This window comes from Gouania willdenowi, chromosome 9 (genome assembly GCF_900634775.1).
Source record: "Gouania willdenowi chromosome 9, fGouWil2.1, whole genome shotgun sequence".
Lineage (NCBI taxonomy): Eukaryota > Metazoa > Chordata > Actinopteri > Blenniiformes > Gobiesocidae > Gouania > Gouania willdenowi.
This window is the reverse complement of record NC_041052.1, coordinates 24,545,793-24,689,971: the sequence shown is the minus strand read 5'-3', so window position 1 is coordinate 24,689,971 and position 144,179 is coordinate 24,545,793. Positions and strand designations below refer to the sequence as shown.

Below are 144,179 nucleotides of genomic sequence, written 5' to 3'. Positions count from 1 at the left end.
TATACCTAACAAATCAAATAAGCAGACACAGTAGACCCCAAATGATAAATAATATTAAATCAATCAATAAATCTTGAACATTATTTGTATTGCTTTAAATCAGCAGTAAATGTCATCTTTAACTAACTACAATAAATTGTTTGATTTCTAAATGTAAAACATCTTCTGATTATAGCTATACTGTTAGATATAAACTTTTGAAATCTATGTTTTGACCTATATCATTTGTTTATGTCTTTATTTTTGATGAGCTCATGTTTGACCCTGACAATCACACATGTCTTAAGTATCATAACAAAAGAAGACACATGTCCCAGCAATGCGCCAGCCAACAACAACATACAACGATAAAAACGCTGAGAAAACTAAGTTCAAGGCCCAGGAGTGAGCCGACCGTGAGGCCCACAGGTGTGTTTTAGATGAGTGTATGTTCTCCTATTGATTTGATATGACTTGTTGATTCATTTCTGTTAATCTCTAATAAATTGATTGTATGCAATCTCAGGTACTGAACATGAGAGTATCTCATAACTCTAACAGCACTATCCTACAAAATGTCATCATCATTGTTAATGTCCAATTTACTGATTTCAGCTCTCATGGGTCTCCTCATATTTTTTGTATAGTTTACATTACCGTAAAAAGTAAATTTATATAATTTTTTATTTTTTTTTTAAAACACACGTTAAATAGTGTATTTGTTATTCATGAGGTTTTATTTGTATTTTGGAGCCTGTGTGATATGAACAATTTAGTCTACACATTAAAATGTATTCCACTCTTTGCTCTGTTTTCTTTTACTCATTTACTTCACCTCCACTTGTACTGAATATTTCTGTCCTGTCGTGTCTCTCCTTCCTTCCTGTTCAGTGCACAGTGCTGTAGCCCCTCCTCTCTCCTCTCTGAAATGCAGAGGCACAAACATGTGGCTAAAAAACTACAACTTATCAGCTCCCAATCAGGAGCTGACTCCCACTGTTAGTTTCTCAGCTTCTTAGGTGCACAACATACATTTTTACTTGTTTGTTTTGGTTGTGCATGTGTGCCTGCACACCACTCCTGAATATCACCTGAAATCTTTGTTTTCCAGAAGAAGAAAACACACTTTGGAAATACAGCACACATCATTGTCACTAATCATTGTCAAAAAACATTTACTCTATTATTGACATGAGATCAGTTTGAAGGTCTGTCTGTAAGTAAAGGCAGGCAGACGCTGTGTGATTTTTTTCAATCGTTGTGCTCAGCTCCAGCTCAAACTGTGCGACTCAATTGCAGAGTCAGAATGTGTATACGGACCGACACTGACATAGGGCTGGGCAAAAAAATCGATTTAATCGATTTATCAAATTTGTAGATAAAAACGGTTTTTATTTTGCAAATTTGAGTTTAAAATAGACATGGGCAGTGCGGTCCCTCAATTCAGCAGCGAACCTACGGTGCTGGCGCATGCGCAGTGTGAGAGTTTGAAGTAAGTCGGTCCGTGGCACTGCTTCATTAGTGAGCCCCTCACGAGGGGCGACCAGGGGGGTATTTCATCAGTGTTCTCAGTAGAACCAGGCTTATGGTTTAAACCTGGTTCAGATAAGCTGTCCCTGACCGTGCTGGCTTTTCCCATTCCATCAAACTTCTCTCAGCTTGGAGCTCACCAGCTGAGCCAATCAGCTGACAGTGTTTAGCTTAAGTGTACGTCCTCGTAAGACCCATAAGATTGATAACAGATTTTGCGATGAATAAGCAGCCAATAAAAAACCAATGCTGTGACCAACAGGACGTGACGTCATCTGTTACCGAGCAGTGAGAATCAAAGACTGACATGTAAAAAAGGATCAACACGTTTAAGGAGTTTCTGTGGTTTGAACATTTTAAAAGTAGTAAAGGGTGAAAGAAGGTGTTGTTTAGTCAATTTATCATAGCAAACAGGTGAAGCATGTGATCACACAATGATCGTGTGCATTTGATAACTTTTTTAACACCTTTCAGCATTTAATAAAAGAGATGTTGTAACTCAAAATTAAATAATATGCCATTTATGAGACGTGTGAGTGTTTGATGAATAGTTTGTTGAACTCAGCACTAAATGAACGGAGGAAGCAGCTCAGCCGTGCTGCTGGATGTCACATCCAACACTGTAGAGTAGACGCTTCAGGTACAGCTGAGCTGTGCACGGGAGGTGCGTGCACTGCGCGGATATCCCGAAAAACGATAGCGTATTTTTGTCATTGGGGAGACTTAGTGCTCTGACCTGTGACTGTCCCTGGAGACCCTCCCTCTCTGTATATCCACAGCTTTCTCATTATTAATCTCTGATCAATAAATGGACAAATTTATACCGTAAACGTATACCTTGCGATGGATACGCATGTATCCTTATATATTATTACTGAAGGTTTAAACACATGGAGACTGTGATATCTCATTAAAATACGGAACACATTAAACATGTAATAAAACAATAATTCTTAAAGATGCACCAAAATGAAAATTTGTGGCCGAAGCCGAATAAAATATAAAGGCTTGGCCGAATACCGAATAATACCCAATACCAAATATTGAATGCGGTTTTTCACAATTTTTTTTTAATAGAATACCTAGGATACATTTTAAGACTTTTTTTTTTTAAAGAAAGTAAATGTTTATGGAATATTCTGACATTTTTAAAATATTCCAGTAGCCTTTGCTTTTCAAAAAAAGTGCATTAAAGAGGAGGTATAATGGAAAAAATCACTTTCTAACGATTTTGCTAGTGATATACTGTACATCCTGTTGTGTCATCATGTCATCAGAACCAATACATAACATTCATTAAGCTTCATTCAGAGGGCCAAAGCTTCCTCCATCCCTTGTTAGTCCTCATTTTGTAAAAAGTCAGCTTTAAACGGGTGAGTTGGATATTGCCCACGTTGGCAGGTGACGTCACCTAACACGCCTCCTAGAATGTGAGCTCCTCCCTCTCCAACTATCTAACAGCAAAGACAACACTGCTGTTTAATATAGAATTTATATTATACTTTATTGCCATATATGTAAATGCAAACTGCACTACTGGACATCCAAACTGCACTACTTTTTCTGCTGCCGATCGTATTGGGAGTCACTGCTTGGAGCCACGAACCCATTTTTTACACACATCAGCTGTTCGCACTCCGTGCTAATGCTACACCAGCCTATGCAGCGACAGGTAATGTAAGGAGGAAACGATGGGGATGTTTACGGATTAGTGGCTCACAGCGCTAACAATGGCCTCGGTTGTGGAACCAGAGCAGCAGCAGCCGTCCAGGCTTCCAACTTTTACGCGGTGACGGAGAGCGGTAAGCGGAAAGCAGAGAGTCTAGCTGTGTTTGTGTGCGGAAAGGAGGAGCTGCTGCTCAACGTGCACACTTTTCTGACTCAAAATCACTGCACGTTGTTTTATTGCGTCATTGCGTCACACGCTACTATTCGGCCTTGCTTTTAACTCACTAAACCGAAGGCCGAATGTGGCTTTTTTGCAATATTCGGCTAAATATATTTTGTGGCCGAGTATTTGGTGCATCCCTAATAATTCTATCATCATTTGAATGGATTTAAAATCATATTTAAACATTTACCATGATATTCTGTTTAATTTCCTTTTAAAATACCATATTAAAACGGTATATTAAAAAAAGTATAACAGAAGTGTTTTTGACTCCTTTTTTCTTTTGTAGATCTTTATTGAGTGTTTTAAAGCATCACTAAACGACTTATTTAATAATGATGACATGGCCTTTAGCCAAGCCTGCTGCTTAAACCTGGTCGGGAGCAGGTTTGACCCACAGACTGTGTTTCTATGGTAACCAAGGCGTTGATGAAACCTCTGTTCCAGTTAGAACCTGTCCTGGCTTAACGGAGCCGGACTCTCAGAGATTGGTTTGATAAAATACCCCTCTGGATTTCAAGCATATTTTATTTCCTTATGACCATTGCGATTGCTTATCGGGAGCTGGTTGTGAGGTGTTAATCGCTTCTCGTGACCCCATGTATACTACACCATGTATACTACACGATGCACAACACACGATTTAGCAGAGATTTGGCCCGATCCCCAAAATAGATGCGCAAGTCAAAAATTGGCTCAAAATGGGCCAAAAATCGCACAGTGTATGCCCTCCTTTAGTCGTTTTTTAATGACATTCTCTTCTCTCAATCTCAGTTCAGAATAGAATAGACTTTTATTGTCATTACACAGTTATGCACTGAAATTTGGTCCTCAAGTCTAATCAGTGTACAAAAATAAATCTAAAATAGATATAGGAGATATTTACAGAAGATGAGATAAAATAAAAAAAATAAAATAAAACTTAAGTGAAATATGTACAGCACAGGTATAAAATCTTAGAGCTATTCACACAAAAATAGAGATAGATAAGATGAAAAAGAACTTAAAGATAAAATCGCTATGTAAGTAATCTGTATGTCAATAGGCCTGTGGGGGGTTAATTTGTCATTGTCTCTGATTTGGTTCGTACCCCTCTTATTTCCATCTTTCAGTCTTTCTATCTACCTTGGTAACATGAGTTTATATGTGATGAGCATAATATGGGTTTGGTTGTGTGTCACTGTGTGGCATATTTAATGCATGTGTGTACCTTAGTGAACTCGTTGGATGCATGCTTGTCTGCTAAAGTCTGAGGCTGGGCAAGCTGCCTCACAATGTCCTGTTGCCCGACCGACAATGGAGATGCAATTGATGCTATGCACTACTGGTTCAACGTGTTGATAGAACAGCAGGCTGATACGTTTGACTAATAGGCAAACACTGCATGCAGGTAGTCCTTTTGAAAGCTGAAGTGGATCATTGCAATTTGTTTGGCATGATGCAAATATTCAACCTGTACCTGTGGCTAGTAGTGAATGTTTTGTGTCAACTGGTATCTACTGGCTTTTAGCACATTATTAGATGTTAATGCTGAATCCAGATTAGGATTCAATACACCAGCTTCACTGACTTGCCAGTTCCTTCAACAATTTATTGTGTTGTATATTTTGTTTTTGTTTTTTGTTTTTTCATTTTTGCCAACAATTCCAATACACTTATGGCACTTTGCTTTGAATTTCAGTGCAAACCCTGCCAAAGCATCTATATTAATAAATTGCTATGCACTGTGCATGCTGACACTATTAGGGCAGATTAGACATCATACAGCTTTTGGACAGCTTCTATAGGTCTCCTTTGACCATTTCACTCACACTGACCTGTGCAAACATGGACCACAAGAGCTGCAGTTATAGACATTCATAGAATCAGTGCCCTCCATAATTAGGCCCTAATAAAACTTTGCTGAAATAATTAAGTTGGCTCATTTTTCACATTTATGGCTAACCAACGTTGGGAATGTACTGTTTATATTCATGTTAGAGCTATGATTACGCTATAATCCGTGGTATTAACTTTTCCTTTCAGTGGATAATGCCATTGCTTATGTGAGTGTATAAATGTAAATGTGCATCGTTGTGTGTTTGAGCAACATTAAGTTGCTCTCTTTTCATCCGTGGAATAACCATAAGGTAGATGTTATAATGACTACTTACGTTCACCCTCCAGCAATGTTCCTAACGACTGATGAGGTTTGTAATTGGCTCACTCAGTTGTTAACATACTCAACCGGCTTGGTGATAATCACAAGTGATGTGATAAAGACCAAAAGTAACAATTACCTTATGCCACCTATAATTGTTGGATGTTTAGAACATCTTTTTGTTTTTTGCTGTTGATGCTATTAGCTCATGCCAGTACCAAAAAAGTGGTGCATGCAAAATTCTATGTAACTTTTGTTCTTAAAGTGACAACTAAAATCATATGGTAATTCCTTTGAAAATATTGCATTATCTTTTAAATTCATCACAAGACATTTCACACACGATACAATACGTTTTCTTGATGGGCCGTTGTCTTACATGACCAATATTTTAACAAAGATCCCGCACTGATCCAATCAAACACTAGGTTTTCATCTCTTTTATGCTCAATGTGTGGCAAACACTCAAGCCATTTTAGATCAAATTCTTAATTCAATTAATTTCAAGCTTTCTTTTTTTTTTTGCTTTACTTTAATGTTTTTTCAACTGTTTTAATCTTTATGTATTTTAATTTACTGTATCTGTTACTATCTTGTTATAGTTTGTCATCCTATACTTGTTATTCACCCATAACTGTGATCTGCTCAGTAATACGGCTGGATGTTGATGTGTATTTACTATTTGGATTTTTTTTATTTTAGTTGGCTATTGTGTTTATTGTGTTCGCCAAATTTGCTCCCCTGAAAAAAATAAGGAGAAACATAAATTATGGCATGAAGCTAAGTCATAAATTATGACACTTTTTATAATGTGATACCTATGACAGTATGTTTGTGATTTGATATTATAGAATTAAATTCTTGATATTTACCAAGTACGGTACCTCGTAAACCAAAAGTCATGACAAGCTGCACTAAAAACTTTGGAGTTCCACCAGGAGTAAATGGTTGATGATTGAAAGTGGGGCATGACTCTGTCACTTTCAGAAGCAGACGATCAGGAATATTTAATGATTCTATTTAGTGGACCTCTAATGAGGCAATATTTTCTAACAGCTTCATTAATCATTAAAGTCAAATTTATTCCTTTTGAACTTGAAATACACGGTAAATGTACTTTGTGGGACGATTAAAGTTTTTACCTACTCAGCCATCAGCCATCATCAACCATCATAAAATCATGTATTAATGGAAAGGCCACTACACATAACCTTTGTATGATGCACGTAACCTTTGTATGATAATCGCAGTGTACTTTTCCCATAAGATTTTCTTTTAGTCCCCTTTAATGTAATAAAATAAGTAATAAGTGTTATTACAAGGGGTTAATGGAAGTAAAGCATTAAATATGGTATACCAAGTGTTAGAGTCCAATCACTCTTTTTAATAGCCTTGTAGCGGCCAGAAAATCAAGTATTCATGAAGATTGAGGAAGATGATCCAGTGAACTTCAATTTAATTGGTGCAAATTAAAACAATCCATCTTATGCGGCTGTCTATCTATCGGCTATCATCACTTCAGTGCTCGTCTTGCACCTTGATTACAATTATCTTTTAATATCAAAACTTGTCAGCAATTTCTCTCCCTTCTGATTTACATCCCAACCAAACAGAGTGTCATTCGAAGCAGATAATTCATGTTTTAGCGTGATGCAGAGTAAGCCTCCGTTGGGCAGACGCAAGATGAATTGAAACCATCACCTCACTTCAGCTTTGCACTATGACATATGGCAAACATTCTCACTGACGTGGAGGCTGCAGTGCTTCCTATCATAAAAAAGAGTATGTTTGCACCCAGTGGCAATCATTAGCATTGTTGTCTCTATGTCTGGGTATTGAATCTTGCAGGTGATCTTGAACTTGTCTATCTCTGCTTTCACCTGTGATTGACATTCATCCTTCTTTCTACCATAGGTACTCCAATATGTTCTCAGAAGTAGATATTACCTGTGCTGCAAAATGGGTATACAGCCATTTAAATCATCACTTAACTAACATGAATTTCTTTTAGGGTGGGGATAAGAGACCACACCTATAGCTGGAGGGTTGTGGTCTCATTGCCAAAAAATGGGCACCAAAGGAACTATGGCTGGCTGATCCTAGAGAGAGGGTGGTTTCTGTGCTTTAGCCAATAAAAAAGACTGGGATGGTAGTTAAACTTGCATTCAATGACAATAATATTAATTTTAAAAAATAAATAAATAAACTAATTTATTGGCTAATGCAGGGGTCTGCTACTTGCTGCTCTTGAGCTTCATGTGGCTCTTTGACTCTTTCTCAATGGCTCACTACAACTATATAAAAATGTGTTATTGCATCTGTTTCTAAATGAGTATAGTATTAATCAAGTTTAAAACCTATCTTTACTCCGTTTTCCAAATTGAACCTTTGTTTTGCGTTATTGCCTGTACAATCATACTTGCAAATCAAATAATCATGTTAGATAGTGCTAGTAGTCCTAAAATGTCAAGGAGGTAAGTTTTGTTCCATTTATAAGAGATGGAGGCAGCAATTTAGTGTGGTGTTTTTACAGGAGGTAAATGGTAATGGTAAATGGACTTGATTTATATAGCGCATTATACCTACACTGAAGTAGTAGCTTATTTACCCATTCACTCACCAATGAGACTGAGCTGTCATGCAAGGCGCTAGTCGACCACTGGGAGCAACTTAGGGTTCAGTGTCTTGCCAAAGGACACTTCGACCCATAGACAGGTAAAGACTGGATGGAACCCCCAACCTTTCGATCAGAAGACGACCCCTCTACCACCTGAGTACGGTCAGTTTTAACTAGACAGACTGTTTCTCTCACAAAAAATGCAGTGAGGATGCACAAGCCAGAGTCAGTATAACCCCTGAAAATCACTATAACCCCTCTGAGTCAGTATAACCCTCAGTATAACCCCTCGGAGTCAAGATGACCCAATAGAATCAGTATAATCCCTCGGAGTCAGTATAACCCCTAGGGTCTATATGAACTTTATTGATCGTGACTTGCAGCAGACACTCAAAAATCTTCTGATTCAAAGGAACTGTCCCACTATGTTTGAATGCTCACTTTAAAAAAAAACAAAAAAAAAACATTGTTTTGTATGGCTATCTCAGATGAGGAATAGAGTTGATAGGAAGGTGTGGATAGTGTGACATGCAATTTAATTTTGTTTTACTGAAAATGAATAGAAGGGGCACAACTAAATGTAAGATGTTTAAAGCCCTATGAAACATGAAGCTTTCTAATGAAATCACTGAAAACTAAGTGTATACATATCTGAAAACTAAATAAAATGACAGCTTGTTAAGCAACAGCCAGGGTTTGGGTCTACTATAATAGTAATTACATAATTGATAATTAATTACAATGATAGTGTAAGTATAATTGTAATTGTAATTTTAAAAAAAAGTATTATTAGGTTATTTATTTCAGGCTCAGTAATTGTGATTAATTGTGATTGAACTTTAGTACTTGAGAGCGCAATTGTAATCGACTTTCTGAGGATAAAAAAAATTGGAATTTATTTGTAATTGGAAAAAATGCTGGTAATTGTAATCGTAATTTAATTGTAATTGAACATGGGTAATTGAAAATGTAATTGTAACTGAAAAATGTAATTGACCCCAACCCTGGCAACAGTTAGTATTGTAAAGCACTGAACATTCTGTTACCTTGCAAAAGGTTATCATCATCATCGTCATCATTATCACTGTCCTTATGACAATTTTAAAAACAATAGAAGATGTGGATGTATAAGGTCTACTTCTTTCTTCCTGCTTTAGCTCACGATTATTTGTTTCAAATGCTTGCACTACTTTCTGGTTTCTTTCTGCTATTAGCATGGTTCATCAAAATGTAATTATTACAGCCTGTTCTGCACCACGTTGCTCTGTGTTTGTCAGCTGTCGGTCAGCTGACTTGTTGCCCACGCTTCTGTTGTGGTTTAGGGTCAGTCTGGTGTATTTGGAGGTCAAAAAACACCAAAGTTATAGAGCTTCTTTGACAATTTGTTGTAAAGTTGAAGTTGAAAACAATGGCTTATACTCTGCGCTACAGTTTTATTCTGTTAGTGATGGGAATTTTGGATGTCATTTAGAGTCTGCTCTTTTTGCCCCCAAGTGACCGCTGAGGGCTTACAATAATCATTTCTAAATTATCTGTGAAAAATATATATATGTTCAGAAAAAACACATATCAAGTATTTATTATTCAGAGTGCTACATTAAAAAAAAAATAATAAGATGCATGAGCACCAGTTAATATCACTGATGAACTGTCTATGGCATTAAAATGTGTCCAAAGTTGACTCCATTTTCTTTCACTCATTTCCCTCACTTTTACACCACTGATGTTTAAATATCTCATTCCGTTTATGTTGCCCTCCCTCTCTCCTTTTCGGTTTGCAGCACACAGTGCTGTGTGTGTGTCTGTAGCCCCTCTTCTTTCCACTCCGAGACCCAGACAGAGCCCCACACATGTGGCTAATAATGTAAAACAAATCAGCTCCCAATCAGGAGCCGACTCCCATGGTTTATTTGTACTTATCCCCAAATCTTGGGTGCACAAAAGCTTGTTACTACAATTAAAATGTGCATGTGCACCACTTGTATGCACCCCGTACTATAGCCCACAAACCGTCACAAAAACTGGGAGAAACAAACACGGAAAGCACAAAATAATGATAATAATTAAAGCTGAAAGCAGCGATGAACGGGCCCTCGCAACCACACGCATGTCGGGAAGTAGTGCACGTTGAGGTGTGTTGCATGTTGGGGTGTGGCAGAAATTTTAAAGTGTTGAGACGTAGCTGACCATTTTCAAGGATTATATCACAAACTTTCCTGCAATGTTCTGTGCAAATATAATGCCTATGATTTCCTTTTACCAATGGGTGGCGCTATGACTATCAGTGACGGTGGGGTTAAACCATAACTCATTTCTTTGGCATACACATGAAATCTGCTATAATTAATTAGCATCTACTCAGCTCTACAAACTCTTAAGAACTTCCGTAAGCGTAGCTCATCATCCAAGTGAACAGGCTGCTGAAAGGAATATTCCAATCTATAAAGATTCAACTCTATTGTCAAGATTGTTTTAAAATACAACCAAATAAACATGTATGTTTAAAATAAAAATATGAATGCATGAAGTACTTTAACAGTGCAGTGTTGGATGCAAGTATGTACACGTATCTCTATAAAAGCAAGGAATCTGTGTCTCTGTGTGTGTGTGTGTGTGTGTGTGTGTGTATGTGTGTGTGTGTGTGTGTGTGTGTGTGTGTGTGTGTGTGTCTGTGTGTGTGCGTGTGCATGTGTGCGTGCGCGTGCGTGTGCGTGTGTGTGTGTTCCTCAAATAATATCTCATGATGATGTCAAAATTCTACATCATTACTGTAGAGAGTGATAATGTCACAATTTTGCAGAAGTTCCACAGTGATGATGTCATCAATGCCAGCTGGGAGCAAATACAATTTTCAAGGGGGCGCTATTGAGTCATTTTGCCATCCACATATTTAGTCCTAATATGCGTTCACATTTTTGAATGTGTTTAGGCCATCAAAAATGCAATCACTTTTTTGTAATATCATAACAATAATAATAATAATAATAATAATAATAATAATAATAATAATAATAATAATAATAATAATAATAATAATAATAATAACGAGGGGCATTACAATAGGGTCCTACATACCGTTGTGCTTGGGCTCTAGTAATAGTTATCAGGTAGTAGAATAAAACATGATCATTAACAAAAACAAAACCCTCAATGATAAATAAAAACTTGAAAAGTAAATACAAACCATCACATTGGCACATGAAAAAAGTCTAATATTATAAATAAAATGCATTTAAACTTATTTAGAAATACAAAAAATTTTCAATGAACAAAAGAAAAAGAAAAACAGCACCTGAATATTGAACAAACATGTTTTAAACCTCTGTGTAAGGGAAAACAAAGCAAACTTTTGAGGGATTGTAGCTATATGAATGACTAAATATCTATAAGGTCCAAGTAAAAGTGAGAGTGGTATTGAAGTCTTAATTAAAATATAATCTGCATCCACCATAATTCCTTTTCTAAAAGTACCAGCAACAGACTCGTTACAGCAATACAGTATATTAAGGTCAGGAGTTTCTGCATATACAATTACTGGACTATACAGTTAATGAGTCATGCATGAGCAATAATCAACAAGACGGCAAGGAAAACACTAAACAAATATGTTTCATATGCGTGATCAATGGGAAGAAAACCTTTATTCTCTAATACTTTATTGCCAATAATTATTCACTTACCGGGGTAATGGGTGCATTATGCTCTTAGAATTTCTCATAAACAAGACAATTAAAAAGCTACTTAGGGGAACTGAAAAACGTTTTTAAAAGCAAAGAGCAGATTGGGAGAATACAAATCCTGTATATGTTTAAAATCAATTATTGTATGCAGCACCAGTCAGGGGAAGAGTAGGTAGTCCAAAACCACAAGAGGGAAACTCTGCATCCAATTCAATCTCAGACGCTCATTAAGATGTATATACAGTAAATCTATTTACCAATCAACTGAGAAGACACAAGTGTAAAAATAAACACATTTCATAAAGTATTTTGTGAATTTATTTTAAAAATGTAATCCTTATTGAAACTATAATATTATATTCACGATTCACTTGATTGATCGAGGTGTTTCTCAGAAATGCAATTTGCTGGAATTGAAACAGTTAATTCTTCACTCTCCTCATTTGACAGAGAATTATTTGTGTTTTAATTTTATATTTTTGCCATTGTGCTTGTGCTTGGGCAACTGTGAGTCACTAAATTTTGAGTGAAAGTTTTAAACTAGAAAAAAAAAAAAAAACACAACCATATGAGAACTACTACTAATAATAAGGAAACGTGTGCTGCTGGAAGGAGGACAGATTGGTGTTATAGAAGGCTGTCATGTTTGTTCCAGGGCAGCTGTTGCAAATGGTGGGTATTACCTCCTTCAGTAAGACTCAGAATATGTGTATATAAAATTATTATTATTATTATTATTATTATTATTATTATTATTATTATAAATACTGTAACTCCATTGGTAGATATAGTTTCAGTTGTTTTTTTTTTAATAAAAACCTATCTGTGCTTTGGGCCATTGTTCAACCATTTCCTTTATGCCCCAAATAAAGGTGGATGTTCTCCATCCATCAGGTGACTACATGGAGAGCTGACCTGTCATAAATTCACTCTGTGGAGATGATGACAGGACCGGAGCCAACCTTCATGAAAAAAATAAAAAAAATGGCATAAGGTTCTCATCCCATTGCACCCTTCCCCCTCCTCGAACCCTTTTCAAACCCCATGTCACCCTGACGCTCACCACTGCTGCCCCCTTGCTCCCCATCTTCCTGCCTATCCCTCTCTTTCTGCAACTTCCAGGCCTCCTATTGTCTCTCTCTCTCGCTCTCCCCCACTCTCTCTCACCCCCTTTTCTCTCCATGGGTAAGCAGGTAATCATGAGCTGTCACAGAAAGGTGACCCATTAATGTGATGGATACGGTGTGAAAAACAAATGGTGTGAAACGTGTGGATTGCTGTCCTTACTGCACCTTGGCCTTTTGTTCTGTCATATCAATATCCACACAGGGCCTCATTACACCGCTGCACTACACAATGAGTGGAGCACCAGGGTCAAGACTGCACCACGCTCCCTTTGACTGGCTCCGACTGGGCTTTTCTGCTCAACCTCACCCCAAAGGACTCCAAGGTAAACAGGAAGAGGTCCAGCCTCAGAGCCAAAGACAGGACACGTCACACTCGACTAAATAACTAACTCCAACAGGCTCTGCATGCGTCATGCTGTCCAAATTATATGTTAAGAAGAAAACGTGACCATTTTTAAAAAGACAAAATATAAATCTTGTGGTTGAATCATCGTGACTTTGAGTGGCACTGCCTACCAGTCAAAAGAGTTTGGTTCCTATCCTGGCTGTGTTCTTTTTGGGCAGCTCATTTTTTTTTTTGGGTGTGTGGAGGTTATTTTGTGGTTCCCTGGTCACAGAAAACATCAATCTGACTTCCTATATTCCTAAATCTTGAGTTTAATTTTTAATTTGAAAAGGAAATGTTGTTCCTAAAGGAAGCTCGTGCATCACTTAAATGGCTTACAGGTTACAAGCTAACTTTGTGTTTTATAACTGCGAGGTCAAACACCCTCTCTTGATGGGCTACTCCTTGTCTTATAGAGGGATTTATTTTTGTCTTCTTTCCTGCAAACTTTCAGAATCCTTGGCAATAGATCACATTTTACCATGACAATCGGAGCTCACATAGCGATAATTGAAACTCTACATTGCCCGACTGTGTGTGAACAGCGGCAAAAGAATCAATAGGTAAGACTTATATTAATGTGTATGGACTTCTAAATTGCTTCAGGCATACTGTAAGATGGGCACTTAGACTTTCAAAGAGCCATACCGCCAGTCAAGGTCAGGAGGGGAAGGAGTGAGGAGCGATCACAGGCCTGGTCTAACCCTGCACTGTCCATTACACTTTTTAATGCCGACTAGTCAGGCACTCGTCTAAGTGCAAGGCCAATTCCTCTGCCAGGACCTGTGAGCTACCAACCAAGAGCTAATTACCAATTAAATATATCATGGTTCACAATCAATTTGTTTTACGAGCAGCCTTCAGACTTATAATCCCTGAATACTGTATCGGCAGCTTCGATTCTTGTAGTCTTGACATTCACTGCACGCATAAGTCTCTGATTATCAATTATGAAATAAGTATCAGACTTGAGACTGTATCCAACTCCATGTGAAGGATTAGATTGATGGGTACAAAGAAAAGCCTTTAAAACCCCTGCATTTTGGAAAAAAGATGGATAACAGTGTTCCAAGAAGTGAAACAATGTGCCACTGGATTTTTAGCATTTTACCCCCCTTATCCCATTATGATTGCCAGGAAACCTCAGGGCGACAAAGACCATGGAGATACTTATGGAGTGGCACAAAACCCAATTTCCTCATGGCCCTTGTTTGGCTCCTGGGTGCTTAAAGCCTTTTCTGTTGCCCTTCACTGTATGAAAAGTGCTATCTAAATAAAGAGTGAATACTAAATCTGAAAGAAATGCTTCAGTATGGGTTCTGTGAGGTCATATCACCATAATGACCTCTTGCTGTTGGCTGTTTTTTTTATAGGTTTAAAATAATACTCCCCCTTGTCCTTCAATGGACAGCTTCCTACCAATCAAATCCCCTTTTTGTTTTCATACTTTTCTGTAACTGGATTTGTTTCCCAGTAGAGATAACTTCTCATTATTACGGCAGTCCTAGACTACCATCCAGATCCAGTCTAGTCCAGCTACCAGAAAAGTAAAAGATTTAAACAAGTTGGCTTTAAACTAAAGAATATTCACTTAACCCGATGCACCTTTTGGTTTCATGTTGGGTGTTCAAAAAGTTGTTTGTACATACTTGACATGTAAACTAGAACAATAGATGTCAATACATCTAAGGTCGACAGCAACCTCAGAGACTCTATTAAGGACAGTTGTTACGGGCCACACACTAATCTAGTATGACAAACTGAACGTGTCCTGTTATTTGCAGACCCGGTGATGAATCGAGGGCTGTAGTCCCCCATGCTGTCATGTCAAAATGGAGCTGAAACAGATTGAGAGGAAGCACGAACCAGATTGATGTCTGGGGCTTCTAACTCTCTCCTCTAAAAGCACAGGGTCTGTCCATAACCCCCCTTCTGCTAGCCTTTGATTTAAAAAAATTAAATTTAATCAGGATGCTGAATTCTGCTGATTTTTATTTATTATTTTTTTTCCAGCTTAGATTTTTCAAGAATGATTATTATTCAAAGGTGTAGCTATACCCCACAGCCCCGGAAAATGGAGCAAGCGGGTAGATGGATAGATTTGGATTCTTGAATTTTAATTTTTTTTTGTTTAAGCATACTATTGCTATACTAACATTTTTGCTAGCACATGTAAAATAACAGCCTAAAAAGACAAGTAGAAAAAAAGGTAGGTGATGTGGAATTTTTAATGCAATACACAAACCTTCATGCAACTGTAACCACATAAAATCTGATTGTGTCTGTGTTTAAGCCCAGCAATGTACCAGTGATCTGTTCAGGGTGTTTAATGAGCCCAGAGGCAGCTGGAATAGGATCCAGTACCCCATACGTTTAAATGAGTGGACATATGGATGCAAATGGTAATGTATAAACAGAAATAAAGAGTCTATGGAGAAAATAAGCGTATGAAACAATATACAAGTGAAATAATATAACATGTATTATGATGCATCAAGGAAAAAAAAAGAAAAAACATATCCACAAAAAACAAATAATACATTTCTTTGTAAGAAACATAATTTTTTTCCCAAGAGTTTAAAAATCATGTTGTAACAATCATTTTTTTTTTCATTGTAATAAAATTGAACTCAATGGAAAGTGCTTTGATAATGCAGTAGTTCTGTTTTAGTATATTAGACACCCAAAACCAAAAACCACTACGGACATGAGCTTTGGGCCAGTAACAACTCCTTTTGAATCTTGCACCATTAGGTAAGTACCTTAACTGATGCAAAGCCAAAATTTGGAGATAAGGAATTCAATATTATTGTTGTTATCTGAAAAATCCTTTACAAATGATCAAACAATTGTTGAAATAATGTACATTCCAAGAGTTTGAAACTAGTGTGAGGTATTGATAAGGAAAAAAAACAAGTAAAAAACCCTCAAATGTTTAGTACGAGCAATAGAAAATATGCTGTATTTAGTGTAAAGGTTTTCATGGAATGCACTACATTCATTTCCTTACTATTGGTTCCTGACTGTAAATGGTTTGAGAGTCCCTGATCTAATGTATGTTCATTAAAGCTATTTCAAAATGGATTGAAAGCTTTAATCCAGAAACTTTCTGATTTAAAGTGGATGGATTTTTATGATAGAGGAAGTAAGCAATCGACGATCATCAAAATGAGGTTCACTTGTTTTCTTTTTGAATCTACACTCAACATATCCCAACCAACACGCACACTGCAGTCCCACCTCCACCACCACCATATCTGTCTACGATGACCGCATCCCCACTGTAATGTACCTGTATGTGTGTGAAGGACATCCCGACCGGCAGGGCTATCACAGACACAATCTCACAGCACTTTAATAACTTTGAGAGCGGTCAGCACCCCTCGCTTTAATAACACTCCCTGTCAGCTCACCCCACACTGCGCAAAATTGTCTCGTTGGAATTCTTTATGGTGGAGGCCAAAGAACTCTGGTGATGGGAATGGAATATAGCCACGCTCAAACTGCTTCTACCTCTAAATGGCTTTCCAAGAGTATGTTTTTATCTCTGGCTCAAAACAAACTGGAGAGAAGACAGGCACTTTCTTTATGATGCAGCAATAAGCTTTGAAAATCTGCACTGACTTTGAAAAAAAGACAACTTTTTCTGAAAAAAAGTGAGGCAAAAGTGCACACACTAACAGGATAGAAATGTCAAAGCTGGCCCTGTTGAATACACCCCGACCCGCACCAAAGATTACTACAGAAGTCTAGCTGAAATCCATCATGGACAATGGCACAAGCTCGACAGGCATGTTTCAGAGTTACATTTTTTTTTTTTCACCAGTGTCAAAATAAACAGTCATTTTAGAAAAAGCAAAATAGTGCAATTGCAAAAGTAATACAAATTCAACAAGTCTTAATATTGATAACTGATCACCTACTAAAGTCCTCATGTGTGCCAAAAAAATGGACACAATAAAAGTATCTAAGGCGAAATGAAGCAGATTTAACTAAAAAGGTAAGTTTTTATTTTATTAATTGAAAATGAGTATGCTTGAACAAGGATTAGTGTAAAAACATTTATCTGAACACTTTTTATACTTAAAGGCTTGCATTATGCTGTCATTGTTATGACATGACACCTGTCATTAGCATGAATAAGGTGTCATGAAGGCTGTCATTAAGGGTTGTTCATCACCCTAATCCTTCGTTACGCTAACCCCAAACTCTAACCCTACCTAACTCCACTAGATTCCTCTACCCAACCCAAATAATGCCAACATAGCTCCAAAGGTGTCATGATTTAGCGAACAACACATTGACAGCCTTCATGACACCTTATTCATGCTAATGACAGCGTAATGTCAGCCTTCTGTATAAATCTTCAAGTAAAGTGTTACCAAAAAATGCACTAGATTAAATCTACTCCCGATCTGTTTATATAAATATACACTATATGAAGTGTGTTAAAACCTTAAAGGCACATTGTGGACTTTTTGACCTAAAGAGTTGACCCATATGAGTTATTTGAAATGATTTCTCAGACCAATAAACATTGCTTGACAGTATCAGTGCGCCGAGCGGGACTTCCCTCTTGAAATGCCACACATGTAAGTTTGGAGAGACTGACCGTCTTTGGCCAGGTCATGTGACCTGGAGAATGTATCACTTTACGGCAATCACGTGACCACAGGCTTGGATATACTGACTGGGCTAAGGATTTTGCTACTAATTTTCTGCCTGTTTGACTTCTGGTCATGGCCGAGGCAAGCAAAAAGTTTAAAACTGCTTCTGAGGAGGCTTAAAAGACACCACCGAGACCTGGCCACCGCCGCCGCCGCCCCGCCCACGCCGGGTCGTCTGTCCCCCATCCGCGCTGCCCACCAGCGAAGGGGGCCTACGACGGCTGCGAGACCAGGGAGTGGGGGGGGGGGGGGAGCACCACCGATGCGGCGAGGAGGGCCAAGCACCGGGCCTCTGGGGTCGGGGAGAGGAGGGCGGCGGCGGTGGCTGCTCCTCGCACCCCAGCCCGACCGAATGCTGGCCAGACTGACTGACTGGTTGTTCATTTTTGTGACAGTGCTGCGGCGCTTGTGGCCACTAGGAGCGCTTGACGTGAAAGTTACAGGTCTAGCGCCCCTAGTGGCCAAAAGCTACACAGTGGGCCTTTAAAGAGACAAAGGCTTTTTAAATAGATATATTATATTATTATATATTATATTATTTTATCAAATAATTAAATAAAACATTTCAATCTTCAATCCTTATCTATATATATATATATATATATTAAAGAATATAGTTGTTGAAACATCCTGGAGAGACTGTAGACAATTTTCTTACAAATAGTAATTGATCAAAATAACAAATCTATTCACTTTTCTTCCTTGAAGATGGAACCTCAAATAATCTTGATTTTACTAATCCTGTCACTACGATTCAATCCAGCAGTCAACATACAGATGTTCCATAGCTTGTGTTCTTATCATTATGCAAATATTTTTATAATCTGTTAAGGGAGATCACAGCTAGCAGCTCCACCAAGGCTGCATGTTTATCTCCAGAATACATAATAAAGGGAAATTCAAGCTGAGCTTGTGAAGTGTAAATCGCCTGGTATAGCACACAGTGTGCTACGGCTGTGTTTCAGAGCTAATGATGGGCTCAGGCTGTGTTTATGTGATGTGTCTGCGATTATGTCTGTACTGCAGCAGTGGTGCTGAGGTACTGGTCATCACTGCCTAGCGCTTCTGATTAACATAATCAGCTAACATTAGTTATTCATGTGATGTGCAGAAGCGCTCCGGGGTCAAATCTTTGCCCTGTCTAATAACCTATGTTAAATATTAAAGAAGTACATGGGCTGCCTGATTTACATGCTTCTTATCGAGCCTTTGGACGCACAAATCACTTTAGGCTTGTGGTCCATTACTTTTACGTCTTGTACGTAGAATAAACACATTGATAGTGTGGCTAATGCATTGCTTTGAAGATCTGAGTACAACAACACACCCGCCAAATATACAAAAGCTTTGAAAAAATAGTGATGATCTACCATGAAACTAGCCAATGTTCGCCATCTTCGTGCGTGCCTGTGTGTGCATGTGTAAAGTATGAGAGTCCACTTTTTTCCACTCGGCTACATCCGACTGTCTGACAATAACGACCCCACCGGGCATGCATGAACTGACTTGCTGCATCTCTGTGCCTCCCATTTCTTGATTAGGAACAATAAGAAAGGCCAGCCACGCGTTGAGATGTCGATGCTGGGTGAACCATGCACTGGTTGATGCAGAGCCCTATGGGCTACCAAGAAAAGGGGACCGGCCACAAACCCTTAGGAAGTCATTAGGAAACTAGTGACCTCACTGGTGCAGAGCTCAAAAAAGGCTGCCCACTGGCATGATGTCATACATTACATGTCAGCCTTCATTAGAGTAGCACAAAATGAAGTGTACCAAACTGTGAAAACAACACGGCGTACCTGGGTCCATTTATTTAAACAAAGTACAGTGTGTGGCAAAAATGTGGTAAATACAAATTATATATATTTCTTAACTTTTTTGGATGTGTTTCAAGTGTGAAAAATAACAAGCATGCTTGGGCTTGCTCATTATTGCATGGCTGTAGATGTAAAATAATTGTCTATTTTGAGCCAAGAATAACAGTCCTGTAGGTTGAAATTCTAAAATGGCCTTCAAAATAAGGCTTCATGATTCACAAAAACCGCTCACATAGAGAAACTGCATTAGGATGTACTTTACAAGTTTATTTAACATAATTGCAAACTTGCAGAATCATTGGTTTATCCTTACCAATAAAAAAATAACCAAATACAAATATCTCCTCAAACAATTACCTTGTAACGTCCGCATTAAAAAAAAAAAGTAGTGTGTGCACCTATTGATGTGTGATAGGCTGCTGGGGAAGTGAATGACACACGGATTAAACAATTTAACTTTTGTTTCACATGGTCAACAATACACCTATGCAGTGGGTGTCATTAGACATTTTTACCACAATGCCATTTGATCATATACACAGGGTTTAACAATAAAAGCAAGACATTATATGAAGCAGACCAGACCACAGAGGGCTTTATGTTTAACTGGCTTTAAAATAATGTGTGAATTATTATTAGTGAGTAAGTGAGTTACATCAGTGAAATTAAACAGAAAAAAGGTTTAACCGGCAGTTGCTATTGTAAGTCCCCCTCAGAGCAGCGACTCTCAACTGGTGAGTCGGGACCCAAAAGTGGGTCGCTGACCTATAATAGGTGGGTCGCGGACAGCTGGTCAAAAATAAATAGCCTACTTAATGTCTCTCATGTTCGACTTGTCTTTTATTTTGAAAGAAACTTTTCTTTCGACAGGCATGCTGTGAAATGCGTGTTGCACAAGACACACCCACTCATGAATATGCATAGGTAAGCCGCAAATCAGCCTATTATCCAAACCAAAATGGCGGCTCTCAAACGCATGTTTGTTGATCAGCATGACCTGTCACTTTAAAGAAATTGTGCATTGTGGGAAGTAGAGGTGTAACAGGTCTGTTTACATTGTGGGAAGTGTAGTATTTCTGTTGATTGTTGGCATTCATGTGTAACCTCTCTCTTATGGCATGTTCACACCAAACACGTCCAAAGCGTCAACAGCGTCAGGTGTACATACACAACGCGCTCTCTTCCCAACTTGTTTGGACGCGCGTTCATAGCGTCTTTAATGCTGGTGACAAACGTCTGACTCAATGTGACGCCCGAAACTCGTTTGGTGTGAACACAGCATTAGTGATAGCGGTGCAGTATCCAGGTTGTATGTTACAAAAAGATTAAATATCACCTTTCTCACCAACTACCTGCTTCTTGTACGCGTCCTTGCGCCAACTCAGCATGTAGAATTAGCCTAACAGATAGAACTATTGTTACCAACAGAAACAAGACACAGCTGTGTGGTTAGGTGTTGGAAGTGCAAAAAAAATTCTGGTGTGGGTGCAGTTAGTACCATGACAGTCACACATAGTATCTCCTGTAACTTGCAGAAACATAATCGTGCTCTGAACAAGTACGATTACTAGCTGCATTGAAGGAATTTCTGTGAAGGAATTCTGTCGGACCGCGTCTAGTTTCAGACAGAATTTTGGCCTCGTGCCCATTAGTTTAGCCCACAGATCCCTCTCATAGCGGCTTGACCTAAAGCGGTCGTGACATATTACCGAATTTTGTCCGAACAGTAAGATTTTAAGTGTCTCGTACCGATATTATGGAGCCAACGTCTGGCGAATTCTGACTTAAAGTGGTTATTTGGCTTAGCGACAGAAAGGAAATGTTTCAATGGGGTTTTTCTTTTGTTGTTATAGCAAACATTGGCTTTACACTATTCCATTTGTCAGAAACTGTAGATAAACGGAACACAGCGAGCAGGAATCAACAAACATGCGTCATATCCTGACCAAAATGGCAGCTCTCCATAGTTTATGCCCAAGGGTATCTGTGCTCGGCAAGTTGGCCTTCCGGATGACATTAATCGAACTAAAATAATTTTAAAAGTTAATCAATTGATGAAATTTATATAAGGTAAAAACGTATTGGATTTAAGCTTGACAGACTTTATATGGGTGCGTTTTAAAAGTGCTTTTAATACTAAAGACGCTACCACCAACTCTGTCGGCTGTCTGTGACGTTACGTGGCGCACGCCAGCAGACAAACACAGCAGAGAAGCCGGTGAAGAAGAATCCACCTTTGGGGTCCAGTGTGTGGAAACACTTAGGCTTTTGCACAGATGGAGATATTCAAAAAGAGTCACTCACTGTGACAACCAGGCCCTTCTGGCAGCGTTCACTGCAGAAGCAGCAGTGGTGGTATGCGGTTAGCATTAGCTCTGCAGAAGCCTAAAACAAAGTTAAAATGAAAATTAGCAGGTTCATTGCTCATTTAACCTTAACAGTACTTGATTGCACTTCATTTTTTAAATTAATATTGTATTATTTTTATTGAAAACGTATTGAGTATTGAAAATGATAGCAGAACAGGTTAACATTCTGTTAGTTTAATGTGTTGGTTGGACTTCATTCAAAAAAATGTGAACAAATTTCCCAATAAAGATTGTTTACTTGTTTGTTTATATCCATAATAAATTTATAGACAATTCCCCCACAAGAAACATCAGGAATCTACTTCACCTGTATTGTTCAGTATCCAGGTATTTATTTCAGTCACACTGGATGAATTATTATTTTGGCTGAAAGGTTACTGATTTCAAGTCACTGAATTGTTTTGGATGGAATTGTTCTAAAATAATCAATATCGTTCTTGAATCAAACTTTTCTTGTATATATTTCAACTTTCACATGTATTATGTTCAAACGTTCATATATATATTGGAAAAAAGAAAAATAATAATACAGTTTCAGTATGTTTGTGTGGTTTGGTTTTTGTATACTTAAATTACATTAAACAGTTCTACAATAATAAATTAAAATACAAAAGGGACAGTAAATTTTACTGATGGATGGACTGCTTTCATGTGTCTGTGCAGGTTTCTTTTGGAGCTTGTTTGATACGAAATGTGCCGTTTGTGTCCAATATATTGCAGAAATGGCGTGTAGTACGGTACAGACATACGGTTTTAAAGCCTCTTCTTGTGGTTTCAACAATATATCCTGGTCTTTTAAAACATAGCAGAGCACAGCTGCTTCTCTGTGGCAGGCGCCATGTTTTTTGACACTGTTTGACATTGTTTGGTGCAGGAGATACGACGTTCTTTCTGTACGGCTCTGATTGGCTCTGTTTTTTTCCAGCCAAGGAAATGAGAAGAAACAGCCACATTACCAGACCCACTTTCTTACAAAAAGTATGGAAGTGGGTGTGGCTTATCACCAGGTTCCTTATGTGCATCCCAATGGAAACAGGAACTTTATGTTAACTATTACAGTTGTAGATTTCCATTTCATTATGAGGAGTCTGAAATGTATAGAAAGCAGTTTCAGAAACTTCCAATTATACTACTTGCTTTGGACTCTGGGAGAACATGCAAACTGCACAGAAAGGTCCCGAGAAGGTTTCCCAACTTTGAATTGCATGCAAGCCTTTTTTTTTCTTTTTTACAGTGTGGCATTATGTATTCCACAACTCTCATGGGCAACCGAGGTTTAATTTTGGGTTATATATTGTCACGTTTGGTGGACCTCATTTTAATTGGCTTGGTAATTTCCACATAGACTTAGATGGTTTTATTTTGAACAATACTGGTTCCTTTTGGTGTCATCACTGCTGAGGTTCTGGCTCTTTTCAGACGGTCAATGCCTGAATGCCTGGGCGCGTATTGAGAAAGTGCCTTGCCCAATTTGCACTTAACCACTCTCAACTTAGTTGATTTAATTCCCTTAGGAACAACAGGGTTGATATATTTGGTTACTGTGACTGTTTATGTTGGAAGTTGTTCAATTGCGGTTTATTTAAGGTAAGTACATTTTCTTTTGGGTAAATTTTCATTAGGTCAGTGTTGGCTTGAGTTGGTCTACAATTTCGTCAGGTTCATGTGTTTTCCTGTTGTTCGGTTCACACTGTTGTGTGTCCTCCCATCAATCGCATCATCTGTGTATATATGGGTTTGGATAGCTTTTTCTGTTTCTAATAAGATGCTGAGTACCCTACGTGTACTATTTAAGGTGTGTCATGTCACCAAATGGTTGTTCTGGGTTTTCTTCCCTTCCCCAATTTCATACTTTGTCAACCTGCCCATCAAACTGCATTGTTTGAGCTCAGTATAAGTTTTGCTGTTTTTATGTCAGTTTTTCCACATTATTTTGCAGTATTGTTTTTGTGTTCAGTTTTTTTTTTCTTTCACACGTGCCATCGGATTCGCCTACCAATATTTCTGGTTGGTCTTTAATAACACAACTTTCTACTCCACAACAGCCCCAATTGGACTCTTCCCCCTCCTACCACCCACCCAACTTTTTACCAAACTTTAAAAAAGCTCACAGCGTAGGTAGAGATTATAATTTTTTGTAGGGAAAAAAGCTTGAAAAAGTAGTAGAAACATACAAACATACATACACATACATTGTAGCAGACGTTTTGTGAATACAGAAAAACTGTCTGTAAGAAGGTTAGGTGTAGGAGGTTTTGACTAATTTGCAAGAGTTGGAGGCAGCAGTCAGGAGTAGAGTTTTAAGAGCATGTCCATTTTAACACCTGTCGTGAATTTTAATTGAAAGCTCTCAAAAAATCATATATAATGCCAGAGGTTTAGTGGGGTAATTTTCTTTAAAGGTCTTTGTAGAGCAGCCAGGAGTACAAATAACCCATCCAACCTGCAGACATGGTGGCCACTAGATACTCACTTCAAATGCTGGTAGTGACGTCGGGTTGTTGTATTTCGCTGGGCCGGGGGCTCCGCAACACACATTTCTCTAAATCACTTCAATGTCCTCAGAGACTCGTCGACTGGTAAGTCTATGCTCTTCTCCTAATACCATACCTTAAATAGTGAGGGTTTTCAGGAAGATGTTCTCTGCACTCATTCACAGAGAGGACATGGGGTGGCATACACAAGAAGGGACTATGACCCATTAACTGACACAGAGACTGGGAAAAACACAAACAGCAAAACCAACAAATAAATCAGGAACTAGAATAAAACATCATCTGAAACAAAACATAACCCTCACTGAGCTCCAAATGATCTCACAACCATAAAACTACCATTACTATAGGTCGGGGGAAAAATAGGTTGCCACCGAACCAAATGAAGATGTAAAAAAAAAAAACCCACAGAAATAAGAATCGACAGATCCCAGGTTATGGCAGAAACTTTGATTGAATTCAACAAGTAATGAATTACTTGTAGAAGAAAGAATAAACCTCTATTATAGTTTTATTACTTACGGTGATAACTCACAATTGCATTGGTGAATTGGTATGTGAACAAACAGTAAGAAAGCTGTTTATATTGAAGGAAAAACACAGTATAGATTTAAAACTCTGAATCTGTAGTGAATCTACAGTTGTCAAGACTATGGTAGTCATTTGTTTTCATGTAGTGTTCAGGGAACATGGCACAGAAGCACAAAGTCTCACAGCGCTCGTACGGCATCAGCTCACTCACTCCAAACACAAATGTGGTGGCAAGCTCGATGCATTTGGCAGAGACCAATGTCCAGTGGTTACTGGATGAATGGCCCTCAATATTGCACTGAGTGAGAGCACTCCCACATCGAGGCTGGACTGCTGTTTAAATCAAGCGGGCGGTCACACTCGATGTGTACATCACCACTGATGCATGGTGAGCAATGAGACGCCTGTACAAGGCCACTGCCGGCCCATTGCAAGGCAGGGCTGCTGAGGCCCCTGGGCTGCCTAATCAAATCTGAAACCATCACATTCACTTGGCTCTCAGGCAAGGATGGATAAAAAAAAGGAAGAAAGACGACATCGCCAATCATATCCCTCCCCCACTGAACTTAAATACCACTATTAGGGATGCATTACAAAGGAAATATGCAAGTAAGGGAAGTATACCATTTGATTTCATTTGATTGGTTTCCTATCAAATCAAGTTTGTGGTTAAAACAAGGTTACACACACTACAAGCTGCTGGCACAAAAAAGCCTTGTGATGCTCTCTACAGTATCTGTATCATCAACCATATGCAGCTCATAACCACAATCTCTCCTCAATCGCTAACTTTCCAGTCCTATGAAATTGATGTGTTTATTTAGCGTGTCCAAGCCAAGGCAGAGCCGTAATAGCCTTGTCTACCAGGCAAAGATGAAATCCCGTTGCTTCACCATCAATGTAGGATAATGGTTTTCTTTTGATGGAGATTTGGGCCATCTAAACATAATTAGGCAAGCGTGAACAATGATCTCCATGAAGTGCAGAGTACTAATTAAAACAGTTCAGCATTACAGCATCTCAAACGTGACAATAAAAATAACAAGAGGACCCAAATGCTTTGCCCGCTGAGCTTGCAAAAGAATACACTGGATCAAATATGCAAAAGCCAACCAATCAATCAGGATGTAAATATACCTAAGGAGTAAAACACAAGATAATTAAAATATTATTTCCATAAGAAATAGTTTTTTTTAACTTTATATTATTACTTCTTTTTATATTCTTCACATTCATGAAGGAAATAATTAGGGACACACTCAGGGATGCGTTTTGAGCTTGAATAAGAGAAAGTGTTTCAATGCATTTTTAAATCATTGAAGTCAAGCAAGGCCTGGTGGGTCTGTCCTGCTATCTGCGGGCCGATGGGTGGGTCCGGGCGCCCGTGGCTCACGTGACGGTGGGGGGCGTCGCCCCATGGCTTGCGCTGTCCGCTGGGCGGCGGGGCCTGGGCTGCTGTCCTTGTGCTGTCTGGGGCTGTGCGGTCCTGCTGGATGGTGGCTGGTTGGGGGCTTGTCCTGCTGGACCATGCTTAACATAATCTGACTTTGCAGGTAGAAGTGTACTCATCATTTTAAAGTATTGCAGGATTATTTATCTTTTTAACCTAATAATACGGTTTCAGCACCAGCACTTCATTAAAACATCCCGTCTAAAAGAACTTGGATGCTCAGAGGATCCTACTGATGACAAAGGCTTTTCAAATAAATGCATGTGGGTGTGATCCAAATAGCTGCTCTCTTGAGAGGGACATAACTCTCTAAAAAAATGCAAGGCTAGAGAAAAATGGATTTCTTCCTTAAGATGAGGCTTTATATCTCTTCTTTAAATCCCTGCAGCACTGTGTGCATTTGATTACACTCTGAGAAAGAGAAAATCTTTGCATCTTTATAAAATATTCATCAGTGTGGATGGGTGAGGCAGGGATCTGTGGATGGTTGCTTGGTGATGGAGGAAATCTTTGGAAGTTCAAGTGGGTAGAAACAGAATCTGGTGTCTTTAGTGTAAAAGTAGGTCAGGGACTTTCCTTTCCGAACATTAAAAAAAACAACACGTTAGAGCTTCTATTGTGGCTGGTCCGAAGTATTTAATGAACCTCTTATTCTTTGGTCTTTAATAAATGGTGTGCCTCTGGTAAATGAGCTGATCAAGTGATTTACTGTTGTGGGATGGCTTTTGTTAAAGCATCTTTCAGCCCTTTCACACTGACAAAAGATTGATTCAAGATATGATCATGATTCAATTACAGCTGGATCCTTTATTACCCACTTGGCAGTCTCTGATGGCTGGTTTGATTTTGGTCAGGGCTTTCTTTATATCTTTTAACTACTTGCTTTACTTGACTCTTTTGGATTGTAGAATGTGTCCTGTGGTGTACATTTATACATTTTTAATCTAAAGGGAGTGTTTATTGGATAAATGGGCAGGCAATTAGTAGTTAGCTATTCTAGTATCAAGTAGTGGTGCCATATTATGCATCCGTCCATCCATCCAACATTATTCCCATCCATCAATGGTTGGCACTGCCAATTCAGGATACAAATTGGGGAACACAAAGGTTAACACACACACACACACACACACACACACACACACACACACACACACACACAGAGAGAGAGAGAGAGAGAGAGAGCATGCAAGATCTGGATTTGTTAACACAATTTTCTATCTAAGAAGAAGTCTTTAATTAAAACATCTATCCATCCATTATGCTGACCCGCTTGTTCCTGTTTTTTAGGGTCGCATGGGGTCTGCCAGTGCCCATCTCTGGCTCACACTGAGCGCAAGGCTAGGGTACACCCTGGACAGAGCCAGTCCACATATAAAACATGTAAGAGCATTTGTTGTCTTAAAAAGATTTTTTGAGCAAATAAGCAAAATATGACAATAAATTAGCAAATGCTTTTGATGCATTTGTATAGTTCTCAGGATGAGGATAAAAATAAGAGTTCCAGTAATGTTTGGGTCTTACAATATACCAGAAGGTGTCACTGTTCATGCTGTGCATCCACATGTGATCCCTGAAAGTTGAAACCACCACTTAGCATGCCTAACATAACAGGACTAAATGGATCCAGACACTATCCTGTGCTCTATCAGTGATCAAAACGTGTTTGTGAAATCTACCTGAATGCATCCGTTGGCATGTTTTTATGAGCTACTTTAAATAAACAATTGCATTCCTATTGAAACATTAGTGCGTTCTACTTAGTTTTTCAATAAACCAAAAAGCAAATGGATGATGTGAAACTAAACCTCATGAAGCAGCATAAAGCTTTGGAATTAACAGAGTAGGAAACACACACATGTATACACACATCGTACGACATTATTTCTTAGGGGCCACATTCAGCAGCCAAGTTTATTTTAACTGAGCCATTAAATCTTGTCAATACTTATAAAAGCAGCTCGATGCACCAATTGCCAGTAATGCTGCCTCTAAATTTGAAGGTCCTGGGGTCAAGCTAGTTGTTACCAAGTGTATAAACTAAGCATGCATGGGTTTCCCTTATGTTCTGTGTAGGCAGGTGCTGCTTTTGGGACCGTTTAAAAATAAACTAAAGTATTTGACAAGAAGGAACATAGAAATAAATTAAAAAAAACATTTTTGTAAGTCACAATTTGTACACACATCACACACACACACACACACAGACACACACACACACACACACACATACACACACACACACACACACACACACACACACACACACACACACACACACACACACACACACACACACACACACACACACACACACACACACACACACACAAACGTACACAGATAGATTGAGTGGAGGGGCTTGTCAAAAGAGTATTACCCCTTGCTTGGTATCTTCAAAACTGACTGGATGACAAACATGTCTGTCAGCGCTGTGCCAATCTAGTTTAGGACCTCTCGTGATGGGGCGCACACCCAATGACAGAAGCAGGTCATTTCCGCTCCCTGGCATCATAAATCCACCGTCTGGCCCCTGTCCGGCTGCTGATGCTGCAGAACACCATACACAGTGGACCTGTCGGAGCACCATGAGCTACTGCGCTGTCACCACGGCACACAAAAATACACACACAATTCTTGCAATGTGTTGGAGTTGATAGAGCCAGCACACTGTCCCTTCTGCTTTCATATGGCACCCCAGGTAAATTAAAGAAATATACATGGTTGGTCTTTTTTTATTTTGTTATGGCTTACAGAGCATCTTTAAAATGTGTTACCACATCAAGTATAAAAGCAAAGCTGCCATGCTCTGGTTCAACTGTCCTTTGTGCAGAAAGTGACAGCCCATATTCATGCCTGCAGTAAAGACAGCACTTAATATACGAAAGCATTGCAAAAATACAGTGCACGCAAGTCAGTTGGGAGATGAGGGATACTGCACGTAATATATTCATGTTTGCTTAAATCAGGCTCAAGGTTAAAACAACACTTTTTTTTTTCCTTGGCGTCACATCTCTTTGGCAGAACGCAGACTTTGGATGTGCCAAACATGACACCTCCACTCAGTAATACAAGAGAAATAAAGGATGAATGATAAATAAGTCTGCATTTTCTCAACCTCCTGCCAGATACCCCACCCTTGTCGTCTCCTCTTCTCCTCCACTGAAATGCAAATAGGTCATTGAGCTTCATCCCCTTTTGCCCTAACATGCAAAGACAGTCTTTAAATTTGTATTTTAAGCTCGAGGAGCTAAAAAAAAAAAAAGAACTCCAAAAACAAAACAAAGAAAGCAGAGGTAACTTTTTCTTTTGGCATGTAAAGGTAGTCATTTTCACCTATATAAGGCTAAAGCTCAAAATATGTGCTTGAGGGAAGTCATGACCGCTTTCAGGAAGCCACAACCGGGGTTGAGTAGAATGCTAAATGCCATACATCCTCAAGGTTATCTCTGAAGACAGAGCCCTTTTCGAATCTGCTCCTGCTTTTTTTCTTGAATGCATGCATCAAGGCAGCTAAACGGGGTGAGTAAAAAATGAAGGTGACTCCTTGAAGGAGTCAAATGCTTTCTGCGTTTTGGATGTGGGGTGTGGATCTGAGGAAGCAGATGCAGTCACCCTGTGTGTGCTATTGAGAGTAGACAGAGGTACAGTAAGCCAGAGGCTGATACCAAGCACTTAAATGTGAAAAGTGTCATTTCCATCCCCAAGTCCCTGAATATTGAAATTAGGTCATCAGTGCAGCCGAGGCCAATTTTCACCCCCATATATCATGGCTGCCCCTGCACCCAAGGTCTCATTACACCATACATGGTCAATAAGCCATTAACATGCAGCAGACAATGTGTAATGTTCACACAAAGGCAATGTGTCTACTGTACAGTAACAAGAGTAAGTCACTGTTTGATGGTTTCATATTTCAGATCTACAATAAAAAAACATTTGATAACACCGGGTGTTCAAACCAACAAACATGTTTTCAAGTGTTGGCGAGTGCTTGTGTTATGGTGGTCGCTTAGCAAAAGAACACAAATCTTTTGAATTGTAGAGTATTTTTTTCCAGCATCAGTTTGCCACTGTGATATTCATTTGTTGGAAGCTGTGCTGCATAAACAAACAACGCCCAAGGCTACTGCTGGCTGGTTAAACAACCACAGGCTGTTTTCTCTTTTCTCCACCGTAGCACATTGTAAATTCCTTGTTGGGCCACAACATGCTCTGCAATGTTTGTCCCACAAATGCTTGTGCTGACACTTTCACCTTATATTTACTGTTTGATCATACTTTGATTGAAACTAATGCAATAGTCATGTTTTTACATTGACCACAAGCTCCCCTTTGTTTTCTTCAGTCTTCCTACATTTCTTCTTCTTGCTTCTATATGCTGCAATAAAATGAAAGCATCCACATTTTTTCTCCAAACCAAAGGCAGATTGAGGCTCCTGGCTGCCTCTGCTCTAACAAATAGGGCAAATCATTGTCACAATCCATGTTTCTTTCTCCTTTAACATGGTTACATGACTGAGCAGGGACATTTATGGACTACCGCATCCAGTGCTGGCAGATTAAAGCCAAATCAAGCCAAACTGGATGAAAGCTCCTCAGTGACTATACTTACAACACATTGTGGAGCAGAAAAGCCAACGTTTTGTCCACGGTAAAACAAAGCTTTATTTCTTTTTCTCACTCCAATTTAATCTGTTTTCCTCAAGGTTTTTTTGTCTGAATACTGTCTTCCTGCTTGTGGAAATGGGGTTTGTATTGATGAGCGGTCCAATATTGATTTCCCATCATTCCTGGTGTGGACATTTTCTGGTCTATTATACTACAGTCGCAGCATATTCCCCTAGCAGCCGTAAAGTGGATATATGGACAACCTGACCTTGGCAATATGGAGATAATGAAATATCCTTAATGACCCTTCCTGAAAGATTTTACAGGCTGGACTATAGACTACCAACCCATGTGCAATAATAGTTAGCAGATGAGGATTTTAGAGGCCTAGCTAAATGTAAAGCTCACTTTACAGAGACTTGTCTATTTTACTAGGTTAATGTAACCATTAGGAGCCTCAGTTATATGATAGTAGCATGTGTGCTCACAGCAGTCATTGTCGGTCGTTACTCACGGATTTAGCAGGAGAATAAGCAAAGGGAGGAACCACCTGGTCAAAGTAACACTGATAGGGCTTTGTTTGTTTTTTATACCAGAGTTTCAATAAATCAACAAACAAAAAAAATGCATTTAGATGGCATTTGTTTTGTTCTTGTGTGGAAATCTCAACCTTTTGTGAACTAAAACTAACTATTATTAGTAATAGTAATGTTCAGTTTGATTTTTGATTGTCATAGATGAACTTGGACTTTGTTTCTGAATAAGGTCCTGATGATGACTGTAGTGTTACAGCATCTTGAATTAGTTTCAGTCAGACTCCGTCATTGATCAAGCTCTCTGCCAGTTCTGGTTCATGAGGACCTTAAACACCAACAATCAAACCCCCCCTCCTTTGGTTACACTTCTGCCATACTGCATTTGCCCATCAGCTAGCGTAATTTTATTTTAGTTTTTTTGATTGATTTGATAAAAATTTGTATTGAAAAAAACTTTTTGACTAATTTGTATGTGGAATTTTTTTAAAAGCAGGTGATTGTGATTTCCTTTACTGAAAAAGTCTAACAATATGCATAACTATTTCTTCTTTTAAAATTCTTCTTGAAGTTATTTTCAAAAATACATTTTCGAAAACAGATCATTCATGAAGAAGAGCGGAAAAATATACTGTATTTTGGTTATAACAAAGTGTGTTATAGTGTTTTCGTAGAATTGTCTAAAACTGCCGCCAAAGAAAGAAAGGAAAAAGGAAAGTCTAAACTCCAGTAGTGCTGTAGGTATTTAGGTGTCAGAGTTGGTTTGGCATCAGCAGGTGAAAAAGGGAGATCATTATTCACATGTCACGCTGACAGTTGTTTCAGAGATTCGTGCCGATAGCAGCTGATAATCATCCCCAGAGCGAAGCAACAATGAACTTGCCCTACCACTCCACTGTCTTCAGAACACTTCAAACATGCTCCACTTCAAACACAAAAGCAGCCGTCTCCTTTGATGTCATTGTCAAAAAATGAGTTTTGTTCCATCACATTTAAACCCCACCCCCACTGCTGAAACCTAGACGGAGACGTGCAAGAAACAGATTTTGAACATGAAAAGAGCAGCTGTGTTTTCCGATACAATGCTCTTTCCACGGACTGCCAGGATAGGAAATAGTGAGAGCTTTGCATTGCCGGTAACCTTTGTGGTTTTAGATGAAGCTGCCTGCTTTATTACAGTGTTTACAGATTATATTGTACATAATTTATATGACATTTCCTCTTCTTTTGGGAATTGAGCACAAAAATGCATTCTGGGCCAAATTGTATTTAAAACATCTAGTATTACATCTTCAGCCAGCCAGTTCATTGTACGAGTCTTCTTCTAAGCAGGACTTGGTTGCAGAGGCATCTGGCAGAGCATGTCTGCTTGTGATGAAATCTCACTACAGACGCGGCTGCTTCATAATGACTATAATCACAGCAGATAAGCAACTAGTGCATAGGAAGGGTGGAGATCAGAGGGTGAAAGAAATAGAAGGAGAGAAAAAGTAATTGAATCTTTTGGAGGCACATTTAGATGAAAGCCGTTGGCTGTGTGGGAGATGCTTTTCACTGAATGACATTTAGATTACAGAGGTGCCCTGTTCACCATCACGGTCAATACCTCCTTCTTCACAATAGCACCCCGAAGTCTCTGCAACAGTGAGTGCACACCGAAAAGAGAAAGTATCTCAAAATTGGTGGTGTTATTATTCTTCTATTTGTGAGTATTTTTTAGCTTAAAGAAACATTACTTGAAGAATATTATCTGTTGTGATCATCATCGATGATCATAATTACCGTCACTTTTATTATCATGATGCACCGTAAGCAAAACAGCTGGTGCATTCAAACAACGATAATTTCTCCCTGCAGTAGATGGTCATTTTATCAAAGTGTGAGCTCAGGGTTCTGCCTCATCCAGCAGCTCCTAACCGTTTCATCTGTGCTATTGACACAGAGTAGCATATCCCTAATATTAGAGAGATCACATATTGCCCCGATGACACACTTCAAATGTATCTCAGATTAATGATATATCACGGTAAGGCATCTACAAAAACCATTAGTAAGCCTGACACTTTGACGTCAGATTTTTAAAAAATTCTAAGTAATCTTTTTGATTTATGAACGTGTGTCCAGGTTCATCGGGAGTGATTCTAGATTTATCACATCCTGGTTAGAATTATTAATGATTTTCAATTTGTAAATCTGATGCTGCCACGTTCAGTGGGGCTCTGCAGAATCACCAAAGGCTGATCCCACAGTCCGAGCTTCGCTTCTAAACCATAATTACTTTATCAAAATATTGCTACCTGTGACTTACATTTCACTTATTTTCCACTTTTGCTGCACCTTTCCCGTCGCCTTCATTTCTCTCTCCTCACGTATAAACACCATAAACATTTTTCAAAACGACTTCCAACCCGCAGTGCAGCCGCAGCCTATGTTACTGCTTGGCTAATCTCCTGAAGTTAGATGCCGCGCTATTAGTTCCAAGCTCCTGACACATGCACTTTTAAGAACCTAATATGTCAACATGTCAGATGGGATGTACCCCAACGACGGCTGTACATTGCAATCTTTCTCACTGTTGATGAGAAGCACAGCTAAGATCATCATCACTTTCCAAAGATAGCCAGCTATGTGTTGATGTTGACTTTTTTTGCTTTGATGTCACGTCAATGCAATACTACAACTCTTTTATGTACCACGTACTGTGCATGCTCGCTATGACTGGATGCCATTCAATGCGAGGTGTCCTATGTGGCATATGCCTACCCAGACATGAAAAGAATTGTCACTTTGCAAGCAAGCACAATGAACAAATAGCAAGATGTGCGAGCATGACACCTTTTGCTCCAACTCTCATTTCCTTTTAAAGTACTGTGAACAAACTGGACTCTATTGAAGGTTCTTACTATCAGTTGCTTAAATAGTTGCAGGACAGCAATTTGACTTACAATATCTGAAGCAACTGGTCCATTGCTATGACGACGTGTTTGGTGCCAAATCCAAAAGAAATTAATGGAAATTTCTAAATGTTGATTACACATCAACTGTTATTTTGCTGTCATGAATATTCATGACTCATTTTTATTTGTTCAGTTGTGTCTTTTAGTAGTTTCCTCTGTTGTTTACAACACACGGCATCAGGCTGATAGATTAAAAGGCTAATGATTAAACATAATACTGTATGATTGCATAGAATGAAATGTAATTACGTAACACTTCAAACGTAAAAGTCTTAAAGCTAAATTAGACATAGAAAACTTCGCTTTGTATATAGATGATCAAAGGAGACTGACATAAAGAGTCTTATGTCTGGCAGAGTAGGTTACCAGTCCATCAGAAGTATCCCTGACTGCAGTCTGCAGTTCGAGGCGGAACTCAACGCTGCTCAACATCGGCATGTTATAGGCTTTCAGTCCACAGTTTTGGCAGAGCTCAATGCGGCTGCTATTGTGCTGTGTGATTCTTACAAAGTTAAAAATAATCAACCTCAAAATAAATAAATCATGCCATATAAATAATTGTATATGTTACATAATTCTATAGGCATACAAAATAGATATGGGTTAGGATTAGGGTTAGGGTTAGAGTAAGACTGAACGCAATTGGTTTATTTGGAAATATCAAGTTGAGATATTCAGTTGGTTTGATGGGAGGTTTTTACTGATCTGTTGTTCTCCCAATAATTATTGTGTGACCAATGTGTCTTTTGCACCTGGGGCATCAACAGGAACACCTCTGATGGAGCAATAACTCACTGGTCACTAACTAACAGAAAAATACAGAAATAATTAACAGCTTCTATGGCCTTGATCAGAGTTAAGTAACAAAAACTGCTCCAAGCTCCAAAAACAACTTTACATCTTAACTTTTTAGTGAGAGGATGAATGAAGGAAGCTAGAAGTGACATGTACTGTGTGGGCTTATTGGCACTTGTGGGTGGATTTTTGCTAGGCTTGGCTTTGTGCACAGCAAAGCCACTTAACACATTTGCTATATGTTAAATTTCTCACTCAGCCCTCTCCAAGTAAATATCATAACTTTCTGTTTTTCCTAAACAAATCTAGTCAGCTCTCAGAACACCTCCTATTATTCATATAATTTGTCACAGTTTTGCTTTTTATACCTTACATGTGCTGGAGAACAAAATGTATCTCCTACACTAAAAGGCTTACGTTTTATAGCCATTTGTTCTGTTGCTATGGTGACCATGTGTTTGTTTGTTTTTTTTTTCCAAATCTTTGGAAAGTGAAAATGTATTTATTTATTTATTACTGCACTTAGAGGCATGTTGCCCAATGTAACAAAAGCTTTTTTGGGGGTTTGATATGCAGTACAAAAATCTATTTTTCAACAAAAGACACCGTAGCACTAAGAATAAGAAAGACACATAGTTTTTGATGATGAAGTTATTAAGATTACGTGTGTTTTTTTTATAATTTATTTGGAGTTGGAGCTTCAACTTTATTTGTATAGTGCAATTTACAACAAAGTCATCCCAATGCCCTTATCAAAATGTAAAACTCACAATAAGAAAGAAAAAACCCAACAAGATCCACATGAACAAGCATTTAGCGACAGTGGGAAGAAACAGCTCCCTTTTGACAGGAAGAAATCTCCAACAGAACCAGGTTCAGAGGTGGCAGCCATCTGCTGCGACTGGTTGGAGTTAGTGGACAGAAGGACCAACAGAACAAGACAGAGAGATGGAACATCAGAGTGTCCCAGACTAGTTGAGCTGTGAACCACAGATCAGGAACTACCATCATTAGTGTCACGACACCTGAAACAAAGAAGAGAGAGAAGGGTGAGGAGAAGACACTGACTGCAGAAAAACATGATACATTATTATCAAGTCAGCCTGCCTTGGCCATGGGCCTCACTCCCAGTGGCCTAGTCAATACTTGTTATAAAAGTGACAAATCTGTGTCCATTTATTGGTAAGCGACTCCAAGGTCTGTAAATGCTACCGTTCACAGACGAGCCCATGTCCGTTCTAGTGGTTAGGTTACGTTATGATTCACTCCTGTTTATGCAGACTGTAAATCATAACCAGTTACATCAGAATTTGAATCTCTACCTGTTTATTGAACCAGAAAATGCGACCGTTTACAGACAACCCCATGTTTGCTCTAGCGATCAGATTATGTTATGATTCAGTACACCATACATACCTCTGTTGGGCAATTAACTATGATTGTTCAAGGTCTACAAGAGCAAAATTTGGCAAAAGGAATCACAAAGGCATTGTAGTTACATCTGATGTTATGAAATTACAATCTCAAATATTTACTCTTTGTGTAAAATTGTCTAATAAGCTGCAATCGATATGGATAGCTATGTCTAGAAAATATCAACTAAAGTAGGAGCACACAACTCTGGTTTGATTCTTTTTGGATTTATTGGGTGAGCATCATTCATCCATCCATCCATCCATCCATCCATCCATCCATCCATCCATCGAATTCTGAGTGCTAGACAGTTTGTTTACCTCCCATATTCATAATAGGGTGTATTTAGGGACTGATATAGGCCAATATAAATGTATCGTACTAATGCACAAGCAGAAATCTCAGACCAATTAAGGAGAACATGCTAGCTCCAAAAGTTTTTGTCCCCTCTGTTCTGACCTAGAAAAGGCAAATTTGTATTTATAGCTTCTTATAAGTACAAATTATGTTTGAGCCTTTAGGGTGTGCCCCAAGACGTGATGGTAAACATTTTAGTAACCCTTTGCACTGCAGGATTAATGGGTATAGACAATGTGAAAAGATAAAATCTTCTTTTATACCTAACATAGAGAGTAACATTATAGATTTAACATAGTAAATAGGGTTAGGCACAGCGATCCTAATGGCTTTTACTGTGAACCAGACTTAAAGGACACATATTAAGCTAAATTGACTTTTCTGTGCTTTAAACATCATCAAAGTGCTGTTTTTTTCATTGATTCCCTCAATTGTTAGTTAGAGGGTGATTTGCTCCTTTCTTACAGCAGGGCGAGCCCAAACACCTCTCTCCAATTTGATGACGCGTTCCCACTTTAAAGACGAATTTGACGCGGCACTACGCTGGAGAAGCCGCGCCTCCAGGAAGCTCTCTGCCGTGATTGACATGTAAACAGACATGCCCACTAAGGTGGGTATTTCAGCGTCCTTCGCACAGTGCTATGTATGTATTTTCTACAGTCTATGCATGTACCGGTGAACGTCCCGCCCCCACGCTCTGTCTCATGTTTATGAAGCAGCATGAGCTCGGCTACGAAAGGGTGGGAGGAGGACGGGCCGTCCTCTGGCCCTACGTCACCGTGCGGGGAGGAGGAAGTCACTGTCCCGTCTATAGACACGCCCACTCATGAATATGCATAAGTAGGCCGCAAATCAACCCGTTTGTGTAGAGTTGCTCAGAAAGTGACTTTTCAGAGGCCAAAAATCTGGAAAGCAGGAGAGTTTGGGAAAATAAACCTCAAATACTATGTTTTTAGAACAAATGAAGATAGGTGAAAAAAAGCATGACATGGGACTTTTAAGGTTTTTGCATGTTGGCTACCCACCCCAGAGAGCAAATTTTCCACGTTTGTAATGTGACAGCAACTAACATACTGGGACCAAGATGAATGAAAAACAGTCCATCCATCCCATATAACCTGTTCATTGTTGCAGGAAGTTGGAGCCAATCCTAACTGCCAGAAAGTAGTTTCTCTGGGTCATATTCAAGATGTTGATAATTTTTTGGCTGAACATGAATGAAGCTCTAGAACTCTAGAAAAAAAAGTGTCAAGTGGCAAACTTCTTAGTAAGAAGCCTCCTGTTGAATTAGAAATAGATTCTTATCAAATACTTTGAAAGACGAACCTGTTCTACCAACTAATTCTTTATCTCTGCACTTAGTTTTTTCATTCACAGTCTAAAAGTTAAAACCAGTTTCTAGACTAAAAAAAAAAATTGTTAATTCGTTTTGACTGTTTTGCAGTTTGTTTGCCAAATGGTGAAACAGTTCTGTAGAGTGTTTGTGCTTTTTGGTAAAGAGCCCAGGGGAAATGTGTGGAATTAATTAACGGACATGAAGGGTTGGCAGCAAAAGATTTTCAATGAAATGACACAGACACCTCAACATTATGCATCTCTAGTTACAAATAGTTATATGCTGCTAATTATGCTTTGTTTTAAGAAGTCTATTTCATATTTTACACACAGTATCATCTTACATTTGCACCAATGTATCATGTACTGTTTCAGGTTCAACATCCGTGAGTGTAAGGTCAATTCCCAGCTGTCTATATTCAAACAGCAGATCGCCGCTACATGTGGCCCAGTATTAACCCATGTGTGGCCTGTAGGCTGAACTTTTGATTGAGTTTGATTGAGAACTTTAAACACAACACCTGATGTAGCCGAGCAGTGCTTCACTCCCATGCTGTGAATCTGAAAAAATCTGTCTCTAGTCTTTGAAAATATGGAAAAAGTAAAACTGAACAAGAGAGTGCGCAAGCCTCCGCAAAAAAATATCCTCTGTGCCAGATATTGGAAGTTATTGGGACCAGTGGTCCTGAAATTTTAAAGGCTTGTAAGAAATGTATATCCCAATTAATAATGATACACTTGGTCGAAATGTATGACCAAGCCCATTTTATAGAAAAATCGCAATAAAATTCGCAATTCAGATTTGATCCAGATGAAACTTGGTGGGGTCCCCTGCAAAATGTAATGGAATCTTCCATGGTGTAAGGTCTATCTTTGGTTAAAATTTTCTCAAAATCCGATAAACAAATAAATAAAAGGTGGTGAAAATATTACCTCCTTTGCGAAGGTAACAATTCCCAGTAGACTGCTTATATTGATTGAGCTGGATCATACATGATGACACACCTTAATTGTGAATTGTGCAATAATATTTCCAGATTATAGCACAGGAGGATATCTGACATAGCCTGTGACTCGGGGCCAAAAGGTTTTGTCCACTTATTGGTGGGATCAGAGTGAAAATCCCCTAGCCCTGTCCCTGCCAGTCTCTACGGTCCTGACAGGCTTTGACAAAGGGAGCTGCTAGCTAACAGACCTGACAAGAAGTGCCTATGACAACCATACAAAACGGAGATGACTTATGATGAAGTATTGTGGTCACAGAGGCACGGCAGAAAGTACCAGGACTTAATTTGTGTCAGACTTGCTATGATTGAAATGAATTCCTGCAGTTGAGTTGAAATTATTACCAAGGTTTTAAAATATACACGGTGAAGATACAGCATGAAGATCCAAACGACACAGTCCATTTCTTAATTGTCAAACTGCATATTAAATGTATCCATCTTTTCCCTCAAATGTGAATTATTTATTTGCTCACATGTACTTTTCTGTATCTTAAATAGCTCAGTAGTCATAGCTTTGACCACAGTTTTCAAGATCATTTTGTTCTCTAAGCTGGTTCTCAGGCAGGAAAGGCTGATCATTTCATCCATACAGTAAATGACCTTTGATTGGGAATGTCAATAGAAGGATCTGGTTACCTACTTTGAGAGAGCGAAAGAGAGAGCAGGAGGAACTTAATTGCTCCCAGTGAGTGCAGTCAGAGGACTTGATTAGACCTTGAACCACTTCTCATGTTTTTCATTTGTGTGGTGACGACCTTACTCCTGACTGAAATCAGCTCGGGATCTCTCCATGTCTGCGGCTCTCTGGAGATTCATGCCCCACTGACTAACTGACTGCTGACTTCATTGTAGGAATTTAAAGAAAACTTGGCTCTAAAGAAAAAAGCTTCGTGCTCACATTATTTCTTTAGAAAAACACATTTTATTCTGTTTCCTATCACTTTCTTCCTTGGGTTACTATAACAGCAAACAGAAAACGTTTAAAGATCCCTTTGAATAACACAATCACAACTTCAAGTACATGCTATTTTATATTCATTTTCAAAAAAAACAAAACACAAATGTCTATACTTTCTGTAAAAGTCTGTTAAAAACAGGTTTGGCTGATGTATCCATTCAATAGTTTGTCTTCTTTTCAAATCCAAACAAAAATGTGAGAAAAAACAGATATCCCAATTACAACGCCCAACTGACCCACCTGCGATTAGTAAGATGAATTAGTCAAGTCCATGTTAGTGACAATGGCTACAGAGGGAAAATGATCCTGGTGCCTCATAGACCCGAGCTCCCAGACACCACCAGGAAGCAGACAGGGGCCACTCAGACCCCAGGGACCGGGAGAGAGAAAGAGAGAAATCAGCAAGATAAACACATTTACCAAGGCTGTGATTGTGTGGAAGAGTGATACGCGTTTACTTCTTGTGCAATGAAATAAATTATCCAGCACAGTGATGAGTAGTGGTCACAAGGGTTACGTGTTGACCTCTGATGTGACCTATTGAAGCAAATTAAAGCTTAATCCAGAAACCAAGTCTGAAGCAGTGGTTTTCAAATGGTTTTGGGACCCACAATCACATTGTGCCTGATGGGAGCTGGAATAGATACCAGCAGAGGCCTTGAAATCCTGGAAAAGAATAAAAAAGATAAATACATGGACCAATAAATGTGAGGTACTTTTAGATAACAATATAAAGGCTTAGTTACTGCTCTGTTGCATTAATACACACCTTTAAAAATAGAAGCACAGAGGTTTCTCCTTAATTTATCAATACATGGCAAAAATGCAATGACCACCTTTAATTGTGACCATAATTCTACTCCAATCCATAAATTGAGAATGAATCCATCAGAAAATCCCAACAGGCAAAATTATATATCATATAATAATATTTTATGTTTATTATATAACTATTTAACCATGACCATAATTGTAATAAAATGTTGAGAAAAAAACAGGGGCTTATGATTTTGTCCCACCATTGAGAATACCTCTTCGAAGTCGTGGTTGGTCGTAGTCGCAAATAATTTCACCAAGCATTGAATTTTTAACCACTAACAGTGAGCATGAGCTGGGTTATGGTCACCACCCCTGCGATGCCTAAATAATCTTTAAAGCAAAGTTGCAGGAGAAATGTATATACTGACATTTTATGAACATTTTATATTTACCACGTAAAACCAAAATATATATTTTAAAGTGTGTTTCCCTTAGAAACCCCCAACTGCCAAATGGCCACAACAACAAAACGTCCCCAATAAACGTATGTTTGGCTCATGTTGCCAGACCCTCTCTGATGTATTTAATGTCTTACCCTTCCTTTTCCTTTATTATATTATTTATTTGATACCACATTGTTGTGCAGACGCTGTTGTCAGATTGCTTTCTGTTTGTGGTCAGTAATTGCGTAAGGCAAGCTGGTTTGTGTCAAAGTAACATCCACATGAATGTCAGGACTCACCATTTTTTCCCACATTGCTCAGAGAATCATGCTGCTTCCAATCAGCTTCCCAAAGTGTATCATGCTGGCATCTTTTCCCCGGGCCAGCTACATGCACATAACTGTGTGTTTACATCATGTGAATCATCAGACCTTTCACTTTCTGCTCCATGGCTCACTTTTAATACCCGTATGTACCCAGTGCAGTTGCAAACCAATGTGTAGCCTTGTGTGGAGCACTTAAGATTGCATTACTCTGTGCTGCTGTGAGATCAGACCTCATGAATTAACTTTTACGCCCTAATCACCTCTTTGGAGCATATTGACCACGGGATGCTTTACTTAACTAAAGTCCTGCTGTTTGGAGATGATCTGAAAGCTTAGTGTTTTTTTAACCCACACACATCCAGTTATTTGTGACTTTTTCTTGCTGTTCACTTGGCCAATTCACTTCCCATTTGATAGTTGATATTTTTTAAGAAGGGCATAAAAGATCGCTCTCTTAACACCATACAGTATTTCCTAACCTAGACATCTATAGTATTATTAATGTATTTGGTAGATATGTTTTTAGACTTAAACTGCTAGATTGCTATCATCAGACAGTTCACAACTGGTCAAAAAAGAGGATACCACACAATTTGGAGACAACAAACCGTCTCTTATGGGCAAATAACCATAAAAGGGCCTCAAAAAGATAACAGTAAAAAACTATAGGTTATTTACATAACCCCGATTCTCTGAGTAATATGAACAAGATGTCTCACTGCAATATATACGCTTCCGCATCATTCCTCAGAAGCCCAATATTAGTACAACAATCCTGATTGGCTGGTAAAATGCATTAATTTGCGACAGGTTGTCCCACCTAATATAAGTAAAGTAGGCGGATGATACTACGCCATTCAAAAAACCAATCCTCTTCTCACTCGCCCAGCAAGATGAGTTGTCTGGTGAGACATCTCATTCATATTACTCTGAGAACCGGGGTTATGTAAATAACCAATTGTTATATTTCATAATAATCGTTTTGATGTCTCACTATGGGATGTGGCAGCCCCCGAATTGCAGACAAGCTTATCATGCGTACACCAGCCCGGGCAAGCACTGCTCCGATCAGGACAGGAGAACCTCCCATGCCTTGCACAGAGCGGAAATATCCAGCCTATAGAACCGGACAAAAGTGAGGGGCGAGGACCAGTACGCTGCGGCACAAATCTCCTGAACAGACACTCCCCTGAACAGGGCCCAGGATGTGGCCAAAACCCGAGTTGAATGTGCACGCAAGCGTACCGGACACAACAAATGAGGCCGCTGCTCACCCTGTGAGGCAGAAAAGGCCGTGAGGTCAATAGGAGGACTAGAGCCCAACACCTTTGACACAAAGGTCGGGTTGGGCTACAGCACCATCCTCACATCGCCCGAGAAGAAATGAGCGCACAATGGGTGCACTGAGAGTGCATGCATGTCACTAACCCGTTTAGCTGATGCCAAAGCCAGTAATAACACTGTTTAAGTCCCTCCAGAACCACAAGCCCGGCTTGGCTTGTACCATAAAAGTGGCACAGTGGCGGCAGGGGCCGGGGGCGTCAAGGGTATGTAGGGGGGTGTAACCACTAAGCTAGCATGGAGAGCAAGGAGCACTGGTCGACCTGGTGTGGTCAAGAGCAAAAAGCATCCAACAGCAGCGTCTGGCGACAGAATTCAAAAGAGGGTCCACCTGTGGACGGTTAAGCTGCTGTAGACACAAGATAGCTCTGAGTGAGAAGAGATTTTTGAATGGCGTAGTAACATCAGCCCACTCTACTTATAGTAGGTTGGACTAGCTGCCGCGGATCAATACATTTCACTAGCCAATCAGGATTGGCGTAATGAGATTGGGCTTCTGGGGATTGAAACGGAGGCATATATCCCATAGTGAGACATCAAAATGTTATGAAAGAGATCACAATTTTTTCTTCCTTCTTCAATAAAACATGTTATTGTAAGTGGGAGGATGACTTCATTCCTCTAAGGGAAACTTAACTTTAAATAATTGTTTGTTTTTTGTAACTTGAGACATGTTTTTCATTGATTACTTCCAACTACGTAATTACTATATCCTCCTATACAATGATGTGAAAAACAAGTTGTACTTGCATTTAATCTCTTCTGCTGTTAATGTAGCCATTAAATAATTGCACCCACATTATTTCTTCTCGTAGATTATCTGAATATAATGTAATTTAAGATGTATTAGAAAGAACATTCTCATGGACACAAGAAATAACAATGTCTTTATCACATTTTAGCTCGCCTGTCATGTGGGGTTGTTTTTGGCCCTGGTTGGGTCCCTTTTTATTTCAGTCTGTATTTTGTTTCTCTTCTAGTTTTAATCTTGTTTAGTGTTTAGTTTATTCTTTAAACATCACTGGGTTAAGTTGTCTTGTGAGTGTATTTTCTTGGACACATAAATATTGAATAATGTTTAATAATGTCATGCTCGTCGCATTACAAGTGATAGAATATCTGATGGCATGTTAAATATGTGATTGTGCCAGTGGGCAGGTTTTCTGAGGTCTGCATCAGTGAAGTCACGTCTCCAAATGACTTCCTTCAGGGTTTGACGACAGCTTTCTTGTACAAAGTGCTGAATTATTCTCTATACAGTGCGGAATCTACAACCTGTTTCACATCCATGGATTTATATAATTTCATAAGCAATTATAGTTTAACAGATATACTACACTTACAATTGCATTTTGCAGATGCTTTTGTCCATAGAGGTGTACAGTACAACACAAGCAGTTAATATATTGTCTGCACCATTATACAGATAAATTCTTTAAAAATCATACAATGTGATTTCTTGGATTTTTTACAGACCTCTCATCTTTTTAAATGAAACAACTTGCACAATCAGTGACTGCCAAATACTTTTTGGCCCCACTGTATATATACTATATACAGTAATACATAACACAATAGAGACTAGAATTGTGACTCAATATTTTTGTCACACATAAGGGATGTTTTTACATCAAAAAGGTTTAATTGAAACTAAACATACATTAACTAACCAAAAATAAATAAATAAATAAAGGAAGACAATTTCAATGGAACATTATTATTTTGTATCATTTGGTATAGATTTACAAATAGCTTAATTTAAAGAAATGAAGTACGGAATCTTGGCATCTTAAATGCATTTTGTTGTATATTTAGAGTGTTTAGAAGTACAGAAAAGTTCAAATTAGTCTCTTCAGGTGCTCCGTTGATATCTTTATATTCTGTTTTGGTCATATTTTTCAATCTGTTTCAATTTTTCTATTCTCTATTACGTTTTTTGAACAATAACGTCACAGTATTTGCAGCAGAACTGCCAAATTAAAACATCGACTCCAGGCCCAACACTTTGAGCAATCCGCCATTTTTATTTCTCGCTTTTATTTTGTAGTCCAAGCTCAAGGATGCCGAAGTTACGAGAGGATAAGTCAAAATGTTCGGTTGTTGGATGTAGTAACCCACACGCTTCATTACACCGTCTCCCAGCATCAGAACCTTTTAGAAGTGCCTGGTTGAGTTTTATTTTTCACGGAAATGTACCCACATCTGTGGGTAAGGTCATTTTTGTGTGCGCCAAGCACTTCAAGGATGACTGCTTCTGCAACCTCCACCAGTATAAAGAAGGATTTGCCGAAAGACTTTGTCTGATTGAGGGTTCAATTCCCTCTATCTTTGGAGACGACGAACAGAGCACTTCGGTAAGCTGTAAATAACGCTAAAATGTGTGATGATAAGACGTCCCTGTCATTGTTTTGTTAGCATTAGCAGTTGCACCGTCTTCATATGTTAGCGCTGTGTGCTCGTTTTAGATCCTTGATGATATGGCCTACGTGGTTTAATTTAAGTCTAAACTTTTCATTAGTCATTTCATTTTGCCGTTTTTGTCTCCGAAAAGACTGTATGAAAATGCATTTCATGACGTTAGCTTGGCGCTAGCGTTAGCTCTGCGCTTGTGTTAGCTCACTTGTTAGGGTTCTGCAGGTTCATCATCTTCATTTTCATCTCGCTCCGCTGGGTCCGACTCTGGCTGGAACATGTAAGGCTGGATGAACAAGTCTTCTGTTGTTGACATTTTGTAAATAACGTGTGAATAAACATTTTCTGCACAGCTACATAGTCGTATCTCTTCTATCAAACTACAAAAATGGCCGAACAGGGTGGAGTTGAACCTGAAGAGGGGGCGGGGTATGAAGTGTTCATTTGCATTTAAAGAGACCGCACCAAAACGAGTTACTCTTAGAAGCACATCAGAAAAGGGGTAGAAAAGGGGCCTGTGGAGCTATAATAATTAGGAATTCAGACCCAAGCAGTGCAGTTCCGCTTTATATAGACCACAACTGTATGATTTATATGTAAAAAAGGAAGGACTTAAATGCATTATATGCCTCCTTTAATAGCGTATAAAGATGCACATGTAGATATTTAGTTGTTTCCCAAACACCAAAGTTTGTACAATTGATGCGACCAATCTATCTTTGAATCCCTTTTACTGTATTGTTGCTCCCTTACTCACTATTCAGGCTTGATTGATACTGGTTGATAAAGCCCGACTTCTATGGGAATAAAAGTCAATTTTCCTGTGTTTGCCAGATAAAGCTCTGGTAGCTGTACCAACATGTCCACAGTATAAGCCCCTCACATCTGTATTTGTTCTGCTCTGAATCATAGGTGGCCCAAAGCTGTCTTGATAAATAGCTACTCCAGGCAAGTATGGTGTATGCTCTCTGACACTATAGGTCACATAACCTTGTTGTCGGGACGAAGACTAATGCAATGTGAAGTGTCAAGTTATTATACTGAAACTAGACTGTGGAGCGGAACCTGAGCCACTGTGGTGATAGCAAGTAGGTGAAACAAGGCAAGGTGAATGTAAAAAGGTCATAAAGGGAGGAGATGGTGAGCAAATGAGAGGATATGGGAGGGAAAGTATTCCATACTAAGTGGGTCCTGTTCCAGGTGAAAGGGGGCGCGGAGGCTCCTGCTCGACAACGTAAATCATAATTGGCTGCTCCAAGCTGGGCCGATGCAAAACACAATGCTGACTTACTAGTCGTGCATGATGCCAGTGAGGAAATGTGTTTGTTTATTTCAGGAGAACTAAATAATGCAGTAATAATCCTCCTCACCTTGTCTCCCGAGCAAATGCCTCAGCACCTGTCAAGTCTTTGCAGTGTGCTGTCTATTGAGAGAGTTGCAAGAAGAAAACACGGTATTATTACAAAGCCAAGTAAACTAAAGTAATTGTCAGCAGATGGCAAAAACAAGCCACAGCTGTTAATACAGTGTGAAACATAAGATATGAAATATAAATGTAGCAGCGAGGGACTAAGAACAAACTGCATCAGACCAAGAGCTAATGACTTCTCATTACACTGCGTAGCCCATAGCCACACGGCACAAGACAATACATTGAGGAAGGAGGATGTGCTGCAAGATTAGTTGTTTTGAGTATTTGCCCAAAAAGGAAACGGTTAGATGAAAGATGGAAATGATGAAAATATTATTTTTGCCAATTTACAGTTCATTAATTTGATATACATGTGCGTGTTTACTGCAACTGAAGTAAAAATTACAAGCTTCTTGTTTCAAACCTGTGACACGGTCTGAGTGTACCTTGTACTGAGATCGATTATGAGCATGCGCACTACCAGAAAATGAATTTATGCTACTTCTGCTTAGCTTTTTTCTACTTTCGCCGTGCTGAGATTAAAAACGTAATTTCAAAGCTAAGGTTCAAAGCTAATGTTATTTGACGAGTGCTGAATGGCTCCTTTTCTTGGCTAAAAATGTGAACTGCTCCATATACGAGGCAGGTGAGGTTCCAACGCTACAAAGAAAGGATAGACAGGTTAATATTCATGGTGAAGGGCACGCCATCATCAGACACCGACAAGAAAAAAAAAAAACTTATGTGTTTTAGAATGTATTCTATGCTGTTCTTTTAATGTTACAAGCATTATGTTTGGATTGGAAGAAAATAAATAAATAAATGTTTTAGAATATATTCTATGCAGTTTTATTATTTTGTGTTTGTACAAAAGACATATGTTTTATAATGTATTCTATGCCGTTTTTTATTATTACATGTATTGAGTTTGCATAAAAAAATAGTTTTATACTGTATTCTATGCATTTTTTATTATGATATGTATTTTGTTTGGATAAAAATAAAGCACATGTTGAAAATCCTTTTTAGAATTTATTCTTCCCTTTACTAATTTCCCATGGCAAGCTTAGTATGGCATTCTGAGTGACAATCTCAGTCAACAACTTGAGTAAGTAATAGTATGTCATGCAGCAATCTTTATACAAATAGGAATAGTTTATTCTCCAAAAAAACATGATTATAATAAAACTCCATATGAAAATAAATAATTCATTTTTCAAAAAAAAACATGAATATAATTTACATTGCCGTAAATAACAGTTAACCTAATGTAACTTTATTTTTTTAATCAGTATAATCCAGCACGGGTCCGTAACTGCTACGTACTGAGATTGTAAGAGAATCTCAGCACGGAGGTAAACTCAGATCGTGACACCGGAATGTGTGTTAGGTGTGCTCATTTACTGTATGTGCTTATCAGTGACGTGCCAGGACCACAAAGTCAATCCTTCCATTCACTGTAGAAAATACGAACAATTTTATGACTTTACCATTGCTGAAGGTCTAGTAGCTCAGGTGTTGGTCTCCCATCTACTAAAAGTCTTTTTTCCTCAAAAGAAAGTTTCTCTATCGTCTCTCGTGCTGTCATCCTGTCTGTAGTGTTATCCCGCCCACTCGCTAGAGCGAGAGAGAACAAAGCAACTGTAGCAGCCACATGGGATCAATTCACTAATCCTCTGTGAACTTAGGTATAGCATTTAGCATAGCGAGGTTAAGTCCAAAGGCAGTGTAGAGAGCTGCCTTTTTACGTAAATGGTTTTCATCTTGGGGAACTAACTGCGCATGCGCAAACACCTAAAGACATGCTATGGGGCCAGAGGCAGAGCAGTCTTGTGCTTTTGGGAGAGGGTGTGGCCTCCTCCTACCTTACAGCAGAGTGAGACTGCAGCTGTTCCAGGAAATAACGCTGTGTAGTAATTTGGGCTAAAAAACGCACAAAATGCGGACACTTTCAAACTTATAGGTATTGTAGGCTATCAGAAATGGAAAAATAAATTATTTGTAATTATATTTTAATTAAAACAAATAATCAAAATATAAATTACCCTGACTGCACGTCACTGGTGTTTATCCATTGTATTGTATTATTTGTCCCTGTCCCATTGGTGTGTCAATGTAAGTGTGAATAGGTAAATGAGCTGATATCCATGGATCTTTCCGACTCTAATTAATAGTGTTGGGAACATTACTTTAAAAAAGTAATTAGTTATAGTTAAAAATAAAAGTAACTCATTACCAAGGAAAGTAACTATTTGCGCTACTGTTTAAAAAAAAAGTTGCTCTATGTCAAAGAATTTAGATTTTTTAGATGCGTGTCATTGTGAGGTGCTTCATTAAATTTGAGTTGCTTACAACGGATGTCGACAAAGTCTTCACTCCTTGATATAATGTACACTTCACATGCACGTTCTTGTTTTTTACCACAATTAATTTAAAGTAGTGTTTGTATCGCCACCTTAAAAATGTCAACTTTTCATCAGACTCACCATCTCTGCTGCTTCATCAAATCTGTAGTGTGTGTGTGTGTGTGTGTGTGTGTGTGTGTGTGTGTGTGTGTGCGTGCGTGCGTGCGTGCGTGCGTGCGTGCGTGTGTGTGTGTGTGTGTGTGAGAGTGGCGCGTGTGCTGGGACATGTGTAAAAACACTGGCTCTGATTGGATTGGCTACCATGGAACATGACGCCGCCTTAGCCAATCATCATCGCTCACCTTGTTTTTAACTCACCTCCTCACTACAGCTGAGTAAGAAGCTGGGGTGCCTTCGATAACAATTTATTCAATCAATGCATGTAACGCACCGCATTTAACGTTCAGCATAGAAAATATTTAGTTAGATTACCCTGTTACTGAAAAACAAACGCCGTTACCTAACGCCGTTATTTTAAATGCCGTTATTTTAAATGCTGTTATTCCAAACACTGCTAATTAATGTAACAGTTGTGACAGTGAAAGGAATATCAGAGTAGCCTACCAAAGGTAAGCCTGCTCTCAGACCAGGATAGTCCAGAACTCAGCTTGAATGAGCGGAGAAACGATTATCTTTGTAACACTTTAATTTGGCTATAGGTTTGCATTTAGACTGTGACTTTTCAAAGCTCCAAAAGGCAGCTGAACAATGAAAAGCATGTGTAAAAGTATATTTGTATGTACAGTATATACTGTATGTACCATTTGTTCCATACTTTTTTGTAAATTGACACCAATCATAATGCACAGAAATGTGTAAAGAATCCTTAGAATATTTCATTCTATTTCTAACTGTTTAGTTTTTTTTTTCAATCTGAATAAAGTACATTCACAAAATAGATTTGTTAGCCTGTTTTATCCTACCAGTTTTGTATTTTAATGAACTGCGTGAGTCTAATCTGTACCATTTATGAAACAGTCAAAACATCTATAAAGCTCGCAAGGTTGGTATTTTTCTACACAAAAAAGCTGAATTGGTAGAAGTTGTCCAAATAATATCAGCTTATTACCACAGAGACACTAAACTCAACAAAGTTAGACTGCTCAGAGGTACAGTATTTATGATATATTAAAGCATGATGCAATGATTGCCACAGTCTCCAAAATGATGATTTTGATATTGTTATTTATCTGTGGTTATTGTAGATGCGTTAGAGCTTTCAAGCCCTTTTTTGTTAATTATTTGAGAGTTAAACTTCATCGCTAGAACATCACAGGCTTTGTAGGAACAAACAACAATGCTGAAGCACAAGGTTCATCCAGGGATCTCTCCATACACTGCTCCGAAAACTTGAAGAAGCTTTTGATAATCATGCAGTGATCCCTTCTTTTGAAGCATCCAACCTCCAGCTTGTGAAAACGTTGCAAATTATATCCAACAGAGCATTTCATGTTGAGGAAGAGTGGAATAAATACATTCATCACAGTCTTCTTGTCACAAATATGTTGTCACTTTATATGGACTTGTCACTTAATATCTGTTTTCAAGCTTGCAAATGGTGTTTGTCAGTTTTCTGAGGTTCCACTGTAACCTTAAAAAAGACAAAATGCTCTTTATCTGTTATACTGGATTGTTAACAACAGGCTTATTCCTGGATGTCAGGATGTATATCCAACAATCACAGACACTATGTGCTTGCTTATGGTACATGTTTGAATTTTAGAGCCAAATACAGCTCATGGACAGGTTTCAGTGTATTTGCTCAATTCTATTATAATCAAACTCTGGCAACACGACTTGTTTTAAATCAACATGCGATCAATTTTCCAATGTGTGGTACGTTCACTTTGGTTCACTTTCATTTGTCCTGAAGAGCCTGTTGGCCTTATGAATGGTGCAAACTTGTAGAAATTACAGAAACTATTTGCATTTAAAACAATACATTTCTTTCAGGTTACAAACTAGATAAGGACAAAACAGCTTAACATTCTAAATATTATTATTATTATTATTATTATTATTATTATTATTATTATTATTATTATTATTATTATTATTATTATTATTATTATTAATAATAATAATAATAATAATAATACTTTAGGTCTTTTTAAAAACCAAAAAGAACACAATATGAATGAAGCCACAAAGGGCTGAATCTAGTCAAAAGCGGATGCACAAAGGATGAACAAAAGAATATAAACCCCAATTTCCACTGGATGCGGTTCCGCTGCGTTACGTCACTGCCGCGCCATCAGAGCTGATAGGTTTCCACTTTAGTCTATGTGTTAATTTCCACCGGGTCCTCTGCGGTGCGTGTCTGCTCCTTCCCAGCTGTGGTAGTCCAGTGCCCACCACCAGATATACGCAGGGCTTTTATTTCTGGCGAACACCGGAGCACAACACATCAATCAGCACAGAGCAAATTAAGCTAAACAGGAAATTAAGCACGTACTCCTCAATAAAATATCCGGTTACTTTTCAAAATAAAACACTTCAGATTATATTTCAAGTAACTTCAACACCAAAATGTCATAATGTGTGAAAACAAAATCACATTCACTATATTGATTCCTCTCATACTGTAACTACACTGTAAACTGCAGCAACTTTGATTTAGTTCATGTTTCACTGGTGCAGTTTTATCTTCTCTGTTGGCTTTTGCTAAAAAATGTGGCTATGATAAATCCAGAGAGTCCAACCTTCTTGTACTCCTTCGTTAGGATCACTGACCTGTATATCTGTTTATTGTTGCGTTTATAACACAAACCTGTAACTGCATTCTCGTGTGATTATGTAAATATTGTGAGAACTCCTCTGTCCTCGAGATGTCACAGTCGTCCAACCGGAGTGCACCATTGCGCACTCAAAATGCAACCGGTGGGGATTACCGGACAGTGGACAGCGGGGCAATAACAAATCGGTGCCATGGCGCAGCGGAGACTTATCTAGTTGAAACCCCCAGTAAGACAATCGGTAGTCACCACAATCATTTTAAGTTAGCCCATTTGGGCATTTTGTGACTTTGAATGAAACTGAACTGTGCATGTGTCACATACGCAGCAAATATTTCCTTCAAATTTTTTTTCATCAAAGTTTTTCCCAACAACCTTTTTGTATTTAGCAAAAAGTATACTAATACTAAGTGCAACCAAAACATTTTTTTTGGTTACTAAAATAAATTCAACTGATAAAGATTGCTTACCAGCAATAAGCCTACAAATTAACATTAACCAAAGCACTACAATAATAAACAATAAAATACCAAAGGTCCAGTTAATGTCACTGATGGATGGACTGCTCTCATGTGTCTGTGCAGGTTGTTTGTGGAGCCTGCGTGACATAAAATGTTTAGATGGCTCTGTCTACTCTGTGCTCTCAAACTGTCCATGACATTTAAATATGTCCAAACTGTATATCATTTTGGTTTTTTGTCATTTTGGTTCTACATACGCACCTCTGTACCACTTAAGTGTATCCATACAAGTCATCCTAAACTCAAAGCATGTGTTGGCTGAAAGGGTTTTATGAGCTGCAGATGCGCTTTTGTGGTTCTAAGACAGCACCAGAGTCTTAGAAAGATTATGTGAGTTGCAGATTGGACTGACATGATATAACCATTAGAGTGCTGCTTGAGCATTGTGATCTTCTCTTGAATATTCATTTATTTGTTTACTGTTCACTTTTCATAATGTACAAAGTCTCAGAATTTTGCGGGGGTCTATTCCAGAACACTTTCATCACAGGGCAAGATAGGCCAACACATATAGAGACAAGCATACACAATCATTTACTCCTACAAGCAACTCAGATTCCAATAAACAAAGGAAACCAAAGACCCTGAAATACCCATGCAAGCATTTAGAGAACAAGTAAACCTAGGACTGTAAAGCAATAATGCTAATTGCTACTCTAAGTTGGGCTTTGTTGCTTAAACTCCCAGTCGATCTAATAAAAACAAAATACATTCCCAGAAGTAACACTTCTGTTAACCACCACAAACATTTTCTATGCTGTGACAGTCTCCATCTCTGCCCGTTTTCAAGTATTTTGTAAAAACCCACCTTTTTTCTTCTGCATATGGTTTTTAAATTACAGTGATTTTATGTACACTGTTTATATTTTGTTTAATTTAAAATGTTTGTCTTATAGTGGATGTCCTTTATATGTCTGTTGTCACCTTGTACAGCATTTTGTCCCCCTCTTTCTGGGTTTTTAAGTGCTTTATAAATAAAGTTGGATTGGATAGTTTTGGGGTTTGAATGATGCCCATTCATGTTAGTTGTAAAAATAGCTTAAAAGACTGTTTTCACAATGGTATAGTCCCAGACATGGGCCAAATGGGTGGAAATGCTCAAGGAAAAATGAGCTGCATTATTTGCCTAACCCCCAATTTCCACTGGATGCGTAAAGCTGCATAGCGTCTCCGTGCTCCGCTGTCCGTCAATCGCCATTGGCTCCATCTGTAATACGTACTGTTGCGGCTCTGCCGGACAGGAGATCACGCAATATAACGAGTTGTAGTCTCTATAAAGAGAGCCATAAAACCACATGAACAGTTCTTTGTGTCCTTTGAGAGGAGCAGAAGGCAATCGACTCGGTCCTGCCCTGTAAATATTCCGCTTTTGTGGAGATTATTGTCATTCAACTACGGATTAACGCAATATTTATACGATATGTGAAATACAATCCACTGCCGCCCTGTCCAGGGTGTATCCCCGCCTAGCGCCCAAAAAAAGTTGGGTATAGGCATCAGCAGACCCCCGCTGTCCTGAAAAGAAGCAGGAAATTGGCACATTGACTAAAATGGAAACGTATCGGCTCTGTTGCCGACGCAGAGGATTGGGGGTCAATCCCAGTACCCAAAGTGTCCTTGGGCAAGACACTAAACCCTAAGTTGCTCCCAATGGTTGACTAGTGCCTTGTATGGCAGCTCTCTCCCATTGGTGTGTGAATGTGTGAATGAGCTGAAATTGTGAAGCGCTTTGGGACTGCCTCGGTGGTTATAAAAGCTCTGTATAAATCAAGTCCATTCACCATTTAGGATTCACCAGTGTGAACGTGCCCTGAGCAAACCTAGAACCAATCCTTCAGACGTTTCTTGTTGCAAACCTTGCTATTCAGCTGGCTGGTGCTGTTCAGAGCCAATCAGAGGTTGTAAAAATGATCAGTTGGATTTTGATGCACTAGTGAAACTTCTCAAAATCTCAACAGATTGGTTCAAGCAACATACTTAATGCGAGTGATTTGTTGTGTGGTGTGGTCTTTGTGCAGATATTTATGACCCTAAAAAGATGTTTGGATGAAAACGTTCATTAAAGTAGAACTAAGTAAATTTTTCACCCTTATAAATCCTTCTCATAATCCATGTGAGGGTTATACAGGTGTTTATGGAGTGATTGGGGGGTCTTTCATCTCCCCCTGCTGTCTCTGGCCAGAAAACCGCACTTGCAACTTTCCTGCCTCCAACCCAGTGGCAAGACGTACTGCTTTACGGCAGTCCAATACAAACTAATGCTAGATTATGACGAGCCTCGTGGCTGCACACGATTGTCTACAAATTCACATTTCTCAAACTTATATCATGGTGGAGCCGACAAAAAAAGGCACAGAAGACCTTTGTTCAAGGAACGGAGCAACTCCATGCAGTGACAGCTCAGCAGCAACACACAGCAATCACGTACCGTCATCACGGCAACAGACACATACGCACACACTCGCAACCCAGCGCTCCATCAGGCAGCACACACACAAATATCCATCCGTCTATCCATCCATCCATTTGTAGAGCTGCTTTGTCAGCACACAAACAAACATCACTCACATTTCCACACTCCCTTCCGTATTACTCCCACATCATTCATTCATTTTACTTGTCTCTCTTCCTCATTCTGTTCACATGGTCACATGGGACTATATGTGTGAAAGCACCCTTAGTGTCACTGTTGTAATTAGGATTTTTCAGTGATCGGTTGGTTCAGTGATCGGTCTTGGGAGAGCAAAGGTGCGCATGTAGCTGTGGGGTGGGTCAGGCGGAGGGGGGTGCAGAGTGTTTACGACAGTGACATAATCAAAAGGGAGCGTTAGGGGGAGCGCTAAGCGCAAGTTACTTAGTTCTGCTTTAATACATAACACGTGGCCCGTAGCAGACGAAAGCAAGATTAGAACCAGGTGAAGTATTGTATTTCATATGGAATAATGAAATGAAATTAAACATTGTTATGTATTTCTGAATTGTCCACTACTGACTGATGGACAGACAACTGTAAAATTAATTATATGCAAACATGGAGTAGTGATGAGGAGCAGGTGTGTGTAGATGCTCGTAGAAACTTAGCAGAATATTGAGGTGTTTAGCGAGTGGAGTCACACAAAAAAACTGTGACAATGAATAACTCCACGCGCAGGTTAGTGTTTCCCTTTGCATTTTTACTCCACTGTTTTTGCTGAAAATCATAGTAATATTGTTAAATGTGAGTTATAGCATATCAAAAACTGAGCATCTTTTGTAACTAAAAGGGGTTTTCTTTCCAGTTGGAGCTTTGAAAACTGAAGTCTAAACACAACCCGAGAGAAGACAAGTCCTAGTCTGAGTGCCAACTCTCCATGTCTAAAAACAGCTTTACAGTAATGGGACTCAGAGGTTTGTGTACATCAGGGTTGGGGTCAATTACATTTTTCAATTACAATTATATCTTCAATTATGAGTATGGTGTCATTTTTTCCAATTACATTTAAAATCAAAATTATAATTTTTCTCCTGAAAGTCAATTACAATCAAATTCTAATTTACTGGAGTTATAATGCAATTAATCACAATTAATGAGCCTTTCATAAACAACCAAATAAAATATAACCTTCCTCTTGTGTTAGCTTTCTGTTAGCATCTCTTATGCTAACGGGTCAGTTTTGAACAATGTCTTAAACCAGCTGTAAAATACACTGAAAAATATGATCTATCATACAGTTTGCTTCTCATCTCTTGGGTTTCCTTGTTAAGCTTCATTTTCCATGAAAATATTGATTAACGTTATTGTTGTGGGCATCTGAGCCTTTTTTTCTGTCAGTATTTCTCAATTTCTCAAATTTTTGTTTAATAGTAAAATGATTGTTAAAGCTGATATCCAAAGTTTCTGAGAAATCTATGTTTATGTATGATTCTTTTTGAAATGTGAAAAAATACCTAACTGGCCTTTTACTATGGTCTACTGCTGGTCATTCATATACATTAATGCATATAAATCCCGCCTTCGTCCTATAGACCCCTATACAAATGAAAACGATCGTCGAGTGTGACTTCCTGTTTTTGAGACTGTCAATCAAAGTGGTTGAGGAACTGTGCACGGAAACAAGGCCGCGCGTCACAGCAGCAAACAGATAAATATGATTTTGGCTCTTACCTGACCCATAGACCTATATCAATTCAATTATGATTACAACAGCAACAGATTTATTCACTTACAATTACAATTATGTCATAATTGTAATGAATTATGAATTACAACCTGGTGTACATGTATAACTTTTTAAGCTTGACTTAAGTATTATAGTAAGTCCAAACTGCTCCCATCTTTTCTTCAAATACATTTAAGCAGTATTTCCCAGTATTGTTTAGAAAGTTGAATAAGAAAAGTTCCAAACCTGTGTATATTTACCTTAGACTGTGAAGCTGTATAAGTACATGTTAGGAATAGGGAAAATAATACTCAGTTGGTTCTCTTTTTTAAGTATTTTGTGACTTCTTGTCAGTAGATATGAGAAGCACAAAGGCGACTGTCTTGTTGACACGTGTCTCCTCGGATGCAAAGGAAACATCTGTCTGCTGTCACAAACCTTCACGTGTCTAGCTATGATACGCTACCATCAGTTCAGAGATTACATTTTATCACGATAAAGACAAGCCCCTGCACCAAAATAGGTGAATGGGTAGGAAGCGAAATTGAAAATTATCTTCTGAAGATGTAGGAAGAGGTGGGATCAAATGTTAATTAACTCCACTGTTTGGAGTTCAAAGGCCATCCCGGACTCATCTCTTAATAGAAGTCAATGCTGGCAAAGACATCAGTGCAGGCGGTCTATGGTCCATTATAGCTCAGCTCAGTAAATCAAGTGGCTGCACAGACTTTAGTGTTTATGAGCATATCCTGAGCCTTCTCTAACGAAGAAATTCTATTACAGTGGGGCGATAATTAGCAGGATATTTTTACATCCAAATTCAGCGTAATGGTGTAAATCTTTTTACAACTTAATATTGGTAGCTGTTTAATACTCACAATCTTTCTTAGTATATTAATGTTTTAAAAATCCATGATAATACTCAAAAGGTTTATTATATATGACAATTTTGATGGGATGAAGTATAAAATATGCTAAATTTTTCTAAAAAGCAAAACCTACATTTCCAATTGGCCCCAATCTAATTTGCAAGTGAATCTAATTACCTGGACTGTTTACAATTGCAGCTTGAATACATGAAAGCCATATTAATATTTATCCTACAGCATTTTCTAAATATATTTGACTCTACTCTAAACATTCATTCCTATCTTTCTGAAATAATGTATTTCAAAATGACATTAAGTAATACTGACTCCACTAAGCATTGTTATCCACACATTGCTTCTTGTTATTTAATATTTCCCATTTAACAATGTCATCTTATAAGTTTTACTAAAAACATCTCAACTGTTTCATTTAGCATTAGCGTGACATAAGTATTGCTTTAATGAAACAAACATTCTCTCCACTGAAATTGAGAAAAACGCTAATAATATAATGGCTCCGTGAACCAAGCAACCATATCCTGTTCTGTTGGTCTTTCTGTCCACTAACCCCAACCAGTCAAAGCAGATGGCTGCCCCCTCTGAACCTGGTTCTGCTGGTGATTTCTCCCTGTTAAAAGGGAGCTTTTTTCTTCCCGCTGTCACTAAATGCTTGTTCAGGTGGATCTTGTTGGGTTTTTCCTTTCTTATTATGAACTTTATATTTTGTTAAGCACATTGAGATGACTCTGTTGTAATTTGCTCTACACAAATAAAGTTGAATTGAATAAGCAATAAATCAAACTGTGACAAAATTGCATTTAATATCTAATTTAATATGAACTCTACCTTTATATTATAAATGATATCTTTCTCTAATTGAATTGGCACTGGCTTGGTGCATATTGCTAATATAATTCTGGATTTCCATATTTAATGATGCATGCTCTTTATGTTGGATTCTACTTTGAAAATGTCGTCTTTAATGAACCCAAGAAAGAAAAAAGGGTCTAATAGGCGTATCTTTACATTTAAAAGGTTTGGATTACAAAAATTCAATAAATTAGGGCTTGCTCAAGCAAATATAATGTTTATGGTTAAAGTAAGATAAAGCAAATAGATGAATCTCTAAAACAAAGCAGAAACCTGAACCCTGCGCTGAATGTCATATCCTAAAAGCATATCAAAGTACATTTAATAACAAAATTGTAGTCCAAAAGTAATCTTAGTCTAACATGCAGTTTTATGTGCAGTTTTGTTATTTATAGTTCCTGTAATTGAATCTTAGTAGCATGCAGAATGGATTTTGAGCCCCTATAAAAGCCACTGCTGATATAGCTGTTGCTATGAATTCTCCCACTTGAGCAGCAGTAGGAGTAAAACATCAGGAGAACGATCTGATTCCCAGAGAAAGGTGTTCAATGAAGTTGTGCACTGGTTGAGTGGACAAATCTGCTCTCCTGGGGAAAACCGTCTGTGGCTTGTGCCTAAATTAAACTTGTGTAATGCTGTTACATCTCTTTCCTCCTTCTTGTCTGCCTGCCCTCATGTTGAAAGAAGTTTTCCCGCAATGGCACACTTTAAAATCACTGCTAATTGTCCATGGTGGTATTCCCTGTTTGCTTCATTGCACACACCCAGCATCCCACTTCCCTGTTTGCGCTGTCAAAACCCAACATGGCTCCCTGACTGAGGGAGACTATGGCCCTGTGCTTAGACTAAAGGGGAAAAAAGGGATGAGGAACTCTGCGAAGACAACGAGAATTAATGGATGTCAATTTCCATGTGGAATTGGTAACCAATGATCCATTAAGCCAGCCTTTCCACGACAGACAGACAAAATAGGCTGAATTAGAAGTGCCTGACATTTCAGTTAATTGCACTAACCATGTCAGCTCCATATTAGCTGCAAACCAGGTTCTGTCCTTGCCTCTGTACGTAGCATTCAAAATGACGGGAAATATAAGCACAATTTAAATCGTGGATTTGAGGCAATTTTACTCTAAACTTTGCAGAAAGATTTAAGTTTGAAATTTAAATCTAAATGTAGGACTTTCTGGTGGAATTTTAAAGATACATCTGAGCAAGTGATGGTGTTACATTCAGAATTGGCTAAAGGCTCAAACATACTCGAGCGTACATCCGTGAAGTGGAGTCTGCGTGCAGTCCGCCAGACCTGCAAAGCTTAGATTTTACAGCCGCTTAGAGTTCGCGGCATAATTGGTGTCGCACAAAAAACTGCTCGACATTGTATCTACCCGCATTATATGTTGCCAACGCCAACCTGCATTTCACCCACCTGAAAAAAACAAAGCAGTAGAGATGAACACGAGCTTAGAGGAGAGACTGGCAGAAGAGCTATGAAAATACCAACACCCTAAAAACACATCAAGGACTACATAGAAGTGCTGAGAATTGTGGGAAATGTAGGATTTTAATGGAAACTACTACAAGGCGGTGGACCCGGACAGTCCGTGCGGAGACCGTTGTACACGGAGTCCGCCCGAGTATGTTTGAGCCTTTAAGGTGTAACTGTGTAGAAATTTTCTAAATACGTCATGCCAACACAATCTCAAAGAAAAATGTGACTGTCATTGAAATTACTATTGCAACAACACATCATCAGTAGGGTAAAACTAACCTCTCTCACAAAGATCTAATCCCAGCTCACGTTCATTTTTGTTCTGTGGGACATGACTTTCAAACAATTACATTTCATTAGAACATTTATTCAGGGTTATGGTTATGGTTAGGTTATAAATCGCATTGTCATACATCGGTTTGCAATTTGTTCTTTGCAGCTCCACACAAATTTGTGCCAAGCAGCACGAAAACAAATGTGTTCCCTGCAGCTAGAAAAATATGAGGAAAAACGATATGCAGTCTTTTTTGTGACAGTTTCACAAACTGTGTGAGACAAGGCTGGCCATGCCGTGGACCTTCTTTAGCTTCCTGATTTAGTAGTCTTCAGCCATCTAATAATCGTTAATATCGTAATAATCGTTGATTAATCGATTTGTAGCACCCTGAATCATAATCAAATGAAATTGCAAGATTCCTTAGATGGAACACTCCTTGCGGTGGTGTTCCATAGTAAAAGCTAATTCAGCAATTTCACAAGGACAAACATGGTGGCACGGTGTGCATCAGTTGTGTTCGCTGAGTGCCTGAGTTGGGCGTAACTGTATTCACTTTTAGAGCTATAATCAGTTCAAAAAATTAGACCCAACCTGGCCCGAGTCCGACAAAATACGGTTAACCCGTTCAAACCCGAATGAAGCATATCTCTCTTTAAGCCCGACATTATTCAAATCCATGTAAAATGATCAGAGGCGAGTTTCTTTATTTACTATAGCCAAACGTTCTGCATACAACTATAAACATGACGAGCAGCTTCATGTGCCACTACACGCTACATACCAGTTTTTTTCTGCCATAAAGCATTGCTGTAACACCCAACCCTGGACCTGCCCTCGACAATTGTGCATAAGTGCCAGAGGCTTGTGTAGGGCCGAGCTCTACACAAGCCTGTGGTAAAATGATAGAAATTTGAAATTTAACGTACTACTCTTTTTGCTGTGTAGTGGAAACAGCCCTGTTTGTGTCACGCTGAGTGCAGCGTGGGGTGTTGGTGTAAGCGCTTGGAGTCTGTGCACATTTTTCTGTCTTGGCGTGGCCTGGCATAAACCTATATGCAGGTGACCACTAGCATTGTGTCTTAAATCTTGCAGGCTCCGGTGCAGATGGCAAATACCTTCTTCCATGGGGCAATATCCAATCAGGCGCTGTGATCAAAACATAGCACAAAGTTGAGCTTTACGTCATTGAAATAGGGTATGTGTATATGTATCGCTGGTCAGTATATTACGTTTTAGAAACATTGACATATTTTTAGATTAAAGGTAAGTGGGTTTACAAGTTTGGGAGAAACAGAAGCCAAGCCTAACGCTGAGAGAAAAATATTTTACAGAAGGAAACCCTAACCGTAATAAGCTTATTGAGAACAATATTATTATTTTTTTTTTTTAAATCTCAGGTCAAAATGAGGCTTTATTTTTAATATCTTTATTTTTTGATTTCTTTAATATGTTTATTTTTTTATTGTTATTTTTCATGATATGTAAAATGATAGATGATACGTTATAGGGTTAAGGTTGAAGTAATAAAAGTGTAGATTTGACTTAGAACTGGTTTTGTTTTTTAGTTGTTTGTAATTTCTCTACTATAAATCTATTTACAGATCGATAGATATATCTATATATAAATGTAACCCATGTTTTGTCCCATATTTGTGTGACAGGGCAGTATCCATATGACGTTAAGGGGAGTACCAACACATTCTTTCCACTTAAAGCACTGCTGATAACTAAGATAAACTTTCCATGAATAGACAAAAACCAAGACTCAGTTCAAATTTGCTGACAAAATTAACGCTAGCTACATACTGCATATATACAGTACCTTACACCAGAATAACTGGCCCCACTGATGGGAGCAGCCACATTGAAAGCGGTAAAAACTCTCTCTCCCTTCCAACGGTGACTGTTTTCTTCGTTTGTGGGTCAAAATGTAGGCAGGTGCAATAAGACAGGCTACTGGGGGCTCCCTTTAATGGTGGTTCCTCATTGGTCCTTCCACAACCAGCAACAGCATGTATACTTATCTAGTTTTGAATTATCTTTATTTTATTATTTGTATACTTAATTTTACCAGCATCAAACTTTGTAAAAAACACTGTTTTGAATTTTACTGCATGAAAAGACAATAAAGATGAATTATTAATGGTTTTAGTAAAGGGACCTGGGTCTCATGAAAAAAAAGAAAAAGCATCACACATTTTCTATATTATTTCCATGATGCTAAAAAATGTTAGAAGTCTCATCTGTATTCATATAAAAAAAAGCACCAAGCACTCTTTGCTGTCATGAAAGCAAAAGGTTTATTCATGTTTGAAATTACACAACTACCACAAGGAAGACTTTTCAGTCTAGGGTGTAGTCTGGTTAGAAAGTAACACTAAACATTTTTATTACATCAGAATCACTGCCACAAATCATTTGTCATGACTTTTCAGTTTCAGAATCACATACAATAGAAAAAAGAGAAAACAAGTCTTGAACCCTGTTGAACAGAGCTGGAAATGTACAGTTCTGAATACTGAAACCTCTATGCATTACAGTTTTTATAGTCTTTTTTTCCCCACTTTTTGCATGATTAAGAAACAAGATGAGCAACATTCAAAATGTTTTTTTTTTCTTTAAGTATTTACAACAGTTTTACTGTTTGTTGTTAATATATCAACAATGCTCCTCACACCCCATCACAAAAGTGTCATCCTCATTCTTCGTTCCCATCTATCTTCCACTGTATTAATATCGCCTTTGTTTTCTCCTTTTTTGTCATTTTTCGTTGCTGTACAACAACATTATTTTATTAAAAGATTAAAATATACATTAGATTACATAAAGAATGGAGAGTTTACAGTGTTACAAGTTGTAATCAAAATACAACCTGGAAATAATCAAATGCTGGGCCAAATAAACTGTGATGCTGTTTAGAGGTAGAATGTGAACACTCTAAGCTACAGAAATTTGGGAAATTGTTTTGCATGGATGAGGTAATAAAGCTGATGTTTGATGGTTGGGATGTATAATTACTCCTCTGCTATATTATGTACAACATTTCTTATGTAATGGGCCCTGCTTGATGGTATGAAGACAAGATGATATTGTAGGGGATCTGTTGATTTCCATAAGCAGTACAAAAAAAAAAAATAATGCATACATATGTACACCGCAAACATCGAATTATGAAATATGGAGTGGTGTCATGTTATAGTCAAGCAATCAATTATACGTCTTTACGTTTCCGAGTTTGAATAAGCATTTCCTTGGACTAATGTACACAGCTGTAAGGCAAGAATAAATCTTAAAAGTAACTACAAAGCTGCCATTGAGCTGTCAGCAGCAGCATTGTGGAGTGGCCGGACAAGACTGGGAGCACATTACAGTCAAAGAAACAGCTGCTTTATTCTATGTATTGTCAGAGCTGAAGGAGAAGCTAATTATCAAAATGGGAAGTAGTAATTAAACCAAGAATCCGACAAATGGCTGTTTAAAATGTCACTAAAGAATGCACGTTTGTCATTTTGTGTTTTGAGTTCAAAGTCTATAATTACTCAGAAAGTTTTGTTAACAACATCCGAGGGTTAATTTTATTTGTAAATACGTGTTTACCCCAAGCAAACAATATAAAAGCATAGTGATTACAGTTGATTTATGAGGACAGAAAGTAAACACACAGCGATCAGGAAACACTTGGTGTTCATAATGGAGGATGTAGCTTGCACGTGTGTGGCATGGTCAAGGAAAATTGTAACCAATCTGGTATAAAAAGTCCTTTTTTTTTTTCAATATCCTCTGTGGTCGGTCAGCCAGTTAAAAAGTCAATGCCCAGCTTAAGGCGAAGATGCATTTACAGCGGATCAATTCGAGGTATCAGAGTGCACACTTCCAGGTCCTTCTGTTGGAGATATTGCAGAAGACGGAGTCGTTGCATCTTGCCACCCCCCATTAGCCTGGAACAGAGACGAGAAAGGGGAGATTACAATCACATACGCTGCAACATGAGCCTGATTCACTGTGGATGCTCCAAAAATGGAAAGCAAAGGGAGAATAGCTTATGGTTGCACTAACGTGTCAGCTGCTATTAATATGTTGCAGATACAGTGATGTTCTTTGATTACTCCAGTCTCAGCAATACAGTGGCATCAGCAAAGAGACTCTCAAAAACAAATTTGTCTCATGTCCCAACCAATAGGAGCCATTCGTGAAATCAGTGTCTAAGCAGATTTCAGCGATGACCGACAGCTTGTCGCTACATATTCTCCTGTCAGTCAAGAGGAGGGAGGGCTCGGGTGGCGTGAGGTGGAGAGAAATGAGTGAAAGTGACAAGGCAGGGCTTCTCCAAGAGAGCCACTCTTAGCCAGCCAGGCTTTGCTTTGCTCCAGGCGTGACCTAGCCTTTACTCTATCCATCTACGTCACCACCAACAAAGCTAAAGGTTAGTCTCTGCAAATACATCTATAAGGCAAAATTCTGGGTTGCAACAAAAAAAAATAAAATAAATAAAGATTTTAAAAAGCTTCAACACAGTCCATTTTCAGCACATTACACATCCCTATTACTCTGTTGTTCCAAGTCTCTCTTTTCGTGTGTGTTCATAGATTTTCCAGGGCTGTCAGTTATTATTTTCCTGGGGATCATAGTGAGTGAGTGAGTGAGTGAGCAGGCACAGGTCTGCACTGCACGTGGAAGTGAGAAAGCTTGTGAGAAAGTGAAAAACACTTGATCCTGCGTGGAGCTGACGTGTCTAAAGAGCTTATAGCGTAAAAAGCTCCAGCAAAGCTAAAGTGACACAGGCAGCATTGAACGCTTTAAACAGCCAGTGCCATTAGTTTACTAAAAGGAAGCCTATTTTTTAGTCATCTCCAAAATGTTGATGATGAGGCTTTAAATAACACGAGACAGTATGTTTTCACCCAACACATATAGCGACACAAAAAGAACCAAAATGTCTACAGTGAAGAGAGCAGTCTGATTGTATTTCTCTCTCTCTCTCGCACACGCACACGCACGCGCACGCGCACGCACACGCACACGCACACGCACACACACACACGCACACACACATCATCTTCTCTCATCAACTAAATTAATCTTTACTCAGATAGCTTCAGATTACGCTCAGCTTTCCAAAAAGGCGCCATATCAACCCTCATCAGGAAAGACGGAGTTTACGTCTGCGAGAGGCTGCAGGCGATCGCGTGTTTGGATTTTATCAGAACGATAAGGCTTCTGAACATTCAGTGAAACATTTCAACAGCTACAATTCAGCATTGCTCAAGTCTTTTATATTTCTATATGTATTAAAATGTGGGTTTAGACTATAATTTGTGGCTAAATTTATGTTTGGGGCATTTAGTGGGATTGGGTGGAACAATATATTAAATGAGCCAATTAGAAGTAATCTCTATATAGGTAGGAAGTTAACAGCAATATAAATCTCCATTAAAAAAATATATGTTTGTGTCAAATATTACCATTAATTTGAAGTCCACGTCTGTGCATTATGTTTGTAGAGTAAAAATCCAGCCTGTGTGTACTTACGTTTAGGCCATGTGAACTGTACATCAGGTTATCTCCCAGAGCATCATTGTATCCTGCCGTCTGACTGATAACATGGCGCAGGGTATCCACCTGATGTGACAAACAAGGTTGACAGTCATGGTAAGCTTGGAATCTACAACCCTTTTCCAATGGTCATGCTGTAACTAGCTAAGTAGCATGAAATCAAACAAAGGGACTCCAGAGACAGAACAGATAAGGACCAGCTGAATTATTCAAATAAAAAAAAAGCATGAGCATGCTTATTATAAAAGGAGGCCGGGAATATAATTTAAATATAGCCTTAGGATAAAAAAAAAAGAAGAAAACTAAGACATTTCAGAAAATCCTTGTTTTATCAAAGCTGCTATCCACAATATGTTATTATTAGATAAATCCATAGTGTAGGCCTCATTGATCAATGAATCATAGATCATTTGTCACTCCTCCGTAAACCTTCAGTTTGTTGACATTTTCGCGCATTGCATTGTGGGATGTGGACAGGTACACAGAAGTGTTTTTACTTCATTATGATATTCGGGTAATACTGGGAACAATGTAGAACAAAAATGATGTCATCCTAGTCGGAAATAACTTCTATGTATCACTTTACAGGACTCCACATCCCACAATGCAACAGATTATTTACTTTGGAGATGAAAACAAACTTTCTTGCCACAAATTCCACCTTTTTCCCCTTTCTTTTCAGAGTGAATGATGGACGATTCATTGATCTATGAGGCATACACTATGATTTTATCTAATAAAAATAATATATATCGTGTTGAGCAGCTTTAAGTCAAAAAACTACTGATTACATTTTTATTTGTGAATGATGGATAGTGTGTCTGTTACATCACTGGATTGAATTTACAAAATGAAAGACATCAACAACAAACAATAAGAAGATGAGACAGGAAGACAGAGAGTACAGAACAACGGAGAAAAAAAAACACTCCCAAAAACCCAATACAAACCCAAGAGCTCAAGTCAAAGCCAAATGCATTCACAACATGTTCGCCATAGTAGCTCAGAGTTTTGATTTGTGGCATGATAGCAGTAGGGTGGGATTATATTTTGGCTGGCAAAATATTCCATCCAAAGCAAAGAGTCACTAAACACTTAAGACAATGGGAATTCACTCTGTATTTAGAGCTGCTCCTGCACGGCCAATGTGTTGGTCTGATTTTCAAATGTTTGGTTTGATGTGCTTTGGACTGCACTGTGGATGGCTCAGTTCACAGGCAAGACAAGGACAGCTCTCTGCACTGGTGGTCAGGAACTGTCCCTGATTGTTGATCCTACCTGTGACTGTACATTGGCTCCGACTTGTGCCCCTTGGTAAGAATCCCCATTCAGACTCTGCATGCTCAAGAACATGTCCCCAGAGTTTGGGAGGTTAAAAGAACCTGAAGAACCTGGAGAGGGAAGATGTAAGTAGCTGAATACGTGAGAGGGCTATAGAGGGGAAACCACAAACACACGCACACACACACACACACACACACACATAAATGACGGTGACGCACAGCCCGCACACGAGTCTGCATGAACAGACCCCAGTCAGGCAGAAAGACTCCCATAAAGCAAGCAACTATGAGGGTGAAGAAGGGAAAACAAGGAATCAAACATAAAAGGGCACTATGCAGCGGGAACGAGGACCTTATCACGAATGACCACAAATGGAATGAAATGGCACAAGGGAGATCGTATCTCTAAATGTGGATGAATGCTTAAGCTCCCAATTGTTCCACATCACCTATTTCCAATCTAAAGTTGGTAGGGAGGCATCACATGGTACATGACAAGGACAAGAAGAAGCTTATGAAAAGACCAGTACCAGTAAACATGTTGCTTAAAAGAGTGTTTTTGCTCTCTGCAGAATCCAGCTGAAACTCTTCATCTTTCATCTGGAATCCTAGGTGCAAGAAAAAGGGACCACTTCATAAGCTCTCCACATCCTGACGCAGGTCAACCCAATCCACCCAGTACATTACTCATTCAACTCCATCACTGTCTAATATTTACTACTAACTACAAGAATGCATTTTTGACACAATGCTATCGGTTCAGGTTAGACGCTCCCAGCAAGAACGTTTCAAATTATTTTTGCGCAAACATTCAGCAAGTCTACATACCATTACATTACAAATGACAAGAAGTTGTCAGAAAGTCAGGGGAAAACAAATCCCATGGCATCATTGTGAATATGCTTTTTTTTTTTTTTTTCATTTTCTATTTTGCCAAAAATACATTTGTTCTCGGTTCACAAGTCAGGAACGCTCTTTTTATGCATGAGTTTTCCTGGCATCAACTGTCTTACAGACAGGAGACACTGTGATCCCCAAGCTGGGAGCAGAGCCTGTCACTCTTGCCTGTGTGAATGGTGCATGAGAGAGTGAGGCAGGCAGGCAGCAGGTTAAGGGCTGAGGTAGAGGGCAAATTGTCTTTATTTATTTATTCTTGGTGCAGAAGTGCCTACCGGAGTTAGGTGTTGTGGGGGAGTTGGCTTGGCTGTTCTGCACTGCAGCGGCTACAGCATGTGCCGCGTTTACAGCAGTCTTGGCGGCATACAGGTTGGCTTCTTCCTGAAACTTGCCAATATTTTTCTTGTATCGGATCCTTTTGTTGCCAAACCAGTTGGATACCTGCGTGAAAGAGCATAAGGAGGAGGAGCAGAGGAGTCAGACGTCAAGCAGCCACAGCACCGTGCACTGAGCAGTGTGATTGTTTCAAGATGTCACTTTTGGGTCCATCAAGTACCCAATTCCCAATCCCTGCAGTAATGTCCGTCGGGTACACAAGCTAATTAAGCCGTAATCAGGAGCCACTTGTGTCTTCTCATGGATGGGAGCATGTCATGCTCTCAGATCTGTCTCCTGACAAAACTAACACACAAGGGGCTCCTATCTTACGCACACGGAAGTCAATTCATTATACATTTTGGTCTTATTAGCGCTACGCATCTATAAGGAAAAATTATGGATGTTTTTCCTCTTCACGAAATGTCCACTGAGTCAGTATCACTCAGATGCTGAAGGCGGACATGTTTTATTTTAATGAACGATTGTGATATTAAAGCTAAAAACACACTTATTGTGAGCAGGACTTTGTGATTCCTGATAGATAAATACATGGAAAACTACATAAATACAGATAAAGAATGAGTGGAAGCCAGGATTGGGGTCAATTACATTTTTCAATAACAATTATGTCTTCAATAATCCGTGTTCAATTACAAACCAATTATGATTATGGTGGCGTGCATTTTTTCCAGTTACAACTAAAATAATTATTTTTCCATTGAAAGTCATTTACAAGTACATTCTCAATTACTAAAGTTCAAATTCAATTAATCACAATTACTGAGCCTGAAAAAAAGAATTCCATAAAATGTAGCCTTCCTCTTATATTAGCTTTCTGTTAGCATCTCTTATGATAATGGGTCAGTTTGACCCATGTCTTCAATCAATTTAAATACACTAAAAAAAATAAATATTATCTTTCATCCAATTGGTTTTTCTTTTGTTGGTTTCCTTGTTAAGCTCAATTATTATTTTTTTTTTTTAAAGATGAATTGATACTAAACTCAAGAGAACTGAAATGTAGCGGGATATCTTGATATGAAACATATTTGAATGATTGTTAACTACATATGTGTAAGCCATAGAACTCCAGCATGGTTCCCCAGTTTTGCTTTGTTAATTAAATTGTAGTATTTATAGAATTCCCATGCCAACTATAATTACAAAGTAATTTTAATGAATTATCTATTACGCAATTACAATTATAATTGACACCAACCCTGGCGGAAGCAGCTCTACGCCTGCTTCTAGGCCTTCACAATAAGAGCCTCATCATAGGCACCAAAATTGCAATCAACAAATAACTCTTATGTACATTTATAGCTTATATTCAATTCAAATCACTTAATAATTATAATTAGAACAAGCTTTCAGTTTTATTAGCCACTCGCTAACTGCTAGCTCTTCCGAACTATTTATAATTCCTGCAGAAACAGATGGAAAACAAACCTAGCATTGAAATTTTGTTATCACATTCTCAAAAAAACTAAACAAACAACAGCATCAGCACTTAATCACTGTTGCTTCCTTTTTGACATTCGTGTGTGCATGCAACTGTTTTCTATACTTCCCCAGTACATGAGACAAACAATGCCCTGCCAAAACATTCCACAGTAAACAGATTGTAATGGTTAGTGTTCACTGTTGTGTAAAATATTTGACAAATGTTAAGTGATACCCATACGCAAAGCGATGCTGGAAATTTGGTGGATTTTAATTCAAAATGATGAAATCCAACATTAAGGGTTGGAAAATCCTGTGAACCTTATGTGGGAATGCTGGCGCTGCAATAACAGTGGAATAGTAATGAGATGATGCTTGTTTTTAATGGTCCTATAAATTAGAGTGTCTTGTCGCGGTGCTGCCGCCCCCTCTCAGGCCCTGCAGCCCACAGTTGGACCAGCCAAAGAGCAGCTGCCCCTAATGACGCTTTATTTAATTTCCACCCATGTGCTTAAATTTTAATATCCCCAGCATGCAGCTCGGCGATGCTGTTGCGTAAAAAACTGACTGGATGTGCAGGACATCAGATCATTGCTATCCCGTACGTCTCTGTGCTCTAAATCTTTAATATCTAGGCAATTAAAATTAATGACCATTCAGGCGAGGCCCACTGTTGGCAGGGTTTCCTTGACATCAATTGTTTGATGGGTTTACCTAGAGGTTAAACTAACAAGCAAGGTTTAATTGGAAGCAATGAAAGCCCTGGCCATCATCCTTTTTACTTAACCTGCTTATTTTGGATTGGAGAGCCAAAGACAATGCAAGATTCTCAATCTTTTAGACAGCGTGGCCACAAACTGCTGAAAATGAGGGGAAATGCTTTTTAAAGCTCACCAGTTTATATAATTAAACAAATGTATCATTGAAAAAACAGATCTACAAAATGTCAGTTGTGTCGAGTCGTGCTATTTGCACACAGAGATATATCTTAAGTGCAGGAAAGACATACTAAACACTGTATTATGTATTAATTACAGGTAAATTATTATGTTATGTTTGCTTTCACTGCTATGAGGCTGTAGCTCAAATTTGCATCAAAATAATCTGCAATTCTAAAAATGTATTTAATACAACACAAATTCTGAAAGTTAATTTCCACACTTGAAAAATTTTTGAATAACATTAAACAATATATTTGTATATGTTACATTTATTCGGATCTACAAACTGCCCTATTTTCAATCTTAGTGCAAAAAGAAATTGAAAATAGGATAATTAATTAGTTAATTTTAAAACATTAAACAAGCAGGTTTTCTTTAAAAACGCAGACAAAGCTAGATAATGACAGGTTTTTACTGACTTTGTTCAGTGCACAATGTTGGGGTCATCTGACGTTTTGTGATTCATAAAAATGCACAAAAATCTAAATGTGTTTATGTGGGGGGGGGGGTGCTAAGCAGCATCACATGCATTTTTAAATGATTTGTGTGCAAAACGACACAGGGTATTTCAATGCGGATGATGTATCGAGCAAATCTGTAGAGAGCTATTGGCATAACATTCACCACGGAGGGTGTTGACTTAATGAACTGATTGTGCAAACAAGAGAGAAGTGCAAGAGTTTAGAAGCACTTGATGAATGACTGAGCCGAACCCTCTGTGTGACCACAGTTAGATGTTTGTGACTCTGAGAGCGATGGCCACAGTGAAGGATAACTCACTTATGGTGCGCCCAGCATTATGGCAAGCCTCTGACTTTTTTTTCCTCACCTAAAATGAGCTAAAGCACTAAGAACAAGTCGATAAGAGTGTCTGCCTCGGCCTCTGTTTGCCAAAGAGCGTGCCTCTAATGGGTACTGAGATGAGTTCAAGTGAACTTCTAAAAGCCTTCTAATGTCTGCATGGACTGATTTGCTCTCATGGGGACTGGCACAGTGACCTGTTCTGGAACACAAGCAGACAATGGAGCATGGCTCTTTTTGTAAAAACACACAGTGATCAAAACACACAGTTAAGAGGAGTTTGTAGGAGGGCAGCCTGAGGGATGGCATTGCCAGCTTTATAACCTGGTTGAACACCTTAAGTGCAATCCCAGGTGATTGACAGATCACTGTATGTTGCACTGAGATGTGCAACGAGAATAAGGGGAAAGCCTCTTGCACAGTTTGCAATACGTTATAGCTAAACTATGAAATTCTTAGTCAAAATGTTATACTCGGCAATGCTTGAGCTTTATCATATAATTCAATTGACCAGATATTTAGTAGCTGTGAAAGAAAACACAAAAATAGTGCGGTAGACAAAAGTATGCATACATGTGACACATTTGTACACACAGGATATGGTAGTTGTATGGGTACAGTGTAAACATTTAAAAGATTGAACTTAGGCTGTGGACAGAGAGATGTAACTTTAAGAAATTCTCATCCACTCATTGTAAAATCAACTTTAATATTGTTTTACAACATCAGTGTTGATCCAGTGGTGTGTGTGTGTGTGTGTGTGTGGTGGGGAGAAGGGGGCGTTCTGTGCAGTGGAAAACTGTGACACTTTACATACATAAACAGAGGAGGTACAAAAAAAAACTGAAAACATTGTATCAGGAGAAGTCATGACATACCTGTGATACTGTGATGGTGCTTCCCACCCCCTGAAGGCAAAAAAGAATGGGCTTTTACAGTATCTTACTCTTCACGACTACACTCAAAAAAACCCCTCAACACCCCCTCCCCACACAGAAAAAACACTGCAGATTATTGTATAGATTCATGTTTCTCTGATATCGTGTCATGAGAAAAAGCATAAACAATAGAGGATAAAAAATCTAGATAGATCTGACAAACATTGCAGAAAAAAGGAGAACAGGATAACAGTACTTTTGATGTGGAGGTAAAGTATGAGAGAAATGGTCTTCAGGTTTACCAAATGAGGAAGGATTATATATATATATGTATATAAATACACATTATGTGGGTAAGTCACAAGTTTAGGTGTTAAAAAAACAGAAACAGAAATAACAAACGCCTGCAAGGATACCAATGAATACAATTAACCAGTGTTTAGATGTACAAGGTTTTTAGAGCTCTTCTTAAAGTAATGGATCAAATTGTATTTCATATCCTATCTTAGGACCTGAGAAACTGACCTGCAACAAAGAAAAACACACATGGTGGATGGGGACTTTCTTAGCGCCAGGCAGCTAAGAAAGGAGAACATAGTGCTTTGATTGAGGCTAAGATGATACAGGCCTCTCCTCCCTGTGGCCCTGCTCTGACTGACTGTTACCAGCCTTGACTGAAGCATCATTAGGCAGTCACAATGTCAAGGTTAGCCGAGGACATTGTGTCTTGGTGGTGTGACCTACAGTAACAATCCCTCTAGGCTATCCCATCTTGATTACCCACCAGCTACTGTTAGATGAGCTCTACCAACCTGGGAAACAGTGATGCTGCACTTCTTGGCCAGCTCTTCTTTAGCCTCCTCGCTGGGGTAAGGGTTGCTGAGGTGCGAGTAGAAATATTCGTTCAAAATCTCTGTTGCTTGCTTGCTGAAGTTTCTCCTTTTCCGCCTGAGTGGGGAGTAAAACGAGAGAAAGGCCAAGCGATCCTTTTAGTGAGGCCAGAATTTGCTCAACCATTTGAACTACTCAAAATGTAACAATCAATCTCACACATAAATGGTGAAAATAATGAGGGATGGGCTCCAAGGACAGAAGATTATTTAGTGTGGCTTTAAGAGTCTAGTCAACAAGAAAAGAAATGGCATGGACACATACACAAGCATGCTCAAAAACACAGTCACAAAACACATACAATGTTTAATTTGGTCTGTTGGTCTGTAATCTCCAGTCCAAGCGTGTAATGTGGAGAATTTAGTCCAGTGGACGTGTGGGCGCAAAGCCCAGTCGGAGTGCATCTCGGTGCATTATAGAAATCACGGCATGCACAGTTGAGCATCATTCCTGAAGTGCCACAGCCTCAGGGAACTCTGGTAGAAACAAGCAAACTCTAACGAGATCTGGGTCCCCTCCTTCCCAAGGGCACTACTTATCATGTTGTTGAGCATTTGCTTATTTTGCCTTGTTTACTGCGGTCACACAAAGCAGTGGGCAGCAAATGTGCTTCCTCTTGGCTTGTTTGGCTCAAACTTGGGTTGCTCTCTGCAGAGCACCAAACCGCACCACAGTGCAAGTGATTACAGTAATCCACAACACCTGCACAAGACATTCCTTCCATCCTTTACCATTACACTTAGTCTTAACTGTTTGCAGATGGAAGGGCAGCATTAAAAACGGATAACGCAATGGACAAAACATAATTAAAATGTTGCATGCGTGCCATGCTGAAAATGTGTGACAACTTTTGGACCAGGATGATTTAAAAAAAATTACCTTTCTATTAGGAATACATTATATGAGGTGCAAAAATAGCAAAACAAACACACAATCCACCAACCTGGCATCAAGGAATCTGGAACGCAGGATCATGACAGCCTCACAGGTGCTTTGCTTCAGCTGCATCTGGATGGAGCTGAATTTACGGTGAATGATTCCCACCATGCGCTCAATCTCCTTCGGAGAGATGGGCCGCGTGCGAGACTGCTCCCTCAGCAGGTTCATCACATGGGTAGTAAATTCGTTACATGCCTGCCAAGAGAGTGACAAAACAGGCAAAATGAGCACTCAAAGGGTCCCAAGTCACAGCCACAAAAAAACCCTGCATGTCCCAAGCTGCATGAGTGATACTCTCAAGTTTCATTAACATTTCATATATTAAACAAGCTAATTATATACAAGCTCCTCATGCTGAAAACAACAACTGAGTGCACAGTTTGGTAATCATTTCAATGGCAGTATCGGTGAGGTCATCTTAGAATAAATGCAGATCGGCAGTTTGTGTAGTGCAGAGTGAATTCAAACAGCTTTTCGTTAAACCAGTGGTTCATACATGATTAATTACGATAACTAATTTACGTAGTGCACAGTTTAGCTCATTACTCTCAGTAAAATTCGTTAAGTATTTACATTTAGATAATTAAAACCTGGAAACGCCCTTAAGAAAGATGCATTTACTCTAGGCGAAGTGTGGTGTGCCCTCACGTACCCACCTCCTCTCTGAGAGCCCAGAGTAAATTAGTCTAATTTAGCTCACCGGCTTGCTGAGGCATCACTGTTATACCTTCCATTTTCACCCATAATGCCCCCGTGTATAATGGCAGTCTCGGGGATGTAAGTGAAAAAGCTGATCAGAGTAAATTTGAACACATATGACTTGGCCACCACTTTGTGCTCAGCTTTGCAGCAATTGCAGGGATTGTTTAACAAGGATAATAGCGTATAGATTTTGATTAAATGCAAGTTAACCAACAAAGCTGTTCCGTGTTGTTGAAGTACATCTCAAATGGTCCACATATCGATCCCATATATATAATATCATAATTTCTCGGACTGCATCTAAAATCTCCAATAAAAGCGCTCCGATAAGTTTTTGTTGTTTTTGTCCCCGCCCTCAGTAAAAAAATAACTGAAGTAAACTTGAATTGTTGACTATTGTTCTCTGTTTGAGTAACATCACTTGATCAAGCCTTTCTAACATTCCACAAAATAAGTAATACAAGTATGTGTGATTTGTGCTGATATCGCATCGGATCGATATCGGTATCGGTCAATACCCAAAGCTGAAATGTCGGTATCATATCAGAAGTGAAAAAGTTGTATCAGGACATCCCTAAAAAAAAAATTGATGAAAATGAAAACAAATAAACAAATCTCAACAGAAAACTCTATAAAATAAAAAAGTCAATTTCAATATATTACATTTGATTCCTTCAACAAGGGACATTCTTCATCATTAAAAAAATGCAAAATTCAATGAAATAAACTCGATGGACAATACGAATAAACACTGTAATTGAGCTACTAAGAAAAACATAAGAAAAACAAACAAAATTAACATGTGCCATTAACGTCTGTGAGATTTACATTCTCCTTCATTTCTGTACTTTTCAATAATATTTTGTACATTTTCAAAAACTGCATTATATTTATAGTTAATTCATCAAGATCGTTTCACAAAACCACCTCACAAATGGAAATACTCGTACTTTTTAAATTAGTCTGCGCATACTGTTGTTTCAAGTTTAGTTTCCCTCTAAAGTTATAACCCCCCTCTCTGTCTGTGAACAGTTTTTTTTACAAGTAGCACTTTTTTTTTGCTTCATACATTATCTGTGCAGTCTTAAATTGTACCAGATCCCCAAACTTTAAGGTATGTGATTTTAAAAATAATATCCTACATTGTTTACCATACACTCTTTTTTTGTAGTGTTGAACAAATGTGAAACATTAAGCTTTTTCTGCATTATAGAGTTAATGTCCCTGAAATAAAGAAACATAAAACTATCAGGAATGTGTTGAAAACAAAGCATATCCCCTCCTCACCTGTTCATATTTCTCCAGTTCTGTGTGGTAGATCTGTCTGATCTGGGTCAGTTTGGCTCTATAGTCGGAATGTTCAATGGAGTTGTCGGCCGCTCCACCCGAGGCCGCAGCGGCGGCTGCAGCGGCGGCAGATCCACCTCCTTTCTCTGGTCCAGCCACACCCTCTGCCAGCAGCATGTTGTCTAAACGCATGAGCTGAGGGTCCGGGGGGTCTTCCTCCTGGGCACCACGGATGCTGAGACCTGCAGCGACACATAAAACAAGCTCACAATTTCAGCTGAAGCCATCCAGGGAAATATTAGGACTAGTAAATATAATGGTACCCATAAATAAAAAATTGAAGAGATAAAACAAGACCATACTGAATTGTTAAATAGCATTATAACTAGTCTGCTACGCTGTGATGATCCCCCTGTAGCTGTGAACTGAGCGTCTGCTGTGTAGGTGCAATGTTCCTGTCGCCCATGTCTATGCCTGTTCACTTTTATTTACACAGTGCGCTGCACACTGTGGATACGGGGAGGCTGACATGACAGCAACATCCATAAACTGACAAATGCTCAATGGTGAAGTGGCACTTCTACTCTGTGAAAGGATGCTAAACAGAAAACTATACCTCGAGTAGGTGTCACACCAGGAATACTGGGAGCTCCAAGAACTGTCTGTTTTACTTGTTTCTATCAACTCAGAATTTTTTTTTATTTGTTTTGTTTTTAACTTGTGTACCTGATTAATCAGTATTAAAGAAAAAAAAAAAAACACTAATGAACTAAGAACATTGCATAGAAAAGCCTCTGCAACGTACTTATTCACCAGTTGTGTTTTTGTTCTTATCTCCTGCTGTTTATTTCCTCTGTTTTCTGTCTCTCCAGCCTGTCAGCAAGTCATAATCACACAGCAGATAGCATGCACGCACACCTGGAAGCACTGGCTGTGCAGCAACACAGGCAGTCTTTTCAGGGAACGAATAACAAAAAAAAACAAAAAAAAACACACACACACACTGCAGGTCAGAATTATAGAGGGAAAATAGCTAGAGTATTTCAGTTCAGCAAGTGGATAAAAAAGTGATTCAATGGCCAGTAAATACTGAGTGGCTACTCAAAGGTTATGATTACCAGAGTTGTTTCAATTCAATAATCCCTCTCTCATTTTGGGGCTTTTCAACAGCTCATTACAGCTTCATTAAGATATGGTCAGCCTGTGGTTTCTAAATAGGAAGATTAGTGGCTCCATTGTGCCAGCTAGTAGGCATGCAATCACAAAAGCCCTTTAACCATGCTTTGGCCAACTAACTCTGGATATCATCCACACAAGCTTTTACAAGTAAAAAACGGCTTTTTCTCATATCTTTCGTCCAAACGGCTCAGAATAAAAAAAAGGGAAAATTGCAAACACTTCTTCAATGTTTTCATCCCTGATGGTGTTTTGTTCGACTGCAGTGCCACTGAAAAACAAATTTGCCTCTATTTATGGATCGGCTGGCTTTGAGTCTTTTAGGTGTAATGGTGTGAGAGGAGTGGATGAATGTGGCTATTTGTGTTGGAGACATTGAGATGCTGGACGAGGCTCCATCAGGCTTGGCGAGCCAAGCCATCCATGTGGACAAAACGCCACTGCTCCACTAACCTTCATCCACATCCGCGCTACTCCACCCAAAGCTATCGTTCTGGACAGGCTTGATTGTTTCTATTCCAGTTTGTGGAGTATGGAACTTAACAGCACATGATCCAAATGCTGACCGAACAGACGCCAGGCTGCATAGCTCAATATCCTCTAGTAGAGGGGAGTTTATCTGCCATAGTGGTTCATATTTTCCTAATTCAGTATTTACTTCCACTCTCTGGTTGAAAATGCGCCCAGCAGGCCGATCTTTGCTTCGTGTCGTGCTGTGGGTGGTGGTAAGTAGGTAGGCACGTTTTTCATGTCAGGTATATTAAATATAACTCTGGGACGCAGCGTACATTTCCACACCAAACCCAGTTGTCACTTTCACTCCACTCACTCTGTATCCAGGGGAAATGCAGCTGGGGAACTTACAGGGCTTTTCAGTTAAATGGGCATAAATCACTGGTTTCATTCAAACTAAATAATCACAGGCCATAAAGAGCTGCTTGTCTCTTACCATATATTACCACAAAGTTCCTGTGTGCAATACTGCGACCATTCACAGGAAAGGAAAACAGAGCGAGACATTAGAAAGTGACATGTAATCCTGTTAGTCCACTGCCATGTGGAGTGGCCGTGACATTTTTATCATACGTGTCTATTTCTATTTGGGAAATCAGCAGGATAAAAATGATTACGGTGCAGCTCCAAGAAGCAGAAGACCCTGCAGGAGTCCACCAGGGTGTATTTGTGCCACAGTAGCTTTGGCTGGTCATGCATAACACATGTTGGGAGAGATGGCATGCAGCCTGTTGCAGATAAATAAGAATTGAAAAAAAAAAAATTGAAAAAATTAAAAATCATGTCTGTCTCACTGCCTCCTTTGTTAGAGAAGCGAAAGATTATGGATTCTCTGCTTCATATGCTTAGTCCCATCACACACAACTTCCTCAATATAAGATGGAGTGAGATACAATCTTTAATTTGCTGTGCAGTTGACAAATCTGTATAGTAACTCGCAATTCCACAGTCACGCTTCCGAGCACTGCAATACTGCTTTTCCCGCTCAAACCTTTATCCCGTCTTTGTCTGATGATATGGGTATTAAAATAAGTTTGGGCACCCGAGTTAAACTCTAATCCACCTCCACAGTCAAAGTGGGACTAATCTCAGAGCAAAGGAAAACTACGGGTGTCATGTCACCTTGATGTGCAGCAACACGAACCTACGAGTTAAAAAAATAAATAAATAAAAACGTTTCTACATGTTTTTTTTCCCATATTCTTTCTCAAATTGCAGCTTCATTTAATTACTCAAGCACATTTATGAACTGCCCCTAGTCTAATTGGTCTCACTTGTCATTAAACAATACAGGAGAGTTAGCTGGTAAATGTACTTGCATATATGACTGCCGCTCATTTCTCTTGTCCTTGTTGGAAAACAAAAGGAGAGCCTGTGATTAATCCATCCCCATCATTCAGCGATGGCTCTTTATTCCACGTTTTAAAGGTTTCACCTTCATTATCTGATCCCGCCAAGTAACAAATTTGACAGATAAAGACAATGCAGCCGTTCTTTTTTTTTTCTCTTACACTCCCTCCTGGTCTCTGTTTATAATCATTTCCGGTTCATGGCAGTTGTCTCATACATCATCCCCTGCTTGAAGCCATGACAGTGATCTGAGCACTGCCTGGGGCCACTCTCCTTTCCTCCCACCTCTTTTCCCCTCAGTGCCCTCTTTTATTCTGTGGGTTTAGCTGACCTTTGGCCCGCTGCTTGTTTACTCTCATCACTGAAGTGTGAGCAGGAGATCCATAAAGGCAGAGCCCTGCTGGGTTAATGTGGCCTACAGTAGGGTAAAAGGGGAGCTCTGAGCATCTCTATCTTATTCTGCTGCTCTGACTCGACTATAAATGCTTGGAAAGTGATGTACAGCAAAATAAATCTTCATATTTTAAATAGACACACATTATGTCTGACTTATCTTTGTGTGTGTAGAAATAAGGTGATTGAACCTTTGTTTTCCCACACCCCACAACATTGGTCTTTGAAAGATTCTAAGACGTCCTGTTCTTTAAGAGTAACCTTGACCCTTGTGCAGCCCCTCTGCAGCACAGTGCCTTCTGAGAGCAGCTCCAGCCACGTATCTGCACTCTGTTCATCTAATTGCATTGATCCACAAAGGTCTCCCAAAGCTAACTAATCGAAACAGAATTTATTTTCTGTCAATATTTGCAAAGGTCATCTCTCTTAAAGCTGTGAAGTAGACAATGAGAGGATGGGGAATGTGGTATGAGGAGGACCGTGGCATCTAGCCTTTTATGGAGGCTCATCCAAGGTGAGCTTTCACTCGAGTTTGGCACTTGGGATCCAGGGCTTCTAATCCACCACGTTATTAAAAACTCACTGCCAAAGCAAAACACTATAGAGAATACAGAGCGCTTAAGCGTATCTATTTCACAAAGAGGCCAGTGTCACTACAGTGGCGCTCCCAGTCTTTGACTTCACATCATCTCCTTTGTAGTGGCGCCTGGATCAGTAACCTTCAGCTCAAGAAGCAGGCAGCTGGATCAAATTACCATTGGATGTCTTTTGTTCTGACAAATGAAACATAAAGATCCTCTTTCATCAATGTTCTTAAAGGCTTTTTTTTTTTTTTTTTAAGTTGGCTTAGATCCACATGGCACAAATAATCTAAAAGAATGCCTCTGGGCTTGCATGTACAGTAATTAACATTCCATTAACACATTAATACACATTAACTATTCCCAATGTTAATGACAGAATAATTACCATACTTGATAAACAAAGGCCAGACCAAAGAAAATGGCCAATTTCAGTTGATTGTGTAGAGAAAATAATTTTGGCAGACAGCAGTAATCAATAAGTCTGAATTTCTCAAATAGACTTTTTCTGTAACAATACACATCTGCCCTTCTCAAAGCAACGATTACCTTCGCACAAATCATGCAGCTGATCTAATTTTACTGAAAACAGGAAGGAAGCGTTAGTGGTAAGCCAATAAAAAAGGGTTTAGTGGACATGCATGTTATTCCAGTGGGGATACAAGGCCAAAAAAGTAGTGAATGGACACTAAACTGGGAAATCCCTGCCTGGAATGATGATGTATTTCTTCCTAGTGTAGTGAGTGATAAGCTAATCAGCAGCACTGACAGTGAAGTGTTACAGCCCCCTAGTACTGGGTCAAGACTTCTCCCATCATACACAACCAGCAAACACAAAACAGACAGCGCACGGAGGTGTTGGGGGTGGTGGTGGTCGTGGAGTGTGGTTGACAAAAAGGGGCATTGGTCAGAAAAGAAGATCTCTGTCAGTTCAGGTAGCCTTTGTCCACCGATGATGACGAGGCACCCGCTTCCCCCCACCCCGTCTCAAAGAGGAGACTGGGTGCTTGCCACTGTCTACCCATGACATGCAGAGACATGGGGGTGGGTAAAGACAACCCAAACAAACATCTTGAAGACATTTTGCCAGGCACACCAAAATTAATCACTGTCCCACGGTGGCACTGACATTTGTGGGAAGTGACACACAACATGACAGACGAGAGAGAGAAGATGAAAGGAGACTGGGAGAGGGTGGGAGGGCTGGGTAAACAAGAGCCACTGTCACTCTCTGTGATCATGAGTGCATGTGTGTGTGATGTGTAATATGTGTGTTTATATGTGAAATGTGTGAGTGGCTGCTTTGTTTTCTATCCTCTAAGACTTGATGTGGGCAAATGGCCAAGTGGTGTATTGATGGCTGAGTGGGCCTGGCGGTGGAGGGCAGCACGCAGCGGTTAGGGAGACTGGCCAAACAAGTGGACAGGACCTCTGCTACAGATCAGCACACCCACTGACCCTACAGGACACAGACAGCATGGGGCCCTAACATGGGCTTCACATGGTCTGCTAACTGGAGAATGAGCCATAAACACAAAAACACTAATGTCCTTCTGAGGGGTATCCGAATTCTGTGACGGCGCTTAATTTACAAAATGTATTGTAATAAAAACATGCAAGTGCGCTAGCTCTACACTGTTTGGGAAATTTTATTTCATCTCCTGATATTGTGTTGTTGATATTTGATTATTCCTTTTTCTTCAATTTCATTTTATATTTCATGTATTGGTGGTCTTTAGCTGCTAGCCTCAATTTGCTGCAAAGGTAGGCTGATTTGCTATTCAGACCCCAAGCAAATAATGCAAATGTGACACTGAAAGCCACTTATGAAATACCCAAAGGCAACTAATCACTCCTCCCCTCATTCCAGCCTTTCTGCAGCCTCCTAATTAGAAGATGGAGATTGCATGAAACCAGGTCACACAGCAGGTCTTGTACACACCAATAACCAGGCAAATACTCAGACAAAAACTTCATCTGGACACAAAGTAAAACAACAACATTATTTTAAAGGCTAGAGGAGAAAGAGAAATTCCATTCAGGTTATTAATGTCATATATTTCACTGTACGCTTCTAAAGAAGGATATAGGCTTGAAGCAGTTTGTCTGAGAGCTACGTGTTTCTATGTAGCTGTGCGTGTGGATGTGTTCATGTCTGCATGTGTGAGTGTGAAGGCTACAAGCTCGCGTAAACAAAGAAACGGCATCCGTTGCATACAGCCAGCCATGATCCACTGCCAGAGAGATTATTCTTTGCACTGCCATTCCTGCTAGAGAGTTGACAGTCCATCATTTACATTTCGCAGTGTATCCACGAAAAGGCTGCATTGCCTGAAGCATAAGGAGCTGCTCGTTCCTTCAGTGTCTTTTGTAGAAGAGAATTCAGCTTCGAATTGTAAAGCCTGAATCTTTCGCTAGCTGGGTTAGCGTGTGAGGACTCCTGCTACGAGGCATCTGAGGTTATGACAGAAGTATCGCGCTGTTTTTGATGGACCAATCTCGCTTAGCATGTTTTGGTAAGGATTGATAAAGTTCACAAAACCACAACTACTTCCAGAATCCTCTGTTAAGCGTGTCTATACTCGTTTCTGGAAGCATCCTCTGCTTTGTCGCAGGTTACTGCTGGGTCTGCAGAGTGGAGAGATAGAAGTAGCTGGGCAGATCAGGTTCAGGCCAAACAACAGCTTGTGACAGAAGCAGGCCAGGGAGGATGTTGAGACACGCAGAGACTTAACAGGCAGCCGGCTTGCCATCCACTCTTTTTCAGCTCTCCTTACACTCAACACATCACTTTGGATTCATCGCAAGCCTTTCTCAGCGATCGGCACAAGAATATAATATCGCCTCATCTCAAAACAGAAAATAGCATAGAAACTACCAGGAAAGGTTCATATTTGGCTGGGAGAAATAATATATATTTGAGCTATTACATGGTTTTATTGTAAACCTACAAAATATAAAGACATTTTTAGCAGCATTAGTTTTGTGTGTGTGTTTTTTTTAAAGATAATTATTCCCAGGACGAACTTTGCATTACGATTGCAAAGCTAAACTTAATGTACCTTCAACTGTGACTTCCTCACCCACTTACCAAAGATGAACCATGCAATCTCCCCCATGTCACCCCTGTCATGTGAACTAAGTCCCCCTCCACCTCCAGTTCCCTGCCAGAGCTTCACTGGAGCAAAGACAAGGCACCACTGAAGCAACAACAATGGCTCCTGCGGTGTCTCCACAGAGCAGCGATGGAGAGGTTGGATGATTGGGGGGGGGGGGTGTAGAGCTGAGAGCTGAGAGCTCACGTTCATAATTAAAATAATTAACAGTTACAGATTTAATTGGAAAGGAAGGCATTAATTGGAGGAACATTGTGCAACGCGTACAAAGGGAACCTTTACTGCACCAAGCTTTTGTCTTCCATGTACCTAATGGTGCCTCCACCACAGCTGGTGAGTGCTGACACAACACAGCGCAACAGCAAAGCCAATGGTTCACACTGTAGGGCTTGTCAAGACTGAAGCTGGAGGCAGATAATTAGGTGCCAGGTTAATGAGAGCACCGGCTCTTGATAACATTTGGTTACTGTATGTGAGCAATTAATGACTTTGTTTTTGTGTTTTTATTGGCACCTTGATTGGAAACACAATACATCACTCACCTCCAGTGTTCATTTCATCGTCTATTAATTTTCATCATTGTTTTCATCGACTTTACTTTTTCATGTAACTTTAACTACTAAGGCTTAACGCACAGCAGGAAGACCAAAAGCATTACTAAATAGTACACTACTACTACTACTACTACTATTACTACTACTACTACTACTACTACTACTATTACTACTACTACTACTACTACTACTACTACTATTTCTACTATTACTACTACTATTTCTACTACTACTAATACTATTTCTACTACTACTACTATTACTACTACTATTTCTACTACTACTAATACTATTTCTACTACTACTACTACTACTACTACTACTACTACTACTACTACTACTACTAATAATAATAATAATAATAATAATAATAATAATAATAATAATAATAATTACAATATTTTGTTAAAGTTAAAAGTTTTTTTGAAGTATTTGTCATTTAAAAAAATTTGTCAACTAAAAGAAATTTAAAGAAAAAATAAAAAAATAAATAAATAAAGGCTTTGAATTCTAACAAATGTAAATACATTTGAAAGAAATTGACGATTAAGCCTGCTCACCTTAAACCTGTGGGGTATACTGAACTAAATCCAGTCTTTAATAATAATAATAATAATAATAATAATAATAATAATAATAATAATAATAATAATAATAATAATAGGCACAGACCCTCTCGACCCTGAGATAGGACAAAGTGGGTCTGAAAATGGATGGTTGGATGGATAATAATAATAATAAACTGAATTATGGCTGCTGTGCTGTGTGACCTTTTCACAGTGCCTCAAATCTACAATGACATAAAAAAACTGAAAATATGTCAAACACTGAAATCACAGGTATGGGATGGAAGAGGGAAAAAAAACAACAAAGCTGAACAAAGAAACTCAAACATGTGGCCATGAGAGAATTCAGCATATCGTCTTTCCTAATGTATTTGTGAAACACCTTCCCCTTTTAGAAAAGCCCACGTTCTCATTCTAAAGGATTTACTGAGAGGTCTTAACACATCCTCCACTTCAGCCAAACCACTCCATGCCTCCTATTTTGGAGTTAGTTGTTCTCTAGCCTGTGGTGGCCAATTAGAGCACTATAAGATAAATGGGCACCCACAACTTTGATGTCCATCTTTTTAATAAGCTTTGGTTAAGATGACATCTGTGTGAGAGAGTTCAATATCTTCACAGTGGGAGAGAAAAGAGGTTTATTCTAAAATGAAATATCATGTAAATACTGGTGGAGGTTTAGGCTTGGTGGGGGGATCCCAGTGTCGCCTGTGACTCTGGTGTTGGCATTCATTATCTTACCGCTGCAGTTGTGCAGATTATCGAGCGAAAAATGACTTTGGAGCGTTGAAAAATCTGTTTTTTTTTTTTATAGCACTGAATCAGCTTAAGCATACACAGGACATGTTTAGCTTGAAAATTAATAATACCCTTTTTTATTTGTATAGAAAAAAACAAACAAAAACATTATGGTTCATAACTTGCTAGGATTTAAAAAAAACTTGCTAGGATTTTTTTTTAAAAAAGTAAGTAGAGTGAGAAAATCTAAAATGGTGGCATAACAAAATGGTGCCTAAATCTATGAATGTAAGCAAAAAGAGTGTTGGGGAAAAATGTTAACACGCTTCTTTATACATTTGTGTAACTCACTCAGGAATAATGTAAATGTCTGGAGAGTCTTAAGACTGAGCAGGCCTGTGTAAAAGCACCGTTTCAGACTAGTAAAACAAGTCAATAAATACAGCGGAGAACGGCCCGTGCTGTCTGCTGCATGCACTCTCCTGAATGAAAACAGAGGCCAACTGCTTATTTTCAGCCTTCTACCACAGGTTGACAGCAGCATTATGGGGGCTCATACATTCTGACTATCACTCGTCACAAGCTATATCTGTCAACATTACACTCAAGTGCATTTTAAATGTAAAACAAGCGCGCCTGTGAGGAGTATTTATGGCTTGATGTGGTCAGCCACTAAATAAACAAAACACTTCCTACGGCAGAGGGTGTCCACAATTATGGTGCGTTCACAGGACTTTTCACTGACACACAATTCATCAATTTGTCGTTTTTTGTTGATTGTCGCTGACAGAATAAACACACGAGCGCTATAAAGTAAGCCTGTGTAGGTTGGCACTCACTGTGGGAGAAGGCAGATCCTAAAAGGAAGCCAGTGAAATAAACTCACCCAAAGTGGAAACTCCATTAGGTAAGCAAACACTTCACTGTGATAACTGCAACCTGATTACAGGAGGGAAGCACAGCCCAGGTTCTCCTTTTTTTTTTTCATACTCTGTCAACACTTTGGGAAAGTAAATATTTCAGTGACTACCCTCGCTGTGCTTTAATCCATATGGTGCTTTCTGTTTGTCACCACAGATGTCCCGAGATGAGCTCGCAAAAACGGGAAGAATTACTCTCCACGAGCAGTGCTCACAGCTTTATTTGATACAATGAACACACAGAGGTCACACACACACTGTATCACACCAGGGCCAGCGTCAATCCTTTATTAAATTACCTACCTATCTTGGTTTCTGTCACTGCACTGATAGCAGGGTTATCGCGTTCATTTATGAAGCAGATTTTCCGAGGATTATGCGTTAAAGATTAAATGTGTGTAAACCTTGCACCTTTTTTTTTTACAATGTAATGCAACAGACAATGCACACAGTGCCCGGCTGATGTGTGTTCAGGTATGAAAAAAAAAAAGGTGCAAAAATACAAATTTTCAGCAGACAGGATTTATTCTCCTCAGACAATACAAGATGTGACTATACTGAATATTTCGAGCCTAAAATACTGTGGTAAGCAATACAAATCCCTTGGACAAAATGAAATGTATTAAACATGTGGATTTCATAAATCTCCTGTTCCTCGGTTTGGGTCAGAGGTATATTCACTGTAGAGCTCAGCAGGCGTTTTTTTTTTTTTTTTTTTCTCCCCGTGTATTGTTACTCGCAGTCGCAAATGCTCCGACAAAATGAATGTCAGCAAAAGCTGCACGTGTACGGCAAACAGCATATCCTCACTGTAAAATGGTTCAAATCACTTACCCCGCTACGTTCTATGACTGTTGCAGGGGTGTCGGGATTTAAAGGTCTGCTATGGAAATGTTACTGATAAAATGGTGAGGTTGTGTTTTAGATGTAAAATGGCCTGAGAATAAATAGTTGTGGGTAGTTTTTCAGGTTCCCTCACATCACAGTACAGATAGTGAATAAAAAAAAGAAAAGCCATTCAGATTTGAGCTCCCAACTCTGTTAAAAACCCAACTGGGAACACTTTAACCTTGAGTAGCGTAGCAAAGGTAGAGGTAGCCTGGGGCTATGGGGAGCACTGGCTACCACAACTCCCAGTACCATGCTGTTCCACAGTGGGGACTCCACATGGCCAGATTGCCAGAGAACCTGGCAAAGCAGATCATTCATCTGAGACAACAGTCGTTTAAGTTGCTCCATTATCTATTTGTTTCCAAAATGATCCAGTTGTGGGAACCTCAGAGAGGAGAAAGTGAACCCACATTCACCTTGCGGGTGTTGGAGCATCTGTTGGTGGCTCGTTCATGAGGCGTTGCTGCTAATTGTTTAGCAGCGTGATGGATATTATGTGATCGTTAAAGATCAGGAGTGAGCTAAGAAAAGGCAGTCATTATCATTAATTTGCAGCTCGCGCTAATAAAGGAAAGCAACATGAATACACCTTTAAATAATTTGTTTTTATCCAACACACACCAAGATGCTTTTACTTGGACGCGGATGATAAAACGGCGGCGAAAAGAGACGATAAATCAGTGTATGGAACACACAAGCTTACATTACAGCAAAAACACATATTCAAGCCTACAACCTATGAGTCACCTCAACCCTGATGTATAATTCAATCATTTTTTGTGACAGCTGACGATTACTTCATCATCACATGAAGACAGATTAAAAAGTTGTCAAATTAAATATTAAAGAGGGACTGCAGGCAGCGGTGAATTTTTAAAAGAATAACACAGATTGGAGATGAAATGAGCCACCTATATGCATATTTTATGCCACAAAGAACTGATGCATATATTTTCCTCTAGGCCACCTACATTGTAATAAAGAACAGTGAGTGCATAGATGTGGTAATGCAGCAAAGCAGAAATGATAGGGAAGAGAAATTGGTTTTCCATAATGATGTCAAAAGGAATATGGCTCTGCATGGTCATGTGGAATAAAGATAAGATTCACTCCCTCCCTGAGTGAATATTTTGCAGATGGTTTCTTCATTTCCTTAAAGCATTAAGAAGAAGGCTTTGTATGAGCCCTGAATGAGCTTTCTGTTGAATGAAGTTAACATTTATCTTTCAAAAGCTGAGGAGGATCTGTTGAAAATACCCGCGTGAGGAGCGGGAGGCTTGGTGTGAAAGCTTTTGTCATCTGTTGAAATAAAGAGAAAGTGACAAGTGACAGTGAACGTTACCTGTATTTCAACAGGAAGAGAGAACAAAGCCATAAAACACGGAGGGTTAAAGCTCTGCCAAGCACAGAGGAGAAGAGGCTGTCTTTCACCAAGTCACCATCGATTGGTGTAAACAATGACTGATCAATATAAAAGCCTCCACCTAACAAAGACTCAGATGTAGATTTTATACATCATACACACTTATGTTTTCCTCACGCTAGTTGAATAGACACCCTTCTTTTTTTTTTTTTTAACCCTATCCTGCACCATCGCATTAATGCACTCCTGTGTTCATTCACACTTACTCATGCAATGAACATCATTGTCAGTGAGCCTTCATTTCCAAATGGTTCAGCCTCTACCATCTGCAGGCGTTTGCACACACACCGCTTGGAGTCTGCCATAATAATGCATGACTAAGTACAGTCAAAGTGTTGCAGTCTGTTGGCAAAAAGCAGTCAAGCACTTTGCTATAGTGTCACTACAGATAAACCATACAGATGAAGGTTGACGACAGATAAAAGACAGTGACAGGCCCAGTGATGTGATTCTGTGATGAGAGTTTGTGTGTGTGTGTGTGTGTGTGAGAGGTTAGAAACCATGGCACAGCAGATTTGTAAGTGTGCTTAACTAGGATGGGAAATAGGGTTGGACACAGTGAAATAAAATGCTGTGCTGGAGTCTGTGGAAACTAGGACACGGTTTAAAAGTTATTCCCTCTGCCAATAAACAGGCATCTACCTCTTCAACGGGGGTTTTATTGGAACAGCGGCCTCATGGGTTTGCAAATGTCTTTTGATGCATGCATTTCGCCAAATCGCTCTTAGCCGGCGTGATATAAAACTATCAAATGCAATCTGAGGTCATCAATTTAAGAACGCTGTCTTGAGAAAATCATTTTGTTTTTGAATGTCTGACTCACAGAGAAAGTAGAGAGTCAGGATTCTCCACAGTGCCGCTCAGAGGCTTTGTAAAGCTTCTTACTGCAGTAAATTTACCAGTGAGGGACTCCAACATCCCTATTTTATTCCTCTCTTTCAGTGCACTTTAGCAGAGATATTCATAGCACAGTGAATCCAAAGCAGACAAAGAACTCTCCATTATACTGCACTATGTTTGCCAAAGTCTTTAGTGTCAAAATGCTCCACAGACTTTGTTCCTGATTTGTCGAGTTCACTCTTGCAGCCCGCGTTCATGTAAATGATCCTGAATGTTATTTTCTAAAGACCGCATTTTTAAGAGAAATTCCCATTCCCGCCTCTGCATCTTGTCACAAACCCTTTTCTCTTCACCCCCTAACCCCCCTCCTCTCTCTCCCTCCTGCTGCAGCCGTAGACTGCATAATTGATGCAAATACTGTCACATGTGTCAGGAGTGGAGGCTCTTCTAGTTTATTCCAGTGCTACACTTTATCAGAGAACATTAAGTGGTAAAAGCAGCCTGATGCTGAGGGTGGAAAATCAGCTTGTCATCGGTCTCATTCTCTTAGCCATTTCTTAAGGATTGTTTCATCAAGGTGATGGAGAGCACAAAGGGAGGCAAATACCAGCATGTGTTTGGGAGTTATTTACATTATTACTCCTATTCCATTTGGAAAAAAAACTGAAAAAACTCCTTGCCTAATTTTTAATAATTTTTTCCGATTTTCGTTTATATGTGAAAACCTACCGAGACATCAACTACAGCAAACCATTAGGCATGTAAAGGCATACTCTTTGTGTGTCACACAGACCTGAAATTATGAATAGCCACTTTTAAAGGCATGATGGGAAGGCTGTTATGGCTGTCTAGTGACTGGAGTGCAGTTAGGAGACAGAAACAGGATTTCATTAACAACAACGATACAGGAGAAATTATGTCAAATAGTAACATTCCGTGCCATTTAATGAGCCATATTCACTAATGTCTGAGTGTATGGTCGAGCAGTAAACGCTGCGTCTGCCAGAGCGATGCTGCTACACTGTTTCTGTCTATCTCCAGCCCTGTATGAAACAATGGTGCATAACAGAACAGGCAGACATTTGCACTTCTGTACTCAGAGTACTGAATGCTCTGCCTTCAGACAGTGTGAGGCGCTTGTCTGCTACAATGCATCCCCCACTCCTCCTCATCCTCCCCCATTTCCAGCGCTTTCCCTCCCAGTTCCTTTTTTTCTACCTCTAGTCTGTGCCACAGATTAAGTGACTTGATCCTGCAAACATCTGAAGAATTCAGCTCCATGGAGAGGTCAGACAAAGGCCAGGGGATAGCCTTACAGGTCCTCCTCCATTAGCAGATCCACAGAGGTGTCATCAAGAGGGCTCGACGAGCAACAAAGAACCTCAGAAAGAGCAGATTGCCAATTGATGATTGTCTGGTTTCTTATTTCTAAAACTTTCATCGCGTGGATATTTGCCGTCTGAAAGTTCAACTCTGAGCAAGTGAGCAGGGATGAGTTGGATGATGAAATTAGGTATTTTTTTTAACTGGTGTGTATGAATTCCCAGATCTTCTGCTCTTTGTTGAAATTTCACAGTTTTTTTTTCTTTTTCTTTCACCCAACAAATCCTGTGAAAGGCTCCAGCCAAGTTAGCTGCAAGTGCTGACTGCCTCTTTGTTTACATGTCTGATATAGACACACACACACACACACACACACATACACACACACACACAAAATAAATAGCCCATATTTTCCAGGCAAGAGCATTCACACAGAATAACTGTGGCTCCTAGAAAAACATTTCAACTGTAATAAGCCCGCTCCATGAGAGCCTGAAACATTTCAGAAAGCTACTTTGAAGCTTTCACTGTGTTGACTGCTCACATGTAGCAGTGCTTGGAAAGCCTCAGCGCCATATCACTGTAACCTCTCACTGCTTCTGCATTAATAATTAATTGGCAATGTGAGTAAACACCACTGTAGACACAAGAATGCCCTTAACAACACAAAATCTCCACTTAAAGCTCTGTGCTCAACAATTTTTTGCTGAGTTTGTGGGTGTAAGCTAATGTTATATTATAGTTAGCTACTGCAGTCTGCACACAGCGGTGGCACAAAAAAAAAAAACCTGCCTCTCTAAAATAACAAAGTTGAGCCATGTTTTTACATATTTTATGAGAGGTGAACTTTTAACATACAAATCCAGACAAATTACTTTTCTTTAAAACGACAGACCACCTTCGTTAATCGGACTTGCTTTGTAGCTGTTCCCCATTAGCTTACAGACAACCGCTGTGAGTTTACAGCTAAAACAGCCTCATTTCTATTAGTCATAGAGAGGAATGTATGTGCACAGCCTGAACGTGTCTGGAAACCTTCTCTATGAGCAGCATCTTATGATGTGAGAGAAAATCTTCGTCGAGTGTTGCTACCTGAACACCAAGTGGCTTCTTGCTACACATTATTTCCTTATAGAAAGTCAGCACAACATAACATGCCTTCTGAGATGCTCTGATTATAATATGTTATTATATAGCCTGTGTAGCATTAGTGCATATCACAGCAAAGTGTAATATCTGGTTTTGCATACCCAGCTTGTTTCTGAGCACAATAGAAATGAGAGGCGGTAATGTGTAATATAATGCAAACACTAATCATATTACAATGGTTATATGCATCATCAATGAAGCTTATTTGGCTTTTTTTTTTTTCTTTTTTTTTGTCGTAGAATATGAGCTGTTATACAGATTTCAAACGCAAGGAGAGCGTCTTTTATCTCACCATAAATCCTCATTATTTTTTAAGCTCCTCTGAAGGCTAAAGAGTAGAGCAGAGCATGTTCTCTTTATTCACTGACAGACATGGCCAAGCACTATGGGTTAATGTAATATCACAGTTGGATGCCTTCTCAACTCACTTACATTCCCTGTTAGCTTAAACGTCTTTAGGTGGAAAAACTAAGCAATGCATGATGAAAGAAGCCCTTAATGACAAAGGGTCCATAATTATACCAAACAAACCCTTTATGGGCCTCTAATATCAAAAGATTGAGTGATTAAAAACCAATAATCTATTATTGCATTACAGGAGAGCACAAAAGAGACAAAGATTCACATTTATACCACACTTGGTCACATTTGGCAATGGGAAATGTTGGTCTAAGAATAGAAGAATGAACTGAAAAAAGTCCATGGTTCATCTGCTGAGACTGGCATATCAATTAGGGATGTGAATAAGAGTGTAATTGAAAGCAACAGGAGCAGAGAGAAACGGAAATTCATCAAGGCAGGCATGGAAAAGCACAAATGAGTTGAGTGCGACACACATACAGAGCCACGTCCTTATTCTTCTGCTGTCTTTGCCCAAAAGAGATTCACCTAATTTCTCCCACCGTTACCAAACAATGAAATCAGCACTCAAACAACTTAGCCTGCTGTAGTTTCCTTTAATAAAGTTAAATGGGCTAATTGTTTTATTAGAGGTACAAGTAAACATTTGTTCAACAGTCCTCTTTTTTCCAACAAGTAGATTCATAAAGTCCTTGTTAACAGCACATTAGGTGCACAGTCCTGCTGCCCAAGGGTCCCCAATATGTGGTAAACGTAGATAAATAAAGGAGAGGAAAACAACTACCAAGCGTTAACCAGTTATTGTTAACTCATCAGCCTCACCTCAGTGTGTAATTTGGAACCAACGAAGGAGAGGATTCACTAAGATCTGAAATAAAGGGTGGTAAACCAGGTGCCTTCCCTAAATCTTTCGGAGACGCAGTTTCCTCCCCTGCTGCGAGGAATTCACTAAGATTGCAGCAATGATTAGCACGCATGCAGAAGTGGTGGAGACGTCCTATTTAAATCAGCGTTTGAGGAAGTTAAATTGGAGGAAGATGGACTTCTCTGTCATTTAATAATGTAGAAAACTAAATAACCAAATACATTTTTTTTTTCTAACGCAACTTTAAAGCATAATGATATTTTTCCCCCTAATTTAAAGTGGCTGCTCCGTCAGGTCCTGTAACTTTGCTCTGATCAGTCCATGAAAAATAGGCAGATTTGGACAGAAACCGTCGATTGATCTGTCATTGATCTGAGTTAATGCAGCAACAGTCTGTCAATCAGTCTGTTTAACTGTAGTCTTTTTTTCCATCTCCGCTGTGTTTTGTGTCAACATTTACTGCAGCGGATCTCTGCGTGTGTGTTTGCACCTGCTAGTCAGTCGTACTATTTTCCTGTGCTAAAACAATCAACCATCAATCATCCAGATTTGATGAATAGCATTGCGCCCGCTGCATAAATTCATTTGCACGTCCTCCTCCCATTTTTTGCTCGCCTTGTGAGCTCCGCCTACTATACATATTAATTAGAGGGAAACATGCGACGTGCAGCAGCCACGCACTCCTGATTCTCTGGGGTTTGTACGGCTTAGTAGCGCGTGGAGTAACGTGTGTACACATTTTAATACCCTTAAACCATTAGTGAATCCGCCCCCAAGTATGATATGTGTATCCGCGGTCAAGGGATAACTTGCCTGGAGGTTTATAGGTACATTTTATTGGGTGGGTTGCTGCTTGTGATTGTTTAGCAGGGTCTGGCTCTCTGGCCAGGAGCATCTGTGATTTCCTTTACTCTTATCTCTGCTGGCAAGCAAGCACACTCGTGCAGGCCTGCCACACAATCATTGTAGCATGGCTCTACTGTCACTAAATGGCACGTTCTCTCAGCCCCAGTCCTCCCTATCCAAAGCACGGGCTTCTCCAGCTGCAGCCTAATTTCCTGTGACTTGCCTAATTACTGTAATTAAGGATTAATTGCCATTAATTATTCACACATAAGCTCATCGCAAATCATGGGGTAAATGTCTTATGAAAGCTGCCATACAAGCCATGTATAAACACACTAGGAAGCTTCAGGCTGCTGAATCGATCACTTAGCCCTCCGGCAAATCTCTGTGCCACACTTAGAGAAACAGCAATAACTCTGCCCAAAATCAACAGCTCGTCCAGGTGATGGGAAGATCAATTCACAGGCTTTATTCAACGCAGAAACATTTGGTTGCTTTCCATAATGCTTCAAGGACCTCCAAAGCATGGAACAGACAGGAAAGTGCCAGTGAAATATGATGTACACATTAACAAAGCTAATAAAAATCTGTAATGTCTTGAGAGACAAGACATAATAAGTAAATGGGGTACAGAGAAGAATAAGGGAAGTCTAATTCTATTCAAATGTCATCCTATCCTTGAAGTCAGCATTATAAATACACATCAGTACAATAAATCTGCTATCACAACATCCCAAAACAAAACAAGTAAATGTAGTGCAATAATATTGTATTGACAGATTTATTACAGATTCGAACAGAGTAAACATAGCTTGGGAGCCAGACTGTGTTGTAAATGTTGGTAGTTCACCCAATTATCACCATTGAGCCATTGGGACAGAAAATGTACCCACATTGCCTCAAGTGAATGTATCCATAATGGTTTTTGCAGTGGATATTTAGCGTAAATTGGCATGTTTCTCTCAGACTTCTCCAGTGCATTGGTGGTTAGAGATGCGGCTTACCTCCACGAGAATGACTGTGGTTCAATGTTGCCTATGAAGCACTTAACATGATAACCAACAAGTCTTTCGGAGTACATCCCAACGTTTGTGGGAAGCATGGACACACATTTACAACTGTAAATACTTAAAAGAGTCCCGAGCACTTTAAAAAAAAACCCTTCTAAAGACTTCAGCATTATAAAATCATAATTATAGCTTTAAAGAAAATCTGTAGAGGGTTAAATGTCTTCTAGAGCCGTGCATACACACTGTATTTAAAATAAAATGTTTAACAAGGCTTTAAATCAGCAGTAGAGCCATGAGTTGAAGACGTAAACTGTCTGGTGATGTTTTCCAGTCGTCAGCAGACACATAGAAACACACACTTGAGCTCTGCTGTGTCTTTTATCAGAACAAACACCGGCCACTTAGAGAGAGGTGGAAGGTTTGAGAAGGGATTAATAGCAGGAGCAAAAAGCAAATGTGGCAGATTGATGTCGGAAACAACTTCTTTTTGGATGCATAAGTTTCGTGTGTTTGATTTAAACATTTATGGTAATAGACCTTCTGGTGGCTCCATAATGTCCCACACACTCTTGTAAACAAGCACTTTACAAATCCATCATTGGACTATTCTTGTAAAAAAAAAAAAAAAAGAAGAAGAAAAGAAGGAAAAAGAAATCCAAAAAAGTAGATAACACTGTTCCAGATGAAGACAAGGGGATAACAAGACTTGAGAAACACAGAAGCAGCTCGAGCCAGTGCTGGCAGAAAAAAAACTCCTCCTGATCAGCGTTACTGCAGACAGAGCGTAATTTTGAGCTCTTCGTCAGTTGTGGTTTATGCGTTTGTTAGATTAATGTGCACGGCCCTAATTTTGTACTGCCAAAGTCTTTGATCAAGTTCAATTTATTTGGCTTAACCTGAAGTTCAAGCGCAGACTCTGATCCATTTCAAATCATTATACGAAGGCTTTACTTTTCTCGAGCTGTGATTGGGTTTTAGTCCCTGTGATTAAAGTTTCGGCTGTCAAATCCATTATGACACTTTTATAATGATCTTTACTATAACATATTAATTTCCTCCTATTTTAAATACTGCACCACCCCCCCCACCACCACCACCACCCACCACCTCCAATCCCCACCCACTCACAGACACACACACACACACTTAAATTGCTAGATGCTAATTGTTACCTTATATAAAGCATTGCTGTGAAAAATACTACTTTTCACAAAACAATAAGAGAGGTGCCGCATTCATCTGTGTTACTTTGACGTGTTGCACAGCTGACTTGTCACTGCTGTGCGTCGGCATGTGAGTTACAAGACCCTGCCTGTGCAACTTTCTGTGGACCCTGCCGCCCCTCCGCATTTCACACTACCACCTCCCTCTGTGTGACACCTCCCAGCACACGCATGCATCATTGCGCCATTGATGCCTAATTGATACTTCCCTATTTATTGTCACCTTCCCTTCTCAGTCAGCTGACTTGGCGCTTGGTGTCGCTTTGCATTTATGGACTCTCAGTTGCCTTGATCTCAGTAATTAGAGTTTATGTGCTAATTGGTGTAAATACAAAGATGGGAGTTGCAGGCAAACACTTCACACCGCTGCTATAAAATGTGGCTCTTGTAAGTATGGGTTGTAATACCGAGGAGATAACAAGTGCCTCTATGAAACTGATGTTTTATTTTTTTTGGTTTCGGTCCCAGGTATTCTTTGATACAATGAGAAAGAAACCTTGATATTATTTAGACACCTAAAATCTTTCCACGTCTGCTTACCCAGTTCTATGCATCTACCTTTAAATGTCAAACGTCACACCTGGTTATAAGGTCAAGCTGTCAAATCAGGATCTGACAATTTGTACATATTGATGGTAAATGCTGCCTTTCTGTGTGAGATAGATCTACTTTTTATAGACAGAGTTGAATTTAATCTAATTGTATTGATAGTTTCATGAATGTATTCAGTGGGATTTTAAGGGAAAGTGGCGAGTTCAACATTATGTTTTTCAGTCATGATGTAGGAAAACATTATCTGAGTAATTGGTTAAGCTATCAATTTATTTTTCAATTAATTGGAAAAAATATGCATTTTGCATTTTTGTATGCTTCTTAAGCTTATTCTAACAGTATAAAATACAATTTATTCCTCTTGAAGTCTCCATTTTTTTTTTACTCAATCGGAACCATTTAAGCACACTTATCCACCAAACTACCACTTGATATGACTTGTCAGTTCTTTAGGGGTGTCAACAACATCAAAGAAGTGATCACATTGTCAAAAGCCAACGCTGAACCCAAAACTATCTCTAAGGAAGTCGAATCATTTTCTTTTCTTTCATTTTTTTTTTTTCTTTCTAAAAAATAATAAAAGGCTTCTGATTCTGATATTCTTTCTTTTTTTTAACCTAATGTTCCCCTAGGAAGCATGGGAAGTTTCTGTAGGAATTTTGTCCATGGTATTCCAATTGGTGGAATTTTGTCCTTTCATAAAGACCAACAAAACAAACAACTTCCAAAATAAGTTGAAAGTATATACCGTTATACTCTACACTATAGCAATGGAAATTTCTCAGCTAAGTCCTTGTTAGCTTAGTACATAGCAGTGCTAGCAGGGTCAAAGGGTAAAGTGTTTGTAGGTTCAAATTGACTAAAATAAAATCAGGAAATGAGGTATCAGTTTGGTAACCATTGTGTATCCCTCGCCAAAAGTAATTACTTTCCTGAACAGTGTTACTATAATAATACAGTGCTTCATTGTAAGTTGGAGCTATGGTACCGTAGCCACAAAAACAACAAAAAAAAAGTAATCAAAGTCCTTAGCAATTACTATCACTTATAATTTTAATAAAAACTCAACTGAAAAGTTACATTATGTCAAAACAAGTGTTTCTGGATGTTCCTAAGATGAATAATGTTCTTCAGCCTTGTGATTTAAAGACAATAATGCAGAAATCAAATAGCAAACGTTTGGCACTGATTAAAACTGTTGTTCTGCTTCGTGCTTTTCACATGTAAACACACAGATGCATGCTACATTGGGCCCCTTTTCATTTTCAACTGGGTTCCTTTTAAACTCGGTGTTGTCAGCAGATGTCCTTCTAACGGAGACAAAGAAAATGAGAGGGGGCTGGATATCATCAGCATAGAAATGAGCCTCCTCCTTGCCTGCTCTAAAGCACAGCCACAGTACCGCTCCAGCCACTACACTACCTTTTCAACTTGCAAATGACAGTGTCACCAAATGCTATCCTTCCATCAATCAAGTCGGGGGGGTCATGAATATACAAAAGGCAAAGCGGAGACTGGCTCCCTCCTGCAGCTCTACTTGGCCCAATTATACAGGCTCAGCTTTCTCCTGCGAGCTCACACTTTTTGTTTCAGTCTAAAGGGTAGAGTCCAAGGCAGCCCCGGGCTTAATCAAGGTAGGTCACGCATACTGGACCTCTCAAGTGGACTGAAAATGCAAGTTAAATGTGGACCCCAAATGTCATCTTTCTTTTACATCATTACTGCTAGGGGGCATAGACAGCAGGGGTCAACTCAGCACACCCTTTATCTGTGCACACTCCCATGTACTGAAGACCTCCTCTCAACCCGAACACAAGACCAAACCACCGGGCCCGCCACAGCTCCCGCCTCTCCTTCCTCCATGCCCCCCCTGCCCCGGCTGTCAGATCATGGTAGTGAATTAGCATTCTAACGGATACGCCGAAATCAAGGGATGAATTAGCACACGGGAGTAACTAATGACCTTGCTGCTAAAAGTGGACCTTACAGTCAATGGCAAAACTGATCAATACTACAGCTTTAGCTCAGCTTGCCCTTTCTAATTTCCTTTTAGTTCAATGACATCTCATACAGACTTATAAAATACCTTAGGAACAGCCTTTCAGAAAAATACTGAAATGAGATTTAGCACTGTAGGAATCAAGTTTGACGATATATGTTGAAATGAAGAAAGTTCATCCAACGAGATAAAATGGTAACCACTAAGCAAAAGGGACAGTGGTCAATACTACCTTACTGTTATGTATTCATTAAGACATTATGAGAGAAATCCATGTGTTAATGTAAGTAATGTTAATGTTAGCAGATTGCATCAATCACCGCATGCAGACAGTGCGTTATTGCTTTGTGTTGACAAAGTGATACAACCGCTGACCGATCAATCATCTCATTAAAACCAATGATTCTAATTGTTTTTGAACAGTGTGACACTGATGCAAAGGTTAAGATTATTCTGTTACGCTGAAAGCTGCCGGTGTGAGTAAATGCCTTGTAAATCTGTCACATGAAGTGAACCAGGAGTGTTCTTTTCAATACAGTACACACTGAGATTAGAAAAAAATGAGCCAACAAACACAGAAGATGTGACACTCAAAAAAAAAAAAAAAATTTATGTCCATTTTAATTATTTTCAATCATTTTTTTAAAATTAATATAAAGGTATAAGTGACAATGGGAGGAGCAAGCGTTGATCAGCTGTTTGGATGTCAATGCATGTGCAGCAAATCGAATAACAAAATGTCTCAGAGGAGGACGAGGAAGCAAAGGGTTAACGTGAGCCTACGGCAGAGAAAATAAATTACCCTAAATATGTAAGAGGACGTTGGAATGGACCCTGTAAGAGCAGAGTGAGTTTGGGTAAACCAACAGTGTGTCTGCAGTAATTTATAGACCACTATGATAAATACTATTTGTCCATGACAGTCACATGAAATAATAAACCATGCCTGGCTATAAACATTACTTAATCCTGACACTATTGATTTATAATGTCTAACAGTGACATCAAACCAAACAACTGACAGAAACAATGCCAGGGCTTTAGGAGCAGTTTGTCAACTATTAATTCTGTCAAAGGGGTTTTGCTCTAACTGAGGGAGCTTGTCTTGCAGTTGTCAATCCCTTCGCGAGAAACGACTGCAAGCGCGTCTGCGGGTAGCGGCCCTAGGCACTGCTCCGTTAGCCCTAATTACCCTCATCCCGCGTTGGCACGACAACACCCAGCCGCTACTTAAATGCATGTTAATTATGCAAATTATTATTGGGTTGGTGCTTGAGGATTTGTGTTTATGCCTGGATTAGAGTTAATAACTGTATCGAGCTATGTTTTAAGCCTGACCTATGACAAGTAATGCAGAGGTGCTGAAGGGATATTTTCCAATACATTACCCTCTCTTCTCTTCCAAGTCCATTCCCCATTACAGGAGGCTGAGTAAATGGCACACAAATTCTCCAACCTTGCAACAACAACACTCACTTTGGACGTGTGTAACATTCCCAACGCTGCTGCACCGTGGTGCAGCAACGACTGTGCACATAGAAAAGACAGACACACACGCACACACACACACAAGCACACACACACACACTCAGCCACATAAACAGTAAAAGGTCTTATTTCATGCCAATTGAGAAGGAGCTGTCAGGCTAATTGCACACACCTGTGATTGGGACCACACATGCTCTGTCACCGCCTGTCACGGAGAACAGTAGCAACAGTCTGAACTCTGGTCAGCAGTCGTCATCAAGTTCATGAAGGCATAGCAACAAAAAACACAAGTGTCCGCTGCTATGACTCTGAAAAACTCTTTAAACAACTTTCTCAAAAAAACCCAAAAAAACCACACACATCTAACTTTATTTTCTCCATGTTAAAGTCAAATGTATAGCCCTACACATTCTGTTAGACTGAGTGCTTTTTCAAATGAATGCATGTGTTTTAGGATTGATAGGTTTACATCAATGTATTATAGAAATAAAAAATGCATGGAATGAAATAAATACTTCCAAATGTTATAGGATTAAACCATACATATATAAGCAGTATATATATTTGATTCTAGGTTAAAACGGTAAGATTGGTTTCAATAGAAGTGAGGATTTTTTAGTGTTAACCATCATAAAAATAAAACTTTACAAAAACTATACAGCTATACAAGAAGAACCAATCCTTCTGAACTTCCAGGATTTTTTTCTTTAAAGTACTTGTTTTTTTCTTAAAAAATAAAAAATAATAATAATAAATTCAAAATATTGTGAGCACTGAACCATGGTGATGCTTACATTTCTGACCCTGTATATCACTATTTAAATAAGCCTTTCAGTAGGCAAGCAAACACCTTAACCAAGATATCTTGTAAAAACTGTTAAATTCTGTTTAACTGATTCAACATCTTTAGACTTTAGTATGAATCAAACCTAATCAATCACGTTGGCAGGTTTATTTACATGTTTTGTCAAAAACTGCAGTTCAAACAGTAATTGGAGTCAAATTTGCTTATTTTCCAACCAAGCGCACCCACCAAACCCCAATTAGGTGCTAACTACAAATGTACAGTTAGTTACAATCCGATTTTCTTTATTTAAACGTGCAAATTATTTCTTCACGTCCTCTAAAAGCAAACAATAATAGCAACTGCTTTCATTTTTTTAACCACGCTTTTCAATGTGTTTTCCTCAAATCTGATGCACTTTATGATCAAACAACAAACAGACTGCAGTGGGTGTTGATCTCTGTGTCAACCAGTCAGCAGTATTTCCACTCCCCACCATGACTGAAATGGTTAAGGGTGCATTAAGCTGTTTTGCTCAATGGCCCTTGACCAATATAAAGTAGTACTGAGATAGCATGTTCTGATTTATGCCCTGTGAGGACATTATCAATGCATGGACGCACATGCATGAGGAGCAACAGACAGAGGAGCTGAAAAAAAAAAAGCACGAACATGGAAAAAAAAAAAAAAAAAAAAACTCAATTAAAAACTGTAACCTATTATTCGTGATATGTTGAGAGATTGACTAAATGCATTGGAAATATCTGACCTTGTATCAGGCTTTTTGGTTTGTTTTGTGGGGAGCCTTTTGTTTGTTGAATTTAAATTATAGCTTGATTAAAGGCGAGCAGCAGCCTGTAGTAAATCCTGTGTGAATGTTTGCTGCAGTTCCTCTAAAATGGGAAATATTGATCAGTGTGATTTCCCTGGGTACTGTGAGCTGTAGAGGAAGAGTGAGAGACATTATTTTGGTACACACAGCCTAAGTTGAGAAAAAAAAGAAAAATAGAAGAAGAAGTGACATTTCTGTATGTACCTTGAAACATGACTTCGTCTGAGTGGCCTTGATGCCGATGGCAAAATGGGTACTTTATCACTGTCTGCATGGAAAGCAGGGGTAGGTTGTCTTGTGTTGATTTTACATTATTAATTGAGGCCCACAAGGTCACTGGGGCCGGTATAGTCATGAGAACCAGTTGTTATCTTAACCCAGCTGTCTGGCTGAATCTGCACTGACGGATTATACCATTGATTGGTAACGCTGTGGAAAAGAAAGCCCCATTGGATGCTGTTCTATAATGCAAGCATCTTCAAATCACGCCTCATTATTTGTACTTTGTAATCTTTATTGAGTAACTAGCACCGTGGCTCTGTCAGTGTAGTATAACCATGCCTTGTAATCAACCCAATCTGCTGTCAGCAAATCAAATGTAAACGTCAATCATTGCAAACATGTGCTAATACATGAGGGGGAAGAAAAAAAAATCCATGAGAGAAAAAATGGGGTGAATGAAAAAGAAACATTATAAAAAGTGTGAAATCTTTAACAAAGAGGGTTGAATCCTGAGCAGCTGGCATGAATGAACTCTTCTGGAGAGGGAATGCAAGTTTCAGAGAGCGCCCCGAGCATCGATTGGAGCCAAGGCAGTAAACAGCTTTTATCAGCAATAATGATGGCATAATCCCAGCTAAAGAGGAAAGTAGCATATGGTGCAAAGCTTACAACTGCAATCCCAACAAAGTAGGGGGATTTTCATCATTTTGTCCACTTGAAAGACTCTCTGCCCATTCATTTTTGAGCGATAGTAATCAACAGAGTGAAATTAGGCCAAATGAGGCAAATTACATTCTCTCATCTTTTTAAAGGCTACAAGGCATAAGGGAAGCCTGTTATGTGTCTTCATATCATTAAAATGCAATTATTTACACATTATACACCTTACGCACATTATAAGACAATCACTATTGTCTCATAAGCTGCCAGGGAGTCACAGTAATTGTGCATTACGACCCACCATATGCAAATGATCAACACAGACAGTCATTTTGAAGCAAGTTTTTCCCCCTAACAATGAGTGACTGCAACCAACAGCGTAGTGTACAAATCTTTTTCATGATTTGTTTTTTTTAGCTGCCAGTTCAATCATTGCTATCCAATGTTAAAACCATCACGCTTTGTTTTGATCAGACAACCAGCGCAGGTAAACAGCTCTTTTCCAGCGACACTATAACGCTGCCAAATAGCACTGCACACTGGCTTCAACCTCTGTCATTGATTTCCTCCAAGCTGTGCCATTCATTGTTGTGAATTCTCCTGTCGGATCTTTAACACCTTTCAACCAAATCAATTTCATATTTTTGTCAATGCAACATGCAAACTGGATGAGCCAGATGGGAAGGGACGTCACATGATATAAGATGTCAATTTCCTATAGCAACAGTTTGATCTGCACTTTTAAAAGACTTGGAACTGATGGCGTTGTGGGTTTATTTAAGGTTAGAACATAGGAGACAGGCACATAGGCCAGAAAGAAAAGCATACATTCATGTACCGGTATTAATTATTAGTTTAGAATTAAACAATAATTGTTTACATTTGAGATACTGTACCACATTATAGCTAAGAGCTAATCTCATCTGAAGTCCCTAAAGACCAGGTTAATTTATTTGTATTAATTTGTAGTTAAAGATAACAGTAGGAAGTTGTTTAAGGTCACACAGGTTTATACCAGCTAACTTTTATCAACTAGTGACGTCATTTAAAAGCAAAATGCATGACAATTTCATCAAACAAATAAAAAGTCGACAAAATTCAAATCCCACCCATTTGCTGAATTGAGATTGAGATGTAATTAGTGTGATACATGATTTTAGCATAATACATAGTTGATCAATTCCTTTTCTATACTGACGACTCTATGAACTACATTAACAATGAGCTGCAGGCAGAATGGACTTGTCTATCATTAGAATTCAGCAGAGTCGACAACAAACCATTTCCCAACTCTAACAAATGACTGCATGCATTCTTGCCTCTTCATAAACCGAGCGGACCATATGGGCATTGCCCTCATTATACTCTCAATATCACACACACACTAACAATGACAACAATAATAGAGCCAGTGACCTTGACTTCCCGTCTGGACTCCAAGAATAATATTTGATAGCAATATTAAGTGCAACAATAATGAGATGAATATTCCCCATTTATTTGTAGACAGCTTCTAGGACAAATTCTGAAGGGAGGGCTGCGCTGCTGCAGCTACATGCTGGGTCACTCTTAGTTGTCAAGGATGATTATTGCCTCCTAGCTGTTCAATTTCACATGTTGTCCTCGTCATATCCCCGACTCATGATCATTCTGCACTGACCCTTGTAGGGAAGGCAGGGAATATTGATAAAACAATTATCTGCTTGCCGTTCATTTTGATTTTCCAGTTCAATTACGGATTGGAGGAGGCAAAAAGAAAAGATTGCAGCATTGATTTTTTTTTTTTCCCTACCTTACAACAGGAAGAAGGCTGCTTTGATGGGATGCTTTATTGACATGGTATAAGGGCAGGAGTGGTGCATACCAGCTTAAGGGGCCGTTCGTCTCTTGCTGTATGTTTTAAACTCTTCATTCATCAGCTGTGAATTTAGTAGGATTTACACAGCGAAATGATAAAAACATCAATGCCAAAATATAACAGATTCTGCATTATTTCCGTCACAAGCCCGTGTTATTTTAGGCTTTTCTTATGCAAATGCCTTGGGCTCTTTTGGCTTTTATCCATGAGATCCCAACATGTTCATATGGCTGCGGACCTGAGGGTAAACACTGTATGTGCCTTGTACACTGGAGGCCAAAGGACCCAAAGGTCATAGCAGTTTTGTCAGTGACACCACTCTACCCTCTCCCCCTGTCTGATGGTCTGCCCACTGTCTATTTGTCACTCTAAAATGACAACACAGTTGCATCATACTTGTTTTTTCCTGCAGCACTGACACAATGCACCGCCACCTTATATTGTGCAATATCGCACTGTGAGGGAAGCAAGTGTGGTAATAATTTGGGGCAAAGTCGTGTACTTGCTCATGTGGCAAAAAAAGATGCACAATCAAGCAAATCAATAGAAGTATGATGCATATAAAGATGATTTCTGTTACAGGACACCCATGTCAAATTAATCCATTACCACAAAAATGAAGAGATTATTCTGTAAATTATATGCAACATTGGTAATGGGCAACGACCTAATGGAATCCTAGTAAAAAAAAAAAAAAAAGAAAAGCCTTTGGGGAGCCTGGGAAAATGTGCGTCAGTGAAGTAGCCGGCGCTTGGCCAAAACAACTGTGTGTGGAGGGGAAGGGGGTGAGGGAGGGAGGGTGGAGCAAGGACTTCACAAAAATGATAGAAAGTGAGTGGGAGAAGAGTAAAAGACGAGGGGCCAGACAGAACTCACTCTAAAGGAATCTACAGCTCTGAAAGAAATGTAACTTTCCAATCTCGGGCACAGAAAAATGTAGAAGAATAGATAAATAAAGATTTGAAAATCCCTGACGCAAACACTAAAGCTGTCCAGTGATCCAGCGCGGGCCACAGGCAAGCAGCAGCAAAGCACAGTGCTGTACTACTTCCTATATCGCAATACGCTCCAGTGCGCACAGTAGCTCCCAGGAGATCTCACATGGCTGACCTTAAATAAGTTTTGGCTTTGATCAAAGTTTAGGGTTAGCAGGATCAGTCTGCTTATAGCAGATCAGGGGATCAGGGAAATGAGACCTGAGCTGGGAGGACCTGGCAAACACTCCTTCCCAAAGCTTCAGTGCACCCCTTCATACTCTGGATTATGTGGGCAATTAAGGTAATGAACTGGCTAACGTAACAGTGCATAATGATCCTTTTTATTCCCCTTCTCAGAGGTACTTCATGTTGTTTATTCAACACATTTTTTCTCTGTAACACTTAAAAACAGCTTTAATTTCTGTTTTGTTGTTCCACTGAACGAGGCTTAGAAAACAGAGTTAAATAGCAGGTATATGGAACAAAGGAAAATCACCATTGTTCCTGTTTTGGTGAATAATACAGTGTTAAGCAGTGAGAAGAAGTGGTGTAGGCGGTAGGAGGGTGAGAGCAAAAGGCACCTGTGTGGACCTTTGCCTGCGCGGTTTGTACGGTCAAGCCTCATGTCTCACTGTGTGCTGGTGAAAGCCCGCATTCCAGTCCTCCCAACCAACCTCCCACCCCATCAATGCACGACTTGTCTGCTTGCTCCCTTTTCATTTGAACACATTTTCTAGCCAAAAATTTCACTTCAATCTCACCTCATCTCTCCATACTACATTAACCCCTGGCAATTGCCTTCCAAATGACCCCATTAAGCTGTAATTGCCTCAGCAGGCCTGCTCCCTCGCTTGTAATTCTGTGCAGCGAACCCACCAGACGTTCCCCCTGCATTGTTTCATGTTCTGGCCTCCCCTCAGCCCGTTCAGATGCTGAACCCCCACCACCACCCACCCCACTCGACCGGACCCTCTACCTCCTCTCTGTCATCGTGGCCAGAGTACATGGTGTTCACCACTAGCAGTGCCACGGGCAGGCTCTCACCCTCAGTTCTATCCTAACACCATCAATTTCCCAAACATACAGTACTACTAGAGGGGGGACGATATACAAAATCCATGATACCATATTATGGACAATACTAGGCTCACGACGATACAGGACGATATTTTTGGCGAGGGCAAAAAGACCAAAATAAAATGCAGTTGATAAGTAAAATTGATTTTATTTGACTAACTCTAGGGCATATTTATAAATATACTTTGTGTATAACCTTTTCGACAAAAGGGGATATAAAATATATAAGACCATTTTTGTCAATTTAAATAGCAAAACTCAAAAACAGACTGACAATTCATCATCGTCAAGACATTGTTTTTTTAAAAAAATAGCATGAAAATCAACTAGAACAGTCTACACAGCCCAGATTTAAGATATGGATATGTTCTTTTTCAACAATATATTATATTGCCTATTTTCTTGGCAATAGTTGAGAACTTTGTTGACCCCTCTCAAAATACTGCGATACCATCAATTACATATCTTGTGACATTTTATATCACGATATTTTGTTGTACAATATATCGTCCCACCCCTACCTACACAAATGCACAGAACTTGCCTTAAATACGACGTGATCAAACGTAGCTTTCAATAGGTAATTTTTCTGACATGTGCTGCCAGGTAACATATAATCAAGTGTGCCGTGCAGAATTTTTCCTCATGTCTATTGCAGAGAATAATAATAAAACAATAGTTAGACGATGAACCACGTTACAATGCTGCTGCGATGACACACTGCACAGCACCTCTGAGCACAGCTTCACCTGTCCTCTTTACCCAACAAGGGAGCAGTTGTCAAAGCTTCAACTTCTAACGAAGGCCCTCCATGGGTAAGTAACGCACAAATGCGGAAAGGTGGAGAAAGCAACCTGACAGTGATGTATTGCAACTAGTTGCAGGTGTCAAAAAAGAGTATGCTCCGCCAACCATTGGTTTGCATGCATGCACACATCAGGGGCTATGCATGTTTACAATCAAGCACCCTCGTGCACATCATATATGCATGCATTTTTGTGAGCATTTCCTGTGCAAATTGTATTTTTGTTATGAAGCTTTGCATGTGACCTTATATCGGGGGAATCTTCTACTAATCTATTCATTCATCAAAACAATGGATCCTCACCTACACTGAAACAACATACAGCCTCTGACTGCTCATAAACTCAACATTGTCATCAAAACCTGTGGCGAGCAGTATTTTTTTTGTTTGAAAGACGCGTTTGGGAACATTACCCAAACACAGTTACACAGATTTTTTTTCCTTGCTTACCACAGCAGCACTTTGCTGTCGTTTCAAATGCGCTTCCTGCATTAATTCAAAAGCCTGAGATACACAAACTTCCTCTGAGCACGCAAACCTTCAGAAACACTTTAGATCATTTCATTTGCTCATTTCCCGTTTATTGAAATTCTCTTTTTTTCTAAGCAAATGTTCCCAGGAATATCAAGGTGTTTTTGTTGCAAAGCCCTAACTGATCCAGGGGATTTGCTTCCAACAGCCTGATTCTCCCTCGCCTTTCAACACAAAACTCCGCGCTCCAATCAAAATGAACCACTAGGGACCCCCCCCCCCCCTCCCACCCCTGAGCTACGCCTGCTATGTCTGCCGTGATAGCAGCCTCCCTGCCATTGATCGCAGAGTTTAGCACAGAGCATGTACGCCACCGCTAGCGGAAAACAAAGAGCCCTTTCCCTTTAATACCAGCGCACACTGTTAATGCACCTAACGTCTTCTGTTTCCCCCGACGACCGAGAGAAACAAAGCAGAGAGCAATTAACAAAGGTTAACGAGGGGTCCGCATCTAGTCACAGCTCATCTTTTTCACACAAATCTTTTTACTTCATAAACAGATTGATATCTTTTGGGGAGCCGTCGTCAGTTGCCACAGGAGATAAAAACACACATTCATGTCTTAGTTGTAATTGTGTTCCACGCTGCAAATCTAATTGTAGACACTGAATTCAAAAAGGAAACACTGCCTTATTGATCCACCTAACACAGACAGGAGGATCTCATGAATTAAGAATGAGATAAATCACCATTAACCCCCAAGAAACAGTTGTGGTCGACCACTGACACTCCACACTTTATTTTCCCCTTTCCTGGTAAAGTATAAAATAAAAATCATGAAGAAAAAAATAATAATAATCCAAGATGTGTATGTTTGTTTAATCAGGTGCTGATTTACGTGTGACAGAGAATAATTGTTCTTTTTCTGTGAGCCTCTATAAAATTGCCATCATTTTTAATTAATTCTTAATTAAAATATATTACACCACAGCTTCCACCCATCTCTCTTGATATTCTACCATAATCAATTCAGAACCATTTACATATCATTAATTAAAAGCTTTCCTCTCGCATCCTTAAAATCATAATGAGGGCCGATTCCTCATTAGTAACCTATATAGGAGAAAATAACAATACAGCAGAGAATGGATGGCACATTCCACAGTGACTCCTTTGTTTCTGAGTTCCTTAAAAGTGTTTCTTTTTTTTTCTTTTTTGCTTCTCGCTTGGATTTAGAAATGGGTCAATTTTGTAGACTATGTAAATAAGTGGAGCAACACACACGGTATTGTTTTTTGTTTTTTTAAACTAGTACAGTGCCCGTCGGAAGTATGTATTCATATAGTGGGAGCTTAGTAGAGTTGTCAATTATGGCCAAATGCTTATGTGTTTGAACTTTGGATGTATAAAAAGGTGTACATACTCTGTACTCTAAAGGTGTACATTTGCAGTGCAAAGTATAATAGCGTGTGCAATTTCCCTGGTTTAATTCTATGGGACATGCGCATGATAATATGTTTGTTTTTGTTTTTTTTTACACATTTTTATATTTTTTTCATTGGTGTATTTTTCTGTAATGTATGTTTCTTGGAGTCATTACGTGTATTTTTTTTTTATCTCTCTGTTGTCTTTTTGTGCATTTTCTGTAAGTGGAGCAACACACTGTATTGTTTTTGTTTTTTTTTGTTTTTTTTAATGCTGCTTATGTAAAATACAAACTGTGAGTGAAAACAAGTATTGTAATTTAGGATTGAAAGTACATTTTAATAGGGGAAATATTAGTTTAACAGACGTAATTGTGCAAATTTCATGATTTTTTTTTTTCAAGGGTAGCAAAGCGTTCAGCCTGAAAACCAAAAGGCCAGTTGATTACTTGTTGATATGCCATCAGCTAGTATAATTTAATTTAATCCTCGTGGTGTGTGTAAGTCCACACAGACATAAGCCTCAGATCATTGATTACTCCGACTAGGAGAAGAAAAAAAAAGACTCAAAGTGTTCACTATCTTTCCATCTTGAGCTCTCTCTTAAAGAAGAGTAATAATATCAAGTAATGATAGGTATTGTTATGCTGAGGATCAGGCACGTCCTGATTCTTATCCCTCGTCTCTCACAGGTGCTGCGGCGTGGACTTGTCAGGACTGCATGTCTGGGTCTTCCACACGTCAGATAGAAATCGCTGCACTTGGTGTTTCAGCAGCCTGACAGCAATTTATTTGAATGTTTTGTCACACTGGCGTTTGGCGCATTTTGTGTGGGCGGCTCGCCGGAATGACAACACGCACGCACGCGAACACACACGCACACACACTCCATGCTAACTGCACATCCAACATGTTGGAGGGAGAAAACTCAGCTAATGAAAAATCAATAAATATATGCATAAATAAAATAAACAGCATGCATTCATTTACACCTCACGTCAGGTAGCAGCTGATGCTACATCATAGCTCAGGGTACAGTTCAAAAAATATATACTTATTCATTTACACCTCTGGGATCGTTCACACTACCCTGAACCTAAAATAAAATGTCACACCAGCTGTCAAACAAGCTACTCTAAGGCACATTTACAAATATAGCCGTTATATATAAAAATAAAAAAGTTAACATTTGTGGATCTACATTTTTTTTTACTCTATTCTCTTGCACAGGAGGATAGACGTTGTAAAACATGAGAAACACACTCACTCTTCCTTGCAATCTTGCGATTCTCGGAGCTGACATGGAATATTGAGTAAGTTAATGAAACCCTCTCGAAGACAGGAACTCTATTTTTACACCATGATAATTAAAGGACGACACAGTTATAATTTACAGCCTTTACTTAATTGCATAGGAAAAGTAAAATGAGCGAGGTCTCCAGTACTCGAGGAGATTAAATTTGTGTTACTGTGCTAGTGTGTGTGTGTGCGTTCAAAGCGTGCACGTGGCGTGTGAGGGCGCCTCGTCCCTCAACATGTGTATAGAAAAAAAAAAAGAGCTTCCAGTGCATTTCAACAACAGGACGTTATCTAGCAGCATCAGGGAACGTATCGAAGATTAGGAAATAAATATACACGCTGGTGTTTCTCTGCTTCCACGTCCTTTGACGAATCGACTACAATCCGGAATTTTCATAAATCACCATTAAAGACAAGTGTATCATCTTGAGTGTATATATCTTCTCCAGTCCGACCTGTAGACTAATGAGAAAAGGGCCCGGACTATCTTGTCTGATTAATTAATTCAAAATGTTGGCTGTTATTCAAATGTGAGGCTGGTGTTATTTGAATAACACTTGACAGCGACGCCTGAAGAAATCATTTCTGTTTTGTGAGGCTGCTGCAGCATTAGTGATGATGGCTCGTGGAAATGTTAAAAGCTGAGGAGTGTTGTTCCCCCTCTTTGCTCGTCCTCTCGCTTTCCCTCCCTCGCCGTCTAAGTCATGATAGCTCCAAGAAGGATTTCATTACTTCAACCTACAGCCACCCGCCCCTCCTTCGTCTCCACAATTATGGCTCTTACCACTTCTTTTTTTTTTTTTTTTTTTCCTCCACTGTGTGTCCTTTCTCTGTGTTTGTATTCCCTCCCACAAGCAGAGACCAGAATCTGCAGGGCAGCGTTCTGGCTCTGCGAGAGACATGCTGGCAAAGAGGAAGGTCATGGTTTTTACAACTGCAGCTCCCCAATGCTGACAGCCTGCACTGCCAAAGTGACACACTCTGTTTGGCTTTCCCACGTTCATAGAGCTCCACAGCACTTTGTCTTTATCACGGACCACACCACACACACACACATATTTAATCATCCTCACTGCTTGAGTGTCCTGTCCGCAAACAACTAAACAATCACACGTACAATCACTAAACATCGGACCCAGTTGGAATTGTCCTATTTTGTATTGGACTTTTCTCTTTTTTTTTTTTTTTACGTGTGACTCCCAGTGGATTTGGGGGGAGGGGAACCGAAGGCACCAGAGAAAGCAACCATGAGAGTATGTGCACGGCCCGAGGGCAGTGCACGCCCCTCTATCGCTTCCCTCATCAAGCATGGATTCTAATCAGGGCTGGGGAGATATAAGCCGTTCAGTCATTAAATAAATTAACTCTGCCACTCCATGCTCTCATTCAGCACCCGTGCAAGGCCCGCCGTGCTCTGCATACTTACAGAGCCTCACCTTCACGCCACAACCTAACACGCCTGCCAACACACACACACACACACACACACACACACACACACACACACACACACACACACAGACACAAAGACACACACCAGTTAAGAGGTAAGAGTGGACTATGCATGTTACAACCATGCACCCTTGTGCATATCCTGTATGCTTGCATTGTGTGAACATATCCTGTACAAATAGAGGTAAGCAATCCTACAAATAATTAATTCATTATAACTAAGGCTGAACGATTAATTGCATTCGCGATATTATCGCGATATCATAAAACGCGATTTTCTAATCGCAAAGGCTGTGATTTTATTTATTTATTCTTATTTTTCTTTGTCTGCACATGTTGTCAAAGGTCGTTGGGAGTTTGATTTACCTAAAAAAAAAAAGTTTAATTGGTTAGAGCATATATTAGTTCTCCTTACTTTTCCTGCACTTTAGTATGTGTGACGTTACTGACTGAATATTAGTAAGCTTTATTTTTATATCGGTTTATCTTATTTATTTATAGACTGTCCTGTTAAGTTCAGAGAGTGTTTAAGAAGTGCAGTCCACATGAAACGTGAGATAGTTAGATGTGTTGAAGAGGTAAAGCCACAGGTTTGTTTGCTTTATTGTTGTAATATGTGCTTTAAAATGCATATTTTATACTTATTTAAAGTTTAAATTATTAGAAATTGTTTATTATGAAACAGATTGATTTATTGCTTGTGTTCATTGAAAATTACGTCACAAGAGGCCCTTGAAAAAATAATCGCATATTAAATCGCAATGTTGAGGAAAAAAAATTGCAATTAGATTAATTTGCTAAATCGTTCAGCCCTAATTATCACCATCATCCAAACCAATGTATCTTTCCAAATATATTGATATTTTCATTAACTAATAAAAATCAAACCATAATGTTCACGTGAGAGGAAATCCAATCAGAACTAAGTTTCTTTTTTGGAAGGTATCCAATAAAACGTACTTTTGTTTGCGCAGAAGGCGGCACAAGCCGTTAAGTGATCCAATAGGAAGTAAGCTGATTGTGGTAAGCACGGCTTACGTGGTCTTACATTGATCACATCAAATCTGTCTGTGTGTATTTACAGACATTAATACCATCCAATAACAGGTTAATCAATGCTAATGGAATCTTTGATATCAGTGTCCTTGTGCTGTATATTTTAGTCGACTAAAATCATAATGTAGTACACTACAACTATAATACTCCTGATGGCTGAATTTGACTGAAACTAAGTTGTATTTTAGTCAAAAGACGATGACTAAAACTAAATCAATATAAATGCCGCTATTCACTGAGTAGATATCTCTTTTTATCACCTTCATTTTGAATGAAAATAATTTCCATGTGCCTTCATATGACGCTTTGCAAACTCAGCTTTGATTCCTAGAAACGGTGAGGACAGCTCGGACTCGAGTTTTCTGAGAATCTGCGCCGTGTGCTGCCATTCATCAAGAGGAGCCAAGTGCAGTGACGAACTGTAAGCGAGCTCAGTGTCGGCTCGGATCACTGACACAAACAATCAAAGCTGACATAGCCTTCGTATAGCCACCTGCCACTCCGCCAGCACAAATAGATCAATATGGGGAAGAGGGGGGTGGGGGGTGGGAGGGGGGGCTCAGTCCCTGTTTAAAACTCATATCCTCGCACCCCACTCATCTTCCAGAGCACTGTGATGTAAAAAGTGCACGCTTAATGCATATCAATCACTCTGACAGAGGAAATGCTTATTTGAGAAGCCAGCGTGAGGCAAATACGCCGTGTCAGCAGAATGTCCGTTGTCAAAACTTGCCATTTAAATTTTCAACCGCATTGTGCAGAGACCAAATGTCCGTAGAAATCCTTACTTTGCATTTATATCATTTTAATGCTCGCTTTAATTCTCCATTACTTAGAGAGGGGAGTACCTGGGAGGGTGGAAACACATTAGAGAAAGTAAGAAATGAGCAGAAGGGTCTGGGGATGTCTCGAGCAGACACAATTAAATATTCATGTGTCTCCTCCTAGGACACAACAGATACAGATCATTGTGGTGGCAACAGCACACCACCATTTTGTTCACACGTTTGGCACAGGATCAATAGGTGTGCGTCGAAAGGCCACACAAAAAAGACGCCAGCATCACTAATAAATATAATTCAAAGTTGCTTTTTCTTTGTTGGAATTATCCATGCAGCTTTGGTATAATGTAAAGAACTTGAATTTAAACTGATAAAAAAATAAGACAAGAAGTGGGAATTTGCATGTATTTACCTTTTAGGGATGTTATTTGCATTTAATTGTTAATTTTATAATAGGTATTCATTCAGCCTGACATTATGCACTGGATGACCTCCACCTCCTAAAGAGAGGAGAACCCAGTGTGTGTGTGGTTTTTTTTCTCCATCAAAGAGGAGCCAAAGAAGGGACATCATTCCTCCGCTCTCCGTCATTAATCATTGCTTTCTGGGAGCAAGTGCATATTAATTTCTGTCATCCCAAACATCATTGGGTATTGTTATGCCACGGCTCGGTCCTCGTTCACCAGCACACGCCGGCCGTTCCTCTTGGTTTGAGGGGAGACAGGGCCTGTGAGGCTGAGTTTCAGAGCAGGAGGTCTTTTATCCCCGGGGCTCTGACACCAATTAAGCCGTTTCAGCGAGAGACCAAAACAGGGCTGTCGCTCCACTTCATATACGTGCTGCACGTATATACACGTCTATACATAACTGTGAATCTATCACCTTAGTCTGGTAACTATAAAAGTAAATTAATGACTTTAGGGTCACCTGCACTGCATTGTGTCCTTTTCTTCCATTCATTTAAATATTATCAGCTTCATTAAAGAATCATCAAATCACCTTAAATTCATTTGTATAGCTCTGACGATGCTAACTCCACAGTTGTAATTCAATACAACAAATAATATTGACAAATATCTCCTATATCAAATATCAAGAGCTTTGTAAAATCGGAATAATAAAGAAACGAAATATCTTAATAGATGCACAATTTATACCAGAGCATAAATAATAGATGATAACCATGCATGTGCATCTAATGAATCAGCAGGAAGATTATATTGAAGCAATAAAGAACATCAAAACTGTGATACTTGAAACAAAACTTTAAAAGAATTGCTGGTTGTGCATTTTCTTTTAAATCTTTGTGTTGCCTTTTAACAGGCTCACAGTGCAGCCTGTCTTTGGGCTAGAGAAGAATAAAGCAAGGTTAGTTATGAATTAAATATTAGAAATCTTAAACCAGCAGCCAATAAGAATTATTTGCCTTATTAAAGCAGCAGAAGACGCTGATTAAAATTTCATTGCATTGCAGTCTTTTCCCCATTCCTGCCTTTAATATATCATTCTAATGTTTAAAACGTGAAAACAATAGCATGAGGAACAATGGGGGAAAAAAGAAGCTTCGAAGGGACTTTGGAGGGAGAAAAAGAAGAAAAATACAGTAAAGTCGTAGTTGTACAAAGAATTTTGGATGATGCCCATGTATCAAGATTTCTTCGGTCGAGCTGTAAACCACCGACTGCTGAGGTGTCACAATATTACAAACGTGATTTTAAAATATGTAGATATTTCTTAGCCGCCTAAGCTCAAGATTAGCATCATCTTCAGGCACACACACACAAACACACACACACACACACACACACACACACACACACACACACACATACACACAGACGCTCACGTTTTCTTTGCACAGAAGTAAACTCTATACTTTTATATTTCATGCAGTCACACAGGATTGGTCAATTTGTAGTGCACATGTAATGTGTACAGAGTAAATGAACATTGTGGTTGCTTTGTCCCAGGAGGAAAAACACTTCCCTGAAACACTAGAGCTAATGAAATAGGACTATAAATAGCGGAGTCATTACTGAGGAAGACTTGCAATGCACCAGTCTTTGGGTTTTCACACTAATAATCTGCACTGAAGAGTCACATGCACGAAAATACAGAAATTCATTTATTTATGTATCTATCTATGTATTTATTCATTAATTTATTTATCGATGTAATTAGCCAAAGCCTATTTCTAATTCAATAATTGAATAGATTTTTTTTTTTTTGTTTGTATCTCTTTTTATTCTTATATTATTCTATGCTATTTTTTATTCTCCTATTTATTTTTTATATTATAACAATTATTTACTATAATTATTTACAATGTATTAGACAAATCCAGTAAATTGTCTTAAAAAAAAAAAAAACAATCAAGCATTTCACCTTATTATCTTGCAAACTCCCATAGAGCGAAATCTTTCGAAACAGTGGCTTTATTTATTTAACTCATGCAACATATTTCTTCGAGTTAACACAAAGGATCCATTTTTTTTTTTTTATTTTACAGAGGGTCGAGATTCCATGCATCGTCTGCCTCAGGTTTTTTGGTTGTTTTTTTTTATTTTTTTTTTTAAATCCTGAAAAACAAACAGACGGCAGACAAAAGTCAAAGGAACGTGTAAAGCGTCTCCAAACAGGCGCACTGCTGTAAACTAATTCCAATCAATCCTTCCTTTTTGCATCCAAAGCAGCTTCTGCTGGCTGCCACTGCCTGAAGATAACTATTTCACCACCTCTGTCATGCCTAATTAACAACTCTGATGTACAATTCAGAAATTTTGCAATTAACCTACTAAAATATTGTTGGAGGATGCTAATTGTTATGCCAGTTGCCATTAAAGACTCATTGCATAACGTATGTGCAAAAAAACACATTATGAGCTGTTGATCGCGCGCAGGAGCCCCCAGAAAACGCTTGGAGCCATGCAAGAGGGAGAGAGGCAGACGTGTGCAAGATGGGCGCTCACGTGTACAGAAAGGAAGAGACAGCACAGGATCATCATACTCCAAAAAAAAAAAAAAAAAACTGCTTTGAGGCCCCGTACGTGCAGAAATCTGCCAGAAGCACAGCAGAGGCATTTTTCACTACAACACAAAAGCATTGATCCTTCAGAATAAAATGTATCTGTATTCGTTCTGCCCTCTTTGTCTCAGTCTCCTTCCTTTCATCTTTACTGATGAGGAAATTGGAGATGTTGGAAGCTGCTTAGATAATAGCCACATCTTTCCAGGTCCCCCCAGTGCTTTAGAGAGGGAAGCACCAGTGGCTCGGCCATTGAGCCAGCCAGAAATCCAGCTGTGCACGAGCCATTCGGCACAACACTATCTAGTCACTGCAGCCGCATCAATGGAGCTCTCTGAGACAAAAAGCAGCCAAAGTCGATTGTCTCGGCTGCTGAATGGCTTTCTGTTCTCTGTTATGCCTTTGCTGGAGCTTTTTCAAAAGGAAAAAAAAGGGGGAAAACGTAGCAAAGCCAAATTAAACCACAAGTAAAACCCATGCAAGGACCAAATTATGATTTTACATTTCTTGTTTTTATAATCTATTTTTTCTTACTTAATAATATATTTATTATAATGTCATGACAAATCTGCTTTTCATTATTATTATTACATAATTTATGAATGATGCCAGATGACCTTTGTCATAAACTTTGACAAACTAAATGTTTTCAGGTAGATTTTAAATATGTTTAGTGTACCTCTTCAGTCTGAAACTCTATTGAATCAGGGTAATGTTTTTTAGTCATCTACGCATGTGGTTAATGACATTCTCATCCTCATCTGTATTTAGTTACCACGGAGATTCTTAAGCTGTAAGAAAAAAAAAAGAAAAAAAAACCTATGATCCACCTCTGTCCTCAGATCCAATGTGTCCAACAAGCAGTGCTATTGGTTTGACTTGTAAGCATGGGTCCATCTCTAATCCACTGCGTTCAGCACTGGATCACAGCATTTATCAGCCTGAATCTGCCACATTCTCTCCCTCCCTCCCTACGCTACCTCTCCAGACCCCCCCCCCCCCGTTTCTGAACCTGATGAGTCAAAGGTCAGGAAAACAACAAGTCAATACGCAGCCAAAAAGAAGCGCCACGCAGCAGAGAGAGCCGTGGAGACGCCAAGCCTCTCTGTAGCACTCCGTGATTTAGCCTGTAATAGTTTTCTGTAATCTCTTTCTATTGATTAAACCTCACATCAAGAGGAGTCTTGCCACAGAACCTCTCTTTTCCTGGTCAGAAATACCATATGGAGGTAATATTTCACCTTTGTTATTCTAGCCGCTCCCGCTGCTGCTGTGTTGTTGCTGCTGCTGCTGCTGCTGAGAGTAAGACAAGGGAGCAAGGCAGCAGGATAGGACAAACCCAGCACAGATGAATAACTGCAAAACTCATCTGAATCCTTGACAATTTTTCCTCAAAGCATTACTGTCCCTCCTAAAGCTGCATGTAAGAAAAAAAGGAATATATATATACATATTTTATTTTTTATTTTTTTATTTTTTTTGGCTACTTTTAAGTTCTAAAAACCAAACACTTTGCTCAACACTTGCAGATCCCAGTCTAACATTTGCTTTATCGAAATGTAAAAAACAGAAGAAAAACAGCAAGGAGGGGGGGAAAAAGCGTCCTGCTAAAAACACTCAATTTAGTGACAGGCAAATGACTTCATGCTGCCACTTAATCTCATTTCTTGCATAATGCTCTCTAATTAGCATATCAAAGTGAATTAATATTTTTAGTGCATTAGCAATGCAGAAACACGCCACTGGCTCCACAATAACAGTTGGAAAAGTGTCATAAACTTATATGCACTCTAAGAGGGCTTCAGAATGTCAAAAAAACATTCAAAAGCCCATATTTCTATCTCGTATTATCGTCTTTTATCAAAAACTAATTAAAAGCGTATCCGCACCTGAGTCACAATCTATACTCAATGTGAAATCTCACAATTCATCCGCCAACAGCAGTCCTAATAACAGGATACAAGAACGCAACAATTAAACACATCTAATGTATTATTAAAAGCTATTAACAGCTGGTAGTGAGTTCCCTGATTATAAGAGAGCAGTCCCATGTGCCATCGGAGCAGACGTGAAAGAGCTGAGGAAGCTCAGAGAATGATGCTGCAGTGAAAGGCTCTCAGTGTGTACTGGGGAAAAAAAAAAACTGGCCGGTCAACAAGGCCACCAGACCAGCTGAGCTCTGTCAATGACTAAGAGGGGGAGGCTGTGACTCTAAACCACAGGTTAAACATGCACACTCACACACACACACACACACACACACCACACACACACACACACAAGCTTGATCACACACTCTTCCCTTGTCCATCTCCCACTGATTTCAATGCACACACTCACACTTTGCTAGTAATTTTACAGAAAAAAGAAAAAAAAAAAAAAAACATACATATACATATATATATATATATATATATATATATATATATATATATATATATATATATATATATATATATATATTTTTTTTTTTTTTTTTTTTTTTTTTTTTTATTTCGTAATTCTATTTCTTACATTTCTATTTCCGGAAAGGAAAAACCTATTGTCAATTTACTATGATAAACAAAACCTGTATCATAGGAACATTGAAATTTTTCACATTTTTTTTTTTTTTTAATATATAAATTATTATTATATACATAAATGCCAGAATCCAACAAAATGTGTTGCTCCATATTTTCTCAACGTCTTGTCAGGTTTTCTTCCATTCTGACTCAACAGGCACACAAATGCCACAGAAACGCCTCCGCCTGCCCCTGCAGATCCAACCTGTGCTTAGGAAGTTCATAAACTTTTATGATCTCCTTGGTGCTAATTTGCCAATAAACCGCGAAAAGGTCACAAATGTGTCAAGGACCTGGTTTGTTTGGGTTACTTTTTCCATATTTGCACTTTTTTGTTTTTGTTTTTTTTTTTTTTTGTACATAATTTTAGATACTTTTTAAGAACAACAAACACCACTTTCATGTTCTATCATCATTTATAATTTAATTTTGTTTATGTTTACAAAAATAAAATTAAAAAATCATGATACTCTAATTTTATTAAATGGTAAAATGTATGCTGGTAAAAAAAAAAAAAAAAAAATCTATTTAGGTTAATCTGGTTTAGATTAATACACATTGTCACTAAATATTAAAAAAAGGGTTTTTTTTGTTTTTTTTGCAGCTTTTTTTTTTTCAATTTATATTGGAAACATAATAGTAATAATATCAACTATAAAGCACCATTCTACCATTTCTCTGTAGATCTTTGTACAGGTGTTTGTGTATCTTTCTCCAGATTAGGTTTATTTTATTCAGTTTATGGAATAGAGTAAATTATATACAAAAAAAACAATATATATATATATATATATATATATATATATATATATATATATATATATATATATGTATATTTTTTTTTTTGTTTTTTTTTTTTTGTTTTTTTTTTTGGGGGGGGGGGGGGGGTTATCATTAATTGCCCACATCTCAGACAGGACTTTGGAGACCAGTGCAAATTAAATATTGATTAACAGCTGAGACGCTTTCTGCAGTGAAAGCATGGCAATTGTTGGCAGATTACAAAGTGTAAATTCTGTGGAATCTTTACAGTGTACAGGAACAACAACATCTTCAGAAGACAAAAAAATAAATAAATAAAAAATCCCTCCCAAACTGTGACAGTAGTAGTGTTACATAAATAATAAAAAAACAGAATTGAATAATTTAGCAGAAGTCTATTTTACTGTAACATGAATGATGTATGTATGTATTTTTTTTTTTTTTTTTTTTTAGAATTAAAACTGAATAAACTAATATTACTGTGTAGAAAGATCTTACCTGTTTTTTCTTTGATTTCACACAGGACGCTGAAGAGTGCTGGTTTCATTCTGTGACAGTTCAGTCCATGTTTCCTGTTTCAGTATGAGACAAAAACAAAATACTGAAATAAGTATGCAATACACTATCATCACAAATAAATGTGATTACTAATATTTTCAGTGCATGCATGTTAACAATCACAATTCCTACAGTATTCTACTTTGAACTAGTTTTTTTTTTTTTTTTTTGTAAATGACATTAAACAAATTTCATAATTTCATTAACAATGCTTTGCATTCTGGAGAGTATTATTCCACACAACGTGTTTTTGCACTTTTTGGCACTGATAGTTTTTCAGATGTGTGTAAACTTTACACAACACAACCACAATCACCACATAGTGTTTAACAGACACATGCCTCTATGTTAAAGCTTTTAATGGCAATTAAAAGAGCCTAGTGGAGGATTACCAGTCTAAGCCACTCTGGCCTATTGTTAAGCACTGGGGGGGTTAAATTAAGCCCCATCAGAGAGATGCGTTCTTTGGCAGAGGTGAGGGTAATAATAAAACATATAAATCAACCAACTTTGCTTGCGCCTCGTCCAGACTTTGGTCAGTTATGGTCATGATCTGATGCAGAATGTCACCAATGTCTGTTTCCTCCCGTCTCCGTCTGTCCCATCGTGTCCATGTGGAGGCGGCAGTGCCATGCCTCCTTGTACCGAGTGGCCAGCCAGACTGACCCCGGCGATCGACTGCATGATCCGGGCTTGATCGTCCATGGTAGCCGCTAAAGAGTCTGTGCACTGAGCCACACAAATTGAAAAACTCATATACGATATCGGCTATAACATGTGCCACAAACAACTGGGTGAGGATGCACAAAGTGTGTGACCGAGCCAACACAAAGTATATTTTCACACTAAATAAAAAATATCAGCAGATTTGTGGGATTCTTGTGTCCAAGTTAACGGTATCCTTTTCACTGCTGTTACGCGTGATCCAAAGTGCCCACACGCGTGGCTGTGTTTTTACAGGAAGAAAAATAAAAAATAAAAAAATACGCGGCAATCTTTAATTTTTTCCTGTTTTTTTTTCGTGAAAACGTGTCAATCAAAATTGAAGGTCCATCGTATCCCTCAGGATTCCTCGCACCGATCTGTCTTTTCTGAGGCTTTGACGGCTGCTGTAGACGGAAACGCTCCTTGGTGATCTCTCATTTATCTGCGCTCTTCTTCTTCTGCTTCTTCTTGGGTTTCCCGGCGCATTTCCTCACACACACACACACAAAAAAAATGTCCAAAATCTTCCTCGTCAAGCACCAGTGGCAAAAACAAAAACAAAAAAAAAAAAAAATATCCAAGTTGGAAACAGATAAAACAATCTGAATCTTGCAGGTGTTGCCAACTATAAACGTGCAGAAATGCGGCAGTTGAGTGTATCAAGAAAAAAAGGAAAATTAAAATTTAAAAAAAATCTGCAACTTGAGGTGCTCCAAATGTGACTACAAAAATGTGAAATGTTCAAAAAAAACAAACAAACAAACAAAAAAAAAAAAAAAAGTTGTGATATTTTTGCCTATGGCATAAAAAAGCGACACCGCGAAGAAATTAATTAGGATACAACGCTGAACAAAAGCGATGCGCATATATAAAAAAAAAAGATGTTGCCCTTGCTGAAATTTATGAGCTCCAGCCCTCTGCCTGTGTGTGTTTATGTTGTTTGATGGCAGCGGTAGTGAGCGATTGACAGTGTGCCAATGCCACTCACTCAGTGCAGACGTGTCAGAGCGAGGGAAGAGGGCTGGGAAAAAATAAATTAATAAATAACACACAAATACGGAATGAAAATGCACGCTCCGCCCTGCAGAGGAGGGGTCTATATTCTTGTCAGATTCTCGCCTGAACACCGAAAAAGCAAATGTTAAGAGCTGCTACTGATGGTGATTATAGTGATGAAAGAAAGCACGCCAGTCCCTTCTCTCTTTGCAGCAGCAGCGGCAGCGGCGAGTATCCTCGTTTCCTCACGCGTACGTGCACAGCTATGAGCATTATCCCTGGCAATGATCATAAATAAAGTCAAGCCTGCACCAACACAGGCAAACACATTACGGGAGTTTTTAAACAGTTTGATGTAGAACTGCGCAGTCCCCTCTGGAAGCCTTGGTTCAAGGCAGGCGAGCGGAAGACATGTTTATATTATTGGAAAGTAAAGCTCCAACAGCCAATCACAGGCACGGATGACGAAGACTGACGACCACAGTGTCCTATGCTGGCAGATGCATGATGGCTAAAGCCCACCCCACTTCATCCCTCCATCTTCACGCAGCTCATACAAAAGGATGGGAACTTCTGATTGGCTGTTGCCAAGAGTGACACCCATTGCACGGGCAGGAGGCGCTGCTCGGTGTTCCTCCGCAGTTGCTATGGCAGCAGACAAGTTGTTGAGCTCAGTGCATGGCATGGCAGTGAATGTCAGTGTTGCTCCACAGCAGGCATTCAAACAAACAGCTCACACACATCAAGTTGTGCACTTTATTTTATTAAAGGTTTATAATCTGTTAACCAGATACCAGAGGTGTAAAGAGTACTGATATATCCTACTCAAGTTACAAATACTGTTATTGACATTGTACTCATATACAAGTAAGTCATACATAAAATACTCAAGTACAAGTAAACAGAAGCTCATTAAATAGTACTCAAAGTAAAAGTTACTTTCATGTTTATCTTTGGCAATAAATCTTGCTACGGTTCCCTTGGATACAGTAAACATCTCATCTATAAACTTAAAATGGAAGAGATGAGATCTTGCACAATTGGAACTTCATTTATTAAAGCATCTGTATAAAATACAATATTTTTGTATAAAATAAAATAATACCAATAAAGACCATTCAAGATTAAAAAAAAAAAAAAAAAAAAAAAACCTCAGGCTCTAAGTATATACTAAATAAGCTTTAAAACTGAAAAAAATGTGGTAATAAATTTTGCAACGTATCCCTTGCATACAGTAAACATCTCATGTATAAAAAGAAAATACAACATACAAAATCTTGCACTGTATAAAATAAATTATTTTTTCAAAAAAGACAATACCGATGAATTTACTTAAAAATACAAAAAAACAAAAAAAATAAAAAATCTCAGGCTCTACATATAGCTAAATAAGCTCCAAAACTGAGGAAATAATTGGCATTCAAAGCTGTTTTGGCACCGTGCATTACATTTAATCTGGTTAGTCGGCTATGATGTGATGCATTGATTAGTGAATGATAATTTCATTTTTGTAATTTCACAATGTAAATTTGTCATTTTCAGACAAAAAAATGATAATTTACTCAGTAACGGTTGGTTGTAGAAATGTATTCAATTACTTTACTTTTTTTCAAACAACAAGGAAAATTACTGATTTAGAAATATATTCAAAAAAGTACAATTTCCCATGAAAGCAACTCAATTACAATAACATAAGTACTTGTACTTCATTACTTTCACCTCTGGTTGTACACATCAAGTTGTGCAGTTTATTTTATCAAAGGTTTATGATTTGTTAACCAGAATGCAGAGATGTAAAGAGTATTGATAAATCCTACTCAAGTAGAAGTACTGTTACTTGAATGAAATTGTACTCAAGTACAAGTATAAATAAGTCATACATAAAATACTGAAGTACAACTAAAAAGTAGCTCAATTAAATAGTACAATAAGTAAAAGTTACTAGTTACTTTCAACTCCAATGTTGAATTTTTGGTAATTAAATCTTGCCACAGTTTCCTTGCATACAGTAAACATCTCATCTTGCATAACTGAATTTATTTTCCACAAAAGTATCTGTAAACTTAAGGCACGGGGGCCAAATTCGGTCCTTCAGAGCATCCATTTTGGCCCACAGGAGAAAGTGAAAATGACAAAGAAAACATGAATCAGTGTGTAAAAAATGTTTCCCCAATCTTACAATTTTTCTCAAATTATTGCACAAAATCTCACCAAATTAAATAAAATTTGGTCAAAAAAAATAATCAAATCAAAGGACGTATAAGTATTTGTAAGCTTATTGCTCAGATATCAATGATGCTCCATATGTTATGTCTAATTTATAAGTGGAAGTGCTGACTTGAGCACTTTAACGTTGAATTGTTAGTTTTCCCGCCTAAAACCTGAGGCTCACATAAAATAAAAGGTTTGTCAAAATGCACAATTCTTTTTAAAATAAAATAACACCAATTAATTCAATTCAAAATAATCATTTTAAAACACAAAAACAATTATTTACTCAGTAACAGTTGGGTGTACAAATGTAACAAATTACTTTACTTAACTAAAACTACGATTTAAAAATGCCACTCAAAAAAGTACAAGTACCATAAAAGCAACTCAATCACAGTAAAGTGCGTAGTACTTGTAATCTGTTTCTTTCACCTCTGCCAGATGGTAACAAAAAAGTGACGGGAAGTTTGTTTTCCTTATGTTATTGTGGCTTACTTAAAAGAAGAGTACAGTGGTTGCTGCACTTTTTAATGAAGTGGAAAAAATAGGAGACTATTAAATACCCCACCAAAATAACACAAGAATCTGAGTCCTGAAACATGTGCATTAAATATAACTCAAACCAATTGATGAATTATTCATGGTTTGAAATAGATGACAATGATTCATCTAAAAAAAATAAGAAAAAACATTATACAATTTATGTTACATGGACAACAAAGAGAAAGAAAAACAAAAAACACACAAAAAATAATAAATAAATTAATAAATACATAAAGAAAAAGAAAAATTTTAGGGGGGTAGTGCTGCTTGTGATGTTCAGTCCTTTAATCCTGTAATCAATCCATTTCGTTCAGCATTTCCCAAAATGTCTCAACTGGGTTCTCAGGTAACGAGTCCTTTTCTCCATTACGTATATTTCCTCCAGTATATTTGTCCATTGAGTCACTGTTGGTGGGTCAACTTTCATCCAGTTTTTTTGTGATGCTCTTTCTCGCTGCGATTGTCATTATTTTAAAAAGATAAATATCACTTTTGGAGATGACTTCAACCGGTACAAGGCCAAGGTAAACAACAGGGTCCACAGCTATAGTACAACACAGTACATCTCCCATTACTTGTATGACCTTCCTCCAGAAGGCTTTTATTTTTGGACATAACCAAAAAATGTGCGAGTAGTCACTCGCTAATATCCTCTTTAAGATCCATTGACATCAACTATTATTGATGTCAAAAGATCTTACAGTTGATTATTATTGTTAATTATTGTTATATCATTTTACAGGTTATATTAATTATTATTATTGAGGTTTTATAGACATTCATTTGATGTCTATATACCTATTTTAGAGGTAACTTGTAATATTAATCTATCTATCAGAAATTGTATTTGAAGATATTTTATGCTGCATTGCTTTACCAGCTAAGGTCACTTGAAAAAAAACATGACAAACTAAATTATTGGAGAGTGTAGTTAAAGCCCAGCTTGTAACTATATTTGGTTTGGTACATTTGATACATTGGTAAATTTGTCTTTTTTTGCTTTTAGACTGTATCAAATAGATTAGTACTATTATTTTCTGAATTACAAAATGACTTTATTGATAGTCAAATACTTGTATAATACATTTTTAGGTAAACTGGAGATCAACTCTCTGAGTTATGGCTACTTAAAGGTCCAGTATTGTGCTATTTTCATCCATCCTTTTTGTTCTAAGAACCCCAACAACATCGAATTTGAGCATAGGCAGAGTTTGAGATCTTACCAGGGGATGCAGCAAAAAAATAAAAATGAAAATAAATATATAGAATGTCTCAAGTTTTGCTTCACAAATAAGAAATGAAAACAAATGTACCAATCTGCTATTATTATTATTATTATTATTATTATTATTATTATTATTATTATTATTATTATTATTATTATTATTATTATTATTATTATTATTATTATTCATTTCTGTAACATAAGTTTTGAAAGCTGTATTATGGACATGCCAAATAAATGCATTAAAAGCATTTAAAAGTCAAACAATGTAGATTATGGCATTTAAAGTCTCTTTTTTTTTTTTTTTTTTTTTTCTACCTTGTCTGCACATGCTTTCGAAGGTTAACACTACAAGAAGTGCAATCTTTTGACAGCAATGCATATTTTATTATGCAATGAAATAAATAAATTTATTTAATTGCATAATTGTGACCGTCACCAGCCCTCCCTAGGGAAGGGTAAGAAATACTTTATTAAAGGGAGGATGTAAAAAAGAGAGGGCAGTGTTACACCAAGGTGAGGGGGTGGAGGGGGGTGGGGAAGTTAGCAGGGAAGAGGGATACAAGATAGGATATGGAATGGGTGAGGAATAGTTTTAAGTGATGCGATGTGAAATTGTGGTTGTGTATATTGTGTTTATTGTTGTGTTGTCAAGCCAGTTTGGTGACCAGTGTGTGGTTTAGGAATAATGGTGGTGGCTGTGAACAGAGGAAGAGGTGAGTGGAAATTCCATAAAACAGGTATTTGGGAACAACGTGTCTAAGGTTGAGCCCAGTATGAGTGTTATCCCACAGCCCAAGGCCAGTGCATCCATGACAAATGTATTTCCAAGTACCGCCACTGCAAAACCCAAGAGCCGCCCCCGGGCCCGAAGAAGCAGTCAGGCCAGCAGCAAGAGCAGGCAGCCTCAGGCCCCCCGCGACAACCCCACGCCAAGCAGTCCCCCGAACGCCCCCAAGATCCCAAGCCGAGAGGCAGCCATCGCCCCCCCATACACACCCGAGAAAGCCCCAAGGAGCCAAGGACCCAGCGCACCACGCCACCGATCCCACCCCCAACCCCCAGACCCCCCACCCCATCGACCCCCCCACCCCCCACCCCCCCCCCGCGCCTAACCCCCCGAGGGGAGGGCCCAGAGAACTCCCTGCCCGAGGCCCCAGCGGAGGAGCCGAAGCCCACACCCAGCAGACGACCAGAACCGCGCCGAACAGGCAGCCAGTGGGCACCCGCCGGCGAGCCCAGAGCCAGCAGGGGCCCGACCCAGGCCAGAAGGACCCGGAACGGATGCAGCACCAGGAGCAGCCCGCCCAGGGAGGACGACCACACCCCAAGCCGCATAAGGCACCAGGGGGCCGCTGGGAGTCTCCCCGCCGGCCCCCAGGCACCCCAACCTAGCCCCCACGGCGCCCCAGATCACCCTTCACTGATGCCGCCCGCGCCACGAGCTTCAGTTCTTTTTTTTTTTTTTAAAGCCAGGGCCCCCTCCAAGGGCCAAGCCAGACCGCCCCCGCGGGATGTGGCCCCCCTATTCCGGCCCCCGACACCCTACCTCACGGGGCACTGCCCAAGCAGGGGCCGTACCAGTAGGTACGCAAGGGCGCGGCACGCGCCACCCGCCCCGAAAGACCCCCGGCCGGACCGGCCCGGCCAGCAGGCAAGCACCCCCGGCCCCAGGAGCACCCCCGGGACCAGGACCCCCCAAGGGCAAGCCCCCGGGCCAAGCCCCCCGGGACGCATCCCCCACCCCCGCCCGGGACCCGGCCCCGGCCCAGCAGGACCGCACAGCCCGGACAGCCCACGGCCAGCAGCCCAGGGCCCGCCGCCCCCCGGACAGCGCCAGCCACGGAGCAGCGCCCCCGCCGGCCCGCGAGCAACCGGCGATCCCCACCGCGGGGACGGAGGCACCCCAATGGCACACATCAAGTGCGGGACAGCAGCCCCCAGCCAAAGATGCCCCGGACCCACCCACCAGTCCGCAAACGGCAGGATAGACCCACCCGGCGGCCGACAGCAACCTCCACCACCGGAACAGCTAGCGCCGCCCCCCAGTAAACAGCATCACCCCGAGGCGCCAAGCAACCCCGCCCCAACCCCGGCGAGGACACCAGCACCCCCCCAGCACACCCACCCCCCAAACCGGCATTTAAAGTCTCTAACAATGTAACTCCACTTTTGCTGATTGTCTATGTGCTTCCGCGACCGTTGGACGCTGATTTTGTTGCGGGGAGGCCGGCGAGTAGATTATCATAACACTGCTAAATCTTTATATACAGACAAGTTTGCACTAAGAGCACAGTTTGGTCGTTCGTCATTCCAGCCACTTGTTTTCTCGGTGCATCACTACAAACAACAGACTTATGGGTCTACAGATCACCCGCGGTTTCCGCCATGTATTAAACAAACAATGCTGCTACGGGAAGCAGGAGGGTCAAATGTCATCTGCTGCTGGTCCTTTAAAACTTATTTTGTATACCTTTGAATTTTATATCGCCATTTTTATCATTTTCTTGTCACTGTGTTTATGGCACTTAACATATGTGTATATTACGTACATTATATTAACAAATTAATTATTTCGAATGAATTTGTAAAAACTTAAATGAAAACATTTTATCACTAGGAGTGGCAATGCACCCCGCCCCCCTTAAACTCTGCGTATGTATTCAAGGTTTATTTTCCCAAGCTCACCTGTTTTCCAGCGTTTTAGCCTTCTGAAAAGTGACTTTTTGAGCAATCCTAAAAACAGGCTGTTTTGGGGCCCTACTTATGCATATTCATGAGTTGGGGTGACTGTAGATGTTAACTCCACACAACAGCTGATCACTAGCCATTTTCTTTGCTATCTACACACTCTTGTTATTTTCAGCCAAAAAAAAAAAAACACATTACAGTAAAACACATGGTTATTTAAGCGTCTATTGTGATTGTGAGTCCGACAAACACTGTTTCAAGGTGCGTGTGTGGCAGCAGCCGCGGAGTCAATCAGCTGAATCAGCTGCTTCAACGCTCACCAGAGCTGCTACGTTGTCTGTCATCCTCTCCACTACTTATTACATGAATAGTCCATTCAAGGTGATAGTCCACTGTTTTGTCCATTGTCGCATTGGGTCCACAACAGGTCAGATCATGTCAAATGAGATAAAAGGCGGTGTAACTGATACAGAAATGGAACTGATTGACACTGCTCCTGATGCTACACCGTGGCTGCCACCTGCTCCTCAGGGAGGGGTTAAATGCAGGAGACACACATTCATGTATGTAGCTTTACATATGTGAAAATAAAGTATGATGATATTCTATTTTAAAACCGCAGTGATTGTTTTAGCTGTGAAGTAGTTTGAGAGGGAGGAGCTCACATTCTTATATAGGGTAGGAGGAGCCAGGATTGTCAGGAGGAGGAGTTTCCGCTACGTGATGTCAAGAAGCAAGAAAAATCCAACTCCCCCGTTGGAGCTGACTTTTTACAAAATGTGGTATAACAAGGGTAAGGGTGGAAACAGAAACTTTGGCACTCTGATGAGGCTAAAGGAATGTATATCATTGTAGCAAAACCATTACAAAGTGAAGTTTTCATAATACTGCCCCTTTAATATATACTATATAATATATAATTACAGTATTACAGTAGGATTTATTTTCTCAAACATGTCGTTCCCCCCTCCTTAGATCTTTGAAAATGAAACAAATTTGCAAACGTTTCTAAAATTCAATGCACTGCAGTACAACAAAGTAAAAATTTAAGTTCTGCTTATATTGTCTAGTGAAAACAATAAGTAGGATTTGTTCTCTAAAGCCATTTTGACATAGTTTAAATTATCATGCAATGCAACATACACAATGAACAATAACTCATTTTAAAACTAATTTGACCACATTTCAAGATTCAGGAAATGATATTTTTCTCTTGCAACCCTCATGTCCTTCAAATAATTTTATATAGAGATCGATTCAAAAACCCTTCAAAAATGATTCCTCTTTAGACAGTCCCAGCGAAATTACTAGATCAGTGTTTGAAAACAAAGTAACTGTCATAAAACAAGTGAGATAAGTAATTACTTTTAATGACTTTTTGTTATATCATTATTAACAGTGATCAGACATTGACCTGCTGTTATATGTCTGAACTTTAACTTACAACTTTTTGGTTTCCAAAATAAAATAAAAGAAAAGCATTCATTTGTATGATATTGATTGTTTTAAAAAGTATGTTTCACGACAGTGATAAATTAAATAGAATGCGTCAGTGAATTGCAATACTGGTTATTGCTTTTATTCTGACTATGTGATAGAAACACTGATAGTTGGGGGTGTGGTGTGTGGTGGCTCTGCTCATTCATTTGACCTTGAAGTATTGGAGCAACAGACTCCAGAGTTTAGTGAATGGAGTTCCTGGACTACTGCATTTATCATTGAAATACTGAGCTGTCAAGTCACACTACATTCCTGTCAGGAAGGGCTCAAAGGTACAGCTCTGGCTCCTCTCCTGTGTTGCAGTGCATGATTCTTCATTGCATTGATAGCAGGCTTATTCCCGTTGTTTTTAGCCATGTGTCAAACATAATTCATTTCCCTCTGTGACCAGCTCCTTACAGCAAATCACTCTGGGACCACTAGTTCAGTGCTTCCCAAACAGGGCTATGTGTACCCCTAAGGGTACAGGACCACAATTGCAGTGGGTACTCATAAAATGTAACAATATTTTTTTTAAATAATCAATTTCTAGTTCTTTTTTTTTTTTTTTTTGACAATTTTTTGGACTATTCACCACAAACTAACAGTATTGCAAAAAAAAAAAAAAAAACTATTTTCTTGAAATTTACTGAAGGATTATTTATGCTGTAGAGGCCATTTTATCACACTTATTACATTAGGAGACAATGACTAGGTATAGTTTACAAAACAGACTGTATTTACTTACTATTAAGTAATCAAATAAAAGTTGCATGGTATTAAAAATAAATAGATAAATATTATAATATATCATTGTTTTGAATTTGTTGATGAACTCATTCAGTGCCAGCCATTTTTCAAAATTTCTACCCCCTCATTGCCAGCCGTTTTCGAGCATTTTGACTAATTTTAAAGACCCCACAAAATATTTTGTACTATGACAATCTGAATTCAGAAAAAAGAATTTTGTTTCTAGCTTGGTTTTGTTCTTCTGTAATCAGCAGTTGAATAGAGGCAAGTTTCACACAAATCACCAGTTTGTGACAAAAGCGGGAAGAATAAATGGCTTTTTCTGAAACAACCTATTTTTTTTTTTTTTTTGCTTTAGTGACACCTCAACATTAGTTTCCTTCTATAAAACTACAAAAACAACACTGAGACTGGAATTTTGATGGCAACATTATTATTATTTTGCTATCTATGTCAGAGTTGAATCGTTTTCATGGCATTCCTCCAAGTCTCTCCCCCTGTTACTTTCCACACACGCAACTTCCTCCTCATCCTGGACATGCCGAGTGTCAGCGCTTGCCCCTTTTTTGTCTCACCATTGCTACATTCTCAATAGTATCCTTAGGTTCCACACATGCTGTAGTCGAGTGTGTGCTGCTCAATCATATGCAGTAGAGAAAAAAAGTGCCTTTAACTTTGATTTAAAAATGTTCACATGAGATGCTGACTTCAGCGCTGCTGGCAGTTTGTTCCACTTCTTTGCAGCATAACAACTAAAAGCAGCATCACCATGTTTACTGTGAGCTCTGGCCTCCACTATCTGACCTGTGTCCATAGATCTGAGAGACCTGCTGGGTTCATACCTGACTAACATCTCACTGATGTATTCTGGAACAAACCCATTCACAGATTTATACACCAGCAGCAGAACTTTAAAGTCTATTCTGAGGCTGACTGGGAGCCAGTGTAAAGACTTTAAAACTGGGACTAATGTGCTCTGACCTCTTTGTTCTGGTTAAGACCCGAGCTGCAGTGTTCTGAACCAGCTGTAGATGTTTGATGAGAAGGTACTTAAGAGGGGGTACACATGATGTGACAAAAATGCAAAGGGGGTACACAGGAAAAAAACATCGGGAACCACTGCACTAAACCACGTTTAGGTAACCAGAACTCTTTGCCAACCACTACTACTGCAGTAATAAATGTAGTGAGAATAATCCAAGCCAGTTTATCAGAAGGGAAATAACCCATGTGTAATTTGACAAGTTGTTTCTACAAGTGATGTACAACAGATTAAATAAAATGACAATATTTTTACAAATGAACCAAGCAGGGCATAGGAATAAGCACCTATGAGTGCAGAGACAACGCTTTGTCATCATGCTTCTCGTTATGACATCTGAAAAGACCCACAGGTGCTGTAGAAAGTGACTGTGTTGTCATATTTCATTTAGGCATCCTTCTGCAAAGCTGTAATGGCCTAATTAGCTTGTTAATTAGGAGATTAGCATTTACTGATAGAGTGGCTTGCTCTGTTGTGATGAGAGTAATGCAGATTAAGTGAGAAGTTATGGGTGCATGGGTTCACAATTTGGCCGTCCACAGCGAGGTCACAAATCATTAAAAGATTAGTGAAGTCAGAGCGTTTGAAGACGACGTTTGTCTCTTCTCTGACGGTTGCTGAAGAATGTAGAAAGCATGGCTGTCCCACGGCGGACCTACTGTAAGTTCTGGTCTGAGCGCCGCCTGTGATCTCCTGTTGCTCGGGGAGATGAGAGGAAATGACCAAGCAGACGGTGCCAGAGACATTACTAACCCAATTATGAACAGTCTCTCATCTGGTTTGGATACTTCATTTTATTTATTTGCTAATATTTGTTGCTGCTCTGCATGCACTTTGTCTTTATTATGATGAGAGAAATACCCTAAGCATTAAGCACTACTGGTTATTCTCCTTTGTTCAGTGATGTGAGAGGTATTCACTTTGATTTAGAGAAACATTATTGTTCAGCAGAGCATAAAGTTCTTCCCTCGATAATTATTTTTATTAGATTTTATCATAGTGTATGCTTTATAGATCAATGAATCCGACATCATTTACTCCAAAACAGAAAGGAAAAAAGGTCAAAATTGCCTCTTGAAAGTTTGTTTTTATTTCCACCATTAACACTCCATTTGGTGAAATTTTCATGCATTGCATTGTGGGATGTGGAGTCCCGTAATCTGATGCACAGAAGTTTTTTTTTTTTACTTCATTCTTGCTGTGATTTCTTGTGTTTCTTCGCCATTCAAGGAGGACTAGGACTGCTTAATTAATCGAAATTCGATTACGATTTTGATTATTATGCCCAACGATTACAAAAATAACATAATCGAGAAAAAACTATTATTAAATTAAATTATTAAATCTTCTTTTTTTCTTTTTCTTTCTACATATGTTGTATTCGCTAAATAAAACAAACCCACTTTTTCGGACATCTACAAATAATAAATCTTGGCACACACATGTTATTAATACTAACTTTGAGTTGTTTAATCCACGCACATGCAAGCTCCTCCCCTCCACCCCGCCCCTTTCACAACAAAAACGCTTGGTAAACAAGTGGCAAGTCAAATTCTCTTTTATGGGAACACTTTGGGTTTGATAATGAAGACCGAGAGCAAAGACACATCACATGCAAGAAGGTTTCTTTTTTTTTGTGCAAAAGTGAACATAGTTGATTTTAGTGTTCAAAGGATTTTATTGATGTTTAAAGAATATATTTTATGTTTTTTTTTTTTTTTTTACAAAAAATAAAAAAAATTTTGGTTGACAAATAATCGCGATTTCAATAATGACTAAAATAATTGTGATTATTTTGTCTATAATCAAGCAGCCCTAAGGAGGACAGTGATTTTCTTGGCAACATTTATATTCTGTTTTTTCCCCAGTATTCCCCGTGATACCAGAATGAAGAAAAACAATTCCATATCCCACAACTTAATGTGTAAAAAAATTCAACAAACGAAGCATTTAAGGTGCGGAGATAAATACAAACTTTCAAGTGGTAATGTCAACCTTTTACATGTTTTTTTTTGTTTTTTTTAATGAGCAAATTATCTTTGATTTATTGATCAATGAGGTGTACATTTAATAAAAACATTACCAGGGTAGCAGCTTTAAGTTTAAGTTTAAAACTTTAGGAAGCCTAGACTTAAAGCTTAAAGTTACCATGGCTACGGTTATGCATGAAAAAAAGCTCTGTGAAATATAATGTCTTTCATTTTTCAATATTTGAGTTCATCATGTTTTTAAATTATTTCATTAAATTGTAAGTTATTACATATAAACATCTGATATCTAATTTTAAAGCAATGCTGATCTTTCTATTATCTATATGATTCTCAAACTGGCTTCCGGGGGGGACAAAATGTAATAAATACATTTAAAAAATAAATAAATATTAGCTATGCTTGTATTGTTTTTACCTTGTCTGCATATGCTGTCAAATATTAACACTAGTGCAATCTTTTTTACGACAGCTATGCATGTTTTATTCTTAAAAAAGTAATAAATAAACAAACAAAAACATTTATTTTGATAAAAGCTATGCTTGCTACAAGTACTGATAATTTTTCCCAACATGTACATACTGGACTTTTTCAAAACTCATTCCCCACTGCTGCTAATCAACCAGTGAAGGACAAACTAAATAATCATAGATTGTGGGTTGAAGCCACACTGTACTATTTTTACCTGCCTTGCAAACCTGTACAAGACAAACAAGTCATTCATTTTCTAAAAAAAGACATTTGGATTGTTATTTCAATTTAATGAAAAACTCTTTCCAGTTCAAGCATGTTAGACGTTGCTATTTATTAAAGAAAAGGTCATCCATGTGTCAGCACCGATGGCAGTAAACATGTTGTAATTGATGTAAGTAATATTCAGTTTCCCTGAAATGTTTAAAAAAGCCTGATCTATTATCACTTATTCTAATTATGCTGCTCGAGCGTTCCCTGAAGGATAGACAATCACACAGAGGCTTGGCACACACGTCTCGTACAGTATACGGAATGAGGTGACGTTACTTTGTTAAGCAGTGCCTCCGTCCACGGTCCTTAGACAGCGTCCGAAAGCTCATCATAAAGGAGATCACTGGCCGCCATAAGATCACTGTAAACCACAGTGAGCAAGAGAGCGTTGATAGGGATTCACCTACAGGTAGAAAACCATGGAGGAAATATTGTTTCTGCTAATGAGTGGTGTTAACTCCCTCTGTGGTCATTAAATCTTTTTAAGTGTTAAAGTGGGAGGTAAACTAATATACTGTTAACAGCCACAAATAGGCAATTACAATGCTAATTGATCCCAGACATATTTGTTAAATGAAAGAAAAAGCTGATTTAGGGTTCGTCTTCTGTGGTTTGGAATTTCATGTAATGGACATATATGTACAAACGATTAGATTAATTTAATGAGACTTAGGCCATGTTAAACGGTCTCAGAGCGCTAACTTATATGTCTCCTTATGTTCCAACTGTAGATACTCTAAACTTCTAATTTGTGATCATTTATCAGCATTATTACTAGGCTTTCGATGGCAAAACAATCTTTTTTCTTTCTGAAGTCGGTACAAGTGTAAGTGATTCTAGCCTAAAGCATCATAAAAGGAAGCTTAGGATTTTCAACGCACCTTTCAATCACACTGCATTTGTCCTCCCATGACTCTTCCATTGTTACTGTCTCCAGTGGATGCACCTATCTCTTTGCTCCAAATTATTACACAGGCCATAAACCCAGAGATGTGAGGGGCTCTTAATGTGGGTACATGCAGTGTTTTCAGTACCCTTTACGATTGGCTACTGAGTAGTCGTGGCTTGGACACGAGCCATATATTCTGGTCAATACCAGAGTCACGAATTGACTCGGGAAGGCATTTTAAAGCCTTACATTTTAATTGACATTGAAGCTGCAGCCCAAATTGATTCTTGGGAGTGGTAAAATGATGGCCCTTCATGGCGGCGCGCACACTGCAACAGATTGGTTATCTTTTAGTAAAGCTTAAAACCTTTAAGAAACAAACAGAAGATACAAACTCCAATGTGTTTTTAATTAACTAAATGCCACAAAATACAATAGTTACAAAGTATGATTTTTAGTTAGTTGATAATAAGTTATGTTATTGGAGGTTTTTTTTTATTTATTTATTTTTTTATTTAAAATTTTTTTGCACTATTCTCTAGGGGTGTGTGTTGCCTGGCATTCTGGCGATCAATTTGCATACATATGTCATGATACGATACGATAAATCCCGAATCCCGATATTAAAGTATTATGGCGATTAATGTGATTTTTTTTTTAATATACAGACTTAAAAAAACAACTAATCTGTAAATATGTACACCTTCATGAGAACACTATGTATGAAATATATTGTATTGGCTATTTTACACTCAAAACATTGGCTTAACATGCCATGTGCCAACAACTTAAAATAAATAAATAACATTACAATCTGTCTTGTGGCTTTTAAACCAACTTTGACTTTAGTGCAAACATGACTTTAGTGCAACTTAACTGAGGTATATGCCTAGAACAACAAATAAATGCAGAAAGTTAGTACTTTCTTTTAGATTTATTAAAAAACACAAGCTGGTCAACATGCCAGGTTTCAGGTACTTCTTTGTGCAGTTACAAATATATATATATATATATATATATATATAATTTTTGAATTTTTTTATTTAAAATAAATCGATATGGATGGTGTTAGAATCAATCCGAGAATCGCTCGACATAATATCGCAATATATCGCTGAATCTATTTTTTTTCAACACCCCTACTATATTCTCTGTAATGCTTTTACAGTAAATGGATCAGGGCCAACACACATTGAAGCTGCTCCAGCGTTCTCTGACTGTATGTTAGGGACATCACTTTATCACAGCCATGCAATGAATTGTTGAGACAAATTCCAAAGAATTAAATAATTAATTAAATTATGCACTCGTGTTTTCTTTTTTTTTAATTTAGCTATGACTTTTTAAATGATGTTTGCCTTCAAAGTCTGAATACCTGAAGAAATACATACATGCTAAAGTTGATAATCAAATCTTTAAATTAAACATACAGTATATGTATATATATATATATTTTTTTTTTTTCAGAATACATGATACGCACAATTTTTCAGCTTTTTCTTTCATTTCAACATCCATTTGCTTGGTAATAGGGAGAAAATCTCTGAAGTGGTCAGAGTGCAGTGTGTCTAAATCACTGCAGCCAGGCTGCCCTCAACTCAGCATGAGTATTGACATTATGCCAGCTATGACACCATAACTCAGCCTACTGCGATGGTCATTTGATAAATGGTATCATAAATTGTTGACAAAACAATTTGTGATGTATTATGTTACCGATAGGTTGTACTGCTTATCAAATCAAGTAATCTGCCAGGGCTCTCCATTCATCAGCATAATGCAAGCAATAGCTGCAGATAGTGATGACTTTGTTGCTTTGTCAACAAACAGTTCAAATGTGGTTGTTGTTTGCAGCGAAAGGACCAGACAACATCAAATATTATTTTTAAAGCTCATTTGAATGAAGGAGGAGAATGCAGGTTTATTGGATTTTTGAAAACTGTAATGTGAATAATAATCCTGTATGTGGAGTGTGTGTGCTGTGCTGTGCATGAATGTTTGTATAATGACTTGGGTGTCAATACTAGCAGTTGCAAATCCATAAACTCAACATAAACCATTTGTAATATTTTTTTTATTTTTTATTTCAAGTTAAATAAAGAAATGTCATTTATTGAAAAATAGAAATACTGATGCATTATAGTTATTAACATATTCATTATATATATGTATATATTCTATAATTCATTGTATCTGAAGGCACCGAATTATGGCTAATGTACAAATGACACTGTAGAAACAATAATTATTAATAATAACTTCTATACAATAACTACTACTACTTTTTTGTTTAAAATTGTATTTTAATTTATCTTATTTGTATCTTTTTCTAATTTAAGTCTGTCCCACGGTTGTATATTTGCACTATTATCCTATGTATTTATTTTTGTTGTTCCTGTTTACTTATGCTATTCTATTCTGTTGCTGCAATGTGTGAATTTCTCCTATAGGGATCAATAAAGGTTTATTCTATTCTATTCTATTCTATTCTCTTTTTGAGTTTCTAGACATCCCAAAACATCGCGATTTCTTTAATCATTTGGTGCAGAGGATTACTTTCGCAGCTGTGCACTTTTTATTTTCATAAGCTGTAAATCTAGCAAATACCAGTATGTAGATCCTCAACTTGTGGCTTGCTGACGTCCAGACGTCCCATTCACTCTGACTGGAAAACTGCTTTTGCGTATTTTAGCAACAACTCTACAGTGTCACACACAGACCTCTCAAAGTGACTGCAGTGTCTTAAGATGGTGTCTAAAAAAAACCTACACGCACTCAGAGAGGAAGTTCCCTGCTTACCTTTTCTACACTGTGAGGCAAAGGCAACACATAATAAAAAATAAAGAGCAATGAATATATTGTAAAGTACAAAAACAATTCTAGTATTTCAGTTTGACACATTGACACACATTTTAGCATTGACAGCAGTTGTTTTTCTCCTCTCAACATTTGTCATCCTCTATTTCCCATAAAAATCGAGACATGGAGAGAAAACAATCGTCTTGTAGCAAACAACTCGACACTGAGTTCATAATGTTGGCTAACTGACAAGCACTTGTGTAAATGTATCCATATTCACCACTAACTGTCTCATTCTTCCTTCTCAAGTGTCCCGTACCAAACTCAAAGACATAAGAAATGAAAGCAGCTGCACTGGCATATTTGTGTAATTAGGGGACGTTTTAATAAATGCTAAAAGTCGTTATTTTTAGCCTCTGTGAAGTCATAAGATTACACTTTTAATTGTCACATCTTCAGGTGACTTTGTACCAACGTGGCATTCATGTGAAGCGTGCAGTACAATATTTATGAAGTGCACCAGCACAAACCTTCAGCTACAGCCAACTTTCAATTGAAATATTTGATCTTAAAAGACAATGCTCAATAGAAGTCCCATGCTCTTGATCAAAAAAAAATGTCGAGTCTTTTCATCGTGATGTTCTTTACTCCAAGTCGCCTGTCCATCCTGTGCCTGACAGTGCCATTTCTGTTTGGCTGGCAGCAGTCGACCCCTGGGCTTCAAAGATACATTGAAGTTCTGCAAATAATCTGTCAAGCATGGAGACCAATGACTACAAGAACATCTGCCCAACACATCTCAACATCCCTATTCATGAATCCACCGTTTGTTGTTGACATGATGGGAAACCGTTTGTAGTCACCGCAGTACTTTAGCACAGTGAAGAACTCCAGCACCATTGTGACTCATTCCTTATCCATTGTTTTTAATATGGTTTGCTGAGGAAAAGGGATAAGATGACCCACTGCTTTGTGACATTTAGTATCCACTATCTCACCGAGAGGAGGCGATGGGATTTATGAAATGGGTCACACTCATGCATATGAGACTTGTTTAAGCTTCCAGTTAAAGCCACATGACCTTAAGAGAAAGGAAACGAATCACTGGAAAATGCTAACGAGGTATACACTTGGTGCACATTAATTCTGAGCATGAATTAGACACATAATCCACTCCTGGAAATATAAAAATGGGACTTCATAGTGATGTAAATATGACATCAAAGGAAGCGGCTATTTAGCAATTAGTATAACCACTAATAGTTATTAAACTTGTGCCATTATGGCTGAAATGGTTGTCATTGCAGCAAGAAATGAATACTATCGCTGATTATCAAGAGATGCAGTTTGTTGATGATTGTGTCAAAGTTCAATAATTACGAATGTTTGCTATGTCATGCTGTCAAGGTAATGGTGAGAATGTGTGACGGGGAGCGGCCATCATTAGGTATCAAAGCCTTTTCAAAAGCAGCACTTAAAGATTTTTCCACTTTCTTGACTTTTACCTCGAGCTGCAGGATAAACTTCTTTTTTCGACTGGTTTAGATCTCAAGGTTAATGCTTCTCAGGAGCTTTTACCTTTGGCCTTCTGGCAAGATCACTGCAATTAAGCTTTATTTAAACAGTCTAAAATGAGCAGGTCAGCTTTCATTACCTGACCCTGCGACCTCAAAAAAGGAAGATAAAGCAAAGGCCAAACGTGTCATGTAACATGGCAGGTATAATGGTGAATTCAGGGAAGGATATACTTTCATGTGCACTCTGCGTGTTGACTGCTTTTATTGTAAAACTGTGAGCATGAAATGCAATATATCTATGTGCTGCCTGTCACACAAATTAGTGAGAAAAACAAGCCTACTCAGTCTTCACTATGCAGTAGTTTTACAAAGATAAACATGAATTAAATGGTTTTTATGCAGGGGAAAAAAACAAAAACAAGAAAATGACACCCTCAGTCTTTTCTATATACCTGTAATAACTAAAGCACTTTAGTCTTTAGTTACGGCTCAACGTCAACATGTGAACTTTGAACTCTAGTAACTGCTCTACCCTTTAATCACCCACCCTGACCCCCTCCCCTCAGATGTATTTCAACTCTGCTGCCTCAATTAAAAACTAAATAAACAGTTGTGGCTGACGGCAGTTAGAGAAGCATTTCAATTGTGCAGTGATGTCATCTCTTGGACACTGGAAACCAAAACAAGCATTCTGAAATGAAAACACACCATTGAATGAGAATTCAATGTTTGGCAGAATCCTGCAAAAAACATCTGATGTGAAAACCTTTAGATAGGGCCTTTAGGTCTGAAGAGGTGAGCTAAAGTGACCGAATTAGAGCATAAATTGAAAGTAAAAGGGTTGTTTATGAAATAAACAGTACATATATATATATATAAAGTCCTTGATATTTTATCAGTTTTTAAATCTTTTGTAAATGGCGAGTTCAAAATTCACATTTTAAAAACGTTTTAAGCATCACATAGCTGATTTTTTTTTAATTCAACTTTGATGCTTTGGTTTCACTGATCCAGTCATTTTGAGAACAAATTTAAGTGAAGACACCTAAACTAAATTGTATTTGACACCTTCGCTATTTTAGCTACACCTTTGACACATGTTATTTGTTACTGTTCTTCCATGTTCTCTTTAGACAAGATGATACTGAAGTTTACTTACTTACTTTATGAATTTATAAAAGGGCTTAACGTGGGACTTTGGTACATCATTTTGTTCTGTACATGAGCACGGAAAATCCTTGAATCCTTGAAAGTGTTTTGAGTAAAGAGATTGAGCTGTAACAGATGGAGGAGGAAACAGAGGAAAACTTCAAGAATATGACAATTTACAAAACAAAGATAAATTAATAGTAACAGTAATCAATTAAAGGTATTCAGTGTTTATGACTATAATTTTCATTTTAGCTGCTAAAGCTCGCAGTCTAGAAAATGAGACTGAAGTCAAGATTAGTCTAATAAAAAAGTCTTTTCAGGAAATGTGTAAATTTTGGAAATAAATGAATATGTGTAACACCTTGTTGGGACTTCTGTTTAAGCAATTTACCTCTTTAGGTTTCCAACAAATTAGTATACTATGCTAATCAAGGTAACGATTAGCAGTAAACTATTGTCTTTAAATTTGGTTTTGCGTAGATACACAATATACTGGGAACAAAGGAAACCTAAAATATGATTTTTTTCATGTAAAACAAATTTCTAATTAAAGATTCAGAAACTGTTTTTTTGGACCTGACCTTGAAGTCTATCTAGCCTGTAAGATTGATAACCAAGGGGAAGAATATTCCTAATAGTATACAGGAGTGCGGTAACGGTTTCCACTAATGAAGGTCTCCCAGGATAGAGCATGGATTCTTCCGTGTGGCGTTTGCATGGTTTACCCAATGTAACATAGGATATATCTGTATGCATTCATTATTTGCTTTTTTTTTTTTAAGTTAAATAACTGACATAAAATTATAGTGTCATTAATGAATTCAGGTTAATGTTCGAAAAAATATGTTTATGGCAACATTGGTGTAAGATCGACTCCAGCTGCAATTACCCACGCTTGCCTGGTATTTATTAACGCTGGGGAAATAGAGTCGATTATAATTCATTGTATCTGAAGCCTGGTATGGAGCTGAAGATAGGCAAATGTCATTTTATTGACTGGGAACCATTTTTTTTTTTTTGCCATTTTCTTGGGCTGTGACACGTCTTTCATTTGGGGTTAAGCACGAGATTTAACTAGTAGCGGTACCCAATACTAATTAACTCCAGTATATCGGGAGACCATTATTCACATTAAAGTAACCTTTAATAGCTGAGCCTTTAACTTCACTGCAGGTAATGACTTTAAAGAGAGCTTATTAAAAGAGAAATGGTAATGAGCTTTAATAAAGCAGAACAACTTTGAAATGAGGAGTGCTTTTCAATAGAAAGGGATGGAAGGATCGGACCTGTGATTCCATTAACGAGACTAATGATTCTTTATCAGGCCTCTTATGTGTACATGGAGTTAACATTAACAGTGATTGAGGATGGGTTTCAATGAAAAGATGGGCCCTTTCATTACCCTTTAAAAGATCAGATAGGAGAAAAGGAACTTTGGTCATTTAAATAATTGAGAATTGATAACACTAGTCCTACGACCTCCAACTCAGCCAACACAGCCAAATCTCCTTCAACACTTATGGACTGTAACAATACAGTACATCTGTAATTACAGAATGAATACCTCTCATTATGTGTGAAAATGAACCGAATGGAAAAGGTAGATAAAGTGATACAAGTGTCAGAATTTGACACAGAACAATGGGTTTTTGTTCCCATTTCCCATTCTCTGCATGCAGCTGTACGTGTGAGTTACATGAAATAACAGTTACAAATGTATATGATGTGCAGTTTTGACCAGAGCAGTCCTTTGGGTCTTTAGGGAAAAGCCAAAAGCCAAGCAGGTAGAGAAGACAAAGAGTTGGAGAAATGCAGGGACAGAGGGAATGGAAATAATTAAATCAATCTTTGGCGAGCAGCTGGAGCAGGACTCCAGCTGACAGCAGCACCTGGGTGTGCAGCACAGTCTGCCTGCGGGCTTCACCGTTTCCCCCCTCCATCCTCCTCACCCCCACCATCCTCTTCCCCTATCGGCCCCCGGCCCCTGCTGGAGCTCTGGCTGGTACCCCCACCCTCGTCTTCATGTTTCCAGACAGAGGCAGCGCTGTCACACCGACGCCCGCAGACTAATTAAAGGGACGATTTGTGAAATGCCATTTTTTAATTCTATTAATCAGGCACACAAAGCCATAAAACCCATCATCTAAAAATATAGCAGTGTATCTCATAAACGGGGATGCAGATGACAATTCTAAACCAGGCGCCAAACAAGGTTAGCCAGCCTTTCAATATGTTTAATTTCTGTCAATCTATTTGTGTCAGCGTCACAGCTACAGTATTAAGACAAAAAAAAACAACAAAAAAAAAACTGTAAGTGACAACAAACAGGC

General features: G+C 38.8%; 1 protein-coding gene across 1 annotated transcript; it reads right to left on the bottom strand.

The window, feature by feature from the left end:
* Positions 1-62,922: 62,922 nt before the first annotated feature.
* On the bottom strand, positions 62,923-123,190 carry pbx3b (pre-B-cell leukemia homeobox 3b). The gene is given in 11 exon segments (XM_028456990.1): positions 62,923-64,579; positions 66,171-66,260; positions 67,473-67,585; positions 68,008-68,085; positions 68,650-68,815; positions 73,628-73,763; positions 74,650-74,840; positions 76,635-76,876; positions 121,059-121,132; positions 121,628-121,703; positions 121,706-123,190. Coding segments are annotated over 11 exon segments (1,428 nt in total). The 5' UTR covers positions 121,875-123,190; the 3' UTR covers positions 62,923-64,486.
* Between the last annotated feature and the right edge of the window lie 20,989 nt (positions 123,191-144,179).